Source organism: Homarus americanus, unplaced genomic scaffold (assembly GCF_018991925.1).
Source record: "Homarus americanus isolate GMGI-L3 unplaced genomic scaffold, GMGI_Hamer_2.0 scaffold36734, whole genome shotgun sequence".
Classification (NCBI taxonomy): Eukaryota; Metazoa; Arthropoda; class Malacostraca; order Decapoda; family Nephropidae; genus Homarus; species Homarus americanus.
In genome coordinates this window covers 2,953,782-3,097,960 of record NW_024733126.1, presented here as the reverse complement: position 1 = coordinate 3,097,960, position 144,179 = coordinate 2,953,782, and the positions used below count along the sequence as shown (strand labels likewise).

Here is a 144,179-nt window from a genome sequence, read left to right as displayed (position 1 = left end):
GGTTAGGCATCTCAATATACAAACCTGGGGAACACTTCAGAATTTTTTTTTCGAGGTTTCCAGTATCGCCCATCGTGTTATAATGGTTTCGTAGTGAAGATTCCCAGAAGACGGTGTTGGGAGTGTGTCTGAGAGGTCATGGTAGTGTGTCTGAGAGGTTGTGGGAGGGGCTGTGTCTGGAGAGGTCGTGGGAGTGGGCTGTGTCTGAGAGGTTGTGGGAGGGGAGGTGTTGAGAGGTCATGGTACTGGAAGTATTTCTTGAGAGGTCATGGTTGAGGGAGTGTTTCTGAGAGGTCGTGGGGGAGGAGGTGTCTGAGAGGTCATGGTAGTGTGTCTGAGAGGTTGTGGGAGTGGGGCTGTCTGAGAGGTCGTGGAAGGGGAGGTGTTTGAGAGGTCATGGTACTGGAAGTATTTCTTGAGAGGTCATGGTTGAGGGAGTGTTTCTGAGAGGTCGGGGGAGGTCTGAGAGGTTGGAGGGCGGTGTGTCTGATTGATTTTTATTTTGCCGCTACAGCGGCTACTTTATTGTGCACCCCACACTCATCCTGTGAGCGGTAGCGCAAAAGGATTACAGAGTAGAGTTTACAAAGGGTCATAATAATTAACCCCGTTGTCAGGATATTATGGCACTGGAATGTTACACAGTATTTCATTTACATTATTTGTTTAGTTTTATACATAAGGGTAACTTATTCACAAATGCGTGAGTACAGGCGTGTGAGGCAGTATGTCTGGCCTCACACTTTGTTATTCCATTTACGTGAGAGGTATTCGCACATTGCGTATTTGGTTCTGTACATGAGAATTGATATAGTTACTAAGTGCAAAAAGTAGATATAATCTTAATATGTCGGCTATCTTGCCATTAGAGATGAAGTGTTGTGCCATTTCACACACAGTGTGCTTGGACCTGTCCCCAAAAGGTTCTATCTTCACACAGTCGAGACGTAGTATTCAAGTGTGTGGCCATATGTATGGCCATTCACTTTACATTTAGTTTTGTTTACATCTGCTTGAGGAACATACTGCCAAAGGTACTTATAACCTAACCTTACTCAAGCGGTTACAACATCTTGTAATCTAGTGATCTTGTTACTTGCTCCATATACATGTTTCACTTGATACATCTCATCATGGTAACCTATGGATCGACTAGTGCCTGTTTGCACTTGTCTACTTTTGTAAATGAGAGACAAAATCTCAAGAAGAAGATTATATAGGCAGAATATTGATAGTATATAAGAGTATAAAAAGAGAGTGAAGTTTTTGTATGCATGTGATAGATATTTACACTTATCGTATCTTATATGTCAATACACATCTATTATAGTAAAATTACTGTAATCTTACAATATATTCACAATGAAGAAGATTACATAAGGGTAGAATATTGATAGTATAAGAGTATAAAAGAGAGGAAGATTTTGGTAGCGTGGCCGTGATAGATATTTACACTTATCGGATCTTATACGTCAATACACATCTATTACGTCTTAAGGGCGACTTCTCAAACACCGCTTCGTTACAACTCTTTATTAATTATGAACATGACATGGGCACATTAATAACACCTTCTATTGAAGTTACTAGGACATTATATTTACGTTACTAGGACATCATATGACGTTACTAGACACTCTGATGCTCGGACACGAACATGAAATGAATACACTTCCCACGTAAGTAACTCATCCCATGGAAAGCTCTGACAAACACTCACGTGACCTAGGGGAGGCCTAGCAGGTGGTCCTGGGTTGTCTCTATGGGAGACTGCTTAGCTGGGCGCCGGAGGGAAGTCTCGGTCCTGACCGGAGGCGACTGGAGGCGACCGGAGGCGGTTGCCTCCGGCCCCTGACTTCTCTCGAGCAGGACTCGGGACGTGGTAGCTGGCCCTTCCTCCTTACAAGACACACTCTCTCTCTGTCTCTCTCTCTCTCTGTGTATCTCTCGGGAGGACTAGGACGTCCTATATATTGGGAGGCGAGCCCTCAGTCAGGTTGAGCTGATCGGGGGGGCGGCGAAGGATCTCCTTACATTTGCCCTCGCTAATGTAGGGTCAGGTCTGGACTTTTTCAGAGACTATAAGTTGTATCTTCTGGAGAAGTCATCAGGTGGGGCCGTGTGTATATTGGGAGAGAGCCGGCCGGTGCCCCCTTACATGTGTGACATGGGAGGGGAGCCTGGCTGATTTATAACCCTTGGTCAGCCGTGAGAGTTACCCTACACTTGACCTCCCTAATGTCGGGTCAAGAGGACTGTTTCTGAGATGTAAGCTGTGGTCTGACAACCCATCACTACACCTCCCGCCAAGACCAAAGCTTTCATGCTCAGAGAACTGATGACACATTTAAAGTAGACAGTAACATCATGTGCAGTATCTAATATAGTCCCTGAGGCGATAATGCATCCTTACATTTTACAAATTATAACCCTAGGAATGTATGTTTTTCTACTGGCATAGTTTGATCTGACAAAGCTTACTATACCTCCCACCAAGATTAAAGCTTCTATGACAGGAGAAAAAAATATAATACATACACAGTAAGTGAACATAGAGTGATCTAAAGATCCTTCATATCTAGCATAGTGTCCGAGGCAAACTTGCAAATCACATTCTACAAACAAAAACAGGTGTTACATTGCCTAACCAGGCCGTGTCAAAAAAAAATTCGTCCTACTCAGTAGTATGTCTACAACATTGCATTTGGTAATACAAAACATTGATCAAATGAACTCATAGAAAAAGTGACTAATCTAAAAAAACATTCTTTGTAGTACATGTTAACAAAAATCAGAGAATGAAATACTTCAAAATACATAAAAAAATGCTCCTACTTCACATGTTAGGGTGTTGTATCTTTTTAATACACATCAGCAACATCAACAACATCAGTACATTTGTTGGGTCCAGCATGGCTCAAGTCCTCCATCCAGCTGGTATCTGAAAATAGGGAATGCCGGCAGCACAACAGCGGTAGTCGATTGGTCCTTTTGATTATCCACCTTTTCATCGTCGACTTTCTTCTGATGTCAGCACAGCGTGTCTTCTGTCTTCACATAGCACGTTTTTCTTTCTTCAATACCGCACTTTGTAGGTCGTGTCATCACATCTGACTTCTTCTCACTTCCTCCTGGTTTCTATAATATTCCAGATGATTTTTCTGTTCACCTGCGCTTCCTCTACGTGTAGAGCATTAATTACGAACATGACATGGGCACATTAATAACACCTTCTATTGAAGTTACTAGGACATTATATTTACGTTACTAGGACATCATATGACGTTACTAGACACTCTGATGCTCGGACACGAACATGAAATGAATACACTTCCCACGTAAGTAACTCATCCCATGGAAAGCTCTGACAAACACTCACGTGACCTAGGGGAGGCCTAGCAGGTGGTCCTGGGTTGTCTCTATGGGAGACTGCTTAGCTGGGCGCCGGAGGGAAGTCTCGGTCCTGACCGGAGGCGACTGGAGGCGACCGGAGGCGGCTTGCCTCCGGCCCCTGACTTCTCTCGAGCAGGACTCGGGACGTGGTAGCTGGCCCTTCCTTGGTTACAAGACACACTCTCTCTCTGTCTCTCTCTCTCTCTGTCTCTCTCGGGGAGGACTAGGACGTCCTATATATTGGGAGGCGAGCCGTCAGGTTGAGCTGATGGGGGGGGGCGGTGAAGGGTCTCCTTACATTTGCCCTCGCTAATGTAGGGTCAGGTCTGGACTTTTTCAGAGACTATAAGTTGTATCTTCTGGAGAAGTCATCAGGTGGGGCCGTGTGTATATTGGGAGAGAGCCGGCCGGTGCCCCCTTACATGTGTGACATGGGAGGGGAGCCTGGCCGATTTATAACCCTTGGTCAGCCGTGAGAGTTACCCTACACTTGACCTCCCTAATGTCGGGTCAAGAGGACTGTTTCTGAGATGTAAGCTGTGGTCTGACAACCCATCACTACATTACGAACGTAGTCGCCACGCGGCATTGTATGAACTACATTATCAGATTTAGTTGACGTGGAAGCAGTATTGGGGTGAGTGTTAGAGGAAGTCATTGTAGCGTTAGAAATTAGTAAGTTAGTACTTTTACTCCTAACCGAAGGCTGAGTTAATGTGGGTGTTACTGATGAAGCAACTGACACACTGTCACCTGGAACAGGGTTAAAAACTACCTGTGGAATCCTAGGCGAGGTACTATATTGATTTCCAGACCGTAAAATACGGCGGTTTAAGTCATCAAATGATTCCTCAATTAATTGCTCTACTTCCTACCGAATCGTCTAACTGTGTTTCTGACTCGCTTTCAAAATCAACCTTTGCAGTAGATACGTAACTTGGATCCTCTACGAGTAAGTTATCAGCAAATAGTTGTGTTAGGTGAAGAAGGTCATCATATTGAGACATTGGTAACTTTGAAAATTATCCAAGAATTCCATTTGAGCCAGATAATAATTAACGGGAAAAGCAAAATACTTGCCTCTCATTTACAAGAAATGATAAAAATTGTAGTTAAAATAATTAAACTATCAATAAGTGAACAGACACGAAATAACCACTGTAAATTATATAACGTCAGTACACATGAATATACGTAAGACACTTATATCAATGACATACTCCAATCCGATGAGCCTATCATTGTGAAGTTATGTCTCGAACGTGTTAATGTGTGTATGAACTATGTATATTTTTTAAATACCTAATACAGGGGTTACTGCATCTGTATAGAAAACGCGATCCGTCCAGCTGGTATCTCTAGTGGGGAGAGTAGGCGTGGCCTCATCAATCTTCCTTCACTGCGCGCGCCGCTAGCTGGCGTCCCTGGCAATGAGTATGACGTAGGATGACGCGCTGCAATCACTTGACGTCGGGCGAGTCCACTTCATGATAGAGGAATACCTCCACTGTATGACAGATGTTTGGTGAGATGAGGGATATGAGTCTTCTTGCTTCTGCTGAGTCGCTGTCGCTTCTGCCGTGTGCCAAACCTCTGCAGTCTCATATATATGGAGAACTGTCTGATGACACCGGATATACTGCAATCCACGCTCGCGTAACACACAACTGTCCAGCTACTTATGAAATGTCACTTGCTAGTAAAGTTTATGAAACCATCTGCATCACTGTAGACACTATGCTGACTTGGGGCTTCCTTACTTGTTACTAACAGGAATTTTCACCAAACAGGTTGTATGATATAATAATAATACTGCACCTCTTGTGGAGTCAGAGATGAGGAGCACTCACTAATTATCGTGTCGATACGGGATACAGTTTAAACACTCAGATTATATAACACTGACGTCTTGGTATGTAGACCGGTTAATTTGTATCCGTAACCAACTTCGCTACCACCTTATATGTTACGCTGGTTAATTCCCCAGTTAACCAGGTTGGTACACATATAATATAATTGGGCTTTTGTTAACGAAACCCAATTGAAGTTTCTTGTTTTATTAAAAAAGTATTATGTTTATAATTCCTGAGTGTATATCAACCGTAAGTTCCACTATTTATGAGTGAATGAGAAAGGGGACGGTGTTTATGTAATATACACGTGGATCAACGTCCGTTCGATAAAAGTTGGTGTGAGTGACTGACTAAGAGCGTCGCCTCTGGTGCACGCTTACATAGATGCTGACATATTGGTTTCTCCCTCTTGGGAAAAGTTACCGTTCACATGTTCAACTCATGTCTTACTCATAGGTAGTGTAAAGTTACAGGGGGTGAAATCTGAATATAAATCAGATTTAAGAACCCATTTATATCATACTTCTGTTGATGAGACAGGGGCCATTACACATCTCAAGGGCATCTGAATAGGTCCACACATTTTCCAATACCCCGAGTCCTCTGATAAAATCTAAGATGGAGCTCCCCAGCGTCAGGTTTTCTCCATAAGTATCCTTTAAAACTGCGAGAACCCCTTCACTATTACAACTGTCACTCCAAGCCAGTTTTTCTACCCTTTTTTGAGCAGGACCAGTGAGAAATTTAAGAATAGAGTTGACTGCCCCTCTACCCTTGTAGCCAAGTGACCTTATGTTACGCTTGGCTTCAGCTATCCACTCGCCTACATTAATTTGGTGCAACAAATTTTAGGGAAAGTTGTGTTTATTTTAATTTTTAACTGTTTATAAATGTTTTCGAGTACGCTGATTCCAAAAATGACTTTAGTTTTTTTTTACAGCACCAATAGTTTTATCAGAAATTAGCAATTAATTTTTAATCATCTCTGACATTTAACCAGAAATCAGAAGGTGAAATTTGCTAATGAAATAAATGAAACAAGAACACAATTTTACGTTACATTGAAAGCATAAAACATGACCAAACAACACATTCCTTTTCTACACTATTTACTCATGAAATTGAACAATAAACTATGCTAAAAATGAACAGTTGAACGGCATTTTCTTTTGTGTTCCTTAGGGTCATCTCGAATCAAACTCCACACGTAGTCACCCATCATAGCTTCATCCCATCTCCCCTGATGTCTCTTCTCCATAGTTTGTATGTCCTGATGAAACCGGTCACCATGCTCTTCACTCACGTGTCCCAAGTTTGGTCTGAAGAATTCCAAGTGTGAATGCAAGTAGTGTAACTTCAGTGACATTCTGCAGCCAGGTTCTCTATAACATACAATTAAATTTTCCACCAGCTCTTTGTAGCTCTCAGACTTGTGGTTGCCCAGAAACCCATGTACTATAAGCCGAAATGCTTGCTATTCATTTTTTTCAACAGTTAACATTTTGTCTTCCAAATCTTTATATGCCAACATCTGCCTAATTTGTGGTCCAATGAGCATGCCTTTGACTTTGGCCTCAGACAATTTTGGGAACCTTGAGTGGACATGTTTAAAGGCGTTACTTTCTGGGCTTAATCTTTGATAAACTGCTTCACAAGCCCGAGCTTTATGTGAAGTGGTGGCAGCAATATCTTCTCTCTTTGAATAAGAGCATTGTTACATACATTGTGTGCACCAGGAGTTAATTCGCTTCTGACATGCCAATCTCTTCTGTCATAGTGTTTGTCATCTGCTCTACTATCCCATAGACAGAGAAAACAAGAATACTTGGTATAGCCACCTTGTAGTCCAAGCAGGAAACCTATCATCTTGAAGTCCCCCACATACATCCTAATTGTTTCTTGTATAGTTGAGCATGTCCAACAAAATCTTTACATTTTCATAGTCTTCCTTCATGTGACCTACCGGAATTGATGGAAGTGTATTCCCATTGTGAAGCAACACAGCCATAAGTCTTTTTGTTGAGCTGTCAATAAACAGACGCCAATCAGAAGGGTTGTACTCAATGCCCATTTGGCCAAAAAGACCATTGCCATCAGAGCAGTAACACAGCATATTGAGTTCCAAAACTTTGAAGAAAGGTGTAAAAGTTAGATGCCTTTTCCTGTATGAACTAATCTTGCAACTAGGATCTAGTAAATTCCACTCCTTGAGACGAGATGTCAAAACCTCAGCATTTTCCTTGGTAAGACCTAAATCCCTGACTAAGTCATCCAGTTTTTGCTGATTAGGAAAATGTGGGGATTTGCTTGAGTCTGCTACATTAAAGTCAACATCCTCGCCCTCTTCAGAAGATGAGAAATCAGCATTTGAAATTGCGTCTAAGGAAGGTGGAGTGGGAATTGGTAAATCTTCACAGCGGGACACGGGAGCAATAGATGATGGTATGCTCGGATACACAACAGTTCTTCGATCTTTTCTCTTCTTGTACTTAGATATGTCGACCATGCAAAAGTAACAATCATCATGGTGGTTGGTTTGTACTCTCCAAATTCTGGGTATTGCGAATGACATACACTTCCGGTAACCACGTAACCACCCTTCTAATGTCGATCGACAGCTTCCACAGCAGAAATGAGTTGCCCAGGATAAATAATTATTTAAAGAACATCATTGGCCAAAGGAAGGCTACAGGTAGAAGGATAAATCGTGGCGAAATTCACCTCCGGGACTATTATAGGGTATTGGCGAGTAGGGTTAAAACCGAGATAAGGAAAGCAAAGAGGAATAATGAGGTAAGGGTAGCAAGGGAGGCGAAGACAAACCCCAAAGGATTCTACCAAATGTATCAAACTAAAACACGAGAAAAGATTGGACCAATACGGTCAGACTTCGGCGAGCTCACTGATAACGACGGAGAAATGAGCAATAATTTGGATAAATATTTTTCAACAGTTTTCACCACCGAAAATTTAAACATGATACCCGAGGCACCGACTCTATTCAGAGATAGTGAAGAAAACAAATTAAGTGAGATAGTAGTGACTAGTAACGATGTTAGTAAGCAAATAGACAAACTAAAGCCTAATAAGTCACCTGGTCCCGATGAGATATCTGCCAGAGTATTAAAGGAATGTAAGGAAGAGTTTAGTATGCCCTTAGCAAAGTTGTTTAACAAGTCATTAAAAACAGGTGTAGTACCAGAATCCTGGAGGATAGCGAATGTAATACCGATTTTCAAGAAGGGGGATAGATCACTATCCTCAAACTACCGCCCAATCAGCCTAACATCAATAGTAGGCAAATTATTGGAAGCAATCATTTCAAACTCTATTCGAAATTACCTGGAGAAGCACAGATTGATCAATGATTCCGAGCATGGCTTCACAACCGGACGTTCTTGCCTAACTAATCTATTAACATTCTTTTCATCAGTTTTCGAATCGGTGGACGAGGGGCACAATTATGATGTGGTATATCTCGACTTTAGCAAAGCCTTCGACAGAGTGCCCCACGAAAGACTAATTAGAAAGGTAGAAGCTCATGGCATCAAAGGTGACATCCTTAAATGGATTAGGGCGTGGTTACAGGACAGGAAACAGCGAGTGAGCATTAACGGCACTAAGTCCCATTGGAGCAACGTCACAAGTGGAGTTCCCCAAGGCTCAGTGCTTGGACCATTAGTATTTATTATATACATAAACGACATAGATATCGGCATTGACAGCAACATAAGTAAATTTGCTGATGACACTAAAATTGGACGTGTTATTAAATCTGACGAGGACTCGGCAAAACTACAGGAAGATCTAAACAAATTTTTCGAATGGTCTGAAAAATGGCAGATGAAATTCAACGTCGACAAATGTAAAGTACTCAGTATAGGAGATGTAAACAGGGAAACCAGATACCAGATGAACAACGATGCCATAGAGAAATCCGACTGCGAGAGAGATTTAGGAGTAATGATAAGTAGGAACCTTAAGCCAAGTAAACAATGTGTTTTTGCTCGTAACAAGGCTAATAAAGTACTTGGGTTCATACAAAGGAGTGTTAGTTACAAGACTAGCGAGGTCATCCTAAAACTGTATCTTGCTCTTGTGAGACCACACCTGGATTACGCAGTTCAGTTCTGGTCACCGTATTACAGAATACATATAGAATCCTTGGAAAGAATTCAGAGGAGAATGACAAGACTAATCCCGGGCATTAGGAACCTTGAGTATAGAGACAGGTTAAAGCATCTTAATTTGCACTCCCTTGAGAGACGTAGAGCGAGGGGCGACCTGATAGAGGTGTATAAGTGGAAGGCAGGGCTAAACAAAGGGGACATTACAAAGGTACTCAAACTATCCAACCAGGAGCGAACTCGTAACAATGGTTTTAAATTAGACAAATTTAGATTTAGGCGTGAAATAGGTAAACACTGGTTTGGAAACAGAGTAGTGGATGAATGGAACAAGTTACCAAATATCATCATTAACTCGAATACGCTGAATTGCTTCTAACATAGGTTGGATGCTCATATGAGCAATAAGGGTTGGGTGTAAACGGGACTGCCCAGTATGGGCCAATAGGCCCGCTGCAGTTTCCTCCATTCTTATGTTCTTATGTTGCCTTGATCACCCATAGGCATACCAAAATAAGCATGATATGCAATGAAAAACTTAGTGCCATGTGCAATGCTGTGTTTGATCTGCCTGGGACCGATGTAATATCCGCAGACATAGCAGAACGAGTCTGAAAACAGGCCACAAGCACGACTGGAAGCCATAACTATCTGAAAATAGTGGATATAAGGCTGTACTATCGGTATCGTAGGTGGGCAAAGTTTTTAAACGGAAGCTAGATAAATTTATAAATTCCAGAATAATTCCAAACACGAAATAAATCCACACTGCAATGCTTCCGGTTAAAGACAATCAAATGCACTCACGTCTCACACCAGCACAGATATCTCTATGACAATTGAAGCAGCACTAATCTTGTGCCCTTCCACCACGGCTGACGGGATTTCCGACTCTTGTTTACCGAACATGCAGATTGGTTTGTAGTGGCTCCTCTCCCCTACAACTCCCAACTGAGCTCCGGCCGCGCGCCTACCAGCCAATCAGCGTACAGAATCGAATCGAAAAATGCTAGTGACAGGGGGGAAGGAGGTTCAGGGGAAGAATTTTAGGAGGAGAGAATAGGTGCAGTGGCTAAACACCGCTTGCGTGAGGGAGTATAAGTTGGAGGCAGCAGCAACTCGCCCGGACGCGGCCAGGAGGCGACAGGACAGAGTCAGGCTAGCGTCAGGTCAAGCGTCAGGTGCGTGTTGGGTTGGGCCATGGATTCTCAGTGCTTGGTCGGCTAGATTGTGTGTGTTGTTTTCTTGTGTGGAGGAAATGTCTTGGTATTCCTCTTAGCTTGATGTAGATTTTCTTCTAACTCTCCTCCTCTTCTTGCTCTCTTGGAGTGCCCATTCGTTCGTGTTTGGGTCTTGTTGTTCGTCTTCCTCGTGTCTTAAGTCCTCATAGGTGTGGAAGAAGTCGGAGATGATGAGGTTGACCACGTGGGCTTCAGCTCCACGGGCCTCGAGGTGTTCTTGATTCTGTGTGGCGGGTGTCTTTTCTTGTGTTTTCTTTTCTTGGGTTTTCTTTTCTTGGTTTTTCTTTTCTGCTGGTTTTTTCTTGTCTTGGGAGCGTACAGCAAGAAGGGCCTCTTTGTAGCTCAGTTTCTTGTCCAGTCGCGCCTTGGCTATCCTGCATTCCTCCTTCCATTTCGGGCAAGTCCGATCGGCGGAGGAGTGTGGGCCGCCACAGGCAGCGCATTTTTTTACTGTGTTGGGGCAGACCGTGTAGCGGTGTCCGGGGTTGCCGCACAGGAAGCAGGTGTCCTCCTGCGCCTCACACTTGTTGACAGTGTGTCCGTAGTGCTGGCATTTGTAACAGCGTTTCGGTCTGCAGTAGGGCTTGACTGGCACGGTTACCCACGCCAGTTGAGCCTCCTTGGGTAAGGTTGTATGGTGTCCGATGAGGGCAGTGGTGTCGAACAGCTTCTTCACAACTTGGAGTTGCCCCTTGAGGAGCTCACTCAGCTCTGCTTGGTCCACATGGGCAATTTCGGCGTGGGAGATTACTCCCAGCTTCAGGTTGTCCCACTTGTAGGCAATCATTTTAAATGGAATGCCGTTGATGTCTGGGATCTCCGCGAGCTGTACGGGCATACCCTTCTCGGCGAAGGTGATCTTGATGTCACCATGGAGCTTCAGTCGTTCCACCTTGGTGACCCCCACGATCTCATTAGCTTCAAAGAACTTCTTGAGAACTAGGAGGTTTAATTTCTTGGGGCAGGTCGGCGTATCCGGACGTATCCACGCCACGTTATCAAACTCGCTCCCGTTAGAGACCTTGCTCCCGTTAGAGACCAAGGAAAATGGCCGCCTTGGATCGTTGTGTCTTGGGGGAAGAGGAGGGGAGTGTGGGGAAAGACGACCTCCTTGCCACGCTGTTAAGGCAGCTGGGGCAGTTGAGGAGTGAGGTTGACACTCTAAAGGGGGAAAATGAAGCCCTCAGGACGGAACTCCTTCAGGTGGGTGTCCTGCCTAGCAGGACACCTGCCAAGGAGGAGCAGGCGTGGAGAGTGGTTGTCTCCAAGGGGACTAGGGTCAGGCTCAGGAAAGCTGACCAGGGTGTGGAGTGTAGTAACCCTTACAAGGTGCTGCAGGAAGCTGGCGAGGAAGAGAAGAGGCAGGACGGTATGGATCAAGGAGAGGAAAGGGCAGTTGTACAAACCCTGCCCACAGGTAAGGTCGTGGTAGTTGGGGATAGCCAGGTGAGGTTTGTAGATAGGGCTTTTTGTGCAAGAGATAGGAAACGTAGGACTAGGGTGTGTTTTCCTGGGGCTGGGATAGGGCATGTAGCCGAGAGGTTAGACAGGGTTTTGTCAGGGGAGGGTACCAATCCAGTAGTGTGTCTTAGTGTGGGAGGAAACGACATAGGTAAGGTTAGGAGTGAGGAACTTTTCAAGAGGTATAGGGAGGCGCTGGGGAAGATTAGAGATAGGGGAGGGATCCCGATAGTATGTGGTGTCTTGCCTAGAAGAGGGGTTGGTCGTGAATGGCTGTCCAGGGCAATTGCTATAAATTGCCGACTGGAAAAACATTGTGCAAACAATGGTTGGGCATTCATTGATAACTGGCAACGATTCTATGGCAACGACTACCTGTACAGTCGCGACGGAGTACACTTGTCTCGTGAGGGGGTAAAGACGTTGTCTGAATCCCTGGAGCGGGAAATTGTCACTCCGAAGGGGGGATTTCGCCAGTAGAGAGAGGTCGGGGAAAGTGGGAGTCAAAAAACAAGCAGGTCCTGGGAAATAAAATTAGTTGCTCAGGACAAGGGGTAAAACAAGACCAGGGAAGGGTTGGTTTAAATGTATACTATACAAACAGTAGGAGCGTTCGAAATCAAATAGACATGCTGAGAGCGGTTGTATGTACCGAGAATGTAGACGTCATAGCAATCACCGAAACTTGGATGAATCTGGCGAGCAAAAATTTTTTATCAGAGTACCACATAGAAGGGTACAACCTCTTTCACAAAGACAGGGAAGGTAGAATGGGGGGAGGGGTCGCACTCTTCGTCAAGGATACATTAAAATGTTGTATTAATAATTCAATAAAGGGTTAAATAGGAACCGAGTCTGTGTGGGTAGAAATCACGGAAGGAAGAGAAAAACTAATTATGGGAGTGATTTACAGGCCCCCAAGTCTTGGCAAAGAAGCAGCTCAGCCCATATGGCAGGAAATGAGTAGGGCAGCAAAATATAACAACCTATGCATTATGGGGGATTTCAACTTCAGAAATATTGACTGGGACAACGTTGTAGGCGACTATGAATCTGAAGACTTCCTAGACGCAGTACAGGACAATTTTTTTAAACAACTAATTACAGAACCTACTAGAGGTGACAATATATTAGACCTAGTATTAACAAATAAAGAAAATATTATCAGAGATATCACAGTAGGGGAAGAACTGGGTAACAGTGATCACAGAGAAATCAGGTTCACCCTAAATTGGGAAACGAAAAACAATGACAATATGGTCAGAGTCCCAAATTTTCGGTTGGCGGATTATCAGGGGTTAAGAAGGTACCTAGGTGAGGTCACCTGGGAACAGTCACGTCAGTCCCCAGTAGGAAGGGGTGAGGTCATAGATGACACAACAATTGATCATGACTATAATATATTCACTAGTATACTACATAAAGCACAAGAACAAAATATACCATACAGAAAAATTAGGTCAAATAAGAATGAGCCAAGGTGGATGACCAGAAAACTTAAACATGACATAGGAATAAAGAAAGGAATATATAAGAAATTAAAGGGAGGGGAGGAGCAGCTCAGAAATAGGTATAATGAACTATCTAGGAATGTTAAGAAAAATGTAAGGAAAGCAAAGAGAGACTATGAAATCAAAATAGCAAGTGAATCCAAGGCGAATCCCAAGGGATTTTTCCAGGTATATAGGACAAAGGTCAAGGACAAAGTTGGGCCTTTAAAGTCAGGGAGGGGAGAAGTGATAAATGGCAGTGGAGAAATAAGCAAAGCATTGAACAGCTACTTCTTATCAGTTTTCACAGAAGAAATTTGCGATGAAATTCCAGAGGTGGAACTGATATTTAAGGGAAAGGAAGAAGAGAAATTAAAGAATATCACTATCAGAAAAGAGGATGTTCTTAAGAAGATAAATAAACTAAAGAAAACAAAATCCCCAGGGCCGGATGAAATTTTCCCTCGAGTCTTGAAAGAGTGTAGGGAACAGATTAGCGGACCCCTCGTAAACTTATTTACAAAATCATTAGACACTGGAGTTGTGCCAGACTTGTGGAAACAGGCAAATGTAGTACCCATATTCAAAAAGGGAGACAGAGCATCAGCGTCAAATTACCGGCCGATCAGTTTGACGTCAGTAGTGGGGAAATTTCTTGAATCAATTATAGCAGATAGCATCCGATTGCATCTAGAGAAAATCAAATTAATCTACGACTCTCAACATGGGTTTACAAAGGGAAAATCTTGTCTAACAAATCTGCTAACGTTTTTTAGGAAAGTCTTCGAGGTAGTAGATAATGACGAAAATTACGATGTTATTTACTTAGACTTTAGCAAAGCATTTGACAGAGTACCGTATCAGAGGCTTCTGAGAAAAAATAAGGCTCGTGGTATCGAGGAGAAAGTTTTAAATTGGATAAAATCATGGCTCACCGATAGAACGCAGAGGGTCAGCGTAGATGGTGTTAAATCTGAGTGGGGCCGTGTAACCAGTGGGGTTCCCCAGGGGTCAGTACTAGGCCCACTCTTGTTCATAATCTACATAAACGATCTAGATACTGGGATCAGCAGTGACATAAGCAATTTTGCGGATGACACCAAAATATTGCGGCAAATTAATTCAGGGCAGGATGCAAATGCATTACAGGAGGATCTAAATAAACTGGAGGGGTGGTCTGAAAAATGGCAAATGAAATTCAACACCAGCAAGTGCAGCGTACTTAATATTGGAATAACTAATACTTATAATGTATACAGCCTTAACAACATCAACCTAGATAAGTCGACTTGTGAAAGAGACCTAGGGGTACTTGTAAGCCCGGACCTACGGTCTAGAAAACAGTGTGTTAATGTTCGAAATAAGGCAAACAGAGTATTGGGTTTTATATCTAGAAGTGTAAGTAACAAGAGTGCAGAGGTCTTATTGCAACTATATCTTGCGCTAGTCAGGCCTCACCTCGATTATGCGGTTCAGTTCTGGTGCCCCTATTATAGAATGGATATAAATTCACTAGAGTCGGTGCAGCGAAGAATGACAAAAATGATTCCGGGACTTAGAAACCTTCCATATCAGGATAGGTTAAAGAAACTTAACTTCCATTCCCTAGAAAGACGAAGAGTGCGGGGAGATATGATAGAAGTATTTAAGTGGGTGAAAGGAATCAATAAAGGGGATATAGATAAAGTTCTTATAATATCCGAGCAGGATAGGACTCGGAGCAACGGATTCAAGTTGGATAAGTTTAGGTTTAGGAGGGAGATAGGAAGAAACTGGTTCACAAATAGGGTGATGGACGAGTGGAACGAGCTTAGCAACTTTGTAGTAAGTGTGGGAAATCTGGAAAGTTTCAAAAGGAGGCTAGATAGATTCATGGATGATAGAGAGTGGTAGTAACTCTCGACAGGAGCTGCCATGCACAGGCCAACCGGCCTATTGCAGACTCCTTATTTTCTTATGTTCTTATGTTCTTATGTCAATGACTTATGATCATAATGTAACTCCTGGTGTAGATGATTCACTTTCCTTAGAAGGACTGTTTGCTAACCCAATTGCTTCCCAAGACATTTCTTCCGCAGTTAATGCTGTGACCGGAAGAGTTGCTTTAATAGCTGCGCAAGAGCAAGACGATTCAGTACGGCTCTTGTTTGATTCTGCCAATGATTCAGGCCCTACCACGAGATATTTCAGTCAAGACGGTGTTTTGTGCCGCCACTGGCTACCACCGACTATGTCAGAGGAAGACGCGGACTGGGCGTCTATCACTCGAATAGTTCTCCCACACACACTTACAGACATGTTCTAGCTCTGGCCCATGACGGTCGCTTTTCTGGACATCAAGGTGTCCGAAAGACGTTCAACAGGCTGGCCAGAAAGTTCTATTGGCCAGGTATGAGGAGAGATGTTACTAAATATTGTAAGTACTGTCTTTTTTGTCAAAAGGTAGGCAAAGCCAAACAGTCTATTTCACCTTTTCCACTTGTAAGAGTACCTCACGTACCTGAACCCTTTACAACAGTACAGTGTGACATTGTAGGCCCTCTGCCAAAAACTTCTAGTGGGTTTGAATATTTATTTACAGTCATTGATACCTCCACTAGGTACTTGCATGCTGTACCTCTTAGGAAAGTTACTGCTAAGGCCCTTGTTAAATGTTTGCTTGACCTGTTTAGTCACTTTGGGTTGCCGTACCGTGTTCAAACGGACGGTGCTTCATATTTTGTAGGAAAAGTTTTCAAGGAAGCCCTAACAGAGTTGGGAATAGTTCATTGTTAGGTAGTAGTGAAGAGAGCATTAGCGTATTAAGTTTAGTAGGAGATGTTAGAGAGAAGCTTCTAAGATGTTGGAGCCTTGCCACGGACCACTTACAGCAGTCGCAGTCCAAGACATGGTACGACAAGTGTGCCAGACACAGAGTTCCAGATAGGAGATCAAGTACTCATTCTCTTGCCGAGACATGGACAGCCGCTCCATGCTAAGTTAAGTGGGCCATATAGAGTGGTGAAGAAGGTAAGCCCCACAAATTATATTATCTCTACCTCTGACAGGCGCCGACTACAGCGCTTATGTCACGTCAACACCATCAAGCCCAGCACCCCCATCTGTTGCTGATGATCCAGTTCCCGTGTGTGCCTATGATACTTTCTTGGTAGACGGTGACAAAGAAGAGGAAAAAGAAGGGGCAAGTCCACTCGCCCTGTCATCAGTCAGGGTTTGGCAGTCCAACTCCGTGGAGTTGCAGGAGAAGCTACAGCGTCTACCGGGACACCAGAGAGCTGACTTGCTGGCCGCCATCCAACAACATCCTCTTGTCTTCCAAGACAGGCCTGGCTGTACCACTGCCGTGGTGCATGTTATTGACGTTGGTTCTGCTAAGTCTATCACGCAGGCTCCCTACCAGCGAGTGGTGCTCACCAGTCACTCTAGTACCGAAGAAGGACGGCACTCTTCGATTCTGCATCTACTTCCGCAAGGTCAACGCTGTCACCAGCAAGGACAACTTCCCTCTACCAAGAGTCGACGACTGCATAGAAGCAATCGGGCAGGCCAAGTTCCTCTCTAAGATTGATTGCCTTCGAGGGTTTTGGCAAGTACCATTGACCCGTCGTGTTAAAAATATCTCCAGTTTTGTGACATTAGGTAAGACCTATAAATTTAATGTTATGCCTTTCGGGCTTTGCAATGCCCCTGCTACCTTTCAAAGGCTGATGTCACAAGTCACGACCAATTGGCCTGGTTGTGTAGTATATTTAGATGATGTTGCAATTTCTTTTTCTGACACTTGGTCAGACCATTTATGTCAGCTAGACGCTCTCTTCACTGAGTTAGAAAATGTAGGACTTGTTATAAACTTTGCTAAGTCAAAATTTGTTTGTGCTCAATTTTTGCATCTGGGACATGTAATTGGGTTGGGGAAACTTGCTCCTCCCACAGCAAGGTGTGACACTATTTCTCAGATGCCTGTTCCATGTAACAAACGACAAGTCCGCAGATTTTTGGGTTGTGTGGGTTATTACCTGAGATATATTTGTAATTTTGCCGAGTTGGCACTACCCCTTACTAATTTGTTGAAGAAGGGTAATATTTTTTGTTGCACTTCAAGGTGTCAGAACACTTATATCATATCAAAATTTGTGCAAGCAAAATTATATTTTATGGGGGGAAGTGTTACGACCGTGTAGTATTTTTCGATTATTTTTTTTATAACATGCTTCAATGTTGTTCCATATTATTCCTGTAATGATGTGTTAAATTTACGATTATATATTCTAGTCACCTTACCCTGTGCTGTTAAGGTTTTAACTGTCATTATTTGTTCAAGCCCATCTTATTTCTTTATTTAGTATTGTAACAAGCATTCTTTGTTTCTCTAACGACCATCTGCATCGTTAAACGACCCATGTTTCACGGGCTTGGCGGGAGCCGACCTTATATATAGCACCCACCAGCAGACGGAGATCAGTTCCAGTCCTCTTGTCATTCAGTTCACGTTGTTTTGAGTGACATCCGTCACCTGTTACTTATACTTATTTTGTTTGTGTTGTTCCTGTCACCACCAGTGTGGTATATTTATGTGAGTACCTATTTATGTCTCTTATGTGTCCATCAGTGCTTGCTTAGTTACATTTAAGTAAATCAGTGTTGTTTCACGATAGTTAATTTCAGTGATAGTTATAATATATTATGTAGTGTTAACGTAATCCAATGCTCTATTTTTATTCTTTTGATGTTTCGATGTTAAGTATCATTTGTGTCTTAAAGTTTCGATAGTGAATCAATTTGTTGTGACAGCCTACGAGGCTCTTTATTGTGTTAATATTTAATGTAATTAAATTCTTAAAGGTTTACTTTATTTGTTTTTATTCCCTTTTAATTTACTTCACTTTTTTGTTTGGTTATGCCTAGAACCTGGATATTAAAGTAAGTTAAGAGACGGCATATATATATATATATATATATATATATATATATATATATATATATATATATATATATATATATATATATATATATATATATATATATATATATATATATATATATATATATATATATATACATACATGCATACATACATACATACAAACATACATACATACATGTCTTTTAACCTACATCCTCCTCCCTGTCCTAATCCTCACCTCACCCTCCTTACCCTTCCTCCCATCCCTGCCCCGCCCCGCCGTTCCGTGCCCCGCCCCGCAAAGCCCCGGCCTGGCCCGATCAACCACCAATCCCCATATGTTTTGTCATGTGAGTTATGCTTCGAAATCGGTGGTTAGTGTTACTTAATATTGCGATAATTACAGAGCTTCACTCAGTGTGTTTTTATGCTGTTATGATTTGTGATGTACTCTTTGACGCGTAGTGATAAATGATATTAAGTGTAGTGCGCAGAGCTTAACTCCCCGACCCAGCCTGATGAGAAAATTGTCGTGACGGAAATAATAGTTACCAAACATTGACGTAACGTATAAAGTAAATTTTTTTTTTTTTGCGAATGCACTTCCAACTAATCCATCATCCCTTTAGGATTGTTTCTCTGGCAAATATCACACACAGTACCGCCCCATGGCTAGCCGGAATCCAACCACAGCACATATAAGCAGAGAAGAAGCGTGATGAATGCAGCACCACACCCGCCACACACCACCCCACTTCTTTCAAGTCCTCCCTGGTCTAGGATTAAGAAGATTTTATATTTTTCTACTCTAGGAAATTAAGGAGTGTGGAATGCAGCGCCACACAACGAACCCTGGTGAGCCCAGCCAGGGAGGGATTCACCACTGTGGAAGGTGTAAGACAGGACGGTCTTTGGTCTCGCCGACACTCACGTACGGAGGGCGAGCCCTGGTCCGCGGAACCTGCCTTACAGTCATCTAAGGAGACGACAGCCCAAGCAGTGGACCGGCTTTCATCCCGGCCGGAGGGGGCCGACGGCAGATGAACAGAAAATCGTCTGCAATATGTTGAAAATGATGATGTTGCAGAGAAGAAATACAGATGGAGCAGAAAAATTCATCTGGAATATGACAGAAAACGAAGATGTATAAAGAAACGCAGATGAACAGAAAAATCGTCTGGAATATGAAAATGAAGATGTATAAAGAAACGCAGATGAACAGAAAATTCATCTGGATGAAAATGCTCTAAACGTAGAGGAAGCGCAGGTGAACAGAAAAATCATCTGGAATATTATAGAAACCAGGAGGAAGTGTGAAGAAGTCAGATGTGGTGACACGACCTACAAAGTGTGGTATTGAAGAAAGAAAGACGTGCTATGTGACGAAAGAAGGCAGAAGACGTCCTGTGCTGACATCAGAAGAAAGTCGACGATGAAAAGGTGGATCATCAGAAGGACCAACCGACTACCGCTGTTGTGCTGCCGGCATTCCTTATTTTCAGATACCAGCTGGATGGAGGACTTGAGCCATGCTGGACCCAACAAATGTACTGATGTTGTTGATGTTGTTGATGTGTAATAAAAAGATATAACACCCTAACATGTGAAGTAGGAGCATTTTTTTATGTATTTTGAAGTATTTCATTCTCTGATTTTTGTTAACATGTACTACAAAGAATGTTTTTTTTAAAGATTAGTCACTTTTTCTATGAGTTCATTTGATCAATGTTTTGTATTACCAAATGCAATGTTGTAGACATACTACTGAGTGGGACGAATTCTTATTTTGACACGGCCTGGTTAGGCAATGTAACACCTGTTTTTGTTTGTAGAATGTGATTTGCAAGTTTGCCTCGGACACTATGCTAGATATGAAGGATCTTTAGATCACTCTATGTTCACTTACTGTGTATGTATTTTATTTTTTTCTCCTGTCATAGAAGCTTTAATCTTGGCGGGAGGTATAGTAAGCTTTGTCAGATCAAACTATGCCAGTAGAAAAACATACATCTCTAGGGTTATTATTTGTAAAATGTAAGGATGCATTATCGCCTCAGGGACTATATTAGATACTGCACATGATGTTACTGTCTACTTTAAATGTGTCATCAGTTCTCTGAGCATGAAAGCTTTGGTCTTGGCGGGAGGTGTTGTGATGGGTTGTCAGACCACAGCTTACATCTCAGAAACAGTCCAGACTTGACCCGACATTAGGGGGGTCAAAAGTGTAGGGTAACTCTCGCGGCTGACCAAGGGTTATAAATCAGCCAGGCTCCCCTCCCATGTCACACGGCCCCAACACACATGTAAGAAGGCACCGGCCGACTCTCTCCCAATATACACAATAACCTACACCGCAGAAGAAGTCCAGACCTGACCCTACATTAGCGAGGGCAAATGTAAGGAGACCCTTCGCCGCCGCCCCCCCCGACCAGCTCAACCTGACGGCTCGCCTCCCAATATATAGGACGTGCTAGTCCTCCCTCGCACAATTCGCAGAGAGAGATACCCGGAGACAGAGTCAGATAGAGAGACACACAGGGATCGGAGGAGGAGGTCCACCACAGCCGAGTCCCGCTCACGGGAGGAGAGTCGTGCAGGACTTCCCTCCCCGACTTCCCTCCGGTGTCCCAGCTAAGCAGTCGCCCTCCCGACACCAGTGTTCCAGCTAAGCAGTCTCCCTGCTAGGCCTTCCCCAGGTCACGTGAGTTTTTGTCAGAGCTTTCCATGGGATGAGTTACTTACGTGGGAAGTGTATTCATTTCATGTTCGTGTCCGAGAATCAGTGTCTAGTAACGCAATATGATGTCCTAGTAACGTAAACATAATGTCCTAGTAACTTCAATAGAAGGTGTTATTAATGTGTCCATGTCATGTTCGTAATTAATAAAGAGTTGTAACGAAGTGGTGTTTGAGAAGTCGCCCTTAAGACGTAATAGATGTGTATTGACAGTATAAGATAAGATAAGTGTATTGACAGTGTGAATAACTATCACGGCCACGCTACCAAAGTCTTCTCTCTTTTATACTCTTATACTATCAATATTCTACCTATATGTAATCTTCTTCTTGTGAGATTTGTCTCATTACATATATATATATATATATATATATATATATATATATATATATATATATATATATATATATATATATATATATATATATATATATATATAGATATAGATATAGATATAGATAGATAGATATATATATATATATATATATATATATATATATATAGATAGATAGATATATATATATATATATATATATATATATATATATATATATATATATATATATATATATAGATATATATAGATAGATAGATATAGATTGATATATATAGATATAGATATATATGTAACCGGTCGGAATTTACTGGACTTGATTTTCTCACTTGACTTGGGGTTTATTAAAGATTATTAGATAGTAATGGCAGTGGAAGCGCCCCTTTGAGAAAAATCCCGAACCAGCACAAGAACACTTAAATCTACTAAACAAAATTAATTGTCCGTGACCCGTGGAAGGATAGCGTCTGTGACTGGGATGAATGAGACACACTGTAAAATTTAGACACTTATATTCCCTCCAACACTACAAACACAATCAAATAATGGTACACCAATATGCGCACCTCTTAACCTGAACTTAAAACACTACTCTGGGGAATAAAAGTTATACATGATATAGAAATTATTAGAAACTCAGGCAACAATAAATTTGAAGTATTAAGAAATGTTGCTTGTACACATGAAACAGGCCTTAAGGGCTTTCACAAAATAATATCAGTCACTTAGGAAATGGTATTAAAAAAATAGAAATTAAATACTCTTCAATGAATAGGCCTTAAGGGCTTTCAACAAAATAATATCAGTCACTGAGGAAATGGTAATAAAAAATAAGAAATTAAATACTCTACAATGAATAGGTCTTAAGGGCACTCAACAAAATTATATCACCCCAACAGATGCACACTTCCTAACCTAACTTAACCACTACTCTGGGGAACAAAGGTTATACCTGAGATCAGAATTATGAAGAAAAATTAGATGCATTAAAAGAATCAAATCACAGTATCACTCTGGTTCCACTTAATGACACAAACATTCAAAAAACACTACTATCAAAATTATTTAAGAAATATTAAACTACACACGTCAAGATAATATCAGTAACTGAGAAATGGTATTAACTACACCCAAATATATTCACTATTATTAATATGTTACTGGGTCCACCAATACTCGTGAACCATGCTCCACCCAACTCAACATACACCCGTAATAAGGGAGATAAAATGTTCCTCTAGGTATCTCCTAGAGTCCTAGACTCATGGTCTCAGTGTGTGACCATTAATTTACTCAGATAGCCTCAGTGTACTCCCAGTGCGTCCATAAAGCGGAAGGGAGTGAGCCAATCAGACCTTGTACAGTTGAGAGAAGCTTTAGCTTCCCGTTAGCAAGAGGGTTTCACTAAGCTGCTCGAGACATGTGGTGTTGTGAGCCGAGGTAGAGGAAAGCTGATGCCCCAACGATCGTCCCGTCGTCAGCTGGGCATCCAGACGGCTAGATTCCCTCAAGAGATCCTTGATACCCCGCTAAACAGTGACAGGCCTACACTGATCGGTCCAATGGCGACAATCGCCACCCTCAATCATCAACGGCAGTCTCAAACGGCAGTCAATCTCTCGCAGTCAAACTCCGGTCAACTCCAGTCAACTCCAGTCAAGTGGGTTCTGACGGAAACCCTGAAATGAACTCACTGTTAGCTCTAGTTTACTTTACCACTGCCCTATCTAACCCTGTCTGAGATCGAATGAGACTTACTTGTTATACTGCAATAGAGCAGCACAGGTGACTAGGCCACGTGACTATTTCTGTGACGAACGCGCAGGGACGTCTTGTATGTCTGAGTGCTCCCCGTGACTGAGGGAGAGCCAGCGTCGCATCCTCTCAAGGCGTTAGCTTAGGCCTACGTGACATATTTTCCGCCTAACTAATAACTCCTTGGGACACCCGTAACCTTATTCAGACTGATAAACGATCTATAATAATTTCAAATTCAATAAAAGTCCCTTAACTTCATGAATTGCATCATTATTAATTCGGCAAATTACATTTAATATCATATAGGCCTAGTTCCACAAACTCTCGCTATGTGCAGGGAGCGCTCTCTTCCCTCAGACGACCTTGAACGCTCAGTATCGCCAATGGCGGGGCATTCGAAATTACTCTGAAATTTCTGAATATTACATATATAAATATAGATATATATAGATATAGATAGATAGATATAGATAGATATATATAGATGTAGATATAGATATATATAGATATAGATATAGATATATATAGATATAGATATATATAGATATAGATATATATAGATATATATATATATATATATATATATATATATATATATATATATATATATATATATATATATATATATATATATATATATATATATATATATATATATATATATATATATATATATATAGATTCATGTGGGTGATGTCACTGTTCACTGCCATGCAGGACAGAGGTTCGTACACAAAGAAATACATCATATTAATTGACAGTATATATAGGTCAGATTCATGTGGGTAATGCCACTGTTCACTGCCATGCAGGGCAGAGGTTCATACACAAAGAAATGCATCATATTCATTAGCAGTGTATCAATAGGTCAGAGTCATGTGGGTGATATCACTGTTCGCTGCCATGCAAGACAGTGGTTCATATACATTGGACGTCATATTCTTATTGAAGACTAATCAGTGTGGGCGAGCAAATTTGGGATAAACAGCAAGAATGTCACCAAGCACCCCCGATCAATGTAGTAATTACAAAGTTCAGGCCACCTGGCTTATTGTCAATAAGCCAGGTGGCCTGAAGTCTTTAACAGTGTCACATTCAATAATATAGTGTTCAAGTGTATGCTTTAAAGGTTTATCACAAAGTTTACATCCTGAGTGTTCCGGCATGGGTACAGCGTTACTAACTTGCCAGATGTGTCTGTCTCCTAGCGTAATTCTGTCTGGTTCTGTCCTTATGCTGGCCATACCAGTATCTCTCGTCACAATTTTTTTTTATTTACTAATACTGTACTACAACTGCCAGGTCTCTCTGCATTTCTCAGTTCTTCTAGATCAGAGTTCATGATTCTGACTTGAATGTTTTTAAGAACAGCATTGGACAGGCCAAAGAAACGGTCAACATTTTCTGTCTTACATGCCTCATTAGCCAGTCTATCAGCACGGTCATGATACTGTAGTGGACGTCTCCCCTACAAACTGTGTAGCACCGCCACCACCTGCTATCACATTCCAGCGTGCCGTTGCCTAGCAACCAAGCGAGAGCTGTCCCCAGATGTTACCGTATCTTAGCAACGAAACTATTCACCGGCGACTTCTCGGGTTTTCCCAACATGACTCATAGCGGCTGCTGGGTATATAAGCTCTGTCTCTCCATTGAGATTCATTCTGCCCATTTTCCTGAACAAGCAACACCTCCTCCAGCAAGCTCCTAGCTGTTAACATTTATTCAACCAGGAGGCCAGCAACAGGCAACATCTTCTCTAACGAAGCTCCTGCACATCTACCTCCTTCAACACGCTACTCACCGAACGTCTTCTACTGAGCAGCTCCCCACCACACGGCATCTCCAGCACCAGACTGTCTTCATATAACTTATATATTATACAAGAAAACCACATTAGAGTTTCCTTCCATCCTGAGTGCTAGACAACATTAATATCTCGATACCCCTACAATGGTGACTCCCGGAGATAAGCACTCACACAGAATGGAGGACGGACGGATCTCTCTGCCGACTTTCAACCACAACGTCGAGGACCGGCTTGACCATGTGGAAGCAGCCCTCGCCGGCTCACGAGCGACCGACGGGCAAAAGTATTGCGCCCTGCTCTGTGCCTTGCCCACGGAAGTGGCCACGCGGGTCTCCCAAACCATTTCCAACCCTCCAGATCACAACAAATTCGCTACCCTGCGGGCTGCCTTGAAGACGTGTTATCAACAGACCAGCCCCAATCTCCTGCAAGATCTATCCTCTACCTCCCTCGGGAACTCAACCCCGGGACGTCTCTGGGAGGAGATGTGTCGGCTGAACTCCCGTCACACAGACAGACTCCCCGACTCTATCCTGCGCCAGCTTCACGCACAAAAGCTACCCACAGAAGTACGCAACATCCTGTCCGCAGTAGATTACTCTACGACACCGGAACTATATGCAACCGCGGCAGATAGAATTTTTAACGAGTGCGCTGCTGCACCCCTTGCCTCCACGGTCACACCAGTACCTACCATCGAACTTGTAAGCCGGGTCAACACCCCTCAGCCGAGCAATACCTCACAAGACATCAAGGACCTGTTGCAAATTTTGAACCGCAGGATGGACACCATTGAGCAGTTCTGCTCCTCCATACCCGCTGCTGCGCCGGTTCCTGACTCACACACTACGCCCTACAAGTTCCGACACACAGCAGCCAACCCCCAGCACAACAAATTTACCCTCTGCTGGTATCACCAGACTTTCGGCCGCAATGCTCGAAACTGTGAGCCCTATTGCACCTATTCGGGAAACGGCAACACCGGAGGCTGGTAGACGCCTCAGCCTCCGCCCCTCCAGGCGTCTCATTACTGAGCGTCACCGACCGCACCTCCGGCAAGAAGTTCCTCATCGACACCGGTTCATCGGTCAGCCTCATCCCTCCCTCACTACGAGACAAGTCAAAGCAACCTTCGTATGACCTGTTCGCTGCCAACGGTACCTCCATCGCCTCCTAAGGCGTACGCACCCTCGCCTTAGACCTCAGTCTGCCCAAGACTCTGCGTTGGTTATTCGTGATAGCAGACGTGTCTCAACCCATCCTTGGTTTCGACTTCCTCACCTTCCACAAGCTCGGCGTCAAACCAAGTCATCTATGCCTCATTCATGAGCCTACAGTACGCACGATCCAGGGTTCTCGTGCCAGACACACGGACTCTATCACCTGTCTTGCGCCTTCCAACGAGTTCTCCTCCCTGCTCGACGAATTCAAGGAGCTTTTCTCACCCCGAGTCTCCCTACCCCCACCACCCACGTCGGGAATTTTCCACCACATCGAAACCAAAGGACCACCAGTCTTTTCACGCCCTCGCCGCCTGCGCCCTGAGCTCCTGTACACAGCCAAAGTAGAATTCAACAAACTACTGCAAGACGGCATCATTCGCCCTTCAAGGAGTCCCTGGGCATCGCCTCTTCACATGGTTCCTAAGCGAACACCCGGCGAGTGGAGGGTGTGTGGCGACTACAGAGCCCTGAATCTCGTCACCAAACCTGACAGGTACCCTATTCCGCATGTCCAGGACTTTCACCACAAACTTCATGGCAAGACTATCTTCTCGAAGATCGACTTGGAGCGTGCTTTCCACCAGATCCCAGTAGCACCGGCAGATACCCAGAAGACAGCCATCACCACTCCGTTTGGACTCTTCGAGTACACTTTCATGAGTTTTGGCTTATGCAATGCAGCACAGACTTTCCAGAGGTTCATGGACCATATGCTTCGCGACCTCGATTTTGTCACCGTCTACATTGACGACATCCTCGTCGCATCTTCGACGCCTGCCGAGCACCGCCACCACCTACAACTCCTTCTCCAATGCCTGCAGAACAACAACATGAAAGTTCATCCTGCTAAGTGCGTCTTTGGAACCTCGGCCATCGATTTCCTCGGTCACAGAGTCTCGCCCAGTGGCATACAACCCTTACCACAGAAGATAACCGCGATTAGGGAATTCCCCAAACCTGAAACGGCGAAGAAACTCCGAGAGTTCCTGGGTTTAGTCAACTACTACCACCGCTTCATTGACAAAGCTGCCACCGTCCTAGCCCCCCTACACGACCTTCTCAAGGGACGCCCAAAGAAGTCTCACAAGTCTCTCATGTGGACTCAAGAGGCTACTACAGCATTCACCACTATCAAACAGCACATCACACGCCTCACCCTCCTGGCCCACCCCGCACCTAACGCCCGGACCACTCTCACAACAGACGCTTCTTCTACTGCAGTGGGCGCCGTCTTACAGCAGGAGATCAACGGAATTTTCATGCCCGTTGCTTTCTTCTCACAACGGCTTCAACCACCACACCTCAAGTACAGCGCTTTTGATCGAGAACTCCTGGCCATATACTTGGCTGTCAGACATTTCCAACACTTCCTCGAGGCCCGTCAGTTCACTATCTTCACTGATCACAAGCCCCTCGTCCACGCCTTCGCTTCAGCTTCCCAGTCACATACACCTCGTGTCCTGCGCCACTTGGCTTACATCTCGGAGTTCTCCAGCGACATCCAACACATTAAAGGCAGCCACAACGAGATCGCCGACGCCCTCTCTCGTTGTATATCCACCATTCTTCCCTCATCTCCACCCATTGATTATGGGCAGCTAGCCGCGGCTCAAGAGAAAGACGAAGACCTGGCAGCATACAAGACATCCCCCTCAGGCCTCATACTCCAAGAACTCCCTGTTCCTGGCACAAAGATAAAATTGTGGTGCGACGTATCCTGTGGACAGCCTAGACCGTTCGTGCCTCACGTCCACCGCCGCGCTGTTTTCGACCGCATCCATGGTCTCAGCCACCCGGGTGTGCGGGCCTCCCAGCGCCTCCTCACGCAACGTGTCGTCTGGCCCGGCATCAAGTCTGATACTAAGAAATGGGCTGCCCAGTGCCTGGCCTGCCAGTCCTCCAAAATACATCGTCACATACGGGCCCCCTTACAAGCCTTTCCTATTCCCAAAGGACGTTTTCAAGTAGTACACCTCGACATCGTGGGACCTCTACCATCATCCTACGGTAGCACCTACATCTTCACCTGCATCGACCGTTTCACCAGGTGGACAGAAGCAATTCCCATGCCCAACGCTACAGCAGAGACTACTGTCCGCGCCTTCATGTCCGGTTGGGTTTCCCGTTTTGGCCCCCCCGCAACCATAATCACTGACCGAGGAGTACAGTTTGAGTCACAACTCTGGCAGCACCTCCTACAGTTCCATCGGCACGTCTAGACAACGCACTACAGCATACCACCCTCAAGCCAACGGCATGGTAGAACGTTTTCACCGGCAGCTGAAGGACGCACTCAAGGCACAGCACGACCCTTACAGCTGGACTGATGCGCTTCCCTTAGTGCTCCTCAGCATCCGTGCGTCACACAAGGAGGATATGGACTGTAGCCCAGCAGATCTGACACTAGGCGAGCCCCTTCGGCTACCCGGGGATTTTTCACTCCCTCCTGATCCCAACCAAACCACTCCAGCCGTTCGTCACGACTTACTCCAAAATCTACGACAAGCAGTTTCTGCATTCAGAGCTACTGCTCCACGCCAGCCTACTCGGCGCCCTGAACACATCCCTCCTGCACTACTCACAGCCGAGTATGTTTTCGTCAGGCATGATGCTCACCGCAACCCATTACAACGCCCCTACGATGGACCCTTCCAGGTGGTTACCCGTTCAGCAAAGTTCCTGACAATTATCCGGAATGGCAGACATGACACCGTCAGCATAGACCGAGTCAAACCGGCCGCCTTACCCGTCGGGGCCCCAGCCCAGCAGCACCATCAACAAACTACGCCTGCACCAGTCCACCCGCAGTTACCACCGGCAGCAACACCACGCCCACGACATTTCTGGGCACCCTCTTTTCACCCTCATGTACAACCTGCTCTTGTCATAGAACCTGCACCTGTAATAAACCTCCCTTCTATCATAGAACCTGCTCCTGTCATAGACCCTCCTCCTGTCATAGAACCTGAACCTGTAATAGATCTCCCTTCTATCATAGAACCTGCTCCTGCCATGGACCCTCCTCCTGACGCAGCCCCTGCAGCAGCAGGAGCACAACAACCACTGCTTGTACAACCTCCTCTAATCCCAAACCCTCTTTCTCCTCCTAATTCTCCCACAGGTTTTGTGTCACTGGATGGAGTTGTTACACGTAGCGGGCGAGTCGTACATACACCTGCCCGGTATGTGTTATGTGTGGGACACAACCCGGACAACATCCAGCCTCCCGCCGCGCCGGGAGGGGAGGGGGAGTATTGTAGTGGACGTCTCCCCTACAAACTGCATAGCTCCCCACCACCTGCTATCACATTCCAACGTGCCGTTGCCTAGCAACCAAGCGAGAGCTGTCCCCAGATGTTACCGTATCTTACCAACGAAACTATTCACCGGCGACTTCTCGGGTTTTCCCAACATGACTCATAGCGGCTGCTGGGTATATAAGCTCTGTCTCTCCATTGAGATTCATTCTGCCCATTTCCCTGAACAAGCAACACCTCCTCCAGCAAGCTCCTAGCTGTTAACATTTATTCAACCAGGAGGCCAGCAACAGGGCAACATCTTCTCTAACGAAGCTCCTGCACATCTATCTCCTTCAACACGCTACTCACCGAACGTCTTCTACTGAGCAGCTCCCCACCACACGGCATCTCCAGCACCAGACTGTCTTCATATAACTTATATATTATACAAGAAAACCACATTAGAGTTTCCTTCCATCCTGAGTGCTAGACAACATTAATATCTCGATACACCTACAATACCTAATTCCAACATGGGACGGAATCCACACAAATTCGATGCAAGAGTTGTTCTCATTGGCAGTTATCACATTTTCTTTTAAAATCACATACAACTTTAGACATAGAACCTGACGGGCTGTTCATTGATTTGGTTAGCTTTTCTTTCTCATACTGAAGAGGCATATTTTAAACAAATCCATTAGAAATATAACATGCACTTTTCAAAGTAATTCTCAAAGCTTTTGAAGAAATTCATCAATGATACATTTTCATATTAAAAATTTTCTAACAAGAGCAACCACTTTTAAAGTGTCATGTGCATATAGTGCATATAGTACAAATTCCCATTGCTAGAGTGGCTGTTCGTATTAAGCTATGTATTAATGCTAAATTTGCAGCCAAGCTAAAACTTAGGAAAAGTACTTTTTAAGTTTTGTTCACGATTGGCAATGACACATAGAGGCATCAATGATAATCTCGTCCAACTGGCACGCATGCCCCAAAGAGTCATTCAAGAGAAATAAATGAAAAATCGAGAATTGAAATTAAAATTCACACTTGAGATTTAGGCATATCATTATGGTAGGCCTATCTCTCGTGGTAATCCATCACTAATTAGTTATTTGGCAACAGCCCATAGCACGCCGACCATGAGACATCAGTGTTGTCCCGGTAGTGAAGCTAGAGGGCCGAGTGAGTGAGCCTTTAAATTTAATCTTGATATCCACCCACACACGTGTGCCATCAACTGAGCAGTATTATTAGTCTGTAAAGTGCTTGCATTCCTTTATTTAATTTTTACGATATTTAATTTAGCCTTGATAACTCCACCTCAAGGGGTCTAGCCTTGCTAAATTATCCCAAATTCGGAATTATCAAGACACTCCTCCCTAAAATAATACAACAATGAAACATTATCAGTCCATATACGAATGCACGTAATTAATAATTTTAAAAAAGTAACACTTACCATAACTGCAGGCGAAGAATGTAGCATTAAAGTAGGTGATGCAGGTGGTGGAGGTGATGGAGAACGCTACATAAACAGTAATTAGTGCGGCACTTCTGTATACTCCTGTACACTATTATGGTCATTTATTCAAAATAAAAAAATTTTATATACATAATTGTTTTTATCTACATATAATTCAAGTCAGAGTAAGCAGTAGTAGATAGTAGGTAGCTATCAAACAGGGAGTTTACCGCCTGGGGAAGAATATTGGAAGTGTAATGTATTGTCTAATGGTAAACCCTGCTGCCATATGGCATCACAAATTGTGACCAAGTCTCAGGTTGCCGATCTGATTTTCTGCCTCATTTACATGCAATTGCAGGGTTTCAATTGTTCCTCTTACTCTGACAAACACAACATACGTACTCTATATTGCTTCTCTTAGATTTTTTTAAATTCTTGTATTTATTTATGATCCTTATTATTATTATTGTTATTATTATTATCGTTATTGTTATTGTTGTTATATTTATAATATTTTATGATTGTTTATTAATTTTATTAATAATTATTATCATCATTATTATACAGTATATTCGCCGCATGCCTTGATGTGGGTTATTGACCTCGCCTTGGTGGGCTAATCCAAAAAATCTTTATTACAGAGCAAAAGGGTGATAATTAAAATATTCTAATGTGAAAAAAAAAAATATGTATTTTATGTAAAAAAAAATGAATCTTTCCACAAACCATAATTTAAGGGACACCACAGTCCAGCCAGGCAGTACTGACTAGAACTGCGTACATATATATATGTATGTTTGTGTGTGTGTGTGTGTGTGTCGTCATGCCTTTTTCGTCAGTGCATACGCCCCAACATTGGATGCATAGGATGACATCAAGGAGGCTTTTTATGAGACCTTGACAGTGCTAGCCTCTATCCTTGTAGAAGGTAAGTTGTGCTCTAGGTGACCTCAATGCCAGAGTTGCTGACATTTGGCAGGGAATCATAGGGAGAAATGGACTAGCAAGTGTAATCCCAATGGCCTACTCTCCTGTGTGCTGCACACAACCCCACTATCACCATGTCTAGGCAGGTCAGAAGTTCAAGGGTTCATAGCAACACTCACTACTCATGGACTACATCATTGTCAGAGAATCGCCGAGGGGACAGCTCAGCTCAGGCCACTGATCACCGGCTCTCACTTCACGTCTCCCCAACAACGACGACAAGCCTAAAAGAGGTTTTACTAAACATCAGGAGGACCCACAGGTAGCACATGCTTTCAGAGAGCAGCTCGAACATGGGCTGATAAACAACCGACAACAAACAACCCAATTCCCGGTGCTGAATGGATATTCTCGACACTGTCTTAACAAGAACCTGCAAAGAAACCTCACGAATCGAAAAAAACCCAAGGACTGGTTTGATGAAAATGACCTGAAAATCAATATACTTGATGATAAACGTGTCTTTAACTGACTGGCAGAACAACCCTCAGTCTTGGACCAAAGCTGATACCTTCTACGCGAGAAAGCAGCGCGAACTGCACAATCTAAAGAACGACAGGTTTAAAATATATACGTGAAACACCCTCTCCGAATCAACATAAAATAAGCAAATTTCAATTACACTAAAATTTTTTGAGTCAATCAATCATGGCTCACCTCCATATCCACTAATTAAAGACGATGAAGGACTCCTTCAGCGCTGGAAGAGCACTACCATTCACTGCTCAACACACAGATGTGGATGTCCAACCTGACTGCCCAGCAGGTCATTCAAGGCTGACCCACCTCAACTATCCTCCATCCCTGGATGAGGTAGCTACTGCCATCAAACAGACAAAGAATAACAAAGCCTCAGGGCCAGATAGAATCCCAGCTGAGGTGTATAAACCAGGAGGACCTCTGCTTACCAGCCGTCTCCTCCTGGAAAATATATTGGGATGAGGAAGAAATCTAGCTCTTAAACACGTCTCCATCAATATTTATAAGAACATGGGGCTTCTGGATCTCGCTGCTGTCCGTAGCTGGACTTTCCCGAGGCGGAAAACTTCCTCCCAGAATCTCAATGTGGCTTTAGACCACATCGTGGCACCACCGACATAATCTTTGCTGCCCACCAGATACAAGAACAGTGCAGAGAACAGGGCCCATGACCTTACATGACTTTCAACGACCTAACCAAGGCCTTCGACTCGGTTAACAGGAAGCCCTGTGGTGGACCCTCAGCCGTTTTAGCTGCCACCAAACTCATCACCATTGTGAGACAACTCCACGATGGCATGAACGGCAGAAGTACTGCACAATGGGACCCATCCAACGGGGGTTAAACAAAGGGGTGTGTATTGCACCAACTCTCTTTTCATTTTCTTGGCTGCCTTCCTTACTGGTGCCAGTGCCAAATTAGCTGGCGGGTGGACATCGAGTGCCATATGAAGGGTGTTTTCAACATGAGAAAACTCTAGGCAGGAACAAAGCTGTCAGCTTCCGTTACTGAACTTCAGTATACAGACGACTTTTCCTTGTACACTGAACGCGACCTACAGGAGATCCCTGAACACCAAGGCAGATGCACTTGCACACTTCGGCCTTGAGGTGAATATGTAAGACTCAGATTCTCTTTCAGCTTGCCCCTGGTTCAGCCACACCTCCACCATCCATTCAGCTTGACAGTATTTCGGCTCCCAGGTCCACCACTGTGGACATCGATGAATTCAACATCAGATCAGATAAGCATCTCAAGACTTTGGCAGACTCTGTACCCGTGTCTTCAGCTGTAGGGTGCTGAAATTATCTATAAAGTCGCACGTATATCGAAAGGGTCGACCCTGTAGACATACTCACAGGAGGCACGTCAAGGTACTTAACTTTCACCAATGTAGTCTACGTTCTATCCTCCGAGTTCGCTGGAAAGACGAAAAACAAATGCCAGTATTCTTGTTGACACACTATAGAGGAGCATCGAGGCTACCATTATCCAATAATAACTGTCATGATCTTAATGACGGCTAGCTTGAAAACCTAAGGTTCATATTACCTTAAACGTCCACAAACCTTCCAGAGTCCCCAGTGGAAACGTCCTCCGTTTCTCTGCTTTGATGACGTCAGAGTTTGTAAACTCCTTCTGCTGTATTTTCACCTATGAATAATCAGAGACCTGATATTCATAGTGTTAAGGAGATTAACTATGGAATTAGTTAATTCCTGATAGGAACTTTGACCAGCGTCTGGCAGGCTGCATTTGGTTATCCATCCAACTTGGGTTACTGGGATTACCATCCACGTCCTTTGCTTTTACTTTTACTTTATCCTCTTCGCCACTGATCGGCTTGTTAGCCGCTTGGGCGATCGGTCACGTCTCTTTTCATTTATATTCTTCACCAAAAGATCGGCTCGCTAGCCGCCCGGGCGATCGGTCACGTCTCTGTCACGCACTGTTGGCAAATACTGGGCATGCACCGGCTCCTGAATGTACCTGAACCCGCTCCAGTGTTGGTCAAGTCTTCTCTTGAAAGAGCTCACACTCGGTGCCGTCACAACACTCTCTGGTAGATTGTTCCAAGAGTTTACAACCCTCACTCCGAAAAAGTTTGCCCTCACGGTTTTCTGGACTTGCGGCTTCTTCAATCTTGAGCTGTGACCCCTTGTGGGGCGAGCGTCCGCCAGCTCCAAGTAAGGACACTCAACTGAGTAGTGCCCCTGAGATGCTTATACACCTCAACTAGGTCCCCCCTTGCCCGTCTGTAGTATAAGCTAGGCAAGTTCAGGCGCTCCAATCTCTCAGGGTAGCTGAGGTGCCGAAGTGCAGGCACCAGTTTGGTGGCCCTCCTTTGAACATTTTCAACCAACTGACAGTCCCTAGCATATCTCGGGGACCAGATGGGGTGACAGTACTCCAGATGGGGAAGCACTTCACTCCTGAAGATCGTCACGAGGGACGGACCGTCTAGATATCTGAACGACCTTCTTATAAGACCCAATAATTTATTTGCCTGATTTACCTTCTTCTCACAATGGCCCGAGAACTTCAGCTCATTGTCAACATACACACCTAGGTCCTTCTCACACACAGTCTCAACTAGTGCATTTTCTTCATCCCGTTGGGACATATGATACGCCTCCTTACCGTTGGTACGCCCCAGGTGCATCCTCTTACACTTCGTGACATTGAATCTCAGCAGCCATTTCTTCGACCATTCCTGGAGCCCACAGAGGTCCTTCTGCAGCTCTTCACAGTCCGCTTGGTTCTTAATTTCCCGAAATAACTTGCCATCATCGGCAAACATTTGTATGGAGGAGTGTACAACGTCAGGCATGTCATTTATGAAACAAACAAACAACAGCGGGCCCAATACACTACCCTGCGGTACCCCACTTGTTACAGGTACAGATGACGATTTCGTGCCATTAATCACCACACACTGCTTGCGGTCATGTAGAAAGTCTTCTATCCACGCTAGGACATTTCCCCGAATTCCGTACCCTTCCAGTTTGATTTTCAGCCTTTCGTGGGGTACACTGTCGAAAGCCTTGGCAAAATCTAGGTAAATATTGTCGATATTACCACCCCGTTCTAGAATATGGGTCCAAATATCCAATACCTTGAGCAATTGTGTTAAGCAAGAGCGCCCCGGCATAAAACCGTGTTGGCAATCTTTTACAAGGTTGTTTCGTAGTAGATGTTCCATCGCGGCATCTCTGATAATACTCTCAAGTACTTTATATATTATGCTGGTCAGGCTCACCGGTCTATAGTTGTTCGTGGAGTGACTATCGCCCTTCTTGAAGATAGGACTCACATAAGCCACTTTCCATTCACTGGGGACCATTTGTTCATCCAGGCATTTACAAAACAGAATCTTCAGGGGCTCTGCAAGCTCGTTGCACAACTCTCTTAGCACTCTAGGATGCACCATGTCAGGTCCGGGACTCTTATGGACCTTTAGCCTGGACAGTTTATTTCTAATACCCTCTTCTGTGAACACAATGTGGGTCAGTGCTGTGTCGAACCGTCTGTCCTCAAACGCAGGAAGGTTAGTTGCATCCTCTCTTGTGAACACTGAGGAAAAGAAGCTGTTCAATGCCTCAGCTTTATCCTGGTCAGAATCTGCGTAACTACCATCTTCAAGCCTCAGGTCTGATACTCCTACTCGCGTTTTCAATTTCGACTTTGCATAGCGGTAAAACGCCTTTGGGTTTGACTTGACCTCGCGTGCAACCAGCCTCTGGAACTCCTTTTCAGCCCTCCTACACTCTATCTTTGCTTGGTTTCTGGCTCTTGCATACATCCTCCTGTCTTGCTCATCGTTTGACCCAACCCACGTCTTGAATTTCTGGGTTTTCTTCTTAATTTTGTCGACCGCCGCATGGTTCATGTGTAGGGATCCCCTCGTATTCCTAGAAGCACTGGGTTTGGTCTTGGGTATATATTTATCGATCAAATGGGTCATTTTACTAGTTATGATATTCAGCGTAGTGTCTGCGTTCTTGTACCTTAATAAGTCAGGCCAGTTGATACCCCTCATCTCTTCCCTCATCCCATTGTAATTTCCCTTGTAATATTTGCACCTTGGCCTGGCCTTATCTTGAACTAGGTAACAGTTAAATCTGAATGACAACACTGTATGGTGACTGGTGCCAACTGGGGCAAGGTGTTCCAGTTTGGCCACCATACCCTCCTCGTTTGTTATGATGAGGTCAAGTGGCTTGGGTGTTTGCTCCCCTCTGTAATGTGTCGGGTCTCTCACATGTTGGAACAGAAAATTATCTCTCAGAGTTTCTACAAAAAGAGTAGCAGGATTATTCAAGTCATTCGGGGTGGACTCGTTTCTCCAGTCGATGTCGCCATAGTTAAAGTCCCCCATGATAAGGAGGTGGCTGGGGTTGAGCATCGCCGCATTGTTTATTAAGGTTCTTAAGTTCCTTTGATTTAGTGGGCCACAGTTTGGGGATCTGTAGATACACCCGACGATAAGTAAGTCCCCTCCCTTTAATTTAATTTTACACCACTTGGACTCTTCAAAAACATCCTCTCCCTGTACCCTCGCCTGGCTGGCTCTAAGGTCTTGCCTAGCGTAGATAACCACACCCCTCCTGCAGGATTCTTGAGTTAGGTTCGTAAATGAGTCATATCCAGCAATACTGAACTCACATTCCTCTGGGTCGATTCTCCTGTTCTTGTACAACAGTTCTACAACTCCTACAATATCTGGTTGGTGTACTCTTAGTAGTGTTTCAAACTCCTCTCTCTTATCAAGGAACGTGTCAGTATTAGTGTACATGACATTCAAGCCAGAATTTGTTCTCGGTAACGTCTCTGCTCTTAGTAATAAACCCGCTCCACCCACATTCTCAGAAGCTGCAGCATTTGCTAAGTACACTGTATTTTGCAGGGTGTGATTAGAAATGTCATTGTTTACACGGCGCTCGTTCCCTCCTGTCCGGTAGGCTGAGCTGGTGCCGCCTCCCGGGTGGGGGGTTGAGTGGGTGGGGGGTGCACTGCTGCCCCCTGGCCCTGTGTCGGCACACTTGTTTCCACTACCCTCCCCCTGAGTATAACCCATGTACACCTGTCCCCGTTCCTCCTCGACTCCTCCCTCTTCTGCTTCAAGTCCTGCAGGAGCTTCTTGTGCTGTTCCCTCTGCATTACCGTGCGGTCTGGGTGAATAAATACATCCCGAAATGCCTCGCTCCTTGCTAAGCTTTTTGCCTGCCGAATAACTTGCCATTTCTCCTCCTCACTCCCTAGTGTGATCCTGAGGGGGCGAGGCTTAGCCCCCTGCTTTTGTCCCAGCCTCCTCACATCCTGAGGGGTTGCTGGAATCTTCAGAACCTCTGTGCAAATATTGATCAATTTAATTCTTGCCTTTGATAGCTCAGTCAGAGCATTGTTAGTGAAGAGAATATTAGAGAATGAAACTGAGTTTGTAGTCTCAGTTTCAAACGTCAGAGTGTACAGTAACGTAGTTGATGTGCTTTGAGTGAAGTATTTTTCGTCCCTTTGAAACGTTGATGTGCGTTATCAACGGTCAGTAGTGGCTCGTTCCTCACCCACACAGGTCCCTAACGCAGCCTAGGCCGTGGCTATAGCATGGATGCTGCATCCACTAGTCTGGAGAGATGTCTGAGGTCCAGTAGAATCGGTTATCTCCGTGAATCCCGACCGTCAGAAGCTTCACTACCACTTAGGGGTTCCATAGCTGGCCAGTGTGACCCTAACGCCCGGCTCACGAGGTGACCCCGGATTACCAAGCCACAAACACCGACCAGCCCCCATCATTGGTGGATGAGTGCCTAGCTCAGTAGGGCTATTTGTGTGGTTGTGTTATTACACCGGAATCTTCAGAGTTCGTTGGAAGGTGCCACGAGGTGATGAGCCCCCATGGCGGTCGCTTGAGTATTACTCCTGGGGTGTTGAGTGTTGTGCTGGCATGTGCCACTGGTTTTCATGGTGCTAAGGTGCTTGAAGAGTTTATGTGTGTTATTGTGTATGTCCACCCAGTCGTGGTGTGAGTAATTTGAGCCTGAGGGCATGGTACCAGGAGTTCGTCTTTTGGTGCATATAACTTTTCCTACATCCATTTTAATGTCTGAATAAATATTGTATTTGTATGTTGGGTCTATTATTCACCTATTGTATTCACCGTTGTTCTCTTCCTAATGCTTGATACTATAAGTACATGTACCCATGGGCCTACCTCTCACGTCACGCTACCAAAGGTTGAAGTATTAAAGTATAAGTTGTTATAAGAGGTGCAGGCCCTTATACAACTACGCTGGGCTGGCCATGTTACAGGCATGGCCGACAGTAGACTGCCAAAGCAGCTACTTTACAGTCACCTAACGAATAGTGAACGTAACTCTGGTGGGTAACTGAAAAGGTATAAGGATAGTTTTAAGACAATCCTGTAAAAGTGCCAAATTGACCCCCTCACCTGGGAGATGCTTACTCCACACTGTAACGCTTGGAGGAGCACAACACATGAAGGTGTCAATCCTTTTGAGTTAGCCTGACTGCATACCGAGGCAGACAAGCGCCAACGCCGGAAAGACGCTGCCGCCGCCCATCCCACACCAGCTGTAGTCCTCCACACGTGCAACATTTGTGGACGGTACTGTCGGTCCTGTATCGGTCTCTTTAGTCACCTCAGAACTCACCAACGAGGGTGACGGTGACATCCTTATTAACTCATACCATTGTATCATAGCTGGATGATCGTCATACTCAATTCCAAGTGACAGCAAAGTAGTAGTGTAGTAGTAGTATTAGTATAACAGGAGAGTACACAACATGGTTATGGAATTTTTCTAAAATTCCTTACAGCCAAACCATACATGCTTGCAAAATTCTAAAAATGCCATAACACACCTAAGATACATATATTAACCAATGGAATAAAGATGGAAAAATATATGAAATTAATGACAAAGACTAAAATGCGAGTGAAAAATATTTGAAAAATGGGTGATATTGTTTTTTTAATTGAAGAGCCTTATTATTACTCATATCTAATTTTTTATTTCACCAATGTAAAGTGAAAAGAATTTCCCCTTTTTATTATCTAAGACTATATAAGCTTTGGGTAGAGTTCCCTTTTAACTTGGCTTATATATATATTTTTTTTTTTTATTGGGCACCCCCCTACATCCTTGTGTAAGGTGAAGGGCAGAAGCGTTTACAGTGCCCAACAGGGAAGCATGCTAAGTTCATGCTTGCCTTTAGGTCTCATGAGTTAAGGGCGTAGGAGCCTAAAGAGTCAAGGGCGTAGAAGCCTGAAGAGTCAAGGGCGTAGAAGCCTGAAGAGTCAGTGGTTTATGTCACCAAGTTATTGGAAGCTCCAACAACTTGTCCCTGAATACGAATTCGCAACTTTCGATTTACAACAGGTACCTACTTTACTGCTAGGTGAACAGGGACTAATGGGGGCTGTAGTATCTTGCGTTATTTAATGGGAGAATGACAAGTCACATGGTCGGTCTGGTTGGGGCGTTTATTCTCTGTTGTTGGTTACAACGTGCCTAACACATTTCGTGTTTACACAAGCCTAAACACTTTCTGACTTTGGTAAGAAGTAACATAATATATAATGTATATATAATCAATAAAGGCAGCATATAAACATACATATATATAACAGGGGCTAGGAAGTATTATATATAAATAAGTTGAAGGGTTAAGTTACAAACCCCAAAATGGTCTTTCTCCATTGTATTGGTAAAACTATATTGGCCACAGTCTATTACTAGTTGTGAGTGTTAGTTAAGGACAGGGCTCAGCTTGACTGAGTTAAGTCACCCCTCCGATTCTCATGAGGCTCAAGTGAAGACTGGTGCTCATGAGGGGAGGTGCCTGTGAGGAGAGGTGCCTCTGAAGGAGAGGCCGGGCTAACCCTACATTCTCAAGGTCGGCCTACTGATAGAGAAATTTCCCCTCACGTGAGCAGCACATGACAACTTACAGCTTATGGAAAAGAACCGTGGGGTGATTGGATTACATAAACTAAATTTATATAATTGTTATTGCCATGAGACAGGGGCTAATACAAGACTTACTGTCCTTACTTGGTTGTTTGTTGGCTAAAATACAAGTTGATTGTACTTTATTGAAAACTATAATGCATGACTTTAAATCATCAAAATTATTTGTTATTTTTTAAAAAAATTTCTCGTTTTTCACCGATTTTTTTCTTCATATTTGTCGTTCTTTGTGGTTCTTTATTATTATTATTATTACAGTGTTATTGTTATTATTATTATTATTATTATTATTATTATTATTATTATTATTATTATTATTATTTATTATTATTATTTAATTTTTAATTTTTTATGATAAATTTTATTTACTATGAATTATTATTTTATTTTTAATTTTGTATTTTTATTACAGTGATCCCTCGGTTAACGAACGCCTCGGTTAATGAAATTTCGGTTAACGAATTACCTTCCATAAGAATATTCAATTTGGTTAAAGAAAAAAATTCGGTTAACGACTTCCTTATGAATTTTTCCCAACATGTTTTCGCCTGCTTTCGCCTGCTCACCAGCTGTAGTATTAGTCCGCCAATACAGTAATCGGTTTTAGGGCTTAAATTCGTTACCATTTGAGTAAATATCAAGAAGGTTGTACAATTCAATAATTTTCCAAGTCTTATATTAATATTTTTAGTAATTTTTAACAATTATTTAACATAATTGAAGTACAGGGAACTAGTTTTTAGCATGCCAAACAACCACTTGACTCACCCAGAATCAAGGTAGGTAGATACCAGGTAGCCTCACTCCCATAGGCTCTACGCTAATGAAAATAAATTTGAAATTTTTATTTATGCATTTTTGAAGGCTTATGATGTTATTAAGAGTTGAACAATAAATGTATGGAATGGAGATTTTTTGTTTTATTTTAATTGGAGCCACAGATTAAATATATAAAATAAATATAAATATCTTTCTTGTGACACTTGCGACCGCTGGATTCAATCCAACGTCGCTGATTGGCTAGCGATGACATCACTTATTAAGCTCCGCCCACTTCGCTACATCAAACAGTAGAAGCGGGATATTTACAAGTGAAAGTGGAGTGTTTTTCTTTTATAACAATGATTTATTGCGCTGTAGCCACCTGCTAGTATGTTTTGATTAGAGCAGAATCTATACAGATAATAATACCACAATATTACAAACGCATGAAGTGACAAAAGGGGCGTGGTTTAGCGATCTCGAGAGTAGAGTTGCCATTTAGTGATTTCCTATGGGCCTGCGTGAGGCTACCTGGTATCTACCTACCTTGCCCAGAATGGCGTCAGTTTGTGTCCAGGGCCGGATTCAGGAGTGGGCAAAGTGGGCAGCTGCCCAGGGACTTCCACAATCTGGGGGCCTCCACATATTACAATATTTTATTTATTTGTTTATTCATTTGGATTATTTTCATTTTTATTCCATAAAATTCATGTTTATCTATTCCATCACGTAACACTATGTTCAGCAAGAAGCGTGAAAGAAATTAGGCTAGCTACTCCTTGAAATACATGAATACCTGGTTTTCCTATGAACCGTATATTTTTAATGAATGCTATTGTTTGTGTTGCTAATAATATATTTAGAATTCCACAAACATATATTGATTAAAAATGAACTACATGGAATAACGAAATTGAGATTAAAAAAAAAAAAAAAATATTTTTTTCATTATCACTTCCATTACGAATGCCATCAGGGCGCTGTGTTTGTTGACAGTCGGTCGGAGGGGGTTGGGTCGTGTAGTATCTGCACATCGGTTGTCATGTGTCTGTCGATTAAAGAGGAGACTTGCGTCGCCCATGATTCGTGAACTTCCCACAAGTAAATAAAGGTAATGTTTATTTTCTATTTCGCAATTGATCAATTGCTTGTGTTCAATATATCCATTATCCATGGTCGATGGCAGTTATTTTTATTAAAATTCTTTTTTTTTCCAACATGTTCATACTTTTGTTATAACTTTATCAAATTCATTAAATTGTTTATTTGTTTTACTATTGGATGCAAAACTTCACTTTTATTTATAATTGAGTTAATACTTATTCTGAATCTATCTGACCTTGGACTCAAAGAAGTCTATACATGCATTCTTGGACAGAACCATTATTTGAGTAGAGGTATATCTCATTAATAATGCAAATCATCATCTCTCTGTAATAACTAATACACGTAATATATTCTTTTCTGTGAAGTCTCTTGAAAATTTTTGATGTGCGGTAGTAGCTATATCAGGGCTGGTCGACTTGAAACCACATGAATGACTCCAGTCATGTCTCACTTTTGTGTGTGTGTGTGTGTGTTGGGAATTTGTACACTATCAATAAATATAGTTAATTAAAAATTTCTCAATGTTCTAATTTCCTCAATATAACTGCATATGGCTTCAAAATTCTCCAAAGAAGTGCTCAAATTTAAAAATTTTCCCAGGGGGGCTTACAGCTCCCCCCCCCCGGAACTCCCAGATGTTTAGGCTAGCTTCACTCGCCACCCCACCCTCTTAGGTAGTTATAATGAGGGGGGCCTCCACAAAGAGGCTGCCCATGGACCTCCACAGGTCTAAATCTGGCAGTTTGTGTCTCTGCTCAGTGCAGGAAGCATCTTGCTTGAGACTCTCTTGAACATAAACTATTTTTACGTTTTTACAGTACAATTATTGGTCATTCTATAGTTTATTTTACATATTGACAATAAATAATGCAGTGCAGTGTTGATTTAAAGAAAATAATCTTGAATTACACCAAGTGAAGTAAAATTTTATGGGTGAAATAGTGGCATGAAGCATGGGGTGACTTCTCTTCCACCCCAATGCCCTCTCCTCCACCCCCATTCTAATTCCCATCATCATTATTATCATCAACCAGGAGCCTTCTACATACACACCTCAAAGTAAGTGTACTTTACTGCACTTATTTTTAGTTTGTACGTAATTTTCGGTGAGCTGTAACGAATTACCCAAAATCCCATTGAAACAATGGTTTCGGTTAACGAACGACCTTCTGGAACGAATTGTGTTCCTTAACCGAGGGACCACTGGATATATATTATTTACTATGAATTATTTTTATTATTATTACATTTTCGCTTCCCAAGCCCCGAAGTCGGTCAGTGACCTGTGCCTGGTTGGGCTTGTGGGGTTCAGGATGTTTGGTTCACACTCAGGATGGAATGGAGAAAGGAAACTCACAGTGTGCTCTCATGTATACATGTTGTATTGGATGTACAATGCAGCTTGGTGCTGGGAAGGCAGCATGGTTACAAGCGTGATGTAGAGAGAGCTGGTTGGTGAGGATGCTCAGAGGACCAGCTTGTGGGTCGCCATGCTCGCCGGCGGGAACGAGAACCGCCAGGCAGGCGGAGGAGGAGGAGGTGTTGCTGGCTGGTTGGTGTAGGTAGAAAGAGACAGGTCACCACGAGGTCAGGTCTTAAATAGTGGGGGGTAGGCGTGGCTTAGTAGTTGACCCCCGCTCCGTGATGTATGGCGGCGCTGGTTGACCTAGACCACGAGGCATACACTCGGGAATTGGTGGGGTCGGCTACTCAGCGACAAACAGCGTTTGTAGGGGAGAAATCCACTACAATACTCCCCCTACCCTCCAGGCGGTGTAGGAGACTTGTCTGCAGGGTTGCATAGCAAATGTGAGGCAGAACGGGCGGTGCATGCCTCATGTGAGACAACGGCGATGGCGTGGATGAGCCGGTCGCTGGACACAACTGTCTAGATACACAATATCTGTGGGAGTAAAGAGGGAGAAAAAGGGTGTGTGGAGGCGATGAATTTTGTTCTTCCCTCACGGCAGGTACAGAGTCATCAGATGCGCCTGCTAGGGTGTGTGGGCCTGGGTCAGGGGCTGCGTCAGCAGAAGCGGATGAGGGCTCGTGACAGCAGCTGGGTCCACGACAGCAGCAGGGTGCAGGACATAAGCAGGGAGTACCTGAGGGAGAAAAGAGGTGTGTGTGGGTCCGCACTCAGGAACAGGGCCGCGTCAGGAGAAGCGGCAGGGGGTACTGCTGGGCCAGGGTCGGCGTCTGAGGCAGGACGGGTGTGTTGGTCTGCGTCAGGAGCAGAGGCCGCATCAGGGGTGGCAGGGGTTACTGCTGGGCCGGGGGCGGCGTCTGAGGCAGGACGGGTGTGCTGGGGTCGGTAGGACGTGGTGCTTGGGGCAGGAAGAGGAGCTGGTGTCTGCTTAGAGAAGCAGTGCTGCTCTAGGGTGTCTAACCTGCTGTGTAGAGACAGTAGTTGTAGAGTCGATGAGAGCTGCTTCTGTGTGGATAAGCCAGTCTTCCATGTTGCTCGAAGACTGGGAGCGTGATCAGTTTCTCCTCCATCCTGTGTGAGTGCGAATCTCCGGGAGTCACCATTTGTGGGGTTCAGGATGTTTGGTTCACACTCAGGATGGAATGGAGAAAGGAAACTCACAGTGTGCTCTCATGTATACATGTTGTATTGGATGTACAATGCAGCTTGGTGCTGGGAAGGCAGCATGGTTACAAGCGTGATGTAGAGAGAGCTGGTTGGTGAGGATGCTCAGAGGAGGACCAGCTTGTAGGTCGCCATGCTCGCCGGCGGGAGCGAGGACTGTCAGGCAGGCGGAGGAGAAGGAGGTGTTGCTGGCTGGTTGGTGTAGGTAGAAAGAGACAGGTCACCACGAGGTCAGGTCTTAAATAGCGGGGGTAGGCGTGGCTTAGTAGTTGATCCCCGCTCCGTGATGTATGGCGGCGCTGGTTGACCTAGACCAAGAGGCATACACTGGGGAATTGGTGGGGTCGGCTACTCAGCGACAAACAGCGTTTGTAGGGGAGAAATCCACTACAGGCTAATCCCCGTAAAAAAATAAAATATAAAAATTTGTTTTATAAAAATAAATTAACTGGTTGGTATAAAATCTATCCAAAGCAAAAATACACAGAATGGCTCTTCCATGCAAGGTCATAACTTGCCAGTGCATCGGAGGGATACTTGTTATAAATAAGGTGAGTGTGTTAATGTTAGGTAAAAATTAGGTTTAGTGATGGCCTGACTAACTGGAAAGGGGAAAACAACTGGGGATGAGGTCACTTGTGAGATGCCATGTTGCCAGTATTACATGTAATGAAACTATATATGTTGTGAAAAAAACATTCCATTACTCTGTGGTTTCAAAATAGAGAAAACATAATATAAACTATAAAATAAGGTAAATGAAGAGCATGGTTGTATGTGTGGACTCATGAAGGTAGTTGGGTGTAACTACGCCGCCATAACATAACATACGTACATCTCTGAGTCAGCTGGATGACTGTCCGGCTAAACTATGTCACGTTGCCCAAAGGATGGTTTGAGCGCAGAAGTTATTTTTTTAACATAAAATATGTGCTATTGTATTTTATAATATGCTATGAATCAATTTTATTGTTTATCATAATTTTTGTTCATTTTTGACATATGAGGCGCTCAGCATAAGAAGGTGGTGAAGTGCCACCCTGGGCAAAATGCGTTGGTGTATGTAAACCCCTAGCTAGAATAGAAATATGGTTGAGTCCTTCAAAAATAAGGTGTCATTTAGCCTCAGGCCGGGAGCTACGTATCTGGCTGTGCGCTCAGTAAATGAAGGTGGCTACATCCCGTTCAAAGTGAGAGGAGCACGAGCCAATGACAGTGCGCCTCCCACAGACCATAACCCGAGTCGGCCAATCACAATGGATTTCCCTTGCTACGTCACAGCTCCTCGGCCACTCGTGCACCCAGAAGCTGCCTCCTTGTCAGCTTTGGCGTGTTGTATAGCATAAGGCGGTTCAATGTACTGTACTTTCTACTGCGATTTTTGATAACTTTTCCGAGTAACATCGACGTTGTGTGTTCCACGGGTGTGATAAGTGCTGTGTAATGTCTGACTTATTTTAGAACAATACTTGAGTGAGGCCAGGCCTTCTGGTGTGGGTTCAGGAGCCCTAAATCCTGAGCGTGTGTTTAGTGACGACAGTACTAACGTGGACACCCCGGCCATGCTTGGTGATAGTGATTTTGGTGGTGAATTTAGTGGCGATTATGGTGATGCAAGTGCTACTGGCGATGGTGCAGGTGATGTGTGTGAGAACATTGGTGATGAGCTACTTGGTATGTTGGGGAGCCTAGTGTTGTTGGTGGTGGCACCACGTGATGCAGTTTGCAGAGGTCAGGAGCATACCCCCAAGGCCCTATAGAAAAAAGAGGCAGGATGAGACAGCGTAGGGTTGACGAGTGGGCACAGGAGGTTGCCAAGCGTAAACGTAATTTGATTATGACGAGGCTATTAAAGTTATACGCACTACTCAGGATTTACTTAACTTCAACTTACTACGCTCTTCAGGGATAATAAAACGAAGGAACTAAACAAAGTAAGATTGTAATACTATTATCATAACACTGTTTTTACCAAAGATTATGCGAACTTTCTCCACCTTTGTATTCGTATGTTAATTACATTGGGGGAGGGGAAAGGTGAATGGTAGGGGGGGGGGGATGAGTGTAGTGGTGTTTCCATATTATTACACATTATTAAACTTAACAATATTATAAATCTTTGGCTAATAATATGGATGGAAAGATAAATACTGATTGGCAACTAAGATTCTATTATTTCATTTTTGGAGGGGTTTATGGGGGGGTGGGTGTAAGACGAGTGTTGTTTTTGATCATTAACTTGTTTTACAGTATTAGCCCACAATAATAAGAAAAATTTTGCAGAAAAATGCAATTATTGTTGGTTTGAAGATCAAACAACCATACATGATGGATAGTTATTCTCATTCAACTAGCGATAAAATAATAACTATTCACAGTACAGTACTAACTTCCAGTTTTCACACTTTGCTAGGAGAGGGGTTGAGCTGCATGATAAAATAAAAGAACCCTCTAGCTTAAAAAACAACAAAGTTATGGTTAATTGAACTTCAAAAAACTTTAAACGGTTTTTAAATTTGGCGCTTCACCCCCTTCTAATGCCAAGCTCCTCATATGCAATATGAAATTTGTTAGAATTAGACTCGCCTTACACTCACTAAATCGTTTAATTCTGACCAACATTGTTCATCTCGAAGTTTGGCATTAATAAATCAATCGTTATCTGCAAAACCATTTATAGCATACTCGTTTTTTATTATTATTATTATTGAGTAAGTCCACCGTGTTTTGCTGGTATTTCTCATTTGGTGATAATTTCCCTTAGTTAGTTTTTCAGAAAAGCAAACCCCATCATTAACAGTTTTGCTACAATTTCCGCAATTGCTACTTTATTGTAGCTACCCCCAGACGATTTTATTCAGCTTAGGGTAACATCCCACGGCCAAAGGGTTAAACAAGGGATACCTATACTCTACTGGGTAATTTCTATCGACCAAGTGTTTCTGTACAAAAAAAAAATTCTTTTGGGAGTCATGGCTGTGAGAATAACATAAAATTGTTTGAAGTCATCGGATCATGATTACTATGATTACAAGTGTCCAACTACTGTATGACTGAGTGTTGCCTAGGGTGCCTGAATTATACAGTTTTCATTTATTATATATTATTGTCACAGTACTTGTTTATTTAGTAAATCTATTCACTATGGTTTGTCAAATTTGTATAAAAAAAAAAATCCACAGCTTACAGGCATTAGGCTAAATATAACTTAAGCTAATGTACAGTCAACAACAAAAATTTCTACACCTTTATGGTGTTATACAATATGACACGCCGGACCAAGAATTCTGAACAACACTCATTTACGAGGGTGATTCCTGTTAATTTCTCTGTATTAACTACGTGATATAAAAATACATCATACTGGTTATACAATGCATCACACAACCAAAAATAACAACCCTACCAAATTAACATGGCCTCAGTCAGTGATCATTGCAAGGCTCTTCGGACCAAGAGGTGCAGAACATTTTTTTGCCGACTGTACCATTAATTATTTATCAACCTTTTATTTAAAGGGAACATCTATTATTCAGCATGGCCCTGGTCCCAAGGTTGGCGGATAAGAGTGTCAACCTGTAGTATAACCACATCCTCACCATACTGTTTTCAAAACCCAGATGGTTCATAAATATTTTGATCATAATGGAGATATTATGATATGGCTCCAAACACATTTGTGTACACTGGGTTAACCCCATAGTTCAATAGTGCATTAAGGAAACCTAGCTTGAATATACCTCACATTATCATGACAAACTTCTAGTTCATAAAAAGCCCCCTACAGTTAGAAAAATACAAATTAAGTTTCATAATTTATTTACCAAAGTAAATCAACAGTATTTACAAAAACTTAAATTAAACAATGTCAACAGTCACATCTTGTGGACTGATCCCAACATGATGAAATACTTTATGAAAGGATTTAACAAAGAAAATAATATTCAGAAGACTAAAAAGTATCAAATATAAACATGTAATTATTACATTAATACCCAAAATGTAAATATTAGAATAATAGCGATTGGATCTTTATCAACCATAAGACATTCTATACCCTGCTCGGATTCAGCCAGTCAATTGGGGGTGACTGGATAAGCAGTTGCTAGGCTAAAATAAATTTCCTAATAAAAAAGTGATAATGAAAAATCAGTACAAAGGTGACTATGACTCTTACTTCACTTGGTAAAAACACCTATTAACACATTAATTACTTTGGAGTATTCATAATACAAGATTTGTGTATCTGATTAGGAACTGACTCAAAAACTGTATAACAGAAGATAAATTTTTATTAAAGTTTGAAGTACCTCATAGGTATACTCCAACAACAAGGACTAAGCTGCACATGGTTATGTATGATATCATTTGATCTTTAATGATTTACTGGCAAAAATGGAAAATAGGTGTAGATTAGTACACAAGACGAAAGATGAGCTCGTGGGACTCCTATTTTTGATAGAAGATATTCTAATTTGGAAACTGTCTATTTCTGTATGATTATGGAGGGACACACTGTAATTTTATTGTTTTTGTGCTGTCCTGCTGCATAAAAAAATAAATAAATAAATAAAGGAAGGAAGGAAGGAAGGAGAGAGAGAGAGAGAGAGAGAGAGAGAGAGAGAGAGAGAGAGAGAGAGAGAGAGAGAGAGAGAGGTACTTTTCATAATTCATTGTTAAGAGCAGATTGAGATTTTAATAAAAATTATGGTGTTAAAAAAGAAGAAAAAGAAGGAAAGAAAAAGAAAAAAGACTGGAACACTGCAGAACGATGATGCTGGAACATTCCTGATTTCCTCAGGATTGGCTTCTCATCGACTGGAACTCTGCTTGCCTGCTGCAATCTGGAACTGTTGGTCTTCTTGAAGGCTGGAACACTGCTTCAGATATGGGAGGAGACTGGAACTGCTGCTGCTGCTGAAATACTGCTGGACACTGGAACAATTCTGGATGAACATGGAACAAGCTATTGTTCCATAACCTGATACCCAACAGGAGCTGAGGGTGCAGAAGGATTATGAGCTGCTACTGCTGCTGCTGTCACTAGGATAACTTGCAACTGAAGCACTGGTGCAATCAACCACTAATGTTGTTATCCCCATCAACCTAATGACAGCATGAAAATCATACTCAGATGAAAAATGCTGGAGACTTCAGTGACAAGCTCAACCAATTGGTCTTGAAGATCTTTCTTCTTGGGGTATTTTTGAAACTCAAAACCTAGTAACTCTGTGGAGATGGAATTATTACCAAGGAAATTTCATACAAAGGCTGCTGAACATAAGACTTAACAACCCAAAGACCAATGCAAAAGTCAAAAATTCACACTGTCCACTGCACTGCTTCAGTCTAAAGAAAATGTCCTGCATAACTTGTTCCAAATTCCAGTCTACTTGCAATCTTTCACAGTTTGAGTGTAAGTTCAAGGGTACTTTTTTCAAAGTCTCATTACTTGCACTTGAATCCTGCCACTTGGAACTGTAAAGGAATGGCATCACCATCACAAGGGAAGATCATAAAGGTGAAAAGGGGATTGATGAGAAAGATTTGCGAATTTGGGACAGTAAACTCCCAAGCAAATGAAACTGGTGTAAATGAATCTTCTTACTGTTGATAAAGAAAATTGCACTCTTACTTTTCTGCAACTTGCTGCATCCCCTTTTCCGTGCTTCATTCCATAAGTACCTGAAAATGGTATATTTCTGCAACTTGCTGCATCCCCTTTTCCGTGCTTCATTCCATAAGTACCTGAAAATGGTATAGGATAAGGTACATTGTAAGGAACCTTTATAGCTATCCCTTAAACATTCCCACGTTGTCGTGACGATCCTGTGTTGTCGTGAAGAGCCATGTTAGTGTGAAGATCCTGAGTAGTCGTGAAGATCCAGCACTGTCCTGTACCCTGCCAGTCTCCCAATGGTCCTGTGGTAACTTGGACATAACAGCTTAAATGTAAGGATATTGTAGGTGAAAATTTGATGCCTTCAATGTCCTACTCCAAATATCCGGTCGTAGTTTATCCTCCATAGATTTTGCCGATTTTGAAATCGATGGTAATGATGATGATGATGATAATGATGACATGCTTGTTTATTAACAATGAATGCTGAAAGGAGCAGGACTGACTCTTCCCTCATTCATTAAATAATTGTTACAGAAGAGGATAAAAACAAAATCAAAATTGTAATTATCATGTCACTGGGAGGAGGAAGGGTTTATGGGAGTGGTTTATCAAAATTGAAAATAATGAAGATTTTTATAAAATAATGGGTGGAGCACTCTCCAGTACAGTCCAAGCAACAGGATAACTTGTCTCAAATAATTTTCTCTTCATAAATTTCACAGCACAACTTTTTGATGTCCACTGATGTCCCCAAATTTCTTTCCTATATTTCATGTTCATCAACTGACTAACAATTTACCAGTTACATTTCAAATGTTATAACTTTTTCATTCAATTAATTTCATTTGTACTTTTCAGTTTCCTTACAAACTACAAAAGTTCAGTTACACTTGGTCCACAGTGTCTTCTCTCCTTTCATAATGTGAATATTAGTTCAACAGTAAACATTTGCTTCCAATGTTTGTGTACCCAGACTGTCAACAAGGTTAAAAACATTTTCAAAATTTTGGGGGGAGAAATTGTGTCCAAAATTTCATCTTGTGGTCACTACGTCTATTTAATAAGACAACCATCACACACCCACCCAAACAACCCTCTCAATGCCAATTTATGAAAGATCAAATCTTTATCGTGTATTAAAAGTTTTTATGCACTTCCATAGGGTTCGTCATGAAAACTTTGATTTCATTGTCCATTTTCATGAAAGTAACAAACTACATTGCCAAGACATCCGCAGAAGATTTTTTACAGTCTATTTTCGTCTTTGACACATCAGTATAGACCAAGCTTATGCCGCTCTCAAATTTCTGCCATTCCTCTTGAGTTCCGAGAGCCAACTCCGACCTAATAAAACTGACCTCTAGACTACCCGGCCGATAGCTACAAGGAAACAAGAAGAGGGGATTAAGAAGCTGCACCATCACTTCCTTTTCTTGCAGTTTATGCAGATTTTTAGCAGAACAGCTTTCACTATCTGCACTCACAAGATTCTGAAATGATAACTGCTAAAATACTCACTTTTGATATTACCAACATAAATGGTATCTTCTGAAAGGCAAAACTTTAACAACCAACAAAGAATGGTGTTACAGTTAATTTATCAATTACATATACACAGAAATATACAGCCTACTTATTAACTGATGAACCACTGACATCATGCTAAGTCCAGAATCAATCACAAAGTAAAAACAAAATTATACTGTATCAGTTATTTACTTTAATTTGAAGTGTTAAAATGAGAAAATTCAAAGCAATATGTATTTAGTAATTGTCAGCTAAATGAGAATAGAATATACAAACCTGATAATATAATTAAATATGAACAATCAATTTACATACACACTATCATGTCATGTCTTCCTACCTAAAGAACAACAAGCATATCTTCCTTCAATATTTTGGCGACCAACATCTTCACACATTAAATGTTAAGACATCAGTAAAATTAAATATTCAAAGAAGAAAAATTAATGTTGTTTTGGCTAACAATTATAATTATTAGTTGTTACCTTGCACCAATGCTAAGATTTTGTCAACAAAGAGACATGCCTTAGCCATTGCATCAAAGAGCTACTACCTGTATAAGTAGGTTAAGATAAGAGATACTGTATCAGGGAAAGAAGAAATGGGTAAATATTAATTTTCAAAAGATAATACAGTACTGTACAAGTACTGTACTGTATTAGGATTTAAGTAAGTAAACCAGAACAAATTATTTAACTGCAGTGATAATGTAATTAATTAAAACAACCATCAGAACCAAAGAGAACAAAAATAACAATCAAATTTTCCATGAAACTTCTTTTCATGTTAAATATAAGACAAATAATTTACTTTACATTATCACTATTAAAGTTTGAGAACTGGTGATTTATGACTTCCTAAGTTCTAATGAAAGGAAAACCCTGAAAGTTTTATTTACTGTATACTGTATAGACGATAAAAATTCTGTTTGTTAATAGAGTAAAAGAGTAGTTAATTCCCATATTTAAAAGTACTTTATTGTGATATACAAACCCTTTAAGCATTGCCCTTAATGCCTGCTTTCTTTCTCTGTCTGCAAACCAATCAACAAGATATCCAGCCATCTTAGGAGCAGTGCGGTACAGCCGAAAGAAGCGATGGTAATTTCCCAATGACCAGGCTGCACGTAGCTTTAGAGAAAAACCAATGCACTCATCCTGCTTCTGCTCCATCGTAAGTCCAGCCAAGAGGGAGGTAATGTCTGAAACATAAATTGATTGGTGCCATGTGCTTTAAATAGGTTCTTTGAAGTGTTTTACAAATGCTACTGTTTAAGTTCATTCTGCTTTATGTCTTCATTATAAAAGCAGTGAAAGGTCATGGTTAAAAGTGTAATTAAACAATTATTTAAAAAACAAGGATGAAGAACCTGGCTTTTGGTTGTAACAATCATAAAATTTAAAGCTATGTGGTAAGTACAGTATACTACAAACCATAAATCAGGAATAAAACAACTCACCTAATGTATTTTTGGTGAAGATGTAGTAGAGGAGTCTATAAGCAATAAATTCAAGTGTGTTTTCTCCCCCCACTTCACAATATAGTTGTTTTAGCTGACTCTGACACTGATTGAACTCTTCATGATCTCCTTTCTCAAGGGCAATTCGGGAATGTGTCTCATATACCTGTAAAAATGAGAAAATTCTCCATAAAACCTAGCATTAACTACCTGCTGCACATATGCAGGTCATAATCCATACACAACAAACTAGAAAAGTACAGAATGAAAGTACAATCTATACAGCCAGTATTTAAACTTATAAATTTTTAATGAGAACACCTCTCAAGAAGAAGGGGAGACACCATCAGGATACCATATTGAATAACAGCTCTAGTCTCATATCTTCACAAGCCTTCTCCCATATATTCCTCCCAACTTACCTTCCAATCTTTCAACCTTCCTCATATACAATCTTTCTGCCATTCTATCACAAAATCCTTTTGACATGACTGAACCAACTCATTAAAGTTCCCCCATCACTTACCTTTGGTAATTTCAGCTATCTCATCTTTAAACATAATTCCAATTCCATCGGCTAAAATAATATTAATTCATCAAATGCTTCATTTGAAGCACTTTAATCTTAAAAACTTTCAATCCATTTTACGTTTATGATGCCTTTCACAGGATAGGTTTAGAAGAATCATACTCCTTTTCCAGGTCTTTTTATAAAATCCAATGAACTCACTCCTCAGAAATAATGTCTGCAAGCCAAGTACCTAAAGGCTAACAAACCCTAAAGACATAAACATTACAGAAGCAAGAAGCTGTCTGGTAGTGTGAACAGGATACAGTAATTAGGATCATATATACAGGTAAATAAAATTTAAAGACAAAGCAAGACATGGACACAGACCGCTTTATGAGTCTATTGTGCCATCTACCTACTTGAAAATAATTGCGTTTATTCCCAAAACTATCACCGAGTAAGTAGAACTCTGGTTATCTGAAGTCCAGGTAACCGGCAGATTCAGCTAACAGGCACCAAAATGAAATGATGATAATAAAAATAAAAATTCTTCCAAAATCAGCTAGACTTGTATGTTTGAATACCATGCACAATGGGGATGAGCTGCCATATTTATTGCTATGATAAACAATAAAATTGATAAATAGCATATCATAAAATACAATAATGTAGCACATATTTTTAGCACATTTTATGTGCAAAAAATAGCTTCTTCCACACTCAAACCATCCTCTGGGTGACATGACACAGTTCAGCCAGGCAGTAGCCCAGCTGACTCACAGACATGTGGCTGCCACACTGGCTGTGTGTATGCCATGATGTCACAATGGGAGGGAATGTGGCCACACAGTTATAGCCCACTGCCTACACACACATTCACTTCCCACACATACACACTCATGCTTTTCTTACCATATTTTATAGTTTTATATTATATTTTCTTTATTTCTAAACCACATTGTTTATATAGTGGAATAAGTGTTAAAGAAGTCCATTTTTCTGAGACACAAATTTATGAGGTCAGCCTGTAACACTGTACATTATAGGATTTATTGGGATCTTAAGAGAGGTTCAACTAACTGGAAAACCTTTTTTCCAGTACCTCTTAATCCCCATAGGCACCAGATAACAGGGGAACTACTGTACTGTACTGTATTATCTATATTCTTGAACCACCCTTCAATATGTTATGAACTAGCTAATAAAAAAATATATCCATACTAAAACACTAGCGTCAGGGAGTGCCTTATTTGTCATTCAAAGTTCATTCCTATAAAAATTTATGCCAAGCAAATAAACAATTATACTGTATATGGTAATTTACATAATGAAGGGAAATCATTATGTCCTACAGTATTTACCATGAAATTCAGTATGAAACCACAGTATGTGAAATCATTGACACAGAGACCCCAGGAACACAATCCCACATATTACCCAGGTTTTACTGGTCCACTTTTTAAGTCCTTCCCTCACTCATTTACTTCATTCCACAACACAAAAGCCATTTTCACCACTTGCTTTTTGCATTTCTTATCAAACACAGCTACTGATTCTGTTACACTCTGCAGAAAAGACTGATGAATATTTTGTGAAAATCTACACATTATTTATAGGTAGTTGGCAATAGGCAGCTATCAAACAGGGAGGTACTACCGCCTGGGAAAATATTGGACGCATAATGTGACCATACTGCCATAATTATGGCAACACAAAAATTGTGACCAAGTCCCAGGTTGCTCATCTGACTTTCTGCCTCATTTACGCACAATTGCAGGGTCTCAATTGTTTCTCTTAATTTGACAACACAACATACAGTACATACAGTCATTTCTGCTACAACGTGTTTTGTCAACGCGAATTGGTTATAACGAGATTGATGAATAGGGGAACCTGTTTGTAAAATACGAACTTTTGCATACGAATGTTGGCTATAACATGATTCCATCCTCAACGTTTTAAGTGTAGCGTGGCGCAGGGTTATGCAATGTTTACAGTTCACATTCGACATTACATGTTAATTGATTCATGTGTTTTGTTTGTGAAATGTTTTTTGAGAGGTACTATATAAATTTTGTTCTTTTTTTGCAAATTTGGCTATTACCCATATATAAGTAAAAAGAATGTTTCGCAGTGCGGACTAATAACGGTTTACACCAACTTTCCCTGTTTAAATCACGTGATCAGTTGAAACGCGCAGGTTCTGTTGAATTCTCTTTGATGTGTCCTCTGTGATTTTTGCCATTTTCTCCAATTTTGTTGTGTTAGCCATGAATATGGAAAGACAAGGTAATTCCAAGAAGCGTACTGGTGATCAAATTGCCGGTGATGAACGTAAAAAAACAAGGCTATAACACTTAAAGAGAAGCTCGATGTTATTAAGCATTTTGAACGTAATGAAAGAACATGTGATATTGTTCGTGCCATGGGAATAAAGGAGTCAACGTTACGCACCATTAGAGACAATGCAGAAAAGATTAAAGCAAGCTGTATTGCTGGAACAAGCTTAATGCTAGCAAATCTGTGAGATCACGGCCAAAGGAACTTGAGGAGATGGAACGGCTTCTGAGTGTTTGGATAGATGATCAAACGAAAAAGCGTTCTGGGACCAGCTTCCTCACCATTAAAGAGAAAGCCTTATCAATTGATGAGTACCTAAAGAAAAAGGCTGAAAATCCTGCTCATGTGATTGCCTTTACTGCTAGTAGTGGATGGTTTTCTGGTTTTAACCGCTGTGCTTTTCATAATGTAAAGTTATGTGGTGAAGCAGCCAGTGCCGATGAAGGAGTTACGATGACATTTCCTCCCATAGTGAAGAAATTGATCAAGGAAGAAGGCTGCACCTTAGACCATTTTTAATTTGGATGAAACAGGACTATACTGGAAGCAAATGCCACCAAGAACTTACATTTCTAAGAATGAAGCACATGCTCCAGGCTTTAAGACTGCAAAGGATCGTATGACAGTGCTGTTGGGTGGCAATGCTAGTGGAGACTTAAAACTTAGGCCTGTGGTGGAGTATCACTCTGCCAATCCGAGAGCTTTAAAAGGTTACCTTAAGTCTTCTCTAGGTGCTTACTTTAGGTCAAGCAAAAAAGGTTGGATGACAAGACAAATTTTTTCTGATTTTCTTGTGGATGTTTTTGAAAATAATTTTAAAAGTTATTGCAAGAAGAATATAAATTTCAAGATTCTCCTCATTTTAGATAATGCGCCAAGCCACCCTCTACCATTGCTGAGCTTTCTAACAATATCAAAGTGCTCTTTCTACCTTTGAATACAACATCTCTCCTTCAACCAATGAACCAAGGTGTAATAGCAGTTTTCAAAGCCTATTATTTAAGGAGAACATTTAAGAAGCTGATTGCAGCTACTGAGGAGAGGGATGATAAGGCCAGAGGGATGATAAGGCCAGTGTTCTTCAATTTTGGAAGAGTTTTAATGCAGGTTGATAACCCTTTATCAGAAATTCCAAAAACCGAAAAGCTCTGAAAACCGAAAAAAAATTTGTGGAGCAATTTTTTTTTTTTTTTTTTTTTATACAGGGATCAGCCCACCCGGGCACAGGTCACTGACCCACATCGGGGCCTGGGGGGTGAAAATGTAATAGTAATAATAATTATAATAATAATGATAATACAGTAATAATAATAACTATTCATAGTAAATAAAAATTTTAATAAAAAATACACAAAAATAAAATAAGAATGATAACAATAATAACAATAATACTGTAATAATAAAATAATAATAATAATAATAATAAAGAAATACAAGAATGAAAAAAGATCAAGTGAGAAACACGACCTAGACCTATGAATTATTATTATTATTATTATTATTATTATTATTATTATTATTATTATTATATTTCACCCCCCAGGCCCCAATGTGGGTCAGTGACCTGTGCCCGGGTGAGCTGATCCCTGTATAAAAAAATAAAAAAATAAAAACTTAACCATTCTGAAAACCGAAAAATTCCAAAAACCGAAATGCATCTGGTCCCAAGGATTTCGGATAAGGGATTGTCAACCTGTATAAAGAATGCAATTGACATCACTGTGAAGGCCTGGGGTGATGTCAGTAATGACTGCTTGCATGGAGTTTGGCAGAGGCTTCTCCCAGATTTATTCATGATTTTAAAGGCTTATTAATACTGATTTATGATAACTACTTGAGGCTGGTTTTGGCATTCAGCAAATGGGAGGATATGAGCAAGAAATGTGTATTGGGGAATGAGTTTACTGGCCAGAGGTAGCAGACATGGGTTGAGAGAGAGGATTAGGAGAAATTCCTAAAATGGTATAAGAACAAGGAAGAAAATGGAACTGAAAAAAAAAGAATATTTAAATGAATAAGTAAAGGTTAAAGGAGTGGAAGAGCAACTAGCTTCTAGAATGTTGATTGATAAATTGATTTTTTGGAAGGGTCTTCAGCATATAAGACTATATCACTCCTCCATCCAGAATGGGAGAAGTAAACGAACTTAAAGAGGAACCTAAATGCATGAGAGAAGGGTTTTTAATCTTGACCATCCCTTCCTTCAGCAGGGTAGCTCTTAAGTTCTAGATAAGTAGAGAACATCAGATATATGTACAGAATAAAACAGTAAGGCTTTTAACATGGATTTCAGGTACACTTTCAATTTTATGATTAAAACACAATTAAGAACTTCTGTTTTTTCCACCACCTCAGTTATATAGTGCTTTCACTTTACATGAAATCTGACTTTTTCATTTATTAAAAGCTATTCCATAATCTACAAAATTGCACTGGCTGATGATGCAAAATCACAATTCTTTACATCATGCCGAGCCACCAAATTTTCAATAAGTAGTCAATTTTGTTGATCCTGCAACTTTATTAAATCAAAGTTCAAACCCAATTTAGCAAGCAAGTGATATTTGGATAATACAAATACAATTGGATGAAAGGTAGAGGAAGAGTGAGAGGAAAGATTTATCTAATCATCGATTACGTGAAGAAAAAAATTACCATATCAAGTTAATACACAAATATTCACCTGAACCGTAAAGCCGTCTCTGACACCCTGTATAGTTAGATCTTGGCGTAAAGATTTGAGTTGGTCACAGGCATATCGATAATCCTGGTTACGCACCCACTGACGTTTAATGCATTCCAGAGATCGTTTCAAGGTGTCTACTGTTCTGACAGTAGATGGATCTGGGGCCTGAAAAAATAAACATAAAATATGTATTAAAAAAATAATAATGCATTAATTAAATACAATTGGACAAGCTGTCATCACTAACAATGTTATCTAATTTGCTGCAACAAATTAAAAGTTGATAAAATTCTAAACTCTAAGGTTGTTGCAATGCAAATTGCAGATTGAAATCTCTTTTAAATAGTTCTGTTAAACAATGTGATGACCCACCATATCAATTTGCCATCAATTAAGTAGCCAATTCAGAAGATAATATATCGAGAAACATCTTAACCAATGGCAAGCCTGGAAACAGTGGGAAATCATTCAAGTCATCATACAGCAACCACATGCTAAACAGTTCTGAAACTCAATCTGGTAAGTGGTTAAGTATATGTTGACTGAACAACTTTCAACTGTTTGAAGACCTGGAAAACAAGGAAAATCAATTGACTGACTCAATATGCTCATCACATTTAAGGAAACAAAGTAGGAACTTAATTACCCAAAATCATACTCCTCAATTTCATTTGTTATCCGGTAAGTCAATAGTCATCTGACAGTGATGCTGTTCTTTCACAAGTGGTCATTCCAAAGAGCAGTAGCCAATGCTTGGTATAGTTTAAAAAACATTTGTTCACCATCCAGCATAAAATTTACATCTGTTGTTTATTTCCTACAGACTTTCGGAATGCTACACTGTAATCAAAATAAATGTTTTATGGTCATTTTCCATGCTTGCATGGGCTAGCCGTGATTACCTGATGGCAGCTCTCCATTCTGTCTCTTGCAGCTTCTCTTGTCAGGTTCTTAAGTGTGATGTCATTTCTTGCAACCTCTCCCATTATCATTCTTGGCCTACCCCTGGCTCTTCCCCTCTCCACATTTAGATTCATGCATCTCTAGATCCTATTGGTTTCTTCCATTGTCTCCACATGCTCAAACCATCTCAGCCTACCTCTATGCAAAACTTCACCAATACTCTCAACACCCAGTTGCCCTCTTAGCTCTGAACAGGGATTCCCCAGTATCACACTGCACATCCACATCACCATCCTCATTTCAGCTTGCTTTACACTTCAATTGCTCTAGATGTCAACTGACGGTAAGCTAGGGCAATTGCTCTGCACGTCAATCAAAGTTGAGCACTTGGCTTCTATTTTTCACACACAATTGGTCCCTATATTCCTTTGAAACATCCACCAGATGTCACCATCTACCAAGTACATTTATTTCCCACCCAAACTATTAGCCAATGGTGACTGGCAAATCCTCCAAGTGCCCAGCAGTACACATACTACCGCGATAATGAACTGAAGTAGTTTCTCAACCCACGCTCTCCCCCCCCCCACCCACTTGGCTTATTTGAAAAGAAAGTGCCTCAATGCTGCACAAATTGAGAGAGAATTGGATAATGTGGAATATATCATATACTCAAGTAAGGAAGAGGTGAATCCAATAAAAGATCCTCAAACAAAATATTTCGACAATATAACGATGGGGACTCAATTCTTTTATGAAAAAAATGTAAGAACTGTTACCAAAATAATCCTGAATAGTTTATTAAAAAGTTTGGTTAAATAAATATATTTAAACAATTAATAAAAATCTGTACGATATGGGCTGCTAAATGAAAGGTATTTTTGAGGCGCAAGCAAATATTTGATGTCTGATTCATACAACAACGTTTCAGTTGAGCAGAGGATATCCAAGCTGAATTCCCTCAAACTCCTTAACGTGACACATTTTGTTTCGGATCGCAAGTAAAGTTGATGCTCTCTTACCAAGATGGGGTACAACATGGCCACTTATTGCTGCTTTCAGCTGGGGTATACAAAGATGACTATTAATTGAGGCTACTCTAACATAGTGCTTGGCCTATGCCTATGACTCATCAAGCTATGTCATAATAGAAATACGTCTCCAGTGACACAGCAGCACTTCAACCAATCACAATGCCAAAATTTGCAGTCCAATAGATTTTTATTGTAACAAGTTTCACGAAACAGAATCTTAAAAGTTGCTGAAATATGCTAGAGATAACTGAAAGAATGTAAAGAGAAATAGTTTCTCCTGGATTAGTGCATTAAGTCCACTACAATAAACATGGAATACAGTAAGTTGACAGAAAGACAGAATTAACATGGAGATGCACAAACAATGCATCACCACCAACTTACCGCAGTCAATCGAAGATATGGTTTTTCCATAGCTGTGGAAGTTCCTACAATATGCATTGAGGTCCAATCAATATCATCTCCATCAACAGTAAATGTATTGCTAATAGTTTTTGTAATATTCAGTTGTTTCTTTTTCCTCTGAGGCCCTGGGCTCGGACCCCCAACACCACCAGCATTGAAACGAGCTGCTCTCTTCTGCAGCCGCTCAGAAGTGCTGAACTCTGGATCAAGACTCATGCGGCCATGTTTGGAGTAGAAGTGGGATTCTGTCCTGAATTACATGTTCATTTATTAGTTGGTACATGGTAGTAATAACAACTTTTGAATATTTTGTTCATAATTTTTGCTTTAGGATACTTATGACAAGTGATACAAGCACCACAAAAAGTTATCCTCTGTCCCTTCATAATGTCCTTAAAATTATAATCAAGCATTAAAGATCATTGCAAATGTAACACACTACAGTTTTCATCAGTTATCATGGTAGTGAAGTGGAGTGACAAGAAAATAAGACAGTAAACTACCTTGCCCTGCCTTGCATACTTCAAAGTTAAAGCAAATTGACTGAGATTTTGTACAGTACTAATACCAATGACATAAGGGAGATCAGGAAAAAGGTAAGAGAGAGGAATACTATGGTTCTCATTTGTCATCCCACTTACATATATAATTTAATTATACATGATACAATCTCGGTTTTACCACTGACATACTCCTAAACCAAACAACTACATTATACTGTATTAGAATGACCCATCTCTTACACAACACATGCTAACTTTCCAAACATCATCAATGTTCCCCTTCAATTTGAAACCATCAATTTTTTATTTTCTTCTTTTGACAATATAATCACCAAGTCAAAGGATGTTTTAAAATTACATAATTACAATTTACTTACTTATTATTTTTCCCCTTAACCTTCTTGCCTTTTCCTCGATTACCAGTATTCATTGGGCTTCGTCCCCTCTTCGAGTTCAATCGGATGAAACCCTTATTTTCATCTTCAGAATCTGTGGATGAATGGCGACGTTTACCATCTCGTCTTCCTTTCCTAAACATGGGGGATCGTGATCTTGACCTTGAATGTGTTCTTGATCGGGAGTGAGATCTCGATCGTGAACGAGACCTTGACCGTGATTTTGAACGATGCGATCTGTTTGAAAAACAATTATACTTTAAAAATATTACAAGTAATGTATACACAGTACATGTTTGAGTAAGAATACAGGGGTAAAGATTGACTGACTGTCCTGAGCAGGATGGCTGAATAAAGACTGATTTCAATACCCTGGTCCAAAAGGTATACTGTACGTATGAACTATCATAAAAGGTACTAAGTAATAAAACTGGTGCTACTCACTAATTCATGCTAGTGAAGATTGACCATTATGGCAAAGTGCTAAAACTAATATGTAAATAAAAACAGGTAATTTAATAAAAAACTTAAAGGTGGACACTAATTGTCTTAAGTTACATGAATTTCATACAAGAAAAATCATGTGTGCTTACTTAGTAACATGGCTTTGTTCTCTATGTATGGAGTTCATTGGGTTGTAAGTCCATTGGCTTAGCTGACTAATCATGCACTTTTGGAAACAAACACCAAACTTGGCACACATATACACATGAACATTCTGAGCATTTCTAGGTATGGAACCACCTTAACAGTGCTCTCTGGGGGGTTGGTGTTACCCCCTGGTGGTGGTGACCAGAAGTGCAATACAGAATGTTACTTCACTGAAATGGTCATATCCTTTCTAATAAACATTTAGCTACCCATTCTGATTTCAGATCTGGATTCCCAGAAACTTTCTTCAAGTATAAAGATCAGCTGTTGAGGAGCACCCGGCAACACTTTCCCACTCCATCTCTAATCACCCACACCTTTCTGCTTTCTCGCTCCATATTTTAAAATGTTATGTTATGTAAAGTAGAAGGGATACAACAGTGCTCATGTATACTTACACTCAATTTTGTGGGTATATATCAATTGTTCAATAGCATCTGGTAGAGCTGCAGGAGCATTATTACCAAAGAAACTGAAAGACACACCACTTCCTCGTCCTTTACCATAATCTTCTTCCTCATCACCACTAATAATAATGGTTGCCCCTTGTGTAACAAGGATGCCCGGCCCAAGGGCCAACTAGGTGTGAATTTGTTTAAGGTGTACAAGCTGTCGCCAACACAACAACCACACCCTAAGTTAACGAGTTGCATGACCCAGTGTCAAGGAATAGTCCGAGAAGACTGGACAACACGCCAACTGCCATGGCTAACCATTGCCCTGAAACACGATCCGCAAATCCATTAACATCCAGGTTCCCAATTACTGCTGGGTAGACAGAGGCAAATGGCATAAAGAAACTTGCCCAAAGTTTCACCCTGCCCGGGGATCGAACACAGGTCCGCTCGCTTGCGAGGCCAATTTGCTGACCATTACACCACAGGTCGCACTATTACCTCTATTATCACCACCTAAATCATAATTTCAGTGATGCAGAGATGGCTAAGTGTCAACCAGGGCTGAGAAGTACCATATCCACTATCTCCTGCCTTCCTCCCACCCACCCACCTACACATTGCATCTCACACTCATTAATCAAACAATATTGTTTGTTATTCATTAATTGGTAAAGATACATTACTATAATATTCTGTGTATATAAATACAGGGCTGCCTCACTTATCGCAAAGGTTATGGGCATGAAACTTGTTACGAATATCGAAACTGCAAATAGCGGAGCAATTTCTCCCATAAGAAATAATGTAAATAGGGGGGATACGGGCACTGCGGTGGTCACGGCCATCAGATATTAACACTTGTTTTACTCAATACATATAGAACATAAAATAAATAAAGAAACAAGGGCATACTATCATATAAACATCAATAACAAACACTTTACATGTAAATAATAAATAATAATAAGCGGTTTATTAGTAGAGTTGCAGCCGGTGGCTGAAAATATACAAACTTACATATACAGTGATCCCTCGGTTAACGAGCGCCTCGGTTAATGAATTACCTTCCATAAGATTCTTAACTTCGGTTAACGAGCATTCCCTCGATTAACGAATTCCTTACGAGCACCCCTCAACATGTTTTCGCTTGCACACTAGCTGTCATATTAGTCCGCTAATACAGTAATCGGTTCTAGGGCTTAAATTCCTTACTATTTTAGTAAATATCAAGAAGTTTGTACAGTATATCTCGGCCTATAAGGCGTCGGGGTGCATAAGACGCCCCCCCCCCAAATTTCCATTTAAAAAGTAGCTTTTGAGCTATTCGCTGTATAAGACCAGTCCCCCAAATGTAACACTTACCCACTGACTAAGTAGTCCTCTACCAACCATCCTTGGTTTTTTAAAATAAGGCCAATTCACTTCAAGTGATGTCATCAAATGTTACCCGCTGGTGTAGTGTAAACACTAGTGACGTCACTGAAGCGTCTGCTATTTACCGGTAACTGGAACTAATGTCGGTGTCGAGTAAAATTTTTCCATTTACTTGAAATGGATTTACCGATTTATTTGTTTATTTATTTATTTATAATATACTGTAACATATTAAACACACTGCAAGTATTTTCTTTAATTTATACGCTTGCTTCGCACGAGACGATCGGTGGTGGGAGTGTTACCTCGTCTCGGTGGTGGGACTGTGTTCCCACTGTTTATACAACAGCTACCACTGTATTCTAATTGTGGTGTTTCATTAGGATTTGAGTGAAAAAGGTTATATATATATATATATATATATATATATATATATATATATATATATATATATATATATATATATATATATATATATATATATATATATATATATATATATATATATATATATATATATATATATATATATATATATATATATATATATATATATATATATATATATATATATATATATATATATATATATATATATATATATATATATATATATATATATATATATATATATATATATATATATATATATATATATATATATATATATATATATATATATATATATATATATATATATATATATATATGTATATATATATATATATATATATATATATATATATATATGTATATATATATATATACATATATTACCCTTCTTGGTTTTCATAACGTTTTATATATACGGTGCCTGCAGAGCTGAACTTTCATAACGGATTTTTCCACATGTGTGAGTGTCGGCTCGAGTATTTTAGATTTGCCCCACCCGCCACCCTGCCTGACTGCCTGTTTTAGCTCATAAAATTCATACAAATTACCCGGCCAGAATATAATTTACATTGCTGGAATTCTTATAATTTGGTGATCATTTTGAATATAAACATCATATATTTTGCATTAGACATACAAATTTTAGATAAAAAATTTTCTCAGAGTAACTATGTTATCTTTTGTGCAAAATATATGACATTTATATTCAAAATATTCCTGGTCTTACAAGGAATCCAGCAATGTCAATTATATTATCCTAACTTTAGTTTGAGGTATTATTTATTAAAATTTAGTGGTTATCCCACACATCTCCTTGGGACGGTTGGTGGGGGGTGGGGGGGAGGGAGGGACCGACCGACCATCTGTTACCCCGTGAAGAATTATTTTTTTTTTTATTAACTGAAGATATTTGTTTTAGCTCATAAAATTCATACAAATTACCCGGTCTGAATATAATTTACATTGCTGGAATTCTTATAATTTGATGATCATTTTGAATATAAACATCATATATTTTGCAATAGACATACAAATTTTAGATAAAAAATTTTCTCAAATTAACTATGTTATCTTTTGTGCAAAATATATGACATTTATATTCAAAATATTCCTGGTCTTACAAGGAATCCAGCAATGTCAATTATATTATCCTAACTTTAATCTGAGGTATTATTTAATACTAAATGTTAAAAACCCTGGAAGGGAGGATTGGTGGGGGGTGGGGGGGAGGGTTGGGACTGACCGCGCGGTTGGAAGAGGGGGGGAGGCAAGGTGGGGTACTTTGATTGACAGATAGTGTTGTGAAGATTATTTTTTTTTTTATTAACTGAAGATATTTGTTTTAGCTCATAAAATTCATACAAATTACCCGGTCAGAATATAATTTACATTGCTGGAATTCTTATAATTTGGTGATCATTTTGAATATAAACATCATATATTTTTCATTAAACATACAAATTTTAGATAAAAAATTTTCTCTAGGTAACTATGTTATCTTTTGTGCAAAATATATGACATTTATATTCAAAATATTCCTGGTCTTACAAGGAATCCAGCAATGTCAATTGTATTATCCTAACTTTAGTTTGAGGTATTATTTATTAAAATTTAGTGGTTTTCCCCCAAAAATTTCTCTGAGAGGGAAGAGCCGGCAGTGTAGTGTGAGAGGGGGAGGGAGTTGAGTCCATTATTTGAATGGACATTAACTTGGCGACTGTATTTCTCTATTTCTCTTAAGTATTAATTGTGTGCATGTACCATCATAAAATTAAGATGTTATTTTTACTACAACATAGGTATGTGCCTTCAAAAAGTGGAGTTTGGGGGTCGGGCCGGTTTCTATTGGAATTAATCCCATATGTTCTGTTGTTGTTTATAGCGCGTTCATATGGACCCTCTGGGTTCAATTGAGTCGCGTTAAGTGGGGTACAACTGTGTATATATATATATATATATATATATATATATATATATATATATATATATATATATATATATATATATATATATATATATATATATATATATATATATATATATATATATATATATATATATATATATATATATATATATGTATAATATATATATATATGTATAATATATATATATATGTATAATATACAGACAGACCCCGACTTACGACTGTCGGGACTTACGACCGCCTCAGATTTTTTATTAAAAAAATTTTCTTCAAATGACACGCATTTTCTATACCGAAACGTTTCCAGTTAATGTAGTCTCCATGTATAATTAGAAAATTATGGGGGCCCCATGTGCATTCAGCTGACTACATTAAAGGTAAGTGCTCAGTCACACTGTAACCATTCCTTATTATTTATTACTTTCACTGTACTGTATCCATTCCTCATTATTCATTACTTTTACTGTACTGTATTTCATTGTAGATTATTATTTAAAAAAAAAAAAAAAAATAGCCTCTTATCTCCTCTCCATCTGTTACCCTCTGTTCTGAGAGAGAAGGTCTTGGAAATAACTTTTGTTTGTTTATTTTCATTGTTTGTCTAATTTATCATGTTGTATCAAAGTAATATTACTTAAAGTTTTAGGCAGCTACCAAACAGGGAGATTCTACTGCCTGGGAAGATATTGGAAGCATAATGTACAGTATTGTCTAATGGTAGACCCTACTTCCATATGGCATCACGAAAATTGTGACCAAGTCTTAGGTTGCTGATTTATCTTTCTGCCTCATTTACACACAATTGCAGAGTTTCAATTGTTTCTCTTCCTTTGACAACACAACATACATACAATATAATGTTTCTCACCCTCAATCTTTTTTCCATTTATTTATGGTTGGTTATTTAAAATAATGCCAATTCACTTCAAGTATTGGCATCAAATTATACCGGCTGGTGTACACTAGTGACTCACTTAAGCGGCAGTTATTTAATTGGAACTAATGTTGGTGTGAGTAAAATATTTCCATTTACTTGAAATAGATTTGCCGATTTATTTGTTTATTTATTTATTTATAATATACTGTAATACATTAAACACAGTGCAAATATTTTCTTTAATTTATATACTTGTTTCGCAAAAAAGGGAGGCTACCATTATAACTGGTAGGTGATCATTAAGAACCAAACTCCGAATCCATGACGTGACTTCTGTTAATCATTCTCATCCTAAATTTACCACTGTAGGTAGTTTCAAGAATTAACGCACTCATTTATTGAATATTCTTTGTAAAAAAAATAAATTTTAAATTAATTATTTATAGGAGATAAGTATTATGATCAGTAAATATACAGATATGCATTACTGACCACCTCCGAACACAAGGACGGCTAAAAATAGCCACAGGCGGTCACAGTCAAGGTCACTTTCCCTTTCTTGTCACTGGCAAATGGGGGTGATGATAGCAGCTGTGTTTATTACCGGGGTATATTGTTCTTTTACGTTATGTTAGACTGGTTTATAATACATTTTTATTATTTTAATATACCGGTAATCTTCATTTTAATCCAGCTTCCCAAATGTAAGTTTCATTATAAAATAATTAATGGTAGGACTTTGTGAGTGGTTTACAATGTTTCCATCACCACTCTTGACACGCTAAACCGCAATATTTAAGAGGTAAGAATTTTTTCTCTGGTGCTTAAGACGACCCCCTAACTTTGGGCCGATTTTTTTTTTCAAATTCCATCTTGTAGGCTGAGATATACGGTATTCAATACTTTTAAAAGTCTTATATTAAATTTTTTAATCATTTTAACAATTATTTAACATAATTTAAGTACAGTAGTACCCCGATTTACGCGGTCAATTGAACCCACAGGGTACAGCGTTAAGTGAAATCAGCATAAATGGAACAACAGAACATATGGGATTAATTCCAATAGAGACTGGCCCGACCCCCAAACTCCACTTTTTGATGACACACAACTATGTTGTAGTAAAAATATTATCTTAACTTTATGATGGTATGCACACACAATTAATAATTAAGAGAAATATCAATAATATTAGGTTTTTTAACACTTACATTAGTAGAAAAGATGGCTGGGCACACGGGGATGGGGGGTTGGTTCCGAGGCAGAGGGCAGATTATTGGCCCTCACCTGTATCACTTGTATCAATTGTATCACTATCCACCACAGAGGCTTGCAGGGCCTCTTTGTCAAACCCTTCAAAGTCCATATAAGTCCATATCCTCACTATAATTATCACTATCACTGACTTGGGTCGGCTGTGGTGGGTGGCGGGTGAAGAACTCGGTAATGTTTTGATGACTGGGCAACCTTGTGCGCATCCTGCCCGCGCCGCTTCCCGCGTATATGAGTAGATGAACTGCGTAAAGTGAAAGTTCGGTTCTGGCGAGGCACCGCATATATGAGAAATCGCGTAAAATGAAACCGCATAAAGCGGGGTAATACTGTACAGTGACCCCTCGTTTAACGAACGTCTCGGTTAACGAAATTTCGGTTAACGAACTGCCCTCCATAAGGATCTTCAATTCGGTTAACGAATTTCTTACGAACCGACCTCAACATGTTTTCGCTTGCACTGACCGGGCAATCAGCTTTAGTATCAGCCCGCCAATACATTAATCGGTTCTAGGGCTTAAATTCCTTACTATTTTAGTAAATATCAAGAAGTTTATACTATTCAATAATTTTAAAAGTTTAATATTCAATTTTTTAGTCATTTTAACAATTATTGAACATAATTGAAGGTAAAGTGACTAGTTTAATGCGAGGCATCCAGCCTCTTAACACAGCAAACAGGCGTTAGTCTCTCTCTGTTTTCACTGGAGGTAACATCTTGCTTGAGACTCTCTTCAACTAAACGCTTTTTTTCTGTGCTTCCAAGCAAATTATTGGTCATTTTGAAATTTATTTTACATATTGACAATATATAATGCAGTGCAGTGTTGATTTAAAGAAAATAATCTTGAAATACACCAAGAGAACTAAAATTTTATGGGTGAAATGGTGCCATGAGGTGACTTCTCTTCCACCCCAATGCCTTCTCTTCTCCCTTCTCCTCCTCCACCTCCCACTTCAAATGCACATCATCATCATCATCATCATCATCATCATCATCATCATCATCATCATCATCATCATCATCCAGGAGCCTTCTACATACACACCTCAAAGTAAGTGAACTTTTCTACCATTTTTGTTGAATTTAGGCAATTTTCGGTGAGCTGGAACCAATTACCCAAAAACCCATTGAAACAATGGTTTCGGTTAACGAACGACCTTCTGGAAAGGATTGAGTTCGTTAACCGAGGGGTCACTGTACAGGGAAACTAGTTTTTAGCGCGCCAAACAGCCTGTCAACACACCATACAGGCGTCAGTCTCTGTCTTTTCAGTGGAGGTAATATTTTGCTTCAGACTCTCTTCAACATACAGTGGGGTATGCTATAACGAATGGATTCTACTACGAATATTCCTATAACAAACGGTTTTACCTATAAAATTGAGAATGCTATAACGAACGAAACTCCTACGATTTTTTTTCTTTTTTACTAATTTTGTTTTTTTTTATTACAAGTAATTCAGGGGTTTAGATGCATATTTATGCACTTTTTTAAAATTTTTACAATTTTATATATTTTCAGTGTTAAGTGGTTGTATTTGGGGGCCTGGAACGGATTAATCCTATACCCCACTGTAAATGTTTTTTTTCTGTTTCCAGTCAAATTATTGGTCATTTTGAAATTTATTAAACATATTGACAATATATAATGCAGTGCAGTGTTGATTTAAAGAAAATAATCTTGAATTACACCAAGTGAACTAAAATTTTATGGGTGAAATGGCACCATGGGGGTGACTTCTCTTCCACCCCAATGCCTTCTCTTCTCCCTTCTCCTCCACCCCCATTCTAATTCCCATCTTCATCATCATCAACATCCAGGAGCCTTCTACATACACACCTCAAAGTAAGTGTACTTTACTACCTTTTTTGTTGAGCTTAGGCAATCTTCAGTGAGCTGGAACCAATTACCCAAAAACGCATTGAAACAATGGTTTCCGTTAACGAGCAACCTTTTAGAACGAATTGTGCTCGTTAACCGAGGGACCACTGTACGTTCAATACATTTACAGGGCTGTACAGTACATAACTCAGGAGCTGTTTATTATTTTAACAATAGATGGGATGGTGCTCTTCTTATATCTATCAGTGGGGGCTCTTATGGGCTGAATTTTGTTGTAGTGGCGACTGCACGAGGTGGGCAGGGGACTGCAGGTGACAGTAGGTGGCGATGACGAGGATGGTGCAGTAGTCCACTGCCAAACCCTGCTAGTGCGTGGTGGTGGAGGTCACTGAGGGATAGCATTTCCAGGGTGGAGAGAGCGTTGGTGTAGCCGGAGTAGTCTGCGCTGAGCATGATTCTGTAGGCCCTCTTCTGTACCTTCTTTAGCTGACGTTGTTGGGTAGAGTTGAGAGAAGACGACCAGGCTGGTGACACATACGTTAATTTGGGGAGAATAAATGCGTTGTAGATAGTCCTCAGCTCTGGTGTGGATGCCCTAAGTGACCTGAGTCGTCGTAGCATGTAGAGTAAGTACGAGGCTGCCTTGATTGTGTTGTTTACATGGAGTTTGGCAGACTGCACTAACTGGAGAGGATGGGCACCCACTGTAACTGCAGGAACTTGCACTGGAGTGGTGGCAGTGTTTATGTGCATGACTATGGTTTTGGTGTGATTGATGGTGACCTTGTTCTCCGTAGTCCATGCCTGTAGCCTGTCCAGGGTGCCTCGCAACGATGAGTAGTCAGGTGAGGTGCTGTCCACTGTAATCCCCACACTGCAGTCATCCACGTACTTCCACCTGTGAGGAGTGTCCGATAGAGCGTCGTTGATCAGGATTAGGAAGCACAGTGGTCCCATCTTGGTCCCCTGGGGAACACCACAGGTGAGGTGTTGGAATGTGGAGACAGAACCCTGTTTGAGTGTGTGTGTGTTTGAATGTTTTTGTGCGTAGGTGTGTGAAGTAAGTTTTAAACGTAGAATGTTAATTTACCTCTGAGGTGCTGTGTTGCTTGCTTGCTGAAGTTGGCATTAGGGGAGAGGGTTAAGGTTGACTGGGGAGAGAGGAGGCTGGGGTCGTCAGCCACCTCACTCTCATCATCACTGCCAGGGTCATCAGCCACTTCACTCTCATTATCGCTGTCAATTTGCACTGAAAGCTGTTGTTCGCCACTGCCTTCTGTTGAATCATGCGTTGCGATAAAGGTGCTTTAAGGCACTGGGTCTGGTCGTCAATCCACGTGCTCTACATCCGCTCCATACTCTCCATCTCAGCATCACAGAACCCTGTCACCTCCGTAGCTGTCAGTGGTGTTGCAGACCCAGCCATCTCCTTGATCTTGTTGGCGCTTTTAACTATAGAATGCACCGTAGAGGGAGCCAAGCCGTGCACGTGCCCAATCACTGACGTTCCTTCTCCTCGTTCATGTCTTTTTACGATATCCAATTTCACGTCCAACATAACTACCACACGTGACCTCTTAGCAACATTGCTGTAAGTTTTAGTAGCTGGTCGCTTAGGCATTGCGAGATCACACAAAACACACACCAGCACGTGTGAGACTGAGGCGAGAGGGAGCGTATGGCGGAGGAATACGTACACACGCTGTCCTACGCTACGGCTGAGGTGCACAGTTCAAAATTTTTGCTCATAAGAATATGCAAATAAACGGGGCAACCATTGCGAATAGTGGAAATGGGTAACAATAAATTGATTGCAGATAAACGAAGACCGAGGCTATGAATAACGGGGTTTGCCTATACAGTACCTGTACCCTTTACATACAATTCAGTACAGTGTATATCTCAAAGGTAAAAAATAACATGAAAAAGTCATCTCTATACAGTACATGCACTGGTGAATAGCACTCTAATATACAAAATCATATCTGGGGTATTAATGTACAGTAAACCCCCGCTTTAAGCGGTTTCACTTTATGCGTTACCCTGCCGAACACGGAATGCTCAATTTACGCGGTGTGTGTACCCTTTTACGCGGAGAGCGGCTGGCGGTCCTCTCACGCCGCGCCATTTTTGGATCCAAACCTCCCATCATCTCCCGCCATGTTGGGTAAGCGGCGCGAGTAGGTTGAGCAGTGTATGTCTTAGTTGCGTTATCGGTGACGTCATATGACGTATCTGACTGTGATTGGGCCAAGCATCCTTACCTCCCTCCCCCGCTAGCTGTGATTGGTTTAATGTACTATGACGTGCCCCACCGCGGGAGCGTTCACGCCCCTTGACCTACCCGCATCAGTTACACCCCTCCCGGCTACACTGTGTATATCGGTATCCATTGTTCCATAAGAATGGCTTCCACCGGACCACCACCACAAAGAAACCTTGCATTACCTGGACCCAGCTGCCCTAAGCCAAAGAAGATACGACGTTCCTTAAGCTAAGAAATTAAATAAAAGATCATCCAAGAGTTGGAGAAAGGAACAAGACAGGTTGATCTCGTGCGCCAGCATGGTGTTAACGAGTCTACGATCAGGACAATTAAGAAGGATGCAGCCAAGATAAAGGAGCACATGAACGTCACAAAGTCTACAGGTGCTTCTATGATCAAGTATTGCCACAACCAGGTGCTTCTCAAGACGGAGAAATTACTTGTGAGCTACTTGATTCGTCAGGCGCGACGGAACATGGCGGTGGACACACGCTCAGTTAAGGAGTACGCACGTGAACTGTATGCAGTGTCACGTAAGATGGGAATTGCAGAGCCCAAACCCTTTAATGCTTCCTCTGGGTGGTTGCAGAGATTTAAGAAGAGGAACAAGATCACCAACATTAACACTGGTGGTGAAGAAGCTAGTGCTGGCCGTGTTGCGGCTAGGGAATTTCCTCCGTTTTTACGTGAGATTATGGAGGAAGGACAGTACACCGACGACCAGGTGTTTAACATGGACGAATCTGGTCTTTTTTGGAAAAAGCTACCTTCCAAGACCTTCGTTGTGAAGAATGCCAGCAAGTGTCGGGGCCGGAAGTTGCAGAAGGAGCGCATCACCGTCCTGTCTACCACCAATGCCTCCGGTACCTGTAAGGTCAAGTTATCGGTGATCCACACAGCATGCAAGCCGCACGCCTACAAGAGCATGGACATGACCAAGCTAAATGTCCACTGGCTGACCGCAGGTAAGGCGTGGATGTTCTATACTCTCTCCCACTCCTGGTTTGATGACCGTTTCGTTCCTGACGTGAAAAAATTCTGTGAGCAACACAATGTTCCATTCAAGATTTTGTTGCTGCTTTACAACGCACCAGGACACTCGCCTCTACTGTTAGATCGTCACCCCAACGTAAAAGTGGTCTTCCTTCCTACCAACACTATGTCATTAATACAGCCCATGGACCAAGAATTGATCTGTAATGTGAAAGCTGCATTCTCTGCCAAGAAATTTAAGCTCCTGAACGACTACACCAACACCAAGGATGAGTTGCGTAACCTGGGTGACACCGATAGCAAGAGCGAAGACGACGAGAAACAACAGTTGGTAGAGCAAGAAGTACTTGTGAAACAATTTTGGAGAACATTCAACGTCAAGAAAGCTGTGGACTTCTTGGTGGAGGCATGGGATCAGCTGTCTGTAGCAACTGTTTGTCATGCATGGAGACATGTGTTGCAAGGTATTCCAGGTGGGAGGCAGAATAAATCTGTGACTGGTGAGGTTCAGACTGTTGCAGTAGCAGTGGACCTTACCAGAGAAGCTGCGCAGAGTGTTACAGCTGCAGGCTTCCCCGAGACCACCAACGACGACATCCTGGAGGTGATAAGGGATCCTGATGTGACTACTGACGAGATGCTAGATGATGATGACGTCAGTGAAGAGGCAGGTGGTGCGTCATCCCAAGAAGAACGCAAGTTATTCCATAGTAATGTAAGGGGTGCCATCGAGTGTGTTGAGAAACTCAAACTCCTCCTTTCCGACAACCCTGACGATAACCGGTATGAAGTCTTCACTACCCAGCTGTTGCAGACTATGGAGCCTTACATCAAGGTGTATCACGACAACATCAACACCAGCCGTCAGCAAAGCATAACCGAGTTCTCGCCCGCAACCCACCACAGCCAGCCCAAGCCAGTGATAGTGACAGAGACAGTGATGATGACTTTGAGGGATTTGTCACGAGGCAATAGTAAGTGTGGATGACAGTGATGAAGACTCACCTGAGGGCCAGTAGCCTGCCCTCTGCCTCGGAACCAGCCTCCATTCCCGTACGCCGACCCATCTCTTCTACTAACGTAAGTGTTAACCCTAACCTTGTTTTTTCTAACCTAACCTACAGTATATTATTCTCTTATTGATTGTTCCCTTCTATATTATGTGTGTGTAAATACCATCATAAAGTTAAGATGTTATTTTTACTAAAACGTACGTATTGTGTCGGGAAAAAGTGGAGTTTCGGGGTCGGCCCGGTCTCTATTTCAATTAATCCCATATGTTATGTTGTTCACTTTACGCGTTTCTCACTTTACGCGGGCCGCCGTGGGTTCAATTGACCGCGTAAAGCAAGGTTTCACTGTACAGGTTATTACTTATGGTACGCACTTATAATGTGCAATAACAAAAATTAATAAAATCACTAAATTTGGGGCAAGCATAAAATCACTAAAGCAATGCAATACCGCTACCCGTGCAATTCCCCATAAGGTATAACTATGTTCACATTTCAAACAATTGTGTAACCGATAACTGCGAATGCGAGACCCACGTAAGATAAGAGCTGGATTATTACTACCCTTAAGCTACAGTCATTGTATGAAGCCAAAGTTAGGGAGGGAGGGAGGGAGTCCAAAAAACGAATTCCGGTGTACATATCGAGGTTTTACTGAACTATCATACCTTGAGGCTGGTTTACACTCCCGCCATTTGTTACGACCGGCAGTCCGGCATTTCCATACCACATATGTTTATGTTGCTCTGTACTGTGTTGATGCCGATTATCTGTGTAAATACTTGTAAACAAACATCTTTTGTTGAAAATATCCATAAACTTGTTTAATATCCTTGGTGAAAGCAAAAGTGTTCCACCTGACAGTAATCTTTAAAAGAACCAGAGGGCGTTAACATCTAAACAATCGAAAGTAATGCTGGATTTTTCTGCTCTGGGTCTACTTATAGTTCCTGTGTAAACAAAAATATTTCTTTAAATGTACATAAAATACAAAAATAATACAATAATAAATCAATATAATTCTGAGCTGAGCTAATGAAGCAAAGGGTGAGGTGGTGAGGTGATATACCAAGACACTTACACAGCACACACATTAACAGCACTACTAAACCATTGTCTTAGGTGAGGTGACAGGCCAAGACACACAGCACACACATTAACAGCACTACTAAACCATTGTCTTAGGTGAGGTGACAGGCCAAGACACACAGCACACACATTAACAGCACTACTAAACCATTGTCTTAGGTGAGGTGACAGGCCAAGACACTTACACAGCGCACACATTAACAGCACTACTAAACCATTGTCTTAGGTGAGGTGACAAGCCAAGACACACAGCCACATTAACAGCACTACTAAACCATTGTCTTAGGTGAGGTGACAGGCCAAGACACAGCACACACATTAACAGCACTACTAAACCATTGTCTTAGGTGAGGTGACAGGCCAAGACACACAGCACACACATTAACAGCACTACTAAACCATTGTCTTAGGTGAGGTGACAGGCCAAGACACACAGCACACACATTAACAGCACTACTAAACCATTGTCTTAGGTGAGGTGACAGGCCAAGACACACAGCACACACATTAACAGCACTACTAAACCATTGTCTTAGGTGAGGTGACAGGCCAAGACACTTACACAGCGCACACATTAACAGCACTACTAAACCATTGTCTTAGGTGAGGTGACAGGCCAAGACACACAGCACACACATTAACAGCACTACTAAACCATTGTCTTAGGTGAGGTGACAGGCCAAGACACTTACACAGCACACACATTAACAGCACTACTAAACCATTGTCTTATAATATTTTACCTAATAATTCCTATTTTAAAATAATTGATACATGATGGCTCGATTTGGCTACTTTTGCACTTAGACAACTGATCAGTGAATAAACCAGGGTATATGGAGACACATTATATACTAGTGATGTCACAGAGGTTCGCCACTGCAGAGCAACCACATTAATTATCACAACACACAATAACCCACTCGGTTGTCAAACAATCACAAAAGAGGGTTGAGCTGAGAAATCCATTGGACAGTGGGGCCCTCCAACCACTGTGTTGCCTTTATGTACAGTCTCATTCAAGATTCTTCGAACTCTGCTGGAGACAGCTGGCAACTCAAGGCCATTTGTTTACTATAGTTAGTATAATATAATACGAAACAACAAAGCCCTACCATTAAACTAAGCAACGGGGAACTAAGTATCCAATCGCCCATCACCCATCACTTTTACATTTATTCATAAATTTTACTACGTACTATAGTAAACAAACGGCATTGAGTTGCCAGCTGTCTCCAGCAGCATTCAAAGAATCTTGAATGAGACTACAATATGCTACAATAACAGATACAATTAACAATGTTTTTAAATCTTTACAGTGATAAACCTTGAATAACTTGCTTAATTACAGGTGACTATTTACGACCTATGTCACACACGGTGTAAAAAAGTAGTACAGTTGTACCCCACTTAACGCGGTCAATAGAACCCAGAGGGTCCCGTGTTAAGTGAAATCCGCGTTAAGTGAACAATAGAACATATGGGATTAATTCCAATAGAAACCAGCCCGACCCCCAAACTCCACTTTTTGAAGACGCATAACTATGTTGTAGTAAAAATAACATCTTAATTTTATGATGGTACATGCACACAATTAATACTTAAGAGAAATAGAGAAATACAGTCGCCAAGTTAATGTCCATTCAAATAATGGACACGACTCCCTCCCCCTCTCACACTACACTGCCGGCTCTTCCCTCTGAGAAATTTTGGGGGGAAAACCAGGTATAGTAATAAATAATTCATCAAACTAAAGTTAGGATAATATAATTGACATTGCTGGATTCCTTGTAAGACCAGGAATATTTTGAATACAAATGTCATATATTTTTCACAAAAGATAACATATTTACTCAGAATAAACTTTACATCTAAAATTTGTATGTCTAATGCAAAATCTATGATGTTTATATTCAAAATGATCACCAAATTGTAAGAATTCCAGCAATGTAAATTATATTCTGGCCGGATAATTTGTATGAATTTTATGAGCTGAAACAAATATCTTCAGTTAATAAAAAAAAAAAAAATATTCTTCACGACACTATCTGTCAATCAAAGTACCCCACCTTGCCTCCCCCCCTCTTCCAACCGCGCGGTCAGTCCCAACCCTCCCCCCCACCCCCCACCACTCCTCCCTTCAAGAGTTTTTAACATTTAGTATTAAATAATACCTCAGATTAAAGTTAGGATAATATAATTGACATTGCTGGATTCCTTGTAAGACCAGGAATATTTTGAATATAAATGTCATATATTTTTCACAAAAGAAACATATTTACTCAGAATAAACTTCACATCTAAAATTTGTATGTCTAATGCAAAATCTATGATGTTTATATTCAAAATGATCACCAAATTATAAGAATTCCAGCAATGTAAATTATATTCTGACCAGCAAATATCTTCAGTTAATAATATTCTTATATTCTGTCTCACCAGATGTGTGGGAAAACCAGAATATTTACCTTTTAGTAATAAATAATACCTCAAACTAAAGTTAGGATAATATAATTGACATTGCTGGATTCCTTGTAAGACCAGGAATATTTTGAATATAAATGTCATATATTTTTCACACAAGATAACATATTTACTCAGAATAAACTTTACATCTAAAATTTGTATGTCTAATGCAAAATCTATGATGTTTATATTCAAAATGATCACCAAATTATAAGAATTCCAGCAATGTAAATTATATTCTGGCTGGGTAATTTGTATGAATTTTATGAGCTAAAACAGGCAGTCAGGCAGGGTGGCGGGTGGGGGGAATCTAAAAATAGCTCTCGAGCCGGACACTCACCGCTTATATGTGGAAAAAACCCGCGTTAAGTGAAAGTTCAGCTCTGGCGAGGCACCGCGTATATGGTAAAACGCGCTAAGTGAAACCGCGTTAGGCGGGGTAATACTGTAGTATTGGACAATCTGATGAGCAAAAACCTCTGTTTTCCCCCGTTTAAAAGCCACAATTTGGTGCAAAACATGACTGCACTTTAATGTACAACTTGCGCTCAAATATACGAAGTTAATTACTAAAAATTTTATGTCTAGTGCAAATTATGGAATGTTTCTAATCAAATTAATCACTATCTTGCAAGATTTCAAGCAATGCAAGTTATATTCTGCTTAGTCAAGTCAGTGACATATTATAAGAGAAAAACTTAAATTTAAATTCCCTGTCTTGTATAATCCTGAGTCCCTGACCTGCACCACCCCTCCCCCTCCACTGACAACTAATCTCCCCTCACTGGCTGTGAACACCCCACCTCCCACTCCTCCCAGCCAGCAGGGGAGGTGAGATGGCAGTAATCAATCATTTTACAGGATGAATTTGGTTTAGGCTTAAAGTTTTTCTCTTATAAAATGTCACAGACTTGACTTGGCAGAATATAACTTGCCTTGCTGAAATACTTGCAAGACAGCGATTAATTTTAGTATAAACGTCCCATAATTACTAGATATTTCTTTTTTAGTCCTTTAGCTTAGTATATTTGAGCACAAGTTGTACACTAAAATAGAATAATATGTTGCTCAAAATTATGGCTTTTTCATATGAAAAAGACATAGGAAGATTAGTTGAAAAGTTCACACAGGTTACAGCAATAACCAAAGTTTAAATTTAAACCAAACAACCGCAACCGTGCAGTTGTGACTGCAGTCCCGACAACCACAACTGCGGAGCTTTGAAATCTGACAACCGTGACATCACTATTATACACCACAATAATATTTATCAAGTTCTGAAAATTATGCTACAATATTATTTACTAAGTGCTCAAGGCAGACCGTGGTAAGCACCAACCCTCTTGATCAGTGACAACAATGGTGATTGAGAGATGGTGAGGAATGACAACATTATTAGGAAGAGAGATGTCAGCTGTTAACCTCTCTGTTAACAAGACACTGAGAATATACTACAGAGCAATATCACATCTGGGATTGAAGGTGGAATTTTGGGGGGAAATATAATTATTTTCGATGATGTTTTATTAAATTGGCACCAAATTCATATTCTATTCCTATAATTCATTAGTTGGTAATTTATGAGGAAACTACTACCACCAGGAGTTGTTTGATTTTGTTCAATTTACCACAGATGTTCTTAACATTATACAAACTACAGTATATATATATTTTTTCTATTATTTAATACCTGTACTGTATCCCTTCAACATTGTTACATAACATTTTAAAATACAGTATGGAGTAAGGAGGAGAGTGAGAGCCATAGTGGAATGAGGAAGGGGAGAGACCCTTGGGGGGAGAAACTGACAGGTCACCTCTCCCCCTGTCATTCCTGCTGTAACTCAATACAATACTATTTATTTGTAATTTATTGATTAGTAAAAATATGATACTCAAATAATTTGAGCTTATTCATACCTGTACCTTTGGCAACACTGGTGCCTGTTAGCACTCCTTTCCACTCCATCTCTAATCACCCACACCTTTCTGCTTTCTCGCTCCATATTTTAAAATGTTATGTAATGTAATGTTGAAGGGATACAACAGTGCTCATTTATACTTATACTTATCACAATCTCCCTCAAAAATACTTTAGTTTTCGTTTTTATTAAAGACATTTTCAGGTCATGAGACCCAGTAATCCCCCACCCAAGAAAGGGTGATCTGACATTCCATCAGAAGGTCAGTAATATGAGACCACGAATCCCCCACCCTACCGCCACCTGACAATGCATCATGTTAGGTCAGTTACATTAGACCCACTATTCCCCCACAACTCCACGGGAGTGGAAAATACCAGTCTTTGCTGTAACACACAGCTTCATTCACGCCCGTATCTTATAGACTTTTTTTTTAAATATATTTATTTAACTAAATTTTTTGATAAACTATTCTGGATTATTGTAGTAAAGAAATGGAGTTTCTAAAACTTAATTAAAACTGCATTTATGGACTCTGGTAATTAAGACTAAAGGAAAACATCCCCAGCACCCAGAAACATTCTGGGAAAGTGGGCTGGTGTCTGTCTGTCCAGAGATGTCTAGTTTAGACACTAAGAAACTTTTCCCAGTAACCAGAAAAGATTTCGGGGACAAGGAATTTTTCTGGGTTTGAGACAGTCGTCTGGTTACCCGGAAATCTCTCATCCTTGGAAGTTATCTGTACTAATTGTTCCAGCTAACGGGAATACCACCATTTTTGTCATGTCCGTCAAACAAAAATCCATTGGTCAAGACTCTGTTAAGAGGTATGATAGTATTCATCAATAATGAATTTGTGCAAGGTATGGAAATTACTATATGACTATTATTATAAAAAGTATTATACCTCATTCCACGGGCAGCATAACCAGCTGACACCATTTGCTTCTTGTAAGGTGATTTCTTGTTCTGCTGTTTCATAGGACTAGTGGAGCTTGTGTCTGATCCAGCATCACTAGTTGCACTCCAGGTCTTCATGTGCGATATTTGGGTGACAGTGGATTCACTATGTATGCTAGGAAGAGATTCTTCATCCCAGTTCTGAAAAATCATTGAGAATGATTAACAATCAACAAAGTCTGAAAGCTCAAATGTTTCTACAAGCTCGTCTACTACAGGTACTGTATTTCAAGGCAATAATTAATGAATGATTATTTGTAGGGAGAAGGTTAAAGTAATAGTATAAGTAGGAAAATTTTTTATGAATTATTGTAATAGAAGTGGAGGAGAGGGAGGCTGGTAGTGCTGTATCATCAAAAGGGTGTTTCCTTTAATTTTTTTTAGTCTTGTCACCTCCATAAGTAAAGAGGCCTAAAATGAGCAATTACACCCACACATTTTTTATTTATTTATTCTTATAGCTGTAAAGATAGATTTTGCTTAGGTACTCTGCAAAAAGGCACCAAACCTGGTTTACCTGCCACTTCATACAAGCTGGCCTCATTCACCAGCAGAATCTCACCCTCAAGATCACTTTATGCTACACACCCTGTTCACATATATTAACTGCTGCTTCCAGGAAGTCCAATCCCTTCATTCCAACAGCATCTACAACTCCACCCCCCATCTGATATGCAATTAAATTTTTTTTTTACCAATATTTCACTTCCTGTTCTCTCATTATGTCCATACAACCAGTCTGACACTTCCTTCACTTCCACATCTCCATTCTGTACATCTTATTATAAGGTTCTAGTCTACATAGGGGGTCAAGCTATATGCATTTTTGTGGGTCATATATGGTGAACAATAGCCACCTTGTGTAGTACAGTGGGGTATGCTATAACGAACGGATCCTACTTCGAATAGCTGTACAGTGGGGTATGCTATAACGAACGGATCCTACTACGAATATTCCTATAACAAACGGTTTTACCTATAAAATTGAGAATGCTATAACGAACGAAACTCCTGCAACGAACATTATTTAAATTTTTTTTCCCTAATTTATTGATTTTTATTACAAGTATTAATGACATTCTTTATTTCAGGGGTTTAGATGCATATGTATGCACTTTTTTACAATTTTTACAATTTTATATTATATTTTTCAGTGTTAAGTGGTTGTATTTGGGGGCCTTGAACGAACGAATCCTATAACGAACGAATGCTATAACGAACAAGGTTCTAGAACCAATTAGATTCGTTATAGCATACCCCACTGTATTCCTATAACGACGGTTTTACCTATAAAATTGAGAATGCTATAACGAACGCAACTCCTAAAACGAACGCGGATGAATACAGGACTATTTCGTCTGGCGTATGAATATTGTTGTACTGCGACTCACAAAAAGAGCATCAGGCGCCATCTTTGTCTCATTGTGTAGCCAGTGCACCACTGTTATTGTTGAAATTTCGTCTTTTGATGTGGAAATAGAGTTATTTGTATAAATATTTTGTTATACAAGTGTTCAATTGTAACAAAGAATCGTCCAAAGCGAGTGAGAAAGCTCATAACTCTTGAAACTAAGAAAGAAATCATAAAGAAACGTGAGAATGGAACAAGCATTGCAAAACTTAGTGATGAGTATGGGATGGCTAAATCGACTATATGTACGATTTTGAAGAATAAAGAGAAGTTGAAAACTGTGCAAATGGCTAAGGGAATCTCTAGACTTAGCAAAGCAAGGTGTAATGTGACTGAGGAGATGGAAAATTTACTCTTAGTGTGGATAATGGAGAAAGAAATGGCAGGTGATAGCATTAGTGAAGCTATAATTTGTGAGAAGGCCAGACAATTGTTTGAGGACCTTAAAGCCAAGACTCCCAGTGCAAGTGATAGTGATGTGCCAGTGTTTAGGGATACCAAGGGGTGGTTTACTGGTTTCAGAAGGAGAAATAAATTACATAGTGTTGTGAGACATGGTGATGCTGCTAGTGCAGATAAGGAAGCAGCTAAGGAACACCATGACATATTTTTTAATGTGATTAAAGAGGGAGGCTTTGTTTCTGAGCAGGTATTCAACTGTGATGAAACTGGACTTTTTTGGAAAAAAATGCCTCACCGTACATACATTACCAGGGAGGAAACTTCTGTCCCTGACCATAAGCCAATGAAAGACAGGCTTACCCTCCTTCTTTGTGCTAATGCTTCTGGTGACTGCAAAATAAAGCCACGCCTTGTGTATCATGCAGAAAACCCCAGAGCTTTCAAAAACATTAGGAAGACCCGCCTTGGTGTTATGTGACCAGTTTATTCTCTGAGTGGGTGATTGAGGTGTTTGGACCCAGTGTTCGGGAATACCTCAGGGAGAATAATCTTCCACTGAAAGCTTTGTTGGTGATGGACAATGCACCAGCCCACCCTCCTAATTTGATGGTTGAATTGTCAGAGGAGTTCAACTTCATCACTGTGCACTTCTTGCCACCCAACACAACACCTCTCATCCAGCCCATGGATCAACAGGTAATTTCTAACTTTAAGAAGCTGTACACAAAGGCACTGTTTAGAAAATGTTTTGCATCCATGTCTTCCAGTGATGTTAGTTTGAAGGAATTTTGGAATAATCACTTCAATATAGCAGACGCTGTGTTTTTAATTGCGTCAGCCAGGAAAGAGGTTACTATGAAGTGTCTTTGTGCTACTTGGAGGCCATTGTGGCCTGAATGTGTGCTTCAAAGAGACTTTGAAGGCTTCGAAGAGTTAGAGGAAGAGGCTGTTGTACATGAAATTGTGTCTCTGGGCAATTCCATGGGCCTGGAAGTGGATGATGATGATGTTAAGGAGTTGGTGGAAAAGCACAGTAAGGAGCTGTCCACTGAGGAGCTGCTTGAGCTTCACAAAGAAGAAAATGAGACACTGAAGCGGAGCTTAACTTCTGATGAATCAGGGGAGGATGAGGACAAGGAGGAAAGCTGCATCATTCCAGCCAAAGATCTCAAGGATGCAAACGTCTAAGCTTGCTGAGGATTATCATCCTGATGTTGGTTCTGTGCAAAAGGCCATCAGTGTGTTTAATGACAATGTGATGAACTACTTTTGGAAGGTCCAGAAATCAAGGTTGAAGCAGCCAACCATGGATTCCTTCTTTAAAAAAGTAGCAAAAGACCCTACAGACAAAGTGCCTGTAAGACAGTCACCAAAGAAGGCTAGGAAGGATGACTCCTCTCATTCCACCTCTTCTCCATAATTCTCTCCTCCCCCCTCCCCCTCCTGTCCTGCATGCTGAACAACACTAAGGTAAGATAAAGTACCGTATTTTTTACATTTTCCACAGAAAATTTTCAGTGTTAAGTGGTTCTATTTGGGGGCCTGGGACGGATTAATCCTATAACGAACGAATGCTATAACGAACGAGGTTCTAGAACCAATTAGATTCGTTAGAGCATACCCCACTGTACATACTCGTGGTAGGCTAACCTTAACAGTAAGTTCCTTTATCCTGTGCTTGCCTACCATATTATATATGCAGCTTTAGATCTTCAAATACCCAATACAAATGAAAATTTACTGATAACTTTGTTTTCATTTGCATCTGTTAAAATTGCTGGCGGTATTGTTGCCAAGTTAGACTCGTCACTGTAGCCATATCCTCTAGCCTTCTCACTACCAGACTGAGCTCTGAGGTGTTATGGTTGTTTTCAACTCATAATTTTAGGTAAACATACATAATTTTCTTAATTTTTTTTACTCAGTTGCATGCATACAGGTATCCCTCGTTTAATGATGGGGTTGTGTTCCTGAAAACCTAAGGTTAAGAGAAATTCTTGCAGGATAAGTGGGGATATGGCTTACTATAAGATACTGAACATATTTTTAGTAAAGCCTCAAAAATATCTAAGTTGTATTACCTTAATTCCTTGTGCGTTCTTGTACCACCTCTACCCAGTCTCCACCACCACTACTACCTCACCCTAAGTAAAAATTACCATCCGTACTACCATTACTATCATCACTCTGCATGACATACACCCGTGAGTTTGTTTACAAGAATGAAAGTTCAGTGAACCACACCTACTGTGTCAGAAACACTGAAAAGTAGCAATAAAACATTAATTCATTTACTGATAATAACTTGAGCATAAATGTTTATTATTTTTTCATAATAAAAAGGGATTATTATTTATATGGTAGATTTAAGAGGGTAAATGCTTTTTTTTTTACAGTGATTAGCCCAACCCGGGCACAGGTCACTGACCAATATCAGGGCCTGAGGGGCGAAAATATAATAATGATAATAATAATGATGATAATGATAATAATAATAATAATAATAATAATAACAACAACAACAACAATAATAATACACCTGTAATTAATAAAAATTTATAAAAATAAACTAAAAAAATTAATAAATACAAAATAATAATAACCATAAACACACAGATGATAAAAATAATCAAGAATAAGAAACGATGTACGTTATGTATGTCGAATTGTCAATAGTAACAACTGAGACCCTGCAATTGTATGTAAATGAGGCAGAAAGTCAGATCAGCACCCTGGGACTTGGTCACAATTTTTGTGATGCTATATAGCAGCTGCGTCTACCATTAAACAACACATTACGCTTCCAATATCTTCCCAGGCGGTAGTACAGTGGGGTATGCTATAACGAACGGATCCTACTACGAATATTCCTATAACGAACGGTTTTACCTATAAAATTGAGAATGCTATAACGAACGCAACTCCTACAACGAACGCGGATGAATACGGGACTATTTCGCCTGGCGCATGAATATTGTTGTACCGCGACCCACAACAAGAGCGTCAGACGCCATCTTTGTCTCATTGTGTAGCCAGTGCACCACTGTTATTGTTGAAATTTCGTCTTTTGATGTGGAAATTCGCGTTATTTGTAAAACTATTTTGTTATACAAGTATACAATTGTAACAATGAGTCGTCCAAAGCGAGTGAGAAAGCTAATAACCCTTGAAACTAAGAAAGAAATTATAAAGAAACGTGAGAATGGAAGAAGCATTGCGAAACTTAGTGATGAATATGGGATGGCTAAATCGACTATATGTACGATTTTGAAGAATAAAGAGGAGTTAAAAACTGTGCAAGTGGCTAAGGGAATCTTTAGACTTAGCAAAGCAAAGTGTAATGTGATTGAAGAGATGGAAAATTTACTCTTAGTGTGGATAAAGGAGAAAGAAATGGCAGGTGGTAACATTAGTGAAGCTATAATTTGTGAGAAGGCTAAACAATTGTTTGAGGACCTTCAAGCCAAGACTCCCAGTGGAAGTGATAGTGATGTGCCAGTGTTTAGGGGTACCTGCATGCTGAATAACACTAAGGTAAGATAAAGTACCGTATTTTTTACATTTTCCACAGAATTTTTTCAGTGTTAACTGGTTGTATTTGGGGGCCTGGAACGGATTAATCCTATAACGAACGAATGCTATAACGAACGAGGTTCTGGAACCAATTACGTTCGTTATAGCATACCCCACTGTATCTCCCTGTTTGATAGCTGCTTACTAAATATGTTCCCGCTGTTGAGGTCAAAGAAGCAAACACAGTTACTTTCATTCTAATATCCTAATTTAATGTAATTAGAACATAGAGGCATTAGAAAGAGTTGTTCACTTTCCAGTACATTGAACAATGCATTATCAAGATGCTATGAAATCTTTTTAAAGTTAAATATACTGTACCCTGTATGAAAAAGTAAAGTAAAGTAAAGTAAGTAAGTAAGTAAGTCAGTGTGTGTGTGTGTGTGGTGAAGACCCACTTTTTTTTTCCCTTTTTTTTTTTTCACAGGCATTAGCCCACCCACATTGAGGCCTGGGGGACATGCATCCTGGGAGTTGGTTATTTTTACTGTATTTCTCAACTCATATCTTCAGGTAGATATACGTAATCTTCTTCATTTATTTTACCCTATTACAGGCACACATGATCTTCACACCAAATGTGCAAAATAAATAAATAATCATAAGATCAAAAACATAAAAAATAATTAACACTTCTTACAACCACTGGTTGGAGTCACCCGGACTGTGAGGAGGAAGCAGTGGTGGAGATCTCAGCCAGTCGAGTCTCCCGTGCGTAATGACAACAGTTTTGCCACCTGGCTATGTGGTATATTTCTTTATTTTATTTGTTAATATAATTTTTATTTATACTGGTACTTAAGTATACACACGACCTTGGTCCCTAATAGCCTTGGATAATAAGGAGTACAATACAGTATATATAAAAAAATATGTAGTGAAAGTTGCCAGCTAGGAATGCATCCCCTCTATTCACAGTAATTCTTATAGGGTAAATTGGCCCGATATTAGCAATTACAGATAACTCTGCAGGATTATACTATTGTTTTATTGATTATGCACATTATAGAGGGATGAACCAGGGAGGATGAAGTCACAGAGAAAAACGCCACCATACAGGTAAAGGCATCAGTCACACTCCGTGACTTCACTTGAGGAAGCGGGTGCCGCCTCCATCCATTAAACCTCCTAGGCTTAGAGTATGGCCCTTTCATGGCAGATTTTGCATCAGTTGTGCAGACAGAACTAATGGTATGGGAGCAGCATCTCAAGTGTGTGGGAAGCAATATCTCTTCTGCAAAATCCACTTCAATGTGTGAATTGGAAAATATAAAATCATCTACAGCATTGTCCTGGTTAGCAGCCATAAAATTCTCTTCATGCTACTCATTTTTGGTGCATTCTTGTGATAGAGGGACACTAATTCCATATTCTTTGAAGACCTTCACAAGTTACTTCCATTGTCAGTGACAGTAGCAACAATCTTGCTCTCACTAATCGAAAACTCTCTCCAGATATCATCCAAATTCTCTGCTATTTTGTCGAAAGTGTGACTTCCACCAAAATCTGACACATGTTTGTATACAAAAATCAACACAATAGGCTCTAATTCCCGCTTACTTCATCCCAAACACTGAATAATGGTTAACAGCTTTGGAAAAATCCTTAAATGGCAAATGTAAGCTGACGGGAATCAGTCCTGTCCATGTTGTATTGTAGGAGATATAGATTGTAACCCCACCGAGAGACCACTACATATACAGTATATGAAAATTCTGGAGATTTGCCATTATTTTACTAAAAATTCTAAAAATCTGGTATACAGATGAAAAACCTGGAGAAATCCAGATTTTTCTGGGTATCTGGTAACACTAAGAATGGTGCAGCCGACAGGTGACAGCCGTCTGATAAGTGTTCAAATCGCCCATCGCCCTCACTAGCATATCACAGACTCCAGCTGTAGTTTATAGTAAGAGGATGTGACATAGAAACAGATATAATGAATAAAGTACTTATGTATTTTTACCATATAATATAAATGTAAATATTAGATCTTTCGACTATTATATTAAATATAATTATATTTATGAAAAAATACAAATAAAAAATAATGATGGACTATCCAATCTTTTGCAATTCATAAATCTATTAACTTTAATTTCCATTCATTTTCATTAATGTATTGATATATCTTTTTTTTATACATTTCAAGAGAACGGCCCTTGCGATACCGATACAGCAATACCTTCATCGAGTATCTAAAGCGATACAGTACTACCAATACAAAAGTATCGATCAATATGTATCACCAATACATGTATCGCGATACTGCCCAGCTCTGACCAGGGTATGCCTGTACGAACCTTTGCAAACTGGGAACTGCCTGTACATCTATTTAATAAATGTAATATAAATTTGATATTTATTGCATATATGAGTAACCCGTTCTCAGGCGAGTCCATTAAAAATTTGATTTTTTCTTTGGGTATGAAATATTTCAATATTTTTTTTTCATGGATTTTCTCTGGTTTGTTTTTATGGAATTCAGCATTAAAATCTTCCCCAGTGACAGGAGGCTGTACAAATTGATAAAACAAGGCCTTGGGCATTAAACACAAAGGAAATTTAAAAATAAACTAACACCAAATAAAGATTGGAACATGGAATGTGAGGAAATTATATGAGGCTAGTATATATACAAATGTTTGTGGAGGAAATGACAAAATTGCAGTGGGACATTCTGGGAGTAAGTGAAGTAAGATGGTAAGATGAGGGATACTTTTCCAGCTTTGAGTCGTCTCGTTTGCCAGAAATCTCCCATTCCTAATATCCCAAAATAAAAATTATGGTAGGCAACAGGAAACTTAATAAGCACAAAATTTTTTGCATTTGGAAAGCAACAATAGCTGTGATGGTAGATGTACAGAAGAAATCAAACGAAGAGTAGGGCAAGCAAAAACAGCATTTAATAATCTAAAAGACCATGAAAAGGGACATTAACTTCAATTTGAGAAAAGGGTTGCCGTGAGGCTTTATATGGCAAGGACTATTGTATGAGTCAGATACGTGGACACTTTTAGCAGACACCAGAAGGAGGTTGGAGGCCTTTGAAATGTGGTGTTATAGCCAAATGCGAAGAATAAGCATACACTAACAGGAAAACAAATGAAGAAGTACTGAGATTAGCAACAATTTCAAGAGAAATACTTGAAATGTACAGAAAAAGAAAAATTTAAAAAAATATATATTTGAACTTTGGGGATGAGGGAATAACACAGACATTAATGGGCAAAGTTGAGGGTAGTAGGGCCAGGGGAAGGTAGAGAGTAAGATGAATGAATTAAATTAAAAACTGGGTCCCCAGAGAGATACAAAACCTTAGAGGATTGGTAAAAACAGCCCGAGAACATTTAGATTGGAGGCCTGTGGTCACCACTTCTCAGATATGAGGACAATACTCTGATTGCTTGACTGATGGAGCTTCTGTTTTTGGCATTTATAAGAGTTTGTAATCCTGCTCTTAATGAAATTGAAATAGACAATTTGCTAAACAAAGTCCAAGCTAAAAAGAGAGAGAATCCTTACCTTCGTCCACAAAGTCCCATTATTTGCTGCTTGAGTAAGCTTTCCTTTAAGGCATATCTCAACTTGGTCTTTGTCCAATTCTGTGACACAGCGAGCAAAACACCGCCCAACATATGCTCTGTGAAGGCACCATAACATTGAATAAATAATTTGAATGAAGAGGATTTTCCATTTCACATCTGTATTTCATAGCAAAATACTAATAGAAAACATTAGCAAGTGTGTGAGGTATAACACCGAAAAAAATTATGCATTTGGGACATACTTACTTCAAACTTTCAGGCCAGTCACCATTAGCAACCAATCCAGTCATTCCTTTCATATCCTTGACCACTTTTGTGTCCTGTGTCTTGTTCATCACAACTTGGTTTTCAGTAATCCCTGGAGCTTTATTTACAGATGGTTGAGCATCAGAATTTTCTTTTTCACTTGAATTTAATGGATGATGATGCTGTTGCTGCTGTTGGTTATTCATAAATTGTATTTTGTTCCATGGGTTGTTGGACATGATCACATTATTTTTATTCTTATTCTTTTTCTTATTCTTATTATGGCTAGAAGTGTGTTGCTGATAATGCTGTTGCTGTTGCTGCTGATGTTGCTGCTGCTGTTGTTGTTGTAGTTGTAGTTGTTGTTGTTGTTCTTGTTGTTCTTGTTGTTGCTGCTGATGTGGCTGCTGCTGTTGATGTGGCTGTTGCTGCTGTTCTTGTTGATGCTGCTGTTCTTGTTGATGCTGCAGCTGTTGTTGTTGGTGCTGCTGTGGATGGGGAGGCTGTTGCTGCTGCTGCTGGGAGGCCTGCTGTTGCTGTAAGGCATTATATCCAAGTCCTTTCTTGCTGGGAAGGTTAAATTTGACAGGGCCACCTGAACCAGTTTGTGAATTTCCTCGACCCATGGATGCTTGATTATAGTTTGGTGGTAGCCCTCTGGGTGGAGGGCCCGATGGACCATACCATCCTCCACTGTAGCCACCATAATTATCATATCCCTGGGTATAAGGCTGATTATAGCCATGATTATAACCTTGATTGTATTCCTGATTATTATAACGTTGTGGCGGTAGGACACTGGTGTTTGGTTGGCTGCTGGCATCTTGGTGTTTCCCAGGTGTATTATTTGGTGAAGTATTTAAATTATTAACTTTGTTCTGGCCATCACTTTCAGAATTTTGCCCACCTGGTGGAGGACCAGGAGGTAGAGGAGGGGTGTTATCATTCCCAGAATTATTATTGTTCTTGTTATTATTAACATTACTATTGGAGGTGTTATCAGATTGAGGCAGAGGGAGTGGGCCTGACATTCCAGGTGGCACACTATAACCCCAAGGTGTTTGCTGTTTAGGGATAAAAAAAACTGTAAGCAATAATCATAAAACAAATATTAAGGAAATATGATCTGCATTTAACATTCTCAAACATTCAAGAAATTTTTACTTAATTTCCTAAACCAACACTTGGTGAAACCATTAAAATATCATGCAACAGAATTCCAACCTTAGCTTACAGTATATGCTCCCCTACCTATCATCTTTCAGCACTAGACACACTAGCTTAACTCTTCCTAAAACCCTTTTATTATTTCTGATAGCTCTGCACATCCTGACACAATAACCCTGCATATCCCATCATAATAATATGGCTGATTCTGACATGACAATCCTGCATATCTTGTCAAGGTATCCCTGCAGCTCTTGTCATAACTTTGCAGTCTGACAATGTCATTGTGATCATTTATTTGAATATAACCTATCACAAAAATGCACAGTACAGTATACCAGTATGCAGGGTTCCCACAGAAATTAAAATTTTGTGTTCCATAACTTTAGTACTAAGTCCACTTACTGATCTTCAATGACCAAATTGTTTAATGGTTTACATAATAACTTGCTTCATGATTAAAACCATGCAGCAAATAATGTCTCTAAACAAAACAAACATGTCCAATTAAATTTTTACAGTTGTTTTATGGATAACTGAGAAGATAGCCGCCTCCTCCTCTCTTTACATCATCCAACCCACCCACTTCAAAAGAGCATTTAGTATACAGGTAGCTATTTGTTGGTTAGTTTAACAAGATACAATATATACAGGGCTTTTTTTCACAAGGCTTGGTGGGGAATGTTCCCCCTAAACTGAGAGTTTCCTCTCTCCAAACAAAATTGTCGGTGAAATCCCATTTTTTTATTAAATATAAACTTTAATTGGTATATGGAACATGTTCATTTTGATGTCATTATACACATTGGTATACCAACAATGCCTCTGGACCCCACTAGGGGTATGAGCCAACCACTCAGCCTCCAACATATCTTCCTTCCCCCAAAAAGCAAATGCTGAATAAAAAATCCTCATACAATAAGATATTTTCAAACTTCAGCCTTCAACAGAAAACTGATGTTACCTAGCAAGCCTCATAGAATCACATAGGCAATAACATTTGAATATCTGTGAAACTAAATCAACAAACAATTCCTTGACAAAGTTCTATCGCCACAGTTTATAAAAAGCATAAAAAAATACCATATTAACACTGTATAAAAGAAATTACAGTAATGGCAAAGTTTATGTTCAATAATAAATAGACTTCTGTTATAGCCATGACATTTTCATGACTTGTCTAAGTGGTGCATTTGTCAAATTTTTCAAGAAATTTAAATAACTTTCCATGACAACTTTTATATTTCCATAAATCTTCCAAGAATTTTAAAGCCTCCAATAACGACGGTTCTACTAACGATGATTCATATTTAAAACCCTGGTTAATTTAGGACCCAATTCAATTTACACTGTTATTTTATTAATATTTATGACGAAAATAGAATAAAAAGTAAAATAAAATTCCATTTTCATAGAAATAATAACTAAATCCCAATACAGTATATATATATATATATAATATATATATATATATATATATATATATATATATATATATATATATATATATATATATATATATATATATATATATATATATATATATATATATATATATATATATATATATCTTGATAAAATCACTTTGAGCACTCAACCTATACAGGGTATGGCATGGGTTCCATCCTATGTAAGGCAACAATGGTAGCTATGAGTAACTTTAGCTACTAGCTACAACAGTACAGTCGACCCTCGTTAAAACGGACTAATAGGGGGGAAGGGTGTCCGTTTTAGCCCATTGTCCAAATTAACCGATTTAGGGGTTAATATTGCATTATACAGCTATGTGTATGTTTATTTGAGTGCCCCGTCATAGGAGTCCGTTTTCTCTCACTTCAGCACTCCTGAGTCGTCCGTTTTCTCTTAATCTTAGAGTGCACCAGAGACTGTTATATCTTAGTAGTGACACAGAATTTGAAATTGCAACCCCAATTGCAACTGGGACAATCCCAGAACCAGAAATTTGATATGGACAGTTCAGATTTCGTCCGATTTATCCGAAATCCGGATTAAAGGGGTCCGAATTAACGAGGGTCGACTGTACTGAGTTAAACTATCCATTCTCCCTGATAATTGCCACCCCATTAATTAAATAGAAATGCCATTGAGTAGGCTAACTTTTCAGGGGATGTTATACAATAGTGCTTAAAAACTCCTGTCTACAAGAGAAACCCATTGGATAAATACAGTGGCAGATTATTCAGATTCAGCAAAACCTTATGTTTGGTTCTCCTCAAAATAATAAGAAAATGTAAACATTCAGACTGAAGAAGCTAAGGTATATCCTTTTAATCATTAAATCCTTTAAATATGGTACAGTATGGTATGGTATCGGACAATAAAGCTTTGTCACTGGATATATGACTCCTGTTTTAAAAAGGATTAGATTTTGTTAATCCACAAGTAGTTCCTGCTGTTAGGCAAGTTAAAGCCTTTTGGCAAAGGTTTTTACTGCCAAAGAATGATTTAGCTGTGTGGATCTTGCATGTAACTCATTTATGACCCAAAGGCCTTGAACAAAAAGGTCATCCCATTTGCTCTTATTCTCTCTCAAAAACATATGCAGTATGAAAATTACAAACACAACAATGGTATAGAATTTATGCCCCTTTCCCATGATCTTAACAGCAAAACCCACGAACAAAAAATCTTCCTTCAGCACAACACCTACTTTTGCAACAATTCCACAAATAGAGTATACTCACATATCCAGCATATCCTCCATAGCCACCACCACCTCCAGCAGGACCATAACTATTCCAACCCGGCGGTGGTGGTCCAGGTGGGCCAGTATATGACCCTCCGTAGCCTCCATAAGGTCCTTGGGGCCCATTATACCAGCCTCCTCCTCCCTGTCCTTGTCCATTGGCCCCATGCCACGGGGCCATCCCATGTGGACTGTTATTCATGCCAAAGCCAGTGAAGTACACACTATAAAGATACACAAAATACTGTAGTTGTAACAAAATTTTGTGGGACCTTTGTAAAAGCTGAGCATAGTTACTGTACAGTTCAGGCTGTACTTAAAAAAATCCCCCAAAATTGAGTTGCCTACACTTCCAAATCTTTAATTATAAGTACATTTGTGGATAAAAAGAATTTGACAGGGATGGAGGGAGGTAGTGTATGGCAGAGTAGGGGTTGGTGGAGACTTAGCAATGACACATAGAGGTAGCGATTAAAATTCTGCAATTTTCTTTCCACACCACAAATTGACTTTTTTAGTTTAATTATGAGGCAGGTGCAGCTTACAGTTCCTTCCATGTGAATTCTCTTTGTCCACTACTATACATAAATAACTATACAGTCCTGTAATCTCCCAGAACTTTCCATTACCCAGAAAAAATTTTGGGGGCATTCCCAGCAATTTTTGAAAAATCCCTCTATTCCGAGCATTCGAACAAATTTCCACGAGATCGCATCATGCACCAACACGTGCTGAATACATGGGTGGGTAGGGAAGGGTAGGCTCGGAGAGTGCTTGTGGACTAAGATATTGTCATGTGACTATGATTGGCTAATGTATCTTGTGGCCTATCTCTTCAAACTCTAATATCATGACACTCTTAGTTCATTGTCTGCTGTCATTGTACAGTAGAACGTCATATAACAGGAGATATATCACGTTCCAAGAGGTCGCTTTAAACCGAATTCACACTAAATAAAGTGTTGTTTCAATGGAATAATTTAGTTTGGTACTTGAGAAAAACACAAAATACTAAAAAGATTGACAGTCTACCCAGATGCACCTCACCCTATCTCCTAGAATAAACAAAACATTGTTTTTTTGTAGTATTATGTTAAAACAAACACTCATAAATCAACACAGCTAAAATTATGGGATGAGGTTACTGCTTACTGGCTGGGAAGATGGGGAAGGTGGGAGGTGAGATGATATGTTTGACAGTTGATGCCAAAGTCTAGTGCTTATTCATTTATCTGTACCTAAGAGTGAGTAAGTTTTTCTCTTATAAAATATCACTGAACTGACATGGGAGAATATAATTAACATTGCTGGAATTCTTATAAGATAGTGATTAATTTGAATATAAACATGCTACAGCTTGCATTAGACATACAAATTTTAGTTGTAATTTAAGAATTTTATTACAGAGCAAAAATTTTTATATCTTATGCAATATATATGACGTTTACTGTATATTCAAATTATTCGCTGTCTTGCAAGGATTCCAGCAATACAAATTATATTCTCCTACCTTTAGTCTGTGACATTAAATAAGATAAAAAAAATTAAGCCTAAAACACCAAACTCTGGCTGGGAAAAGGGGAGGGGAAGGGAGGGACAGTGACATGTTTGACAGCTGGTGCCGAAGGTCTAGTGAAGTATTTATTTGTTTATTCATGTCCTTAAGCTTGAGTTTATGTTTTTTGTTTATAAAATGACATAGAAGTGACCGGGGAGAATATAATTTACATTGCTGGAATTCTTTTAAGATAGTGATTAACTTGAATATAAACATGATATAGTTTGCACTAGAAAAATTTTTTAGTAATCATTTACAGTGATCCCTCGGTTAACGAGCGCCTCAGTTAACGAATTACCTTCCATAAGATTCTTCACTTCGGTTAACGAGCAAACCCTCGATTAACATATTCCTTACGAATTTTTCCCAACATGTTTTCGCTTGCACTTGGCGGTCAACCAGCTGTAGTATTAGTCTGCCAATACAGTAATCGGCTCTAGGGCTTAAATTCCTTACTATTTTAGTAAATATCAAGAAGTTTATACTATTCAATAATTTTAAAAGTTTAATATTAAATTTTTTAGGAATTTTAACAATTATTGAACATAATTGAAGGTTAAGTCACTAGTTTGTGGTGCGCCATCCAGCCTTTTAACACACCAAACAAGCGTTAGTCTCTCTCTGTTTTCAGTGGAGGTAACATCTTGCTTAAGACTCTCTTCAACTAAACGCCTTTTTCTGTGTTTCCAAGCAAATTATTAGTCATTTTGAAATTTATTTTACATATTGACAATATATAGTGCAGTGCAGTGTTATTTTAAAGAAAATATTCTTTATTTACAGCTAGTTTAAACTTAAAAAATCACGTGTTGACATTGTTTGAATCCAGCATGGGACCTAAGAGATCAAGAAAAGCGATTTCAATCCAAACCAAGCAGGAAATTATAAAAAACATGAAGAAGGCATTAGAACAAATGTGCTATGCAAAGAATATGGCATGTCGACTGTAGGTTATGCATCTAAGCTACTGTGCCGAGTAGCAACCTTGTAAATAAGCTACTGTGCCGAGTAGCATTTATATATATAATTACGTGGCAACACTGCATGTGTTATGTGGCAACATTGCCCTGAGGCTGCCATATGGCAAGGCAGCCTCAGTCTGACTGTGTGAGCCGTGCATGGCACACGCTAGTCACCACTTGTATTTCTCTCATCCATAATAAACGGACTTCAGTGTTACCCGGTGTTTCCCTACCCATCACTACATCTTCAGGGAACACATGTAACCATCATGGCGCAGTGACTAGGATCTGTGGACTTACAAAGTGTGTGAACTATGCCGACGGTTACATCAGCCGGCGATGTGCGCGTCGACTAGTGTGTTGTGTTGTGTTTCGCCGCAACGTGCAGTGTTGGGCCGTCACAGTGCTTTTTAGTGACGGTGGCAGTGTTAGTGTCAGTGTATTAGTGTGTCTAGAGCTGAGAGTTGAGCATTGGCCTGTTTTTTGTGGTACCCACGGAGCACGCAGGCGTACACCCTTCTCGTGTGACATCCCGGGAGACACTGACGCTCTCACCCCCCCGCCGCGTCTCTAGACACCGGCATTAAGGCCACCACGAAGTGCATCTGCTGTCTCAGACACACACACACACACACGCAAGCACTCACTCACGGACAGAACAGTGGACTCTGCGTTATTTCTGCGCTGTTTATGTCATATATATGTGGTTCGAGCTGTTGAGGCGCCACTTTATATACTAAACAGTGCAGTCCACGCACACACAAAGATGGGCGGTAAGAAGGGACAACGTCAAGATGGGAGACACGACTCCCCACCACCTTCCCCTCCACCGGGCGAGGACTCACATCCTCCACCTCCAGTGACGGACATTGCCACAATTCTGAGGTGGATGGACAACCGGGACGAGAGACGCAGAGAGATGGAACTTCAGAGGGAGGAGACACGAAGAGAGGAGGAAAAGTTGCGTTTTGAGGCACTATTGGCGACCCTGGCGCTAACCCACCCTCCCTCACTCGCAGGTAGCGCGCATGGAGGTGCCAATATCCTCTCTCCTCCACCACACCAGCGTCCTCCAGGTACTCTTGCCTCCAAACAAACAGCTCCCAAGGCATCTGTTCAACCCCCACCCGCCCACTCACGCAGGGTGCGTGAGTCGACGAGCGACGCGCCTGGCGCTGCCACACAGAGCTGCCCAGAACCCGCGTCCACTCCCACCCACACAGGACGCTCCCCTGCCCAGATCCTGTATGGTCACCCTCTCCGCTCTTGCGTTCCTGCACACGCCAAGGCATTTGCGAAGGAGTGGCAGACCAGAGCCGAGAGCTGCGACCGCCGCACCGCTACACGTGCCCAGGACGCCAAGGCTCGGTATGACGACCGTGTCCGCCCTCTTCAGCCATTGGAGATTGGTGCCCTTGTCCGCGTCCAGGACCCGACGACGACACGCTGGGACAAGGTGGGCATAGTGATGGGCGTCGGCCGGTCGCGGGACTACAAGGTCAGGATGCCGAGCGGCCGTGTCTGGCGGAGGAACCGCCGCTTCCTCCGGCCAGTCCCACCCCCTGCTGCTGGCCCCCTGACCGAGGACGAGTCACCTACACCTCACGAGGATCCGCCCCACAGTGCACCTCGACGCTCGGAGCGACTTAGGACTAAGAAGTCCGCTCAAGACAAAGACTATGAGCGTGAGGGGGGAGGGAGATGTAGGTTATGCATCTAAGCTACTGTGCCGAGTAGCAACCTTGTAAATAAGCTACTGTGCCGAGTAGCATTTATATATATAATTACGTGGCAACACTGCACGTGTTATGTGGCAACATTGCCCCGAGGCTGCCATATGGCAAGGCAGCCTTAGTCTGACTGTGAGCCGTGCATGGCACACGCTAGTCACCACTTGTATTTCTCTCATCCATAATAAACGGACTTCAGTGTTACCCGGTGTTTCCCTACCCATCACTGCATTCTTCAGGGAACACATGTAACCATCATCGACATCAACTGTGTCGACAATTCTTGCACAGAAAGACAAATTTAAAGAAGTGAAAATGAGGGACAAATCTACCAGTGTTTAAAAGTAGATCCCTAATTGCAGAAACTGAGAGGTTACTTCTCATCTGGATTAGGGAAAAACAGATGTAAGGTGATTCAGTTCCTAATGAATTCATTTGTGAAAGAGCCAGGGAGATTTACGAACATTTAAAGACAGATCAACCTGGTTCTTCAGGCACAGAATTTGAAGATTTTCAGGCCAGCAAAGGCTGGTTCGAAAAATTTAAGAAAAGAAGTGACATTTTCAGTGTTGTTAGGCATGGTGAAGCTGCTAGTGCTGATAAGGAAGGGGCAGCAAAGTTTTTAGTGGAATTTAAAGAACTGATGGAAGAAAATTATCTTCCACAGCAAGTGTTCAATGTGGACGAAACTGGGCTGTTCTTGAAGAAAATGCCCGAAAGAACATTCATCACCAGAGATGAAGCCTCTTTACCTGGGCATAAACCCACGAAAGACCGTCTCACTCTATTGCTTGGTGCCAATGCTTCAGGGGATTTCCGACTGAAGCCTATGCTTGTCTACCACTCTGCAAACCCCAGGGTCTTCAAGCAACAGAAAGTGGTAAGAGCAAAGCTTGGAGTTTATTGGAGGTCCAACCGTAAGGCATGGGTGACAAGACAGCTCTTTCATGAATGGGCTGTTGAGGTGTTTTGCCCTTCTGTCAAGAGCTACCTAACCACCAATAAACTCCCTTTAAAGGCTCTTCTCCTCATGGATAATGCTCCTGGTCATGATTCTGAACTTGCCAGAACTTTGGAGTATCAATTTGACTTTGTGAAAGTGTTGTTTTTGCCTCCCAACACTACATCAGTCATACAGCCAATGGACCAGAATGTGATCAGCAACTTCAAGAAGTTCTACATGAAGAAAATGTTTAGGAGGTGTCATCAGGCAACTTCCACTGATCCTGAACTAACACTGAAACAGTTCTGGAAGACAATTCAACATCCTGGAGGCTGTAAAATTGATTGTGTCATCATGGCAAGAAGTCTCCACTAGATCCCTCAATTCTTCATGGAAAGCACTGTGGCCATCAGTAGTCCATGATTTTGAGGGATTTCAGGATGACACAGAGTTGGACCAGGAGATTGTGTCCATTGGGCCTTGAAGTGGAAGAGGATGATGTGGAAGAGCTTGTGATGTCTCATGAGGAGGAACTTACTCCTAATGACTTGAAGCAACTGGATGAGATGTTAGAGGCTGATAATGGTGAGGAGGAAATTGAAAGTGATGACCATATGTCAACTAAAGAGTTGAAAGATGTGATTTACTACTGGGTTCAGGGAACTGGCTTCAAAGCACCCAGATGTGGAAAAAACTGAATTAACTTTGTGTCATGTTGAGGACTCAATGCTCTCCTTCTTTAAACATAAGTTAATGGTGAGGAAGAGAGATGCCCACAGACCACAATTGACACTTTCTTCAGTAAAAGGCAGAGGGAACAAGATGCTATCCCTCAACCTTCCACTTCAAGAAGAAGAGAGGATGATGCTAACCCTCAGCCTTCCACTTCAAGAAGGAGAGAGGATGTTCACGGTGAAGAATCTGTCAGTCCAGAGGTTCCTGACATTTTCATGGAAGGTGACTCACCTTCCAAGAAGCAGTAAAATGCTTCTCCTCCGCCTCCACTTCCTTCTCTTCTCCCTTCTCCTCCACCTCCCACTTCAAATTCACATCATCATCATCATCATCCAGGAGCCTTCTACATACACACCTCAAAGTAGGTGTTAATTTCTAACATTTTTGTTGAATTTAGGCAATTTTCGGTGAGCTGGAACCAATTACCCAAAAACCCATTGAAACAATGGTTTCGGTTAACGAAATGTTCGGTTAACGAGCAACCTGCTGGAACGGATTGTGCTCGTTAACCGAGGGACCACTGTACTTTAACGGGCAATGTTCGGTGGATTTGGCATCTGTGCACCGCCGGCAAGGCCGTGGGCTCGTAACACACGTCTTGCCCGCGGTGCCCACCTTTTCTCTGTGGATGTCGGTTAACGAATTACCATCTTCAATTCGGTTAACGAACAAAAATTCGGTTAACGAAATTCTTACGAAATCATGTCAACATGTTTTCGCTTGCTCACCAGCTGGAATATTAGTCCACCAATACAGTAATCGGTTCTAGGGCTTAAATTAGTTCACATTTGAGTAAATATCAAGAAGGTTGTACTATTCAGTAATTTTCCAAGTTTTATATTAAAATTTTTAGTCATTTTAACACTTATTTACCATAATTGCAGTACAGGAAACTAGTTTTTGGTGCGCCAATCAGCCACTTGACTCAACCACCAAGGCATCAGTTTGTATCTCTGGTCAGTGGAGGCAACATCTTGCTTGTGGCTCTCTTGTACATAAACTATTTTTACATTTTTACAGTACAATTATTGGTCAATCTGAAATTTATTTAACATATTGACAATATATAGTGCAGTGAAGTGTTGATTTAAAGAAAATAATCTTGAATGACACCAAGTGAACTTAAAATTTTATGGGTGAAATGACGGCATGAAGCATGGGGTGATTTCTCTTCCACCCCCACTTCCTTCTTTCCTCCCTTCTCCTCCACCCCCACTTCTAATTCCCATCATCATCATCATCAACCAGGAGCCTTCTACATTCACAACTCAAAGTAAGTGTACTTTACAGTGGTCCCTCGGTTAACGAGCACAATCCGTTCTAGAAGGTTGATCGTTAACCGAAAAACTCGTTAACCAAAACCATTGTTTCAATGGGTTTTGGGGTAATTGGTTCCAGCTCACTGAAAATTGCCTAAATTCAACAAAAAAGGTAGAAAAGTACACTTACTTTGAGGTGTGTATGTACAAGGCTCCTGGATGATGATGATGGTGGGAATTAGAATGGGGGTGGAGGAGAAGAGAAGGCATTGGGGTGGAAGAGAAGTCACCCCATGGCACCATTTCACCCATAAAATTTTAGTTCTCTTGGTGCAATTCAAGATTATGTTCTACAAATCAACACTGCACTGCATTATATATTGTCAATATGCAAAATAAATTTCAAAATGACCAATAATTTGCTTGCAAACACAGAAAAAAAGCATTTAGTTGAGTCTCAAGCAAGATGTTACCTCCACTGAAAAGACACAAAGACTGACGCCTGTATGGTGTGTTGGCAGACTGGATGGCACGCATGAAACTAGTGACCTTACCTTCAATTATGTTCAATAATTGTTAAAATTACTAAAAAATTTAATACATTAAACTTTTAAAATTATTGAATAGTATAAACTTCTTGATATTTACTAAAATGGTAAGGAATTTAAGCCCTAGAACTGATTACTGTATTGGCGGACTAATACTACAGCTGGTGGACTGCCAAATGCAAGCGAAAACATGTCCAGGTCGGCTCGTAAGAAACTCGTTAATCGAGGGATTGCTCGTTAACCGAAGTTAAGAATCTTATGGAAGGTAACTCGTTAACCGAAATCTCGTTAACCGAAGCGCTCATTAACCGAGGGACCACTGTACTGCATTTTTTTACTTTGTATGTAATTTTCAGTGAGCTGGAACCAATTACCCAAAATTCCATTGAAACAATGGTTTCGGTTAACGAAATTTTTGGTTAACGAACGACCTTCTGGAACAAATTGTGTTCGTTAACCGAGGGACTACTGTATAATATTATTAGTACAGGTAACAAATTTTTTGTGCTTAGTGTACTACTGTTCGTCCCAGACTTCCTAGCTAGGCACCTCCGCCTACGGCACTCGGCCACCCATCCGTAATACGGGCGCATTTGACGCAGGGTAATTTGTGATACATTTTTAAAAAAAATATCACGTCTTATACGCCGCCAAATAAGGTACCTGTATTTATTGACAATCTTCCAAATACACCACGTGCTAAGAGAATACTTATTGATTTCGAGAAATGGGTGTGACAAGTCCTACCTAATGTTTTAATCAAAGGGTCTGCATTCCACTTTACCCAAGCACTACTCCAAAAAATCCAAGAAATGGGATTGCAAACTGTGTACAGTTCAGATGAGGGTAGTCATAAGTTGCTGAGAAAGTTTATGGCTCTATGTTTTCTTCTAGAGCAACATATTCCTGGAATATTCCAAGGATTGAAAGAATCTTTTTTGGACTCTTCTTGATTTTGCAAATAATACAGTATATAAAAATACAAGGATCTATAGTTGTCTAGCCACCTAGTACATGGAGTGTGTATCAGCAAAATGTGAGAACCAATAACGATGTGTAAGGACGGCACTATCGCCTCAAGATGAAGGCCAAGGCTTTTGCATGACGAAGCAAGCCTAGTTAAAACACAAACTCGGCTGGTGTCAGAGGGAAAGCTCAGGCATTAGCAAAGTCAGACATAAATAAAACTACAAGCAAGGATATTTGCTCTATGGGAAGAATATAAAAAAGGTGACCGAAGTGCACAGCGGCTGTTCTCTGCAGTCTCCAGGTTGGGTTACAGTCCAACTCGGCCCACATCCAACTCGGATCATCAAATACCAACTCAGACCATCTCGGATAACCAACTCGGACCACTTAGGTTAACGAACTCGGACTAAAAAGTAAAAGTTTACACATTTTTGCATGAATAATAAAAGTACAGTACTCCCTCTTTATCGACGGATTTTTTATCGACGGTTTCGATTATCGACGGATTATTTAGCCGGATTTTTATTTTGGCACCAAACAGCTTCTCCCAGTCCTCTCCTTGAACAGGGCTAGAGGGTACGTGTTTTTCGAATCGTTTTCAGTTAAAAAATTATTACATCACACGTATATTTTACCTAAACTGCGCCTGAATGAATATATTCTCGGAAATAAATAGTAGTTTTGCTGAAACGTGATGTATTTCAATGTAAAATAGGATAAAATACATGACGGAAACAAAAGACTTTACCTAAGCTTCCGATGTTCTTGAGATGTTACTCGTTTTTTTAATAGTTTTCGGTTAAAATTCTGTTATATTACAATGATATTCTATTCATACTGTGCTTGATATAATACATTCACGGAAATGTAATATTTTTGCTAAAATGACGTACGTATTACAGTGGAAAGTGGGATCAAATCGTGACGAAAACAATGACTTGCGCTTTCTTTCGTTCAAAAGATGTTACCGTAATCACTTTTCGAATGGTTTAGTTAAAAAACTGTTGTATTGTATTACAATAATATCCTAATTGACTTGAATAAATATTACGATACCATATTTCTGAATATTTTCATTAAAATCCATCAAAATCATTTTCCTTGTCATCGTCTGCAGCACCAAACAGCTTCTCCCAGTCCTCTCCTTGAACAGGGCTAGAGGGTACACGTGTTTTTCGAATCGTTTTCAGTTAAAATATTATTACATCACACGTATATTTTACCTAAACTGCGCCTGAATGAATATATTCTCGGAAATAAATAGTAGTTTTGCTGAAACGTGATGTATTTCAATGTAAAATAGGATAAAATACATGACGGAAACAAAAGACTTTACCTAAGCTTCCGATGTTCTTGAGATGTTACTCGTTTTTTTAATAGTTTTCGGTTAAAATTCTGTTATATTACAATGATATTCTATTCATACTGTGCTTGATATAATACATTCACGGAAATGTAATATTTTTGTTGAAATGACGTACGTATTAAAGTGGAAAGTGGGATCAAATCGTGACGAAAACAATGACTCACTTTCTTTCGTTCAAAAGATGTTACCGTAATCACTTTTCGAATGGTTTAGTTAAAAAACTGTTGTATTACAATAATATTCCCTCCTAATTGACTTGAATAAATACTTGAATGGAAATATACAATATTTTTGTTGAAACTACCCGCGTTTCAGTGTAAAGTGTTGTAATAATAAATGGTAAACAATTTGCCTTGGGCATCCGGATTTTTGGACTTTTACTGTACTGTACACTGTATTGTTTACTGTAAGGACCGATGTTCACTTCAATAAATGAAATCGTAAGTTTGCTAGTATTTTTGTCCACTTATATTATTATTTATACACTATTATTTAAGGTTATGTGTAAAGGAAACGCATTAATGCTTAAAGGTACATTTATTCAACATATGCTAATAATAGTTAGAAAAATTACGTAACCATCACGGTATCGACGGTTTCTTTATCGACGGCCGTTTACAGAACGTATCCCCCGTCGATAAAGAGGGAGTACTGTACAATGATAAAAAGCAACAATGATTATAAGGGGATTTATTTTTTATTATTTATCTTTTCATTCTATCTTATTAATACAGTGGTCCTTCAGTTAGCGAGCACAATTCGTTCTAGAAGGTTGCTCGTTAACCGAAAAATTCGTCAACCGAATCCATTGTTTCAATGAGTTTTTGGGTAATTGGTTCCAGCTCACCTAAAATTGCCTAAGCCAATAAAAAAAGGTAATAAAGTACAGTGACCCCTCTGTTAACGAACTCAATCCGTTCCAGAAGGTCGTTCGTTAACCGAAAAGTTCGTTAACCGAAACCATTGTTTCAATGGGTTTTTGGGTAATTGGTTCCAGCTCACCGAAAATTTCCTAAATTCAAAAAAAATGGTAGAAAAGTTCACTTACTTTGAGGTGTGTATGTAGAAGGCTCCTGGATCATGATGATGATGATGGGGTTTAGAATGGGGGTGGAGGAGAAAGAAGAAGAGAAGGCATTGGGGTGGAAGAGAAGTCACCCCATGGCGCCATTTCACCCATAAAATTTTAGCTCTCTTGGTGTAATTCAAGATTATTTTCTTTAAATCAACACTGCACTGCATTATTTATTGTCAATATGTAAAATATATTTCAAAATGACCAATAATTTGCTTGGAAACACAGAAAAAAAGCGTTTAGTTGAAAAGAGTCTCAAGCAAGATGTTACCTCCAGTGAAAACAGAGAGAGACTAACTCCTGTTTGCTGTGTTAAGAGGCTGGATGCCGCGCCTTAAACTAGTCACTTTACCTTCAATTATGTTCAATAATTGTTAAAATGACTAAAAAATTGAATATTAAACTTTTAAAATTATTGAATAGTGTAAACTTCTTGATATTTACTAAAATAGTAAGGAATTTAAGCCCTAGAACCGATTAATGTATTGGCAGACTGATACTGGTTGCCCGGTCAGTGCAAGCGAAAACATGTTGAGGTCGGTTCGTAAGAACTTCGTTAACCGAATTTTTTTTCGTTAACCGAATTGAAGATCCTTATGGAAGGCAGTTCGTTAATCGAAATTACGTTAACCAAGGTGTTCGTTAAACGAGGGGTCACTGTACACTTACTTTGAGGTGTGTATGTAGAAGGCTCCTGGATGATGATGATGAGGGGAATTAGAATGGGTGTGGAGGAGAAGGGAGAAGAGAAGGCATTGGGGTGGAAGAGAAGTCACCCCATGGCGCCATTTCACCCATAAAATTTTAGTTCTCTTGGTGTAATTCAAGATTATTTTCTTTAAATCAACACTGCACTGCATTATATATTGTCAATATGTAAAATAAATTTCAAAATGACCAATAATTTGACTGGAAACACAGAAAAAAGCATTTATGTTACCTCCACAGAAAAGACACAGAAACTGACACCTGTAATCTGTATGGTGTGTTGACAGGCTGTTTGGCACGCTAAAAACTAGTTTCCCTGTACTTAAATTATTGAATAGTACAAACTTCTTGATATTTACTAAAATAGTAAGGAATTTAAGCCCAAGAACCGATTACTGTATTGGCGGACTAATATAACAGCTGTGTTGAGGGGCGCTCGTAAGGAATTCATTAATCGAGAGAATGCTTGTTAACCAAAGTTAAGAATCTTGTGGAAGGTAATTCGTTAACCGAAATTTCGTAAGCCGAGGCGCTCGTTAACCGAGGGATCACTGTATATTACATAGTACAGATGTGGAAGATGTGATCTTTTTTCTTTTATATAATTTTTTGTATTTTCTATTTAGTTCACAATTAAGATCACTTTACCTGGAGACCTGACAACGACACCCTCACAAAATATGACGGTTGAGGATGACCTGATTATGAGATCTGAGGTTCACGAGTTGCAGAACATACCATACAGAAGACTCGGATCAAATAACAATGACTCCAAATGGATAAATAATTATTTAAAGAATATTATTGGCCAAAGGAAGGCTATAGGTTGGAGAATAAATCGTGAAGTTTAGCTCCGAGATTATTATAAGGTATTGGCCAGTAGGGTTAAGACCGAGATAAGAAAAGCAAAGAGGAATAATGAACTAAAGGTAGCAAAGGCGGTGAAGTTAAACCCTAAGGGATTCTTTCAAATGTATCAAACTAAAACACGAGACAAGACTGGACCAATACCGGCGAGCTAACTGATAACGACGGAGAAATGAGCAATAATCTGAACAGGTATTTTTCAAAAGTTTTCACTACCGAGAATTAAAACATAATTCCAGAGGCACCGACTATATACAGAGAAAGTGAAGAAAATAGATTAAGCGAGATAGTAGTGACTAGTAACGATGTTAGTAAGCAACTAAACAAGCTAAAGCCTAATAAGTCACCAAGTCCTGATGAAATATTTGCCAAAGTATTAAAGGAATGTAAGGAAACGCTTAATATGCCCTTAGCAAATTTGTTTAACATGTCATTAAAAATGGGCATAGTACCAGAATCCTGGAGGATAGCAAATGTGATACTGATTTTCAAGAAGGGAGATAGATCACTATCCCCTAACTACCGTCCAATCAGTTTAAAATCAATTGTAGGCAAATTGCTGGAAGCAATGATTTCAAACCCTATTCGAAATCACCTGGAGAAGCACAAGTTACGAATGTGAATCATGGTTCATTGATCAAGTTCTACTAACATAAACTCATAAAATTCGTCCTTCATACAGATTGAACCCTCGGTATTCACTCATTCACACTCTTCGTATTTCAGTGAACTAAAAGAGACATAAAACATCTCAAATTCATTCCTGAACCTCTAGTCAGCTACTTGTTTGAAGCGTGCAAGGTGAGCCAAGTTGGCTATTTATGATGGGCCGAGTTGGAAGTGCACCTCCAGGATGTATGGCTAACGAGCCGTTCAGTAGCGAGGAGGATAAAAGTAAAGTAAAAAAAAAACTTTCCCTTTACTTATTATTCATTTTGGTTCCTAATGCTGGTACTCCAATTCATATAGGCTAGTATCGATATACAACGTGGTGGTGACTTCGGCCCAATCGGTAAGTGGGCCGAGATTACCAAAAAGGGCCGAAGTCACCAGGGACCGACTTCACACTTTTCTTCAATGACATTTCCCTCGCAAATGACCTAAATATTATCTAACCTATCCCCATCTCGCCTATTTGGACCCCCTCCCCCCCCCCATATATATATAAGACATTTGCAAGGGAAATGTCATAGACGAAAAGTGTCTTAGAAATGTCTGAACTATTGAGGTAAAGGTGTAGAAGAGGGTGACCACCAGAAGAAATTGTCCAAATTGGTTGAAATTTTTTCTGCACACTTAATGTATATCATGATATTAAACACAAAAATCAAAACGACATTGTGAGAATGATTATTTTGCGCTAATTGCAGAGTTACACCAGAAAAATAGTGAGGCAATTTCTCTTTTTTTTTTTAGAAAAAACGGTGTATTACTGAATAAAGTTCTTTGTCCAAAGTGTAATAACCAGTGTAAGAAGAACAGCATATTTGGCAGTCTCACAATAGTTTTACAGATTGAGGTATGAAGTGGGGGCAAGAAGAATGGGGGGTTAGGTTAGGTTTTGTTGGTTGGTTAGTATTTCATTTATTCGATTTATTCGAAAATAAAAGAAAATCCTACTTTTTCTGTTATGTTAGTTGGGTGGGGGAGGGAGGTATCTATAAAAAAACAAGTGATTTCCAGAGGAAATGGATATCAAATTCGTTCGAAACTCATCAAAAACCATAGGAAAAAACTATTTTTCACAAAAATATAGTCCGCTGTGATACTATAAACATACCATAATAACTTACAATTGTTACTAATACCATAGACTATTAGTGATGAAACAGAATTGATATTGGTGACGAATCCGGTCGGTGATAAAGTTGATTGGCGACGAAATGGGATGTATCCCGGTATAGCTATGAGATTTGGTTTAAATTATGTGTTATATACATGCTGTAGCTCACTGTGTAAGGGTTTGGGCACAGACAATTTCGTGTGTGCGAACACAATTGATCTAGTACACCCTTTAAGGCATACACGTCTCTGCCAGTAAAGTGAGAGCCAGACATTGGCGGTCCGACTAATTACCCAAATGTAGCCGCAATGAAGTCAAATAATGGTCCTACATGAATAAATCGGACTGCCAACCACTTCTCGACTAGTATTTGGTGTCACAAAGTCACAAAAAATTGGAAAACTTAATTTAAACTGAGTTAATAGATCGTGTGCTTGTATTGAGGGAGCGAGTAATTACCCAAATGAACCCAAATGTAGTCGCAATGAAGTCAAATGATGGTCCTACAAGCGTAAATCGGGCTGTGAATCACTTCTCGATTATTATTTGGCGTCATAAAGTCACCAAAAATTGGTAAACTTAAATTAATCTGAGTTGTGTTAGGTTAGGTTAGGTACATGCACTCGATCTATTAACTCAGATTAAATTAAGTTTTACATTTTTTTTTTTACTTCGTGACACCAAATACTAGTCGAGGTTAGGTTAGGTACCTGCACGCGATCTATTAACTCAGATTAAATTAAGTTTCCCATTTTTTTTTTTTACTTTGTGACACCAAATACTAGTCGAGAAGTGATTGGCAGTCCGATTTATTCATGTAGGACCATTTTATTTGACTTCATTGGGTAATTTAGTCGGACCCAGACGTTGGTGTAGCAACGCGAATAGGCCACCGAAGATCATCAATAGTCCTTAAAAGAATGAAGAAAACTCCCCTTAACCTTTTTTCACACACTCTGTATATGCCATAATAAAAATAATTAGAGCCACAGAATAAATACTCTGGTAATGCAAACCCATAAGTCTCTCCGGTTAATTTAATGAATACCCTCAGTCTTCATCCAAATACCGAGGACATTCACTCCTTCAACCAGGTATATCACGAATAAGTAATACAAACTGATACATATATCAGTTTCATGAACGCTGATTAACATAAGCAAAATTAACTTGTACACTTACGTGTGATTGTTTCAGTATGAGAGAGTAAAGTCCTTCTCTGTAGATGTCCTCCGTCGGAACAACAAAAATGGCGACGTAATAAACAGAAAGCTAACGATTAGATATAAACAACGTTCCTAGGAATTTTAATACTCAAAACAGAATGCAAATATGTATCAAATTTAATCACCTTCATATTTGTTAAATGAAATATTATGTAAATGGTCAAATCAGTATAATGTTTACTCTAATACTTCATATGTACCATATCTATGAGCATTGGTTCTCAGGAGTAATATTCTTTAGATTCCTGTGAACAGATGCCAGCAAAGATTTGGATGAGGTTGTCTCTGGATAAAATATAAAACGTTATCATTTCACCACTTGCCAACCGTTTGAGCGGCTGCTCTGTTTTTGTTTTAGTTTTTTTTTTTTTTTGCTTTTATTATGAACGTTATTATCCAGTTTTAGTACAGGATGAAGCCGGAGAAAACCTGCTATTTTTAGTCTCACATCTATCCCGGCAAGTAATATGGAAAAATTTGCTTAAGCTAAAATAAAAGTTCAACACTTCTCGTGTACTGTACATCTCCATTTTTGCCTTTTTTGACACACACCACCTACTCTTTTCCTTAGTAATTCTGTAGGTTAATTAATTCAAAACCTTAGAGCCAACCAGGCGAGGGTACAGGGAGAGGATGTTTTTGAAGAGTCCAAGTGGTGTATCTACAGATCCCCAAACTGTGGCCAACTAAATCAAAGGAACCTAAGAGCCTTAATAGACAACGCGGCGATGCTCAACCCTAGCCACCTCTTTATCATGGGGGACTTTAACTATGGCGACATCGACTGGAGTAACGTTAGACTTCACCCCAAATGACTTGAATAACCCTGCTACTCTTTTTGTAGAAACTGTGAGAGATAATTTTCTGTTCCAACATGTTAGAGACCCGACACATTACAGAGGGGAGCAAACACCCAAGCCATTAGACCTCATCATAACAAACGAGGAGGGGATGGTGACCAAACTGGAGCACCTTGCCTCAGTTGGCACCAGTCACCATATAGTGTTGTCATTCAGATTTAACTGTTACCTAGTTCAAGATAAGGCCAGGCCAAGGTGCAAATATTACAAAGGAAATTACAACGGGATGAGGGAAGAGATGAGGGGTATCCACTGGCCTGACTCATTAAGGCACAAGAACGCAGACACTATGCTGAATATCATAACTAGTAAAGTGACCCATTTGATCGATAAATATATACCCAAGACCAAACCCAGTGCCTCTGTGAATACGAGGGGATCCCTACACATGAACCATGCTGCGGTCGACAAAGTTAAGAAGAAAACTCAGAAATTCATGACGTGGGTTGGGTCAAACGATAAGCAGGACAGGAGGATGTATGCAAGAGCCAGAAACCAAGCAAAGATAGTGTAGAGGGGCTGAAAAGGAGTTCCAGAGGCTGGTTGCAAGCGAGGTCAAGTCAAAGCCAAAGGCGTTTTACCGCTATGCAAAGTCGAAATTAAAAACGCGAGTAGGAGTATCAGAACCTAAGGCTTGAAGATGGTAGTTACGCAGATTCTGAACAGGATAAAGCTGAGGCATTGAACAGCTTCTTTTCCTCGGTGCTCACAAGAGAGGATGCTGTAGGAATTCGTGGTATAATGTTGTCTAGCACTCAGGATGGATGGAAACTCTAATGTGGTTTTCTTGTATAATATAAGTTATATGATAGACAGTCTGGTGCTGGAGGTGCCGTGTGGTGAGGAGCTGTTCAGTAGAGACGTTCGGTGAGTAGCGTGTTGAAGGAGGTAGATGTGCAGGAGCTTCGTTCGAGAAGATGTTGCCTGTTGCTGGCCTCCTGGTTGAATGAATGCTGACAGCGTGGAGCTTGCTGGAGGAGGTGTTGCTTGTTCAGGAAGATGGGCAGAATGAGAGCTGGTTGGTGAGGAAGCTCAGAGAAGGACAGCTGGTGGGTCGCCATGCTCGCTGGCGGGAGCGAGGACCACCAGGCAGGCGGAGGAGAGGCGAGGGCCGCCAGGCAGCGGCGGAGGAGGAGGTGTTGCTTGTTGTAGAAGAGAGGCTAGAATGAATCTCAATGGAGAGACAGAGCTTATATACCCAGCAGCCGCGAGTCCTCTATGAGTCATGTTGGGAAAACCCGAGAAAGTCGCCGGTCTCTAGTTCCGTTGCTAGGTTACCGTAACATCTGCTGTCGTCGCTCTCTTGGTTGCTAGGATACGGCGGCGCATCGGAATGCGGATACGCAGTTGTAGGGGAGACGTCCATTACAATGCGATTAACCTGTGGGTGTTCAAGGTTATTTGGTTCACACTCAGGATGGGATGGAGAAAGGAAACTCACAATGTGCTCTCTGTATACATATTGTATTGGATGTACAGTGCAGCTTGGTGCTGGGAAGGGGCAGCGTGGTTACAAGCGTGATGTAGAGAGAGCTGGTTGATGAGGGTGCTCAGAGGATTAGCTTGTGGGTCGCCATGGTCGCTGGCGGGAGCGAGGGCCGCCAGGCAGGAGGAGGAGGAGGAGGAGGTGTTGCTTGCTGGTTGGTTTAGGTCGAAAGAGAGGTAGGTCACTGTATAATATGGACACAAAGTAGTACCTTAAGCTGTGTATCCTTATATTACCCTATTAATTATGTATAGTAAAGTATTACAGAACATGTATTAATTCTATGTAATATTTCCATTTATTATGTACCATGTTATGTATATGAATTATCATATTTACATTTTATGTAATCAGCTTGTGAATGCTGGCATCGCCGCATCTGTACATGCAGCGTGCAGTGATACATGGAGTGGAGATCACCAGTCCTTCAAGTGTGGAAGTGCTCTGTTTCTTGGTCCATCTGTATATATCTCCCGTACGAGAATAAGAACCTATTTTTAAGATAACAAGTGTTTGTGTATACCCTCAGTAGTGTAGAACATTTTGGGGGTATCAAAGACAAACATAGAGTCACCACGAGGTCAGGTTTTATATAGCGGAGGTAGGCGTGGCTTAATAGTTGACCTCCGTGATGTATGGCGGCGCTGGTTGACCTAGACCACTGGGGAATTCGCGGGGTCGGCTACTCAGCAACAAGAGTTTGTAGGGGAGGAATCCACTACAATACTCCCCCTTCCCTCCAGGCGGTGTAGGAGATTCGTTGTCTGCAGGATTGCATGGCACATGTGAGGATTAATCCACTACAAACCTTCCTGCGTTTGAGGACAGACGGTTCGACACCGCACTGAACCACATTGTGTTCACAGAAGAGGGTATTAGAAATAAACTGTCAAAGCTAAAGGTCCATAAGAGTCCAGGCCCTGATGTCATGATCGTGATAACGGCTAACCTGAAAACCTTAAGGATTCATATTACGCTCAAACGTCCACAAAACCCTCTGAGTCCCCCAGTGGAAACGTCCCCCGTTTTCTCTGTTGCCCCGTCTTTGTCTTAAGGGAACTTTGAATATAATCCACGGATTTAGTAGCAGACGCTGTACGCTGGGACCTGTTGCCATCCAACCCTTTGTAATCAATTTAATTTTGCGTTTGATAGCTGACTCAGAGCATTGTTAGTGAAGATAATAGTAGGGAATGAAACTGAGTTCATAGTCTCAGTTTCAACGTCAGAGTGTACAGTAAATTAATTCCTCGGAATAGAAGTAGGTGGCTCCCTGGTCTGTTTTTGAGTGAGGGGCCCCGCGGGCATTTCTACCGTTAGTGAGTGCCCGTCCCTTCATCCATACAGGTCCCTAACGCAGCCTAGGCCGTGTCTGTAGCGTGGATGTTGTATCCACTATGTCTGGGGAGATGTCCGAGGTCCAGTAGGATCAGTTACCTTCGTGAGACCCGGCCGTCAGACACTTCAGACTACCTATAGCCCTCATAGCTGGCTCGTCTGGCCCTAACGCTCGGCCTGCGAGGTGACCCCGGATCACCACGCCACACACCACTACCAGCCCCCATCATTGGTGGATGAGTGTCTAACTCAGTAGGGCTATTTGTGTGGTGCAATTAATCCACTGCGATCTCCAGAGTTCGTCGGAAAGTACTCCATGGTGGCTGGACCCCATGGCTGTTGCTTGAGTATCACCCCTGACGACTGAGTGTTGTAGTGGCAGTTGCCCTGGTCTTTATGGTGCTAAGTGACAATAAGAGTTATGTGTTATTGAGTATGTCCACCTATACTGCCAGATTCTGGGGTCACTAAGTCTAAGGGGATAACTTAACTCTAATCTTAATTTCTAAGGGTCGCTGCCACCAGACCCCCTCTGGACAGCATGTAGCTCGTTAGGTAGCGGGCAGAGTGGACTAGGCATTGGGTTAGGTTTTCCATTGACCAGATCGATTAGGGTAAAGAAGGGTGAAACCATAACATGTCTTAATTGGTTTATTCCTTATAAAACATACTGGTAAAAAACGCATACAACCACACTGTGGACCATAATTCCAAGGCCTGTCCCAGGGTATAGCACTGGCGCCTCTAACAACTGCTGTTGTGGTCGGTTACACTCCGACCCGAGGTGGGTTTGGGGTCCTCGGCCCACGAGGTAGAGTAGAGCCGATTAATCATGCCGAATCAGCGCCATTACTCATATATTGACCACTGCTGGGTATCCACCGGCTCCGAGCGACCGGTGGGTTTCAATTAAGCCCACTCTCGACCTGGAGACAAACGGGGCAGCGTCAGGGGACTGAGAAACATGACAACACCAACAAACTCTCTTGTCTAGACGACAGACGTATTTACGTTATATTACTTCTACACTGGGTGAATGACAATTCAACTGTTAAATCATGAACACTGGTGAACACTGATATTCACTACAATTGACTGAATTAACTGAATGGCTAGGGAACACAGAACATACCTGGAGACAAACGGGGCAGCGTCAGGGGACGCGCTCCCTGGCCATCTTGAGTTTATATACCCCTGAGTTGCCAGTGATCGCTACTCACGCAATGACAATAATCACAAACAAACTAACTGTTACTCATTCAAAGATGACCCTCCGTTGACAAAGGTCTGGCGAATTACTAAAGTTGATTTAAGCAGACTAATTCAAGGTTGCGTTTGCCAGTAGAGAGTGCAATAAACGTAGTGACAACTGTGTTCGAAGGCGGGACTTACTGAGAGTGATTCTGAGGGTAAAACAGATGGGAAATACACGTCTCTCCTGAGATTCTACAGAGCGGTGGATTTGAATATTATGTAGCGTAATATGAATTAAAACGGGTTTTTAGGAATGACAATGATGTGCGCAGTACACACCCAGTAGGGTTGGAAGTGTTATTGAGTATGTCCACCCAGTAGTGGTGTGAGTATGTTGAGCCTGAGGGCCTAGTACTAGATTTCGTCTGTTGGTACAAATAAATTCTTTCTCCTAATTTCATATTCATGTTGAAATAAATTTTGTATTTGTATAATTGTGTCTATTATTTACCTACAGTATTTACCGTTATTTCTTCCCTATTGCTTGATACTATCATTACATCTACCCACGAGCCTCCTCTCGTCACGCTACCAATGGTAATAAGTATGAGAGTAAAAGGAATTGTTACTGGCACACAGAGGCCCTCATACTGACATGGTGCACCCAGGGCTGGATTAACCATTAAGCAAAATAAACACGTGCTTAGGGCACCAAAAGAAGGGGGCACCACAGGTTTTTCTTCTGAAGGTATTATGCCTTGTAGTGACCAGATCATATTTGCCATAAAACCTAATAGGCTGGTGTAAAACCGCCGTATAAAATGGTGAAAAATATTTATCCCATTTTGTTCGTAAACTATGTTTTGTAAGGGTTTTAAATCAAGAAAATCGCGCTCCTTTTTGTTTGTTTTTTAAAGGACAGCAGCAATTCTTAAGTCTTTCTTTAAGATTTTGGAAGCTTTAGAAAATCTAGCAGAAGCCGAATCACAAAAAGGAGACACTAGAAGAGAGGCAGACAATATTGCAAATACGATGCAAGAGCTAGAATTTGTTTTAATGCTGATCATATGGGATGAGATTTTGCAAAAGTTTCTTAGAGCAAGTAAAGTTCTGCAAAGTGAGGATGTGAACTTGAAAATATGTGCAGATCTGTATGCGTCATTGATGACCAACTCTGCATTTTACGATTTTACTTTAGAAGAATTGAATCACTCGCGAAGGAAATCCTACCAGATGTAGATTATAATGCAGCGCAAACTCGCAAGCGTATCAGAAAGAAGGTACCCAATGACGGAGATGCATTAGAAGTAAATCTGAACCCCAGAGATAAATTTCGTATCACCACCTTTTACACAATTGTTGACAAACTCGAAACCCAGATGAGAAGAAGAGGAGAGGTGTACACAGTGTAATGACCACGGTCATACACGTAAAATCAGACGATTCATATTACGCTCAATAGCCCACAAAACATGCAGCTAGGCCTTCATTTAAGTCACCCGTCTGAAGAGTCCGTTTTCTCATCACTTCAGGACGCCTCAGTCCTCCGTTTTCTCTCAATCTTAGAGTGCACCCGAAACTTCACTATTCCTTAGTAATGACAGAATTTGAAATTGTAACTGTGGTTGCGATTGGTGAGCCAACTTAGATATGTCTGTTTACAGTTGAAACATTCAAGATCCATTGTCAGTGGTGTTGAAAGCTTCAACTGTCCTTATTGTTAGCAAAACTTGTCGAGTAAGTGAGTGTCGAGTTTGTCAGTCTGAATGGCAATGCCTCATATTGTCCCTAGGGATAACCATGAATTTCCGATTGCTACTGAAGTTATATTATTTTGTTGCCCAAACATCAGGAAATCTGATATTTGTAGTTTAGTTAGTGTCAGTTGTCTATTTTAGAAAGTCATTAATCTACTGAAAAGATTCTGTTAAACTCAAAATCTCCAAGACCTAGCGGCTGTTCCTCCTTGGCTGTGGTCTGTGGTTTCCGGCAAGTAGAGTTGTTAGTGCGTATGTAGAGTCCATTTCACCTTTTTCCTGACAAACTCAATCTCTGATTAGATTATAAAGATAGACATGGAAAATTAGCCTGACCCGTGACACTGATTTTCATAGATAGGTGTACAGCGACCAATTTGTGTAGAAGGTCTGTTGTTGGCGAGATTAGTCTTTCTGGTAGGTAAGCGTGGGTCGGAAGTGCCCCAGGTTCACGTAAATACGGATGCACGAGGAAAAATCACACATTCGTGACTCTTCCTCAACTCATCTACATGTATGTGAATGATTGTTTCCGGCCGTCATGTAAGTCAGTTTAACTTAGTCGATTTTGTGTTCATGTTTTAACATAGTGAAATAATCCTGTGCCAATAAGTTGAGTAACGTAAATATCGTCTGTATCGTTGTCAGACGTATGTTTTGTATAGTTGAAGTTAGATATTTATACATTCTTGACTCTTCCTCAACGCATCTCCATGCACTGTTTGCGTTGGCACCACTACTGAGGTTCGGTAGCCGCCAATGGGCAAGATGTTTCTTGGGGGATGTCTTTAATATGGCGAGATTAGAGTCCGAAGACAAGATTATCCAGAGAACGCCGTGCAGCGAGAGTCTACCCCCCAGGCGCTCCCTTGCCAGGGAGCCTAGGCTCAGCTGGGTACAGTAAACAACTCTGGTCCCTCGTGGACGCACTCTTGTCCGGTCCATTGATCTTGGCTATATGTATTGATCAGTATTGGTATCTATGGGTGGGAATGACTAGCAGAAATATAGTCATCCCCGGTTAAGTATTGAACCCATGAATGTTGGTGTTACCAGCGGTACTGTTGATTGTATGAGTTGAGTTCCCCACCCAGGTGTACTACCACTGAATGCGAGTTAAAGTGCCATGTTGTTCCTTCCGAACTAACAGGATGTGTTTGATATTGTTTTAATTGTGGATTTTGTCGAGCGTGTTATGTATTTATCTGTATTGACAATGAAGTAATACCCTGATGTAGTATCTTACATGATTTAATGGGAGAATGAGAAGCCACATGCTGAGTCTTAGTCCCAGCATTTATTGTTGTTCTTATGTACCCTCGCATCAAAAAGTATCGGTGCATACTGTAGTGTGAACAATTTGAGACCAGTGACGATAGGTATTGGGAAAGGCGAGTTGTTCCAGCTGTATGTTGGCTGCTGAGCTGCTACTATGGCCTGGTCAAGTGAAAAAACCGTTATAAATAAGGTCGGGAAGTGATAAATAGACAGTATGAAATATGAGAAGCTCCCTGTTAACAAAATAATTTGTGATACTTGTGAATATTGCCACATTAATTTATGCTACCGAATAAAGCACTCAACCTGGACGTCCTGAGGGGTGGTGCAGCATGGACGGCCGCTCCGGGACCTGTTGTCTGTAGCACCAGTTTCGAGGTATCGCCGAATCCATCGTGCAGCGGTGTTCCTGTGGACACCAACCCGCCGGCTAATATCTGTGACGCTGAACTCTTCGTTATGAAGGGCAATAATAGCTCCTCGTGTCCCCTCTGAAGTTTCCATGTCGTCTGGCATGTGTAGATCTCTACTGCTTCATATTGCCTCTGTTTTATACCCACGTTCACCGAGACCGAACCCTCGCTCATCATTCAGTCGACACAAAGCAACAATCCGAAAAGAGGAATCAAACACACTGATTGTCAGCCATATGGCAACACCTTGTGGAGGGGGGGGGGGTTATGAGGATACACTTACCAACCTTCCCGACATATCACAGTGTATACGTATCGTTTTGGAAGTCGTCGATCTCACCCTGCACCGAAACTTTTTGGTGAGAGTGTACAACGTGCCTAACACATTCGTGATTACACAAGCCTAGACACATTCTAACTTTGGTAAGAAGTAATGGCAGCATATAAACATACACATATATAAAACTATTTCTCCCTTTCAAAAGAGAGCATGGCTGCTACAAATCCTAAATAAACATAACTTACAGAATTACATATAGCAGGGAAGAAGAGAATAGAACACAAGAAACATAACTTCCTAACTAAACAGTTTTGAAAGGCCTGTTCACAATTCAGATAATCAGAGGTCTAATTTCATTACAGGTCTCCTAACTCTGTTTGATCTTCTAGGACTATTCCCTCCATCAAGTTTTACAGGGGTTTCACTTGCACTCTGTGCATTATCAGTGACAGACGTATCATCACTACAGTCAGTTGACACAGTGAGTGGATGCTGGGAAACATCATCTTTGACCTCATCATCATGATGATCATCTGCAACTGTGTCACGTTTATCATCATGTCCTGGTTCTACATTCATCTCGTCATGTGCCTGAATGATGTGATCCACATGAACATATCTCAAAGAGTTACCACATTTCACTAAATATGTCCTAGATCCACATACCTTGTTAATTACACCAGTTATCCACTTTGCAGATACAGTACCATAACTTTAGCCATGTTCCTAACTCTCACCATATCATTTACCTTGAACACTCTTTCACTGGAACTCTTATCATGATACATCTTTTGTTGAGCTTGTTTCCTCTCGACAACTTCAAACAGACTTGGCTTAACTAAACTTAATCTTGTTCTCAACTGTCTCTTCACCATTAACTCTGCAGGAGTACATCCTGTCACACTATGTGGTTTGGTTCTTGTTATATATATGTATGTTTATATGCTGCCTTTATTGATTATATATACATTATATATTATGTTACTTCTTACCAAAGTCAGAAAGTGTTTAGGCTTGTGTAAACACGAAATGTGTTACTGTGTTAGGCACGTCGTAACCAACAACAGAGAATAAACGCCCCAGCCAGACTGACCATGTGACTTGTGATTCTCTCATTAAATAAGGCAAGATACTACACTGGCGACGAGGATGGGATTCACAAAGTGTTGGTGAAGTCCTAGAAGAGAGGATTGTGACCACTGAAGGGAAGGCTAATCTGAACCTGGAGAATTTAAGTGAAGAGAGCAACCATGGCTGGCTTCAGTGGATACATCGGACGATTGGGGGAGTATGGTGCAGACAAGGAAGATTTCACATCATATTGTGAGAGAATGGACTTCTTCTTTCTGGCAAATGAATTAATGGACGACGGTGGTGATGCTCAGAAGAGAAAGGTCCTTGAAGAGAAAAGGAAGGCAATCTTTTTGACAGAGGTAGGAGCTAATGTTTATTCTACTCTGGTCAATCTGCTTACTCCAGACAAACCCAAGGACTCCTCACTGATTCAGATTACCAAGATTCTGAAGCAACATTTTGACCCTGCTCCACTTGAGATCGCTGAAAGTTACAGATTTGGCACCAGAGATAGAGGTAAAGATGAATCAGTAAGTAATTATATAGTAGCTTTGAAGAAGTTATCCATTCACTGTAACTTGGGACAGTTCTTGAACCAAGCTCTAAGAGACAGGTTTGTAATAGGCCTGAATTATGAAAAAATACAGAATAAGTTAATGAACACCACTAACTTAACTTTTGAAAGTGCATGTCAGATAGCTACAAGCATGGAATTGGCCGAGAAAAACACCAGAGAATTTGTTCCTAATGCTGGTAGTGAAACAGTTGGCAGTAGTGGCTCAATGTGTAAAGTAACTGTAGCTAAAAGGAATAAGTATGCCACAAAACAAGGAACACATGCTGATTTAAAATGTAAGAGGTGCCGAGGGAAACATGAAAGCTTTCAGTGTAAGTTCAAGAATTCAAAATGTTCCAAATGTCAACGTATTGGACATATTGCTCCTGCCTGTAGAAGTGATAAAGGTAGAGTATATGCCGTTGAAGGTGGAGAGAAGGAAATGAAATACAGTATTCATGAGAGTGTTAGTAATTTTGGATCTGATAATGATGAGAGTGCCCATGTGTTTACTATTTACACCAGTCGTGAAGAGAAAGTTAAACATAGGTATAATGTGGACTTGTGTATTAATGACACACCCCTAAGCATGGAAATGGATACTGCAGCTGATTTCTCCATAATGAGTAAAGATATGTATGAGAAACTATTTGCGCATGTGCCTTTAGAAGACTCAGGTGTCAAGTTGAGAACTTATACTGGAGAGATTTTGAACACAGAAGGTAAATTAGAGTGTGAGGTAAAGTACAAAAATCAGAATTTAAAGTTGCCATTAATTATAGCTTAATTATAGCTAGTTATGTGAATAGACCAACTTTGTTAGGTAAGAACTGGTTGTGTGAACTTGAGATGGACTGGAAGGAGATATTTAGTGTTAGAATGTGTAACAGTATTCCAGGTCTTGAGAAATTGCTTGAAAAATACAAGATTTTATTTGTAAAGGGACAAGATGGTATCAAGGGTTATGAAGCTCAAATCACCATTGACAAAGATGTTACACCCATATATGCTAAGTCCAGACCTGTTCCTTATGCATTGAAAGGTGAGGTTGAGAAGGAATTAGACAGACTTGTGAGTGAGGGAATTATTGTGAAAACCGCCAAGAGCAATTGGGCTGCTCCAATAGTGGTTGGTTGGTTGGTTATACAGAGAGAAAAGAGCAGTAGCTCTGAGAGTGGAAGAAGGGTATAGTACAAGGTAAAGTTCAGAAGTGGGAAATAGAGGAGAAGGTTAACAGCAGGTGGGCTATCCACCTTGCGGAGACGAAGTCAATGGTGATATGAGCCTCATAACCCTTTATACCATCCTGTCCCTTAACAAATTAAATCTTGTATTTTTCAAGAAATTTCTCAAGACCTGGAACACTGTTACACATTCTAACACTAAATATCTCCTTCCAGTCCATCTCAAGCTCATACAACCAGTTCTTACCTAACAAAGTTGGTCTATTCCCATAACTAGCTACAATTAATGGCAACTTCAAATTCTGATTTTTGTACTTTACCTTCTGTAAATTACCTTCTGTGCTCAAAATCTCTCCAGTATAGGTTCTCAACTTGACTCCTGAATCTTCTAAAGGAACATGTGCAAATAGCTTCTCATACGTATCTCTACTGATCATCGAGAAATCAGCTGCAGTATCCACTTTCATGGTTACAGGTGTGTCATTAATGCACAAGTCCACATTATACCTATGTTTGATTTTCTCTTCATGACTGGTGTAAATAGTAAACACATGGGCACTCTCATCATTATCAGGTTCAAAATTACTAACACTCTCATGAATACTGTTTTTCATTTCCTTCTCAGCACCTTCAATGACATATACTCTACCGTTACCACTTCTGGTAAGGGCTGTAATTTCTTTCTCACAGGCAGGAGCATTATGTACAATACGCTCATAATTTTAACAACTTGAATTTTTGAACTTCCACTTAAACCTTCCATGTTTCCCTAGGCATCTCTTACTGTCATGGTCACATAGATGGCTGGTCTTATTATACTCCATGCCAGCAAAACATGAATGGGTAACTGGATAGTTTCCCCCTTGGAAGAAATACGTTTTTCCCTCCCCAACGTTTACACCAAGGAGGCCTCTCTAAGTCCCGCCTATGTGAAGACAGCTGTCAATACGTATATATTCCAATTTCTCCTGGCAAGCTCAATCTTGGATTAGTTTATGTAAATCAACTTTATTAATTCACCAGACCTTTGTCAACTGAGGGTCATCTTTGAATGTGTAGCAGTTGATTTGTGTGTGATTTTTGTCATTGAGTGAGATAGCCACGTCTGGCAACTCAGGGGTATATAAACCCGGGCGGGACGGAGGATCAAGCCTCCCTCCCATGACGATCTTACAATTGTCCTCAGGTATGTTAGACAAGTGTTCCCCGTCGATATAGCCATTCAGTTTGATTTAGTCAATTTTGTGAGTATCAGTGTTCATGTTGTAACAGTGGAATTGTCATTCACCCAGTGTGGGAAGTAATATAAAGTAAATGTCGTCTGACGTTGCGAGACGAAAGATTTGTTGTGATTGAGTTATCCTCATGCCTCCCTTCCGTGACAATCCTACAATTGACCTCAGATCCAGTGTGTGGGCTTTTTGAACACCCCACCGACTGCCCGGAGTCGGTGGCTACCTATCAGTTACCTGTAGTGGACGATGTCGGTGATTCGACATGATTAACTTTTCACTTTTAACTTTTATCCCCTTTGCCACTGATCGGCTTGTTAGCCGCTTGGGCGATTGGTCACGTCTCTGATTACTTTTCCTTTTCATTTATCTTCTTCACCAAAAGATCAGCTCGCTAGCCGCCCGGGCGATCTGTCACGTCTCTGTCACGCACTGTTGGCAAATACTGGGCATGCACCGGCTCCTAAATGTAACTGAACCCGCTCCAGTGTTGGTCAAGTCTTGTCTTGAAAGAACTCACACTCGGTGCCGTCACAACACTCTTTGGTAGATTGTTCCAAAAGCTTACAACACTCACTCCGAAAAAGTTTGCCCTCACGGTTTTCTGGACTTGCGTCTTCTTCAATCTTGAGCTGTGACCCCTTGTGGGGCGAGCGTCCGTCAGCTCCAAGTAAGGACACTCAAGTGAGTAGTGCCCCCTGAGATGCTTATACACCTCAACTAGGTCCCCCCTTGCCCGTCTGTAGTATAAGCTAGGCAAGTTCAGGCGTTCCAATCTCTCAGGGTAGCTGAGGTGCCGAAGTGCAGGCACCAGTCTGGTGGCCCTCCTTTGAACATTTTCAACCAACTGACAGTCCCTAGCATATCTCGGGGACCAGATGGGGTGACAGTACTCCAGATGGGGAAGCACTTCACTCCTGAAGATCGTTACGAGGGACGGACCATCTAGATATCTGAACGGCCTTCTTATAAGACCCAATAATTTATTTGCCTGATTTACCTTCTTCTCGCAATGGCCCGAGAACTTCAGCTCATTGTCAACATACACACCTAGGTCCTTCTCACACACAGTCTCAACTAGGGCAGTTTCTTCATCCCATTGGGACATATGATACGCCTCCTTACCGTTGGTACGCCCCAGGTGCTCCAGTCCGCCTCGTGGGCCTTAGACCCCAGACTCGCCATGTGTTTGGCTACCACCGATCACAACAGCGGTCGTCAGTCGTTAAGTGTTCTACTCTGGGACATGCCTTGAAGTTGTATGGTCCACAGTGTTGTTGTATGTGTTTGGGGATAATTAACTGGAAATAATTATCTCATGTTGGGTAGTGAACCCAGGTGTAATTATTGGTTTAAGTAATAACGTGTTGTGTGTTGTGAGTGCATCTCATATGTACTAACAACAGTCTGTGAAGGTATCATACGTAAGTTTGTCATGTAATATAATGTCATGTACCACCAGTAAGGTGTGAGAAGTAAGGTACCCACTTGGATTGGCAGTTGAGAGAAGCCACGGGTTGTTTCTTGTTCAGTACAAGGAACAACCCATTACATACAGTACAAGTTGTACTGTATGTAATGTAATGCAACACCAGTAAGGTTGTGAGTAATAAGAGTACAGTATCTGAGTAAATTGCAGTTGAGTAAAGCTGAGGAGTTGCACCTTGGAGTTGTATGTTAATGTTATCCTTTTCCCTACTTTGATTTCATATTAATAAACCTTTTTTTAGAGTATTAGGGGTATTAATTTCACCTTGGTATTTGCCTTTATTCTGTCCAAGTGAACCTTGATACCAGAATTACAATACCCACGTGCCTGTCCTCGCCATGCTACCAAAGAACTGAGGTTATGTAGTAACCATGAACTGAAATAAGTAGACAGAACATTTGAAGGAACTAAGACAGAGTATCAGTAAGATAAGGGTGGCATCGGTGGTTCAGCAGTAAGTAGTAGTGTGCCCCCACTCTTACAAGGGTGGCAGCTGTCGTGTTCCCCCCCCCCCCTTACATTACATTTTAAATCAGCATGTGCTCCTTGTTTTGTGGCATAATTCTTCCTTTTAGCTACAGTTACTTTACACACTGAGCCACTACTACCAACTGTTTCACTACCAGTATTGGGAACAAATTCTCTGGTGTTTTTCTCTGCTAATTCCACGCTTGTGGCTATCTGACATGCTTTTTCAAAAGTTAAGTTAGTGGTGTTCATTAACTTATTCTGTACTTTTCATAATTCAGACCAATCACAAACCTGTCTCTTAGAGCTCGGTTCAAGAACAGTTCAAAGTTACATTGAATGGATAACTTCTTCAAAGCAACTGTATAATCACTTACTGAGTCATCTTTCCCTCTATCTCTTGTGCCAAATTTGTAACTTTCAGTAATCTCAAGTGCAGCAGGATCAAAATGTTGCTTCAGAATCTTGGTAATCTGAATCAGTGTAGAGTCTTTTGGTTTGCCTGGAGCAAGCAAATTGACCAGAGTAAAATAAACATTTGCTCCTACGTCTGTCAAATAGATTGCGTTCCTTTTCTCATCAAGGTCCTTCTTCTTCTGATCATCACCACTGTTGTCCATTAATTCATTTGCCAGGAAGAAGTCCATTCTCTCACAATATGATGTGAAGTTCTCCTTGTCTTTATCATACTCCCCCACTCATTCCATGTATTCACTGACGCCAGCCATGGTTGCTCTCATCACTCAAATTCTCCAGGTTCAGAGTAGCCTTCCCTTCAGTGGTCACTAAGCTCTCTTCAAGGACCTCACCAACACTTTGTGAATCCCATCCTCATCGCCAATGGAGTGTAATTGACTATAACAGTGATCACAAACGATAATGGGTAGTCAGTGAGGACCGCTATTTCACACCACATGCACCTGGGATGCACCTGGGTCGTACCAATGGTAAAAAAGCGTATCATATGTCCCAACGAGATGAAGAAACTGCATTAATAGAGACCAAATGCAAAAAGAACCAGATTGTGTTATTGACAATGAACTCAACCTCTCAGGCCATTGTGAGAAGGTGAGTCAAGTAAATAAACTAGTAGGTCTTATGAGAAGGTCGTTCAGATATCTAGACGATCCATCCCACGTAACGATCTTGAAGAGTGAGATGCTTTCCTGCCTGGAGTACTGCCATCCCATCTGGTCCCCGAGATAGGCTTGAGGCTGTCAGTTGATTGAGCATGTCCAAAGAAGGGGTATCAGACTGGTGCCTGCACTTTAGCACTTCAGATATCCAGACATGACATGACATAAATGCTAGTGACAGGGGGGAAGGAGGTTCAGGGGAAGGATAAAGGGAGGATTGAAGTGAATTTTAGAAGGAGGTAAAGGTGCCGTGGCTAAACACAGCTTGCGTGAGGGAGTTTAAGTTGGAGGCAGCAGCAACTCGCCTGGATGCGGCGAGGAGGCGGGAGGACAGAGTCAGGTGAGCGTCAGGTCAAGCGTCAGGTGCATGTTGGGTTGGGCCATGGTTTCTCAGTACTTGGTCGGTTTGATTGTGTGTGTTGTTTTCTTGTTTGGAGGAAATGTCTTGGTCTTGTGTCTTGGTATTCTTGTTAGCTTGAAGTTGATTTTCTTCTCACTCTCTTCCTCCTCTTGCTCTCTTGAAGTGTCCATTCATTCGCGTTTGGGTCTTGTTCTTCGTCTTCCTCGTGTCCTAGGTCTTCATAGGTGTGGAAGAAGTCGGAGACGGTGAGGTTGACCACGTGGGCTTCAGCTCCTCGGGCCTTGTGGTGTTCTTGATTCTTTGTGGCGTATGTCTTTTCTTGAGTTTTCTTTTCTTGGGTTTTCTTTTCTTGATTTTTCTTTTCTTCTGGTTTCTTCTTGTCTTGGGCGCATACAGCAAGGAGGGACTCTTTGTAGTTCAGTTTCTTGTCGAGTCGAGCCTTGGCTATCCTGCATTCCTCCTTCCATTTGGGGCAGGTCCGATTGGCGGAGGAATGTGGGCCGCCACAGGCAGCGCATTTTTTCACTGTGTTGGGGCAAACAGTGTAGCGGTGTCCGGGGATGCCGCACAGGGAGCAGGTGTCCTCTTGCGCCTCACACTTGTTGGCTGTGTGACCGTAGTGCTGGCATTTGTAGCAGCGTTTTGGTCTGCAGTAGGGCTTGACTGGCACAGTTATCCACGCCAGTTGAGCCTCCTTGGGTAAGGTTGCATGGTGTCCGATGACGGCAGTGGTGTTGGACAGCTTCTTGACGACTTGGAGTTGTCCCTTGAGGAGCTCACTCAGCTCTGCTTGGTCCATGTGGGCAATTTCGGCGTGGGAGATTACTCCCAGCTTCAGGTTGTCCCACTTGTAGGCAATCATTTTTATTGGAATGCCGTTGATGTCTGTGATCTCCGCGAGCTGTATGGGCATACCCTTCTCGGTGAAGGTGATCTTGATGTCACCATGGAGCTTCAGTCGTTCCACCTTGGTGACCCCCATGATCCCATTAGTTTCAAAGAACTTCTTGAGAACTAGGAGGTTTAATTTCTTGGGGCAGGTCGGCGTATCCGGACGTATCCGCACCACGTTGTCAAACTCGTAACCGTTCATGGTGAGAGAGGGTCAGAGAGTCTGACTGATATCCAGAGAGATTAGAGCCTATCTTATACCACAGATGGGCTAGGGGTGACCTAATTTACGTGTGTAAAAATCGCGGAGGGCACTACTCAGTCGAGTCTCCATACCTGGAGCTGGCGGATGCTCGCCCCGCAAGGGGTCACAGCTCAAGATTGAAAAAAACCACAAGTGCAGAAAGCTGTGAGGACAAACGTTTTTGGAGTGAGAGTTGTGAAATCATAGAACAACCTGCCAGAGAGTGTTGTGACGACACAGAGTGTAAACTTCTTCAAGACCAGACTTGACCAACACTGGCACAGGTACAGATACATTCTGGAGGCAGTGCATGCCCAGTACTTGCCAACAGTGTGTAATAGAGACGTGACAGACCGCCCAAGCGGCTAACGAGCCGATTAGTGGCGAAGGGGATACAAATGAAAGTAAAAGCTGCAGTTATGGTTCCTTACATTTTAGTAACTATTAACCCCTTCAAAGTAACAGTAACATTTGTTAGGTTACCGAATTAGTTCTGCACTTATTGATTAGTAACAATATAATAATACACTTTCAAATGTGAGTTTTAGTTATCTTTTTTCACCCTTATAAAAACAGAATCAGGGTTCATTTATAGCAGGGAAATATTATGCATTATTTTTATAAAAACGTTTTAGTGGATTCAGAGAATATGAAGAATCACATCTGTTTCACCTCTAATTTTTTAATGGGAATCTTTTTCTCGAAAATTTGATCTAAAATCAGTATTTTGGAGAGAGGATATTTGAAAAACAATTGACCGTTATTTTACTGCTTTGCATAATAAAGACAAGTGCAGAACAGGATACACCATCCATGCAACTCCCTGGCGTCTTCTCCCACACTTTAGAACTGTAGAACATAGCAACAGGATGAAAGCGGGGCGATGATGAGTAAATTCCCGTCACAAAAACTGGGCACCACGAGATATTCGTCGCCACTGCCAAGCCGCAACGTGGGATTATCCCTTGCGTACTGCGAAACTTCAACTTTGAATAAAAGGAAGTAAAAATGATTGAAAGCAGCAAACACTCACACACACACACACACACACACGGCAGATTAAGAAGTTTACAGGCCTTGAGCTGCAGCTTCTATGGCCCTCCATATACAGTACGGGTAAAGAAGGATGGTCCATGGGAATACCCCCGGAGATGTCGCAGGAAACGGACGTGGTCTGGGGTCAGTCAGCAGGATGCTCAGTAGGGGGTGTGTCTGGCGAGCTGAGAAAGATAGTTTATAATGTATAGCCCCTCCCCATCCACAGTTGATGTTCTGTGATTGTTGCTGCTGACTTACAAGTAACTGTAATCACACCATTACTATGTACTGTTACCAGTCCTTCAGTTATTGCCCTTGTCATTACAATTAGTATCACTTTCATAATTATTGTTAAAGGATAACAGAGTTTGTACATTGTTCTGTCCATCTGCTTCGGTTATTTTACTGTCACTGCATTTTGACTTAACAGTTCGTTCATATCATCCACATTCTGTATACATTTTCAAGATTCAAATATGTTAAACAATCAAATTCGAAATAAAAGATTAGAAAATAAATAGATAAGTAGCACGCAAATAGAAGCTTAACTTGGATATGTGTATTGAGTATGTTAACCCTGATCTTATGTTAATAACATAAGGCTACATTGCAGCTGTTTTTCGAGACAATTAATTCACATGTAGTGTTATACCCAAAGGAATCAATAACATTTCCATATAAAATGTTGCCATTCATGGTATAGATTACAGTATTATCTCCTATAAAAGAACCAGGAAAGAATGAACTGCAGATGTCGGCATAAAGATGGGCAGCTTGGCAACTGGGTCACTGGTTGATGGCGTACTATCAGCTTACTCTCACGGTCTGGTGCTCCCCCACGTTGAAGCTGTGTTGTGGTTTTCTTTAAATAAATTTCTCTAGGAAGGTGGTTACTGGATAAATTTGTGGTTCTTTGGTGTCTTAGTTAAATCTTTGTTTGACTTTTGTTATCTTACGAGACAATCGATGACGAAGCGGACAAACAAACTTTTTTGGAGTGAGAATTGTGATCTCTTGGAACAAATTGCCAGCGTGTTGTGACGGCACCAAATGTAAGCTTATTCATGACCAGATTTGACCAACACTAACGCGGGCACTGGAGCCAGTACATGCCTAGTACCAGGTGTCAATATCCACAACCAAAACAAGATGAATCAATGCAGGGCGTAGCAACCTTGCTAGGATCAGTTAGGTTAGGTTTCTTTCTGTTCTTTTAACCCCACATTTCCCCTCATTAGTAATGTGAAGAAAAGAATTTCCTTTATTAATACTTTAAAACTAAAAATGCACTCAACATTGATTCAATTATATTGTAAATACGTCAAAATAGTTTTCCTAAAGAAAAACACTCAAAATAAAGAAGCGTCAGTGTTCTTTACATATACCTGCTTGATCTTCATGGACCCTAAACACGAAAGTGTCGTAACACATTACTATAACTCATTCAGTAACCAGAATCTTTCTTACCCGGAAACAATTCGTTGAGAAGAATCTTAAAGCAATCATCAGCTGATGAATGGGAGGTAGAGGTGAACCATAGCCAACAGCTCTGTCAAGTAGATGCTCCATATCACGAAAAATATCAAGGAAATCTTCCTTGCTGAACCTATATCGTTGTTGAAATTGCGTGTCATCATAAAAATTGATAGGATTCTGCCTATATGCCACCAGTCTTCTCTCTACGATTTGATGATATTGTAGCGTAGAGTATGTGGCCAGTTGTCAAATTTCTCTTTGTTAGGCTCACATACATAAGTACATGTAGGAGATCTCGCACTAAGAATGGAGGTGAAACTCACAATGGCGTTTTCTATATACGTATATCTATATCTACAGTATATACAGGGCTGGATTAAGCTTAATAGGGGCCTGAGGCACAGATCAACTTGGGGCCCCCTACCCTCAAGGTATATATAAATAACAAGAACAAAATATACCCAAATTTATCAATGATTTCATCAATATTAAGCTTCTGCAAAATAACACATTTAATGTTCATAAGAGACAGAAAATTGAGACGTTGCTAGGACATCGTTGAACGAAGTTCATGTTTTATACGCTTCAACTCCGAGAATGTTTGGATTTGGGGGCCCCTTAGAGTCAGGGGGCCTGAGGCTAGTGCCTCAAGTGCCTCATGGTTAATCCGGCACTGTCTATATAAAACAAAGAAGTATGTCTGTTTGTTTGTGTGTGGTGTGTCCACACGAGAATCTCGGAAAGTACTTTACCGATCTGTTGTGATGATGGATGGTGTTATATGTAGTGATGATGGATGGTGTTATATGTAGTGATGATGATGGATGATGTTATATGTAGTGATGATGGATGTTGTTATATGTAGTGATGATAGGTTGGTGTTATATGTAGTGATGATGGATAGTGTTATATGTAGTGTTGATGGATGGTGTTATATGTAGTGATGATGGATGTTGTTATATGTAGTGATGATGGGTGGTGTTATATGTAGTGATGATTAGACAATAAAATAATAACAGTTTAATGCTAAAAAAATATACTTTGCTCTACCGTTGTAGTGAAAAACATGGTGGAACTTACATACAGCGTTAATGAACTATTGATGGAAGAAGAAGTTTTGGGGAATGAACAGTGAGACAATGTGGAGCCTCCCGGAGGGTGGCGTCCTACCGTGGCCTAGTGAATGAGCGTTTCTGCTAGTATATACAGTCAACCCTCACTTTACGCGGTCCCACATTTCGCGTTTCCACGTTAACGTGGTGCCTTGCCAGAACCTAACGTGCTCACATTACGCGGTGCGTGAACCCCATTACGCGGAGAGTGTCCGGCGCGACGCTATTTTTAGATTCGCCCCACCCGCCTGCCTGCCTGTGCTCCTCGCCTCTCCCTCCTCCTCCCTCCGCTTGGGCAAGCCGCGCGGTAAGGTTGCGCAGTGTGTGTCTTTGTTGCGTTATCACCGACGTCATATGACGTATCGGACTGTGATTGGCCATGCATCCCTACCCCCCTCTGCTGCTAGCTGTAATTGGCTTAAAGTATTATGACGTGTCCACCCGGGGGAGGGAGGGAGGGAGGAAAGATGATCCTTGACCTAGCCGCACCAGTTTCATCCCTCCACGCCAGACCGTGTAAACGTGCATCCATTGTTCTCTAAAATGGCTTCCGCCGGACCACCACCCCCAGAGAGAAACCTTTCCTTACCTGGACCCAGCGGCACTAAGCCAAAGAACACACGACGTTCCTTAAGCTACGAGGTGAAGTATACCATCATCCAAGAGTTGGAGAAAGGAACAAGGCAGGTTGATTTGGCGCGCCAGCATGGTGTGAATGAATCTACGATTCGAACAATAAAGAAGGATGCAGCCAAGATAAAGGAGCACATGAAGATCACAAAGTCTACAGGTGCTTCTATGATCAAGTATTTTCACAACCAGGTGCTTCTCAAGACAGAAAAATTACTTGTGAGGTACTTGGTGCGTCAGGCGCGACGGAACATGGCGGTCGACACGCGCTCTGTTAAGGACTACGCACGTGAACTGTACATTGCAGTGGCACGAAAGATGGGAACTACAGAGCCCAAACCCTTTAATGCTTCCTCTGGGTGGTTACAGAGGTTTAAGATCCGGAACAAGATCACCAATATAAACATTGGTGGTGAAGAAGCGAGTGCTGACCGTGCTGCGGCTAAGGAATTTCCTCCGTTTTTACGTGAGATTATGGAGGAAGGACAGTACAGTGACGACCAGGTGTTTAACATGGACGAATCTGGTCTTTTCTGGAAAAAGCTACCTTCCAAGTCCTTCGTTGTAAAGAATGCCAGCAAGATTCGGGGCCGGAAGATGCAGAAGGAACGCATCACCGTCCTGTTTACCACCAATGCCTCCGGTACCAATAAGCTCAAGTTATCGGTGATCCACACAGCACGCAAGCCGCACGCCTACAAAACCATGGACATGACCAAGCTAAATGTCCACTGGCTGACCGCACGTAAGGCGTGGGTGTTCTCTACACTGTCCCTCTCCTGGTTTGATGACTGTTTTGTTCCCGATGTAAAGAAATTCTGTGAGCAACAGAATGTGCCATTCAAGATTTTGTTGCTGCTGGACAACGCACCAGGACACTCGCCCCTACTGTTAGATCGTCACCCCAACGTAAAAGTGGTCTTCCTTCCTCCCAACACTACGTCTATATTACAGCCCATGGACCAAGAGTAAATCTGTAATGTAAAAGCTGCATTCTTCTACGAAAAAATTCAAACTCCTGAACGACTACACCAACACCAGGGAAGAGTTGCGCAACCTGAGTGACACCACCACCGATAGCAAGAGCGAAGAAGATGAGGATCAACAGTTGGCACAGCAAAAAATACTGTTCAAACAATTCTGGAGAGTATTTAACATCAAGAAAGCTGTGGACTTCTTGGTGGAGTCATGGGATCAGCTGTCTATTGCTACAATTCGTCACGCATGGAGACATGTGTTGCATGGAATACCAGGTGAGAGGAGGAGTCAATCTGTGACTGGTGAGGTTCAGACTGTTGCAGTAGCAGTGGACCTTGCCAGAGAAGCTGCGCAGACTGTTAGAGTTCCAGGCTTCTCCGAGACCACCAACGACGACATCCTGATGGTGAAAAGGGATCCTGATGTGACTACCGACGAGATGGTAGATGATGATGAAGACGACGTCAGTGAAGAGGCAGGTGGTGCGTCATCCCAAGAAGAACAACACTTATCCCATAGTAATGTTAGGGGTGCCATCGAGTGTATCTAGAAAGCCAAGCTCCTCCTTTCCGACGACCCTGACGCAAACAGGTATGAAATCTTCACTACCCAGCTGTTGCAGACTATAGAGTCCTACATCAAGGTGTATCACGACAACATCAACACCAGCCGTCAGCAAAGCATAACAGATTTCTTCGCCCACAACCCACCACAGCCAGCCCAAGCCAGTGATAGTGACAGTGAAGATGACTTTGAGGGATTTGTCAGGGAAGCCCTGACAACTGTAAGTGACAGTGATGGTGATTCACCTAGTAATGGTGATTCACCTGAGGGCCAGTAATCTGCCCTCTGCCTCGGAACCAGCCTCCATCCCCGTATGCCGACCCATCTCTTCTACTAACGTAAGTGTTCCACATAACTTTTAGTTTTCCTAACCTAACCTTTATTTTTCCTATGTTAACCTTTATTTTTCCTAACCTAACCTCTTCTATATTACTTGTTTTTTCATACCATCATAAAGTTAAGATAAAATTTTTACTACAACAAAGTTGTGTGTCGTCAAAAAGTGGAGTTTGGGGGTCGGCCCGGACTCTATTTCAATTAATCCCATATGTTATGTGTAAAGGCCTGGGACTTAGGGATAGAAATCCCTTACCAGGCTAATCAGGATCTTAATATAGGAAAGTCAAGGACCATGGTTTTCCGAGGAATAACAAACAACCGTTAGAGATTGGCATCTCTTTACTATAAAAATATAACAAAACTCTGACACCACTCAACAAACATCAAATAATTACGGGAGGCAAACAATTAAAGGAAGCAAACACTTAAAGGAATCAAACAAATAATAGAATAGAACAATAAAGGGGAGTCAGCAATTAATGGAATCAAACAATTAAATGGAGTCAACAATTGATAGAATCGAACAATAAAGGGGAGTCAGCAATTAATGGAATCAAACAATGAACAAATATTTCCTACGGCAGTGGCCCTGGGGGAAGGTTCTGGAACGCGGTGATGCACACTCAGGGCAGGGAAGCGTCCACTTCGCTCCACACTCAGCAACGTCTTGAAAAGGCAGGAGAACACCGGGGCACCGACGGAATGTGATGAACTGATGGTCGTGGTATGCGGTAGTGGTAGATGACCAGAGAGTTGGCAGTTGATAGGTGAAGGTCTGGGAACACAGCCCACGAGTCCAGGACCTATGATGAGATCACAGCCAGAATTTGACGGACAGCAGGGTAGCTAGATACTGACGGTATGGCGGCTGGGTTGAATCTCCTCGTGGCGGAGATAGTCGCTGCCGTTATCACCTCCGTCCAACCACCCCAAGTGTCGTCTGCACCAGCAAACGAGCGAGTTAGCAGCGGTAACTAGCCTGAGGATCGTTTCTGCCCTTACACTGCTCCCCCAACAAAAATCTACTGTAAGGTAGATTAAAACTTAAGATTAGTACACAAAGCATAATCATCTTACAACAAATGCTTAAATACACATTGCACAAAAAAGAAAGGTCATAGAAAAGAATAGGTGGAAACTTGATGTCCAAAACGAAGGCCGTATCAAGGAACTGCACGTGGGGCCCACTTCAGTCCAAGTTTAAGTTTGGGCCTATTTCCTGCCGTAGAGGATTCTTCTATCTCGTCAGGTGTTGGCAGCAACTGGCAACCGAGATCAACAGACTCTGGCGTCCGAACTTCACAGGAACTCTTGCAGGGTAGTGCCTCGACTAACTCCAGCTTGGGGTCGTCGTCAAGGACACGAGCAATGTGGGTCCTGCAATTATATTGCTTTAACAAATTAGCTTGATGTAATTTAGGCTTCTTAGAGGAAGGGGGTGAGAATCGACCAACAAAATCTATGGCTACCCGAGAAGAAGGTTCTGCAACGATGGGTAAGGGTTCAAGTGGAACAGGACGGACTCTACCCTTGGCGGACATACGTGGGCACTGATCACAACTCCTACAAAAAGCTCTAACATCCGCTCCCATACCTGGCCAGTAAAACTGATCAGCAACCTTCCTATAAGTTTTCCTACGAGAACAGTGACTTACTAGAGGGCTCTTGTGAGCTACAGAGAGAATGTTACTACGACAAACATCAGGGACAACAAGTAAAAACCGACCTACTTTAGCTGGTCGCTTGGATGAAACACAAGACCTGTGTAACATCCCATTAATAGAAACAAACTTATAAACCGACCCATCTCTCACCTGATCCTCCTCCCCGGAAGTCACCTTCTCCCTTACCCGCTTCAGAGTGGCACACGAGTCTTGAAGCTTGGCGAACTCCTTGGGCGTCACCGTCAGTGGCAACAAATTCGGCAGAATCAAGGGATGCGGTCGTTTCACCTTCGCCGTCCGTGGCCCTACAGCTTGGACCTTGGCGGCAGGCGTGGCGGCGTGAGAGGGTGGCGAGGCGACCTCGGCAGGTGGCGAGTCGTCATCAACAGGTGGCGTGAGGACTGGTGCTGGTGGTGAGGAGACTGGTGCTGGTGGCGAGGAGAGTTTTAACGTTTCCGGGTCGTTAGGGTCACGAACACCGGGAACATTACCAATGAGGGCACTAGCAAATTTAATGGGAGCTCTTACCACATTAGACCAACCAGTGAAATAGGGGCAACGCAGGTAGCACCTAACAACAGGGAACTGGTCAACACGACCTAAATAATCGGCGACACTAACCTTCGGGCAGTTGGAGATGTCAGCATCAGGCAGGGCTTCTTCAGAGACAATAATGCACGAGCAACCAGTGTCCCTGATGAAAGTAGATGCCCTAGACCCATTGATTGTTCCACTGACACAATAACGGGGGCAGCTCCTGACCTCCAAACAGAATCCGACCTTGTTGCTGGGTTGAGTGTCAGCAGTCTTGAAGGCGAGGGGATTCCTGGGACAGCGAGAACGAATGTGCCCTTCTCCTCCGCAGCTGTGACACCGCACGGCTGGTGAACTACTCTTGTGTACTCTTGGGGATGGTTCCTCGGAGGACAGAGGCTTCGCAATCTTCACTACAGGAGGGGAAGACTTGGGGTAGGCGTTGCGAGCAGACGCCCAGTTGTCGGCAAGATGCACAGCTTCTCCAAGCGTCGCTGGCTGGTGTTCTTTGATGAAAATTCTCAAGTCTGGAGGTAGAGAAGACAAAAGCTGATCTAATATCATGAAATTAGAGAGAGACTCAAAGGTTTCTTCAACCCCTGATGTCTCCAGCCATTGTTGAAATAAACGACCCAGGTGAATCGAAAACTGCTGGTACGTTTCTCCCTCTCTAATCTTCGTTCTGCGAAAATCAGCACGATAACCGTCAGAAGTCTTGCAAAATCCTCGCAAGAGAGCTTGCTTCAACAAGAGGTAATCTCGGGTGATGTCGGCAGACAGGGACGTGTAAATTTCTACCGGTTTACCACTCAGTAGGCTACCTAACCTTACAGCATAGCTATCTGGGGCTACACCAAGCAGCTCAGCTACCCGCTCAAACCTAACAAGGTAGGAGGCGATGTCTTCTCCTTCACGGTACACAGGCAAGCTGGGTTTTACCACATTGTCCTGTATATGGCCAGAGGAGGCTGGTCTACTTGAAGCATTAATCCTAGCCAGTTCTAGGTCCTTTTCTGCCTGCAACTTAGCTAATTCGAACTCTCTTTCTTTCTCCCGTTCCTCCACCTCTCTCTCTTTCTGACGTTCCTCTCTCGCTCTCTGACGTTCCTCTCTCTCGGCATTCTGTTGGGTGACCACATACTGACCAATGTCATTACCTGTCAGACCCAGGGCCACCGCTTGACCTTTCCACACATCAAAAGCAGACATAATGATCCAAAAGGCCAAGAACAAAGGAAAAAAACAAACAACTTACCCCGCAAATAGCCAAAGGTAACTCACCTAGTGGCTCAATCAGACCAGTAAATGATTTGATCCGACTGGAGGGAACCTCGTTCCGCACCCAGCCCAGCTGAATCACCTCAGGGTAACGAAACCGCACCAGGTGAAACAACAACATATATGCTATGACAGCATCCACAGTGCACCCCAACCAACACTAATTAACTTCCCCACGTACAAGGGAGAGCAACAAAATTAGCACACAGAAGGAAGGGATAACCACTGAACAACACTTGCTTCCGGGCCACAGACAGCAAGGTGGCGCGCTCACGGAGACTTACAACAACACCGGAACGAATGTTAAACCTCAGAAACCAAAGGTCAGAGACAATCCTGGCAAGGTCGCCACTTGTAAAGGCCTGGGACTTAGGGATAGAAATCCCTTACCAGGCTAATCAGGATCTTAATATAGGAAAGTCAAGGACCATGGTTTTCCGAGGAATAACAAACAACCGTTAGAGATTGGCATCTCTTTACTATAAAAATATAACAAAACTCTGACACCACTCAACAAACATCAAATAATTACGGGAGTCAAACAATTAAAGGAAGCAAACACTTAAAGGAATCAAACAAATAATAGAATAGAACAATAAAGGGGAGTCAGCAATTAATGGAATCAAACAATTAAATGGAGTCAACAATTGATAGAATCGAACAATAAAGGGGAGTCAGCAATTAATGGAATCAAACAATGAACAAATAGTTCCTACGGCAGTGGCCCTGGGGGAAGGTTCTGGAACGCGGTGATGCACACTCAGGGCAGGGAAGCGTCCACTTCACTTCGCTCCACACTCAGCAACGTCTTGAAAAGGCAGGAGAACACCGGGGCACCGACGGAATGTGATGAACTGATGGTCGTGGTATGCGGTAGTGGTAGATGACCAGAGAGTTGGCAGTTGATAGGTGAAGGTCTGGGAACACAGCCCACGAGTCCAGGACCTATGATGAGATCACAGCCAGAATTTGACGGACAGCAGGGTAGCTAGATACTGACGGTATGGAGGCTGGGTTGAATCTCCTCGTGGCGGAGATAGTCGCTGCCGTTATCACCTCCGTCCAACCACCCCAAGTGTCGTCTGCACCAGCAAACGAGCGAGTTAGCAGCGGTAACTAGCCGGAGGATCGTTTCTGCCCTTACATTATGTTATTCACTTTACGCGTTCCTCACTTTACGCGGGACCCTGCGGGTTACATAACCGCGTAAAGTGAGGGTTGACTGTATATATGTATTGAAACCCCCAAAATGTGGTTTTACGTCACTTCACATAATTATGCTTACAAAACCTATGCATTAATATGCATAACTCTTGGGAATCTGTCCAGACATTAAATATATGTTATATACTACAATAATCACATAGACATGTTTACAATGTTTATGCATAATAAATGTGAAAAATATTTTTGGGGTTTCAATTAACCAATAGTTATGCCTACAAAACAATCTTGATGCTCTAAGTGCATGTATGTGTGAAATAAAGAGTAACTGATCCACATTATTTGGGTAAATAACGAAATGAAAAGCAAGCACTTAGCCATATGGATACAGTTACATGGTTTTGATGGAAACAATGTGCTCTGGGACGATGCTCACAATGACGAATGGGAAAAACCTCTTTATAAAACATCTTACCTACTAAGGATGAAACTTAATATTACAGAACACACACACACACACACACACACACACACACACACACACACACACACACACACACACACACACACACACACACACACACACACACACACACACACACACACACACACAAACACACACACACACACACATACACACAGTGTAACTTTGTGTGACGCGTTGTTTGACTTGGGGTGGCCTTGAGCGAACCATACACTTGATATGACAATTTATGTATCCTTCCTGTCCATGATTTACAACAATAACTGTAGGGTAAAAGTTACAATATTATACTAATAACACTGTCATGCAATGATACTATGACTAGTTACCAAGATACAGAGCACGATGAACATAACATGATAATGATAGTGAAGCCTGGAAGGGTTTGTGGGGGTATGGGATATTGGTTCACACTCAGGATGGGATGGAGGTAGGAAACTCACAATGTGCTCACTGTATACATATTATTGGATGTGCAATGCAGCTTGTTGCTGGATAGGTAGCATGGTAATAAGCGTTGAATAGAAAGAGCTGGGTGGTGAGGGTGCCCAGAGTGAGGGCACGTGGCTTGAGGGACGCCAAGGTCGCTGGCGGGAGCGGCAGCCGCACGGCTGGCGCGGAGGAGGAGCAGGTGTTGCTTGCTGGTGGCAATGGGTAGAAAAGAGGGTGGTCACAGCGGTGTCAGGCCTTATAAGGCGGGGGTAGACGTGGGTAGATAGTTGACCCCCGCTCCGTGGGCAGCGCTGGAGGCGTAGGCTGGGGAATTCGAGAAGGTTCGGTGCTTGTAAGGGAGGAATCCACTACAATACTCCCCTTCCCCTCCGGGCGCAGCGGGAGACTGGAGGTTGGCAGAGTTGCGTGCCACATGTGAGGCAGAACGGGCGGTGCATGCCACATGTGGGACATAACGGCGAGGGCGTGGATGAGCCGGCCGCTAGGGGGCAACTCTGTCTAGATACACGAGATCTGTGGGAGAAAAGAGGGAGAAGGAGGGTTGTGGAGGCGATGAATGTTGTGCTTCCCTCGCGACAGATACAGAGTCGTCAGATGCGCCTGCTGGGGTGTGTGGGCCTGGGTCAGGAGCAGGGGCTGCGTCAGGAAGTGTGTCCATGACAGCAGCAGGGTGTATAACAGCAGCAGGGTCCACGACAGCAGCAGGGTGCAGGACAGTAGCAGGGGGTACCTGGGGGAAAAAAGAGGGGTGTGTGGGTCCTCGTCAGGAGCAGGGGCCGTGTCAGGAGGAGCGGCAGGGGGTACTGCTGGGTCGGGGGCGGCGTCTGAGGCAGGACGGGTGTGTTGGGGTCGGTAGGACCTGGTGCTTGGGGAGGAAGAGGAGCGGCTGTCTGCTTAGAGAAGCAGAGCTGCTCTAGGGTGTCTAACCTGCGGTGTAGAGAAAGTAGTTGTAGACCTGATGAGAGCTGCCTCTGCGTGGGTAAGCCAGTCTTCCATGTTGCTTGAAGACTGGGAGAGTGATCAGTTTCTCCTCCATCCTGTGTGACTGGTCACTCCGGGGTCACCATTTGTAGGGTTATGAGATGTTGGTTCACACTCATGATGGGATGGAGAAAGGAAACTCACAATGTGCTCACTGTATACATATTATGGGATGTACAATGCAGCTTGTTGCTGGGTAGGTAGCATGGTAATAAGCGTTGAGTAGAGAGAGCTGGGTGGTGAGGGTGCCCAGAGTGAGGGCACGCGGCTTGAGGGACGCCAAGGTTGCTGGCGGGAGCGGCAGCCGCACGGCTGGCGCAGAGGAGGAGGTGTTGCTTGCTGGTGGCACTGGGTAGAAAAGAGGGTGGTCACAGCGGTGTCAGGCCTTATAAGGCGGGGGTAGATAGTTGACCCCCGCTCCGTGGGCGGCGCTGGAGGCGTAGGCTGGGGAATTCGAGAAGGTTCGGTGCTTGTAGGGGAGGAATCCACTACAGGTTCATATCATAACTTGTGTGTTCGTGTGTATGTTGCCCCGTGAGAGTTACTGTGGGCCTCCATGTGCCCAGGTGGGATGGTCAAAGTATTACACTATAAGTGTGTAAAATGAGGAGTGACTGATCCACATGTAATTTAAGGTTTTTGAAATATGTAGTTAAATTAAACACGATTTTTCATATAGTTACGCGAATGATGGGGTGTGGTGGAAGCATCGTGGTCTGGCACACACACACACACACAAGTGCTGTAAACGTTGTGTGGATTCACTGGGTGGTTTGGAAGTGTTTATTTCCATTCATACTTTCGTAACTACAACCTATGGTAATTTTTCTTCGTGTTCATGTATAATAAAGATAATGCAGAGTATAAAATGCCTCATACAATATTTATACATGTCATCTATACAGCCGTACTATGACTGTGTGTGTTCGTGCGTGTGTTGTCTCGTGATAGTTAGAGTGGGCCCCCGTCCAGAAAGGACACTGTGCTAACCTCCAGCACCGACCCAGGTGGGCTAGAGAATATGGTTTCTGAGTGTACCTGTAAAAGAGAGAGAGTGAAGCAACATTGCTGTGAAGAGAAAGGGAAGAGAGATTGTCGACTAAAGGATGAGCATTAATGAGACGAAATGCCTTTGATTCCACCCTTTCTAATAGTTGGACAGAAGAGGAGCCACCTCAGATATGAGAGCAGTACTCCAAGTTAGGACGAATGAATCCCTTATATACTTGGAACAACTGCTCAGGAGTGAAGTAGCTACGGCATCTGAATTTTTTCTTATTTGTCCTGATTTTCCATTTTTTCTCAATCATTTATGTTTTTTATCGTTGTTGCCGTTTAGCGTGCCATAAATAGAGTTGATTTTCCTGGGTGTGATACTATTTGAGTAATATCATCAGCAAACATTACATATTCGATAAAGGGAGTTGGTTGAGGTGTGTCTGAGGTATAAATTGAATATAGTGTTGGAGAAAGGCATCCTCCTTGAGGTACTCCACTCTCGAGATTAAACATAGTTCCCATAAAGTTTCCAATTTGAATTTGTGCTCTCTTACCATCTAAATATCACAATATTCTTAACAAATGTTCGTTAAGTCCCAATTTTAATATTTTATATTTTAAGCTCAAATGCCAAACAATATCAAAAGCCCCTTAAACTTATATTGATCTGGTTCCCCTTGCTTTTTTCTATTGCCATTATTTCCGGTATTGGTGGATACTCCAGGTGGGGGCGAACAAGTGCTTTGAATAGGTGTAATTGAATTTTGGTGTCCATTTTGCTAAATCTTCGTAGTTTTGTGAGTTGTGATTGGCAAGCGTTTTGCTTTGTGTTATGTGTTTTGCTATGCCTGTTCTTGTTATTGTGAGTCCCAAAATTTTGCCTTAGTTGGAGTATTGTATAGGTACGTTGTTGACTGTGATTGGTACTGGGTTTATTTTGGCAATGTGTATGATCTTTAGTTTCTGTGTATTGGTTTGTATTTTCCATTTTTTTTTTCATATTCGTTGATTTGCTCGATGGCGTGGGCTGTTTTTCGTGCCATCATCTGTTTGCCCTTGCCTGGATGTCGGATGATTTGGGTGACATCATCAGCATAAGCTATGTTTTCTCCATGTGTAGGAGGAGGCATGTTTGTAGTTCATATTGTGTAGAGTGTTGGCGAGAGGTTACTTCCCTGTGGTACTCCGCTGTATAACTTGATGCTTGGGCCTATGTGGTTACCAATGATAATTTTGGCCTCTCTGTTGTCAAGGAAGTTACAAAGAAAGGACGTAAAGTTGTTGGGAAGTTCTTGGGTGGTAATTTTGTATTTGAGCCCTAAGTGCCAGACCTTGTCGAATGCTTTTGCTACGTCCCTAAATACTACGTTACATTGATCTCTGTTGTGCATTGCGTTTGCTATGTTTTCGTAAATTAAGGTTAAAGCTGTATGGGTTTCTCTGTGTTTTCTAAATCCGTGCTATCTGGGGTTGTATTTCTCTTCAAGTTCGAGGTGTACTCTCAGTCGGTGGATAATGATTTTTTCTAGAACTTTTCCCGGTGTTTCTAGAAGAGAGATTGGTCTGTAATTTGATACATGTGTGGGTGATTTACCGTGTTTTGGTATAAGTCTGATGCTTGCTATTTTAAATTTCCTTGGGAAGTAACCAAAGGCAAGGGATGCATTAAAAATGTTTCTGAGTTGGAGTATCATGTTGATTGGTAGATGCTGGAGTATGGGTTTGTTTATTTTACTGATGTCCAGGCCCTTGTTCTTGAAACTGTTTATTGTTTTATGGTGTGGTGCTCCATTGCTTGGCTCACGTTTTCGTACCATATCTCTAGTGTGTTGTCTATTTTGGGAGGTGTGTTTGTTGTTTAGTTGGGTGATTTGGTGATTGTTTAACTCCTTTTGGAATTCCTCCCAGTTGGACCGGCTGTAGCTGTATTTCATCCTGGCAGGGATCTGTATTGGCGACGTGGAGAGTGTGGCTACGATAGGGAGATGGTCACTGGTGGTTATTGGGCCGGGTTCCATTTTCAGGTTAAGATGGTGATGCTGGTTTGTTAGTACTATGTCTGGATGTCCGGTTTGACCTGCTCTGATGTATGTGGGGAAATCCGGGCCAAGGTGTATTGCGTTACCGTGACTCAGTAATGTGTTTAAAATCTGCCCTACGGCGTTGTTATCCTGGTGCTCCAAGACGCAGTGTCGTGCATTTAGGTCACCCAGAAAATATGCTGGTATATTTCTTCTCATCAGTTTGAGCATGTCTGCTAGTGGGAATATGAGTCTTCTCGGAGGGAGGTAACAGGTGCCGATTATAATGGGTCCTGTTGGGCAGTTAATTTCGATCTCCAGAAAGTTTTCTTGAAATGAGTCGTGTATCTTGTGTTGTATGTTTCGTTTGATGGATATGGCAATTCCATCATATTGTGTGTCTTGACTCTTTTTTTTTTGGTAGACTGTGAAGTTAAATATTTTTAGTTTTTCTGAGTTTTTCTTACCATGCGAATTTATGAGGATAAATCACTGGGGAACAAAATTCAACTTTTTGTCAGTTGCATACATTTTGAAACATGTTTCTGGGTAAATTGAGGTCACTGATTTCAAATATGGCACCGGTTTTTTTCTATCGGGTCTAGTTTTGTTGCGGTGAGTTACCTACCATTTACTA

General features: G+C 41.3%; 1 protein-coding gene across 1 annotated transcript; it reads right to left on the bottom strand.

The window, feature by feature from the left end:
• Nucleotides 1–48,772: 48,772 nt before the first annotated feature.
• Nucleotides 48,773–110,654, bottom strand: LOC121869273 (leukocyte receptor cluster member 8 homolog). The gene is made up of 12 exons (XM_042370520.1): nucleotides 110,543–110,654; nucleotides 94,856–95,081; nucleotides 91,397–92,047; nucleotides 90,984–91,354; nucleotides 90,715–90,832; nucleotides 81,751–81,944; nucleotides 62,339–62,593; nucleotides 61,438–61,708; nucleotides 59,114–59,281; nucleotides 53,580–53,745; nucleotides 53,114–53,321; nucleotides 48,773–51,973 (listed from the first exon to the last, which is right to left on the bottom strand). The coding sequence occupies exons 2-12, from the start codon at nucleotides 95,057–95,059 to the stop codon at nucleotides 51,808–51,810; spliced, it is 2,772 nt and encodes a 923-aa protein (XP_042226454.1). The 5' UTR covers nucleotides 95,060–95,081; nucleotides 110,543–110,654; the 3' UTR covers nucleotides 48,773–51,807.
• Nucleotides 110,655–144,179: the final 33,525 nt, after the last annotated feature.

Excerpts from the sequence above, each read along its gene's own strand:
- LOC121869273 (XM_042370520.1), bottom strand. The coding sequence starts at position 95,059 with ATGAATAACAGTCCACATGGGATGGCCCCGTGGCATGGGGCCAATGGA. Across the intron at positions 81,945-90,714 it reads ATGGGACTTTGTGGACGAAG|AACTGGGATGAAGAATCTCT; the intron begins GTAAGGATTCTC and ends ATGATTTTTCAG. Across the intron at positions 61,709-62,338 it reads GTTAAGGGGAAAAATAATAA|GACAGAATCCCACTTCTACT; the intron begins GTAAGTAAATTG and ends CATGTAATTCAG.